General features: G+C 38.7%; 2 protein-coding genes across 2 annotated transcripts; one reads left to right on the forward strand and one right to left on the reverse strand.

The window, feature by feature from the left end:
- The first annotated feature begins 6,822 nt into the window (after positions 1-6,822).
- Positions 6,823-23,172, forward strand: LOC140228546 (protein O-mannosyl-transferase 2-like). Its single transcript, XM_072308782.1, has 18 exons — positions 6,823-7,191; positions 8,139-8,328; positions 9,143-9,251; positions 10,521-10,695; positions 11,496-11,589; positions 12,231-12,337; positions 12,835-12,917; positions 13,805-13,914; positions 14,852-14,991; positions 15,464-15,542; positions 16,067-16,218; positions 17,112-17,200; positions 18,217-18,293; positions 19,237-19,308; positions 20,310-20,475; positions 21,029-21,169; positions 22,035-22,143; positions 23,049-23,172. The coding sequence occupies exons 1-18, from the start codon at positions 6,869-6,871 to the stop codon at positions 23,152-23,154; spliced, it is 2,322 nt and encodes a 773-aa protein (XP_072164883.1). The 5' UTR covers positions 6,823-6,868; the 3' UTR covers positions 23,155-23,172.
- A 6,724-nt stretch (positions 23,173-29,896) lies between these two features.
- LOC140228557 (uncharacterized) lies at positions 29,897-65,532 on the reverse strand. The gene is made up of 33 exons (XM_072308792.1): positions 65,504-65,532; positions 63,132-63,360; positions 61,385-61,608; positions 60,556-60,784; positions 59,939-60,171; positions 58,916-59,144; positions 57,548-57,771; positions 56,891-57,119; positions 53,772-53,995; positions 53,071-53,299; positions 50,545-50,777; positions 49,533-49,761; positions 48,212-48,447; positions 47,672-47,900; positions 46,754-46,989; positions 46,224-46,452; positions 45,225-45,460; positions 44,442-44,670; positions 41,751-41,986; positions 41,261-41,489; positions 40,825-41,051; positions 40,009-40,240; positions 39,070-39,296; positions 38,145-38,373; positions 37,086-37,309; positions 36,632-36,860; positions 35,136-35,365; positions 34,138-34,366; positions 33,617-33,840; positions 32,826-33,054; positions 31,351-31,604; positions 30,592-30,820; positions 29,897-30,132 (listed from the first exon to the last, which is right to left on the reverse strand). Exons 1-33 carry the CDS (start codon positions 65,515-65,517, stop codon positions 30,004-30,006), a joined length of 7,278 nt encoding a protein of 2,425 aa, XP_072164893.1. The 5' UTR covers positions 65,518-65,532; the 3' UTR covers positions 29,897-30,003.
- Between the last annotated feature and the right edge of the window lie 49,742 nt (positions 65,533-115,274).

Here is a 115,274-nt window from a genome sequence, read left to right on the forward strand (position 1 = left end):
TCGCCCCTTATTCTTCTGTCAGCTCCAATCTTACACCGGTTTGGGAATGTTTGTCGCGGGTTTTTCCGTACATGGTCGATGATATCAAATTTGGTTTGTATATTATAATTGTCATAAGTTTGACTTGGACTACGTGCCCCTAAAAGCATGGTCTGTGGGCACATAGTAACACGACTTAATACTCTGGGGGTATCATTCTCAACAGAAACCACCAAAATTAAGCTTTTAAATGCCTTATACTTGTCTCCAGGTAGTTACCGCAGTTAAGTGTCTTTCTCATTGACAGGGGACCTAAGATATTCCCGTGATTTTGTTCACGGAGAAGTGTGTACTGCAATTAACGTAAGGGTTGTCTTTCCTTTCTACCCATCTATCTCTATCTATCTATCTATCTATCTATCTATCTATCTATCTATCTATCTATCTATCTATCTATCTATCTATCTATCTATCTATCTATCTATCTCTCTATCTATCTATCTATCTATCTATCTATCTCTCATTCTGTCTTTAAGTTTGTCATAAGATGTTCTGCTGTAATTACAATTAATTTGATGGTCTTTAATCCCGGGGTCATCCCATGATCAGGCCGACACCCACGGTCGTGTCATAAAGTACGGCCCATGAATCCGACACTAGGCAAACAAGGCCCAAAAGTTCGGTACTATATACGCAAACTAAAGGCTGGCTCGATACTAGGCGACAACGGTCCACGAGGTCGACATTACATGGCAGGGTTTATTGTGTCGGTCTCGTGGGCCTTATTTGCTCAGTGTCGAACTCATGGGCTGTATGACTCGTGGACTGTGTAACTCGTTGGCTGGACTCTGGCTGCATGACTCGTGGGCTGTATGATTTTAGGGTGTCGAACCCTTCACGTGCACCAGTTCACCCCTTCGATTATTTTGTGAAGTTTCTACGCGTTCTACGTATCTAGGTACTAGTATGCGACATTGGCCTACTTTCAAAGTCATGAGGTAATCAATGTTTGATTGATAATCGCTGGCACTGCGCGTGTTTGAAGACAGAGAACCACTTGCTACCAATTCCTTGTGGAAAAGTCCACTAACAACCGGTGCATATCCTGCAATATCATTATGATGAACAGTGTGCGATGCTGTTAGTACAGGATTGCCACATGTGCAGTACGTTCTACGATGCAACATCATATGATAACCCGTTTTCAAACCTTTGAATTCAGCAGACGAAATATTTTTGGGTAAAAACATACCATCTGTGTCAAAATTGTAGAGATGTAATAACAGAACAGTCAACTTGTAAGGGATAGGTGTGTAAACATCGACCGAAGACAGCATTAGGTTTTGTTCAAATTACTATAGGAAACTTTGAGGCGATGACTTCATTGCGTTTGACATGATTTGGTTTCTATTTTGTATTTGCGATTTAAGAAAAAAGAAGAAGGATGAATCCAAACCAAAACAGTGATGTTAGTCAAAAACATCTCAGAATTGACATCACTGCTTTATAATATCATGCGAAACCACAAGAAATTAAAAAGACGATGTTTTCATTTTCATGTTTCAGATTTTTGATGACGTACATTTCTGCTTAGGGGTAGGAGGGAGAAGATGCTTACGAAGAGAATGCGTTTGAACTTGTTTTCGAATCGAATAGACAAGAAAGGGAAAGTAAACACGTCTTTGACTATTCCCACTACATTTTATATTGTGGCATTGAAAGCAACTAAAGGTTTTTCAGATGTTTTAATATATCTTATATGTATCTCATCATCTTGTTCACCTTGATTCACCATAGAATTACAATAAACTCATCCCAGCAATGATCACGAAAATACTTCAAAAACGTGGAAAGTAGATCGTCTCCTTCCCCGAACTCTTCGGATTCCACTCCCCCCCCCCCCTTTTTTTTTTTAAAGATTGGAATATGTTTGCTGTAGCCTGTAGACCCAAACATATTAGGGACACCGTGGTAGATATGTACTTAGGTAAGGTAAATCCGCTAACACTTCAACTCGACTCAGTATTTGCCACTGGCGATTGTCGTATATACATAAGAGTTCCAGCCAATTAAGATTTGAAATGCAGCCAAGACGTTTTTGCAAGTAAGTCGATCCCAAATTTTGCACGATTTAAAAAGTTGGATTCTGCGGTTATTTTAAACGGTTCGAGATATGCTCTGACGTCTGTTGCTGTTGTTGTTGTTGTTATTATTATTATTGTTGTTTTTATTGTTATTAATATCATTTTACTGATATCGTTATTATCATTATTATTATTATTATTATTATTATTATTATTATTATTATTATTATTATTATTATTATTATTATTATTATTATTGTTATTATTATTATCATTATTATTATTATTATTATCATTATTATTATTATTATTATTTTTATTATTATTATTATTATTATTATTGTCATCATCATTATCATTATTATTATCGCTGTTATTCCATAGGACATTGACGATGTCAACAATCTTTAGTGGGTTAGTTATCAAAGCACATGACAAGAGTTTTTGTCCTCATATCGATATAGCCCTGTTCTCCCTACCGACCGATATCAATCCTTGCTCTGAATTATTGAAAACACCTTTGAACACAACACCAGCACGAGACATCAAACGTGTGTATTTCACATTCCTTTCACTTTGGATATTTTTCATTTCCTTGTCCTCGCACTGTCCGTTTGTGTACCGTTTACAATAATTTGCCCCTCTAGCAACTTAGTGTTTGCAGATGTGCATTGTGATAGGATTGCCTATAGGCCTATATAACGTGCTGAATTGCTTGTGACATAAAAAAAAAGTAGTGTCCTTATGGAGAAAGAAGACACCGTTACGCAGCAGAGGGACCTGTGTAATGTCACATGTCCGTTTGACGCAGAAATGGACTTTACGGATGTGTTTTCACGATTCTCTCCACGTGAGACGTTGCCATAACCATGGCAACAATGAGTGACCCACGCGCGTGTGCAAAACATGCGGAGAGGCAACATCTCTTAGCACAATCATAGCGTATTTCTCCTCTTCCCCGCTCTCCCTCTTTCTCTCTTTCTCCCTCCTTTGAAGTGATGGATATTTTTCTCCAAACACTTTTTTTTTTACATCATGAAATTAATGAGCTATCAAATTAATCCTTTAACCGTGATACTGAATATCTATATCAACTATCATTCTTTCAAAAATGTGAACCACAAGATAAGTACCACCTCTACCTTCAAATGGATTAAAAAAACAAAGGTTTTTGTTTTCAGGGCCACTCCAGTCTTGGAAGTAAACCGACTTTTGCCAAGGAAATATATATTTCCCATTACATTCGCGTGATAATTATGCAAAGGTGAAAGACGACATCATTATTGCAAATTTAACTATATACACGCATAATTTATGCTGATAATAAGTATTATATATAATTTTCTTGAAACCCTGAAATCATAGAAATTGAACATTGAAGTTCACATTAACAAAGTAAATGGAGTTAGAAAACTGTCTTTTTTGCAACAGGCAGTTGAAACAATGATTTAGAGGATTAAATCTCATTTTATGAATTAGGATACGGAAAAACTGCATATAATTTTGATGACTCAGTACCAGAAGTTGCAGTACATGCAGACTTATTTCCTCTGTATTCGTCTCCATGTTGTAATGACTATTGATGGCAGCCAACTGACATTGTGTGTGACGTGCTGTGAATGTCTTTGTATGTTGTACAAAATGTTCAAACTTCAAAGAATCAAAAAATAAATTTGGAAAAAAACAACAACCAAGTCTTCTTGTGTATTTGTGTCGGTGTGCTTTTTGCTACTTTCCCTTTTTTTCCCATAACTTTCCTAAGGACTATAATAGAAAAATATAAAATAATGACAATGGTAATTAGAATTACGGTACATAATGACAACAACAACAACAATATTCGAAGTACAACTGAAATAGTGATGAGTGTTAGAATAATCGCGCTCTCCTTTATTTTTAATCTCTTCATTAGGCAACATAATTTAACCCGTTCAATACTGAATTCTGAAATCCCAATAGACTTAATACACAGGCCACCAGAATCCTGTATGGAACAGGTTAACTTATGCATGTTATACTCTCTCCACAAACATATTGGAATTTTCGATCATTTTATAAAAAAACAATCGTATTGCTGGAACAATTTCTCTTTACATATACTGTATATTCCAAGAAGATAGAAACAGCTCGATATTTCTCCCTTAGTCATTCGTTTTTAAAATGTAGCATGCCATGCGAAATATCAAGTAAATGTAAGGAATACATACGTAGAGATATAGTATTTGTTAGGAAGAGAAAACCATTTATAGGTAAGGATTGTTATGTATATTGCTCTTATCATATATATATATATATATATATATACATATATATACACGCACACACACGCACACATATGGATTGTAATTTTTATTCAAACATTGGTCAAAGAAATATATGAAAGGACGCACAGCTACATCATTACGCCCAGCGCATTAAGGCAACACTGTATACAGAAGTGGTCTGATTCCAGAATTTTCCGAAGTGGGTATAGTATACTTTAGCGGCAAATCTGAATTTTCCTACTTCAATTATGATTTCATATCATTAATGCAAATTCATGAGACGAATATCAGTTGTCCAAAAAGTCACAAGATCTAAAACAAGAGAGGGCGCTTGTATTCTTATTGAAAGAATTTTCGTAATGTTCTCACAATACTGTATTGATTGATGATATTGGTAAACGTACAGACTCCACTTCATGGTCAATTGTAGACAATATCAAACAAACAGCAGGGTAAATCTAATGTTTCACTGAAATCGAAAGACACGGTGACTAGTACGATTGCCTTCCAAGTTTTCCACGACCTTTACAGAAATTGCTGAAAAAAGAGGAAACAATAATCCTTGCACCCTAGAGTTGTCCTAGAATCACAGTGACTCAGAAATTGTGATTTTTCTATGGAAAAGATAATTATGATTTTCTTTGCATGACGTTGAAAAGTAAATAACTATTCCGTCGATATTGCGCTTACCCATTTATCCCTAACATTCAAACTCGTGTTTGGATTTGGAGTCTCTCCTCACTCCCTTATTATACCAGATATTTTAGGCATTAATTTATGTTTATATTTCGCATACCGTATAGAAATACGTAGTCTTTTTGTTATTTATATATATATATATATATATATACATATATATATATATATATATATATATATATATATATATATATATATATATATACATACTCCTAGAAGGGTCATTTGGAAGACATTTCCATTTGTTTTATATGCAAATTTTAAAATACATGTTCAATTGCAATTTACGCAATGGAGACACGAAAATTGTCTCCTTAATGACCAGTTGTCTCCCTAATGAAGACACTTCCCCCCAATATGTCTCCCTAAGGTGCCAACTAGGGATATATATATATATATATATATATATATATATACATATATATATATATATATATATATATATATATATATATATATATATATATTTATATAATTATATCATGTATACAATGATAAATGTAAATATGATAAGTATGTATGTATTATATTATGTTATATATCATAATCATATACATAAACTCGGGACATGAACTAACAGTTGTGTGTGGTAGAGAAGGGATACTTGGGAACAGCAAAATAAAATGATTGTTTGTTAATTTCCATCTGAGAAGATGGCTGGATAACCCATCTTCAGCTACATTAAGCTGGTCTTCCATGGGGTCCAGTTGGATGTGAGATGGGACCACTTCACCGGGTTAAACACCCTGCTCTTTGCGATGAATGAATGAAGCGGGATATTTTACGTGCATGAGTTGTTACTCTCTCATGCACGGGACCTCCATTTTATGTCATATTAATTTCACCTGTAGTGTGTATGAGACATCCCGTCTATTTATAGCACAATAGCTCGGGCTTTCGGATAAGAATAAGTTTGTCGATGCACCTCTGCAATAAATATAAAATATCAAATACAAAGTGTAACTTGACGATTTCAACTGATTCAAAACTCATAAAAAAAAACCAGACTGAATCCCTTTTCTAAGTGTGTTTTACAATATTTTGCAACCATATTCATGAATCTCTTCTGTTTTGTTGCCTACGAAGAAAGTCATCATCCTTGCCCTTGGAAATATTGTGTTCGTTAGGCCTACTCTGATACAAAGTCCGAGTTGTCTTTTTTCCTATGGTCGTCTAGTAGAAATTGCATCTGTCATTGCATAGTCTGCGTCATTTTTTTCTTATTTAACTTGGTCCTTTTTTTTTTATCATTTCTTATATTGAAGACAAATGAAAGGGGGAACAATAAAATAAACTCTGAAGGAGCGATATCTCTTTCTTCTTCTTCTTAATTCTTTTTAGTTGAATGTTCTGTAATATGTAGAGAACAGGAAGAGGGGATCGACCCTCACACCTGTGGAACCTCCTTAACCCACCGAAGTATACCTAGTACTGTACTAGTACTAGTACTAGTACTAGTAGAGCTCTATCGGCTCAGGTCACCAGCAGGTACTAGTACATGTACTGTACGAGCTGAAATTTTCGCGGTGGTTTTATTTTCGCGAATTTCGCGAATCGCCTTTGAACCGCGAAAATAACAACACGCGAAAATAACAACGCGCAAATAACTACGTTCAGTTAGACACTCGCAACCTGCGGTCGATCCATTCCCGTCCGCCATCACACCTACAATCTTGTGCACATCGCTAGCAATCACGGTCCATTCACGGGTCTAGCATGCAAGCGTCTATCCACCTCTCAGCTGTTACACTGCTGCCCTAACAGGGCCTACTACGTACGTTGCCTCCATCAAATGGGATGCGAATGGCCATCTAATTTGGCGTAACATCGTTGTATGCCAGTATGTCTGCAAATCTTTACAAGGAAGATGACAATGGGGTTGGTTCATGCAATTCTGCGGATTCAGGAAGCAAGAGCAATCCTGGAAAAGAGTTACCTTCGTCTTCACAGTCCTGCGCTAGTCCCATACGTACAAATAATTGTAAGTCAGAGTGCACCAATGCGGAGACCACTGCTGCTGCCGGGGAAAGAACGCAGGGAAGAAGTTTGCAGCAATGTACTGACTCCGTCGTAGCCACGGTCATGCGATTTCTTCCATTTAGTGTCATCACGATTTTAGCTTTTGCAACGCGATTCTACAAACTGAGTGAACCAGACCATGTGTGGTAATATTCTGCTTATTTCATTCGTAAGCGAAAGTTTTACCGTGAGCTGAAGAAAGTAACTTTTTGGTAAATTTAATACAACCATGTAATTTACACTGTACAGGTAGCCAAAAATATTTAGATTTAAATTAGATCTATTGTGTGTGACAGAATGCTCTACGAATGTTTCAACTCTATACTAACGTGTTGAGAAGGCTTTTATAGTACATTACCAACCAATAAACAAGATTAAAATGTCACATTCTTCTTTTATTGTATTCGTATTGTCATTTTCTGTGAGTAAAATACTGACACATTCAAACATATCATTTCTCCCAATGATTTTTCATTATTGAAATCAGAGGTTGAACTTATCAGAGAGAAGAGACATGTATATTGTAGAATTCACTAGAAAGAAACAAATAGACTTCTGACATTGAATGCTTCTACATGTTCTATCTATTCTATGTGGCATGAGCCACCTGGCTGCAATGCAATTAAAAAAAAAAAACAACACCCTAAAACAAACAGAAGAAACAAATAAAAACTGTACTACTATCTGTCCGTGGTATTGTCCAAGTAATTGCAGTTGGCACTGGAGTAATCATAATAGTATTTTTGCTTTTGCTTCTCATTCCTGATGCAAGGTGTAATAGTTCTTATAATGCTGCAATAAACATGCTCTTTATTTTGTTTACTATGATATAAAAGGCAAAACATAAAAGTGCATCCCCCCCCCCCCAAGATTTGTATCTGGTAACAAGGGGAGATATCAAGCATTTTCTTCTGAATTTGAACTTGCCAATTACTGTAAATATGTGCGTTAAGATTAAAATAGTGATTACATACACATGTAAAGTTGGATGGAAGGCATTTTATTTAAACTTGTTTTCAAAAATCTTCTTAAGTCTTGCTCCAATTACAATTCACAACACCTGTACATATATGTACCTGTTGCTTTCTTCTAGCTGGGATGAAACTCACTTTGGTAAGATGGGAAGTTACTACATCAATCGCACATTCTTCTTTGATGTTCACCCTCCGCTTGGGAAGATGCTCATCGGACTGTCTGGCTACTTAACAGGGTATGATGGCTCTTTCCCATTTGAAAAACCAGGAGACAAGTATGGTGACACACAGTATATTGGAATGAGACTGGTAAGTAAAATGTTTACCTTACACATACAAGAGAATCAGCAAGCCTGGTCTTTCTGAAAAACAACAACAACCACATAACTGACATATTAGCAATGCCTGAAATAAGTTATTTGTTTGATTGTCTTATTTTACAAAGTTTTCTTAGGCAAACCTTTCCAACCTTGGTTTGCAAGATTTAAGGCCATATAGAATTATTTGTGATATATTCAGGATGTTAAACAATTTGTACAGGACATTGTATTTGAGTGAAACTTGCATTTCTGTACATTGATGAATTGGTGCTACAAAGGTAAAATGACAGAAAGTGAATTTGCAAGCGTCAACTTGCGGGCCAGATTTATTTTGATATTATCTGTAGGGATTAAAAATGAATTTATAATTTGCTTTTTGCTTCCATATTTGTCCCCATTTCATTCTTGTTTTTATCTCTGCTTCTGCCAATATTTCTATTCTCTCTGTGTTAATGTCTAGAGTATTGCTGATACGCGTTATGATATTGGCCATGGATGCTTTTATAGTGTGTTAGGGGGAGTGCTATGGTGATAGAATCAGGAGCTCCAGTATTAGATTGGACAGGTGTGATAACATTTTCGAAGAAGACACTGTGGAACAGAGTCCCTGGCACTCCCTAGTATGCTCCCCACTGGGAGCAGGAGTGGAGAAATGTGAAGTTTTGCCAGGTGTTGTTCAGTGTCGGTATACAGTTATATACTGTATCTCTTATTTGTGACATACTATTATGTAATGCTGTTGTTTTTCTTCTCTGTCTGTTTGTCAGTCTCTGTTTCTCACTCTCTCTCGCATCCTTTTTCAGTTTTGCTCAAGCCTAGGCGTGTCAGTCATCCCACTAACGTACCTGACTGTAGAAGAGATGACAAAGTCCTTGCCGGCTGCTGTGCTCGCATCATCACTTGTTTTATTTGGTGAGGTGATAACGTAGTCATAGAGTGGATGGTTCTGAAATTGAAACAGTTAGAGACATTCTATTCAGCAAATGCTACTGATAGAGGTACTGGTAACTGATGCTTATATTATGGTACTTTGAGTTCAGTTGAGATGTGATTTGACTTAATCATGTTATGTGTGTTGGTTTGCTCCTTCATGGCCAGCGCCTCGTTTTCAAAAGTGGGGGTGGGGGGGGGGGTGGGGGCAGTTTATATCTCTGGTGCCACTTCCGGTTTTCATTAGCTAATAAGCAAAAAAAAATTTAAAAGGCCTTGAGTGCAACTTCTGCTGCTACTTCTGAGTTTAGTCAACTAAAAAGCAAAAAAAAAAAAGGCCTTCAGTGCAACTTTCTGATTCCACTTTCAGGTTTCTTCAGCTGACAAGCAAAAAAACAAAAGGCCTTACCCATGCTCCCACTTCAAGGTTTCATCAGCTGAACAAAGTGCCATTTTCAGGGTCAACAAAAGTGGGGGAGTCCAAAGTGGTTAACACCCTATTTATTCCTAGATGTATTGTGCAAAAAAAGAGGGGGAGCCCCCTTGCCCCCCCCCCCCTTCCACCGGCCCTGCCTTCTCCCATGGAAATTTTAACCCGATGAGGATGAGTCCCGAGTATACTCGGGCAGGGGTCTATGGGAAATGTGTATTGTAGCAAAATCAGTCCATCCTCAACAGATTAAATGTAACTTGTAGCAGATGCAAAATATGTGTCAAACATGCTTGGATTTGAGTGTGCACTCTGCTCTAGAGTGCATTAAAAAAAATTTCCTTACATCAACAGCAACATGGCAGAATAGCTACACAATGATTACCCATCCACAAATCCAAAAGTCATCTCAGCACAGGCTTGATGTAAGTGAAATCAGGGTGAAGTATCCCTCCAATGTAGGGAAATTGTAGGAAAACCGTATAACTGACTGTTTATCTAATTTTCACTCTATTCTTTCTTACAAGTTCAACTCGCTCTCTGTCCCCTTTTCTCCCATCTCCACTAGTGCAATTTCAACTTCCAGCTCACCGTTGCCCTGTGATTGCCACTATTTGCCTTCCGTACACTCTCCCCATGTTGCTTCTCGCCTTGACTCTCCTCTTTCTAGGCTCTTCCTCTGCCAAGCAACGGTCCCTGCAAGAACTACGTACACATGGGGTTACCGCAAACCACTTTTCCTCAAATCAAACAAACCAAGCAAAAGCAGAAAAAAGAAAAAGAAAAAAAAGGCTCATTTACTTCTTTCCTCCACTCTCCAGATGTTGGTTGCCTGACACTCTCCCGGTACATCCTTCTTGATCCCATCCTCTTGGCGTTCATTAGTGCCTCGGTTTTCAGCCTCGTCAAGTTCCACTCGTGTGGGTCCTCCCCCTTCAGTCCCAGCTGGTGGTTGTGGATGCTGGCAACAGGAGTGTGTCTGGCAATGGCATTCAGGTAAAACATCTCGGATGAATGAGAATTCCGATTGAACTAAGCTATCTCGTGGAGTAGGTCTTTGTTATATTGAGGTATGGACCCTAATTATCCTGATGATTTGAATTCATCCAGTGGTGTTTTGTTTTGTTTTGTTTTGTTTTGTTTTGTTTTGTAACAATCTCTACCCTAACTATCTCAAGTTATCAGAGATTATTCTTGAAGGCTAATGACATATCAAGAAAGGTGTATTTGCCACTTTTAGGGAACTTTGAGGACATCTTCATTTTTTTCCTTAATTTATGCCACATGCATTGTCTCATAAAACCTGTGCCAGACAGTAGCATTTTGCAGTTTGCAAGTTAGTCCAATTTATGTTTTAATTGATGATATTCCTGTGACCTCACTATTGCAATAAAAAATGCCATCATCTGCCAAAAGAGATTGATCTCAAGATAATGGAGATGCTGGAAATGACCTGCTGGCATCACTTCCCCTTAATACAGAGAGTTAAGTATATTATAAGTTAAGTTAAGCAGAGAGTTATGTTAAATATGACATTGAATGGGACTATATTGCAGTGATGAATAGAGTTCCTACATGTCTCCAACAAGGAGAGATTGAATGTGTAACACTTGAGAGAGTCTTGGTTGAATTGAAAACAACAACACCAGCAACATTTTTATGAATTTTGCAGAGGGTGAGGTGATGAATTGACATGGCACTATCAGGTTGGTTCCACCCATCAACCTCATCATAATGGATTTGATTTATGATGTTCAAACCTCTCAAACTTTCTGTCTCCTCATGTTTCATACCAGTGTCAAGTTTGTGGGACTCTTTGTGGTCCTCCTGGCTGGCATCACAACCGCCTGGGACCTTTGGAAGCTGCTGGGGGATTTGTCACTGTCCAAGGTATGTCAACAATGATCTGAACGAGGGAGGTCGTACTTTCTGTACCCTATGAGTTTCTTATTTTTCTGACTGTTTTTCCACCATACAGTGGTATTACGTGTATTGGGTGTTTGTATCGGTGTCCTTTGATCCCCCTTCCTCCCCCGTTATATCCACTTACCATGATAATGCAAAAACTGTAGGTTAATTTGTAGAATGTACATATATTACAGACAGAGTTAATCATCACTAGCTGCAATATGATAATCTAAGCAATGTTATGAGAAATATCAAATACTGTGCAGCCAAACTTTGTGCAGTTATTACCTGTGATTAAGTAACATACTTTATGATTTTAAAATTGGACCAAGTGATGGTCATAGGTAAATTCTTTCAAATTTGTGCTTCATAAGGTATGACTAAATGTTATCTCTTTTGAGTCATCTGTAGAATAACAACAGTGTCTATGTTTGATACAATTTTGTGTTGTTTTTGGTGTTGTGCTCTTATCTTTGCTGTAGACCCGGCACTCGGAATCATATGCTAATACCCACAGTGTTACTGTATGTTTCTATTTTGACCTTCAAGGGATGCATCTGTTACTGCATTGTTCTCACTGATCTTTAACAGTTGGGTCTCGTCTCTCTTTCTAATGTATCCAGATGACACTGCTGTACCACTTGGCTGCCCGAGTAGTGTGCCTAATTTGTGTTCCCATACTTGTCTACATTGTGCTGTTTGGCGTTCACTTTAGGATTCTCAATCACAGGTGAGGAAAAGGCTAAATTTGCAGAAATCAATGTGTTCTATGTAATCACAATGATATTGATGTTAGTGAAGATGATGATGATGATTGTGATGATGATGATGGTGTGATGATGGTGATGATGAAGATGGGGGGGGGGTGTATACTCTTCACTATGAGCATTTTAACGTTTACCTCTGGGAGTTCTGCTGTTTTTGCCCTAGCCCTACCAGTTTGTGTCCAGTAGTAGGCCTACTCTTCAGCAAGAGGGACACATTGCAGTTTGTAAAAGATCTTGTTTAAGTCTCCTGTGCCACAAACCATGGAATTCTCAGCCGATCTGAACTCCAAGGACACAAAGGGTTAAGGAAGCATGTGCAAGGCAGGGTTTGAACCATGGATCTATGTAATTAAGGGCCTCATCAACTATACCATACTGTTCCAATATTCCATTGGCAGATGTGAACATTTATACTGCATTCAGTTTGTGATATATATTTACTACTGCCTTTCTGTTTCAGTGGGAATGGAGATGGTTTCTTCAGTTCCGCTTTCCAGTCCAGTCTCATTGGAAACAAGCTTCACAATATCTCCATGCCAGATAGTGAGTGTAATACAAGACAAGTAATTTCAGTACATGGATAATGGAAACGTTTTATTGCAACTGATTGACAAACTGTCCTTCACCGTCGAAAATTATCTGTTTACATGAAGTGAGGCATTTTGTTGATCAGTTGCAATGAAAACAACCTGATGTAAGAATTCATTAATTTGAATAAATATGCAGTACACCCTGCCTGCTACGAGGATTAGAACCAGCACTAGCTGTTGGGTGGAAGCTCGGAAGTCTCATGGATATGATACAATGTACCTGTCCTTTAATCAGGAGATTAGTGTTTTGAATCCAACCTGAGTATGTATGCCCATGGTTTTGTATCATTGCTACTACTAAAACACTGAATAATTGGTGCTTATTTATGTCGAAGGGCAATCTCTCAACCAGTTTTTGTAAAAACAAACCACACAAGAATTCATTAATTTGAATGGATAGGCTTCAATGCCTAAATATTGCACAGACATAATGATGACCAATTACTTATGCCTGTATGAAAGCCACTGCAATAATAAGTAAACAGTTTGACTTGTATCAGTCACAGCATATCAAAATATGAGTACTCCAGAATTTGGTGCCATTTTGGATTCCTGAATTCCTGATTCATACTTGTAAGTAGTAGCTGCAAGGGGTTGTTTTCCAGATATGGTTAAAGTGTGTCTTATTGGATGCAATTGTAATGCATCCCCTAATGGATTATTTCCAAAAAACTTGTAGTTATAGCATCAAAACAAAAGATATATTGGATATGAGAATTTGATTGTTGTGAGAGACAAGCATTTATTCCTCAAGTTGTTGTCACTATTATGAAGAGACTCATACCCAACAGAAAAAGTTGAGAGTTGAAGGATAACTTGGAACTTTGTTTTTCTGCACAGCCATAGCGTACGGCTCAATCATCACTTTGAAGAATCAGCGGGCCGGTGGCGGACTGTTACATTCCCACCACCATCTCTACCCTGAAGGCTTTGGTGCTATGCAGCAACAGGTAACATCTGAGTTTGGGGAGGGGGTATTTTAAGATTTTACAATTGATATCTCCTAAAGGGATAACTGGCAAGGATGTACAGTTGAAACTCTATTATCCGGCCTCCCTTTATCCGGATCTCTCTATTATCCGGACGCAATCTCGCCGTGATATTTTTTTAATAATTATGGGAAGAAAGGGGGATTCCCAACTCCTTGAGAACTCCTACCCAAACACACATGAATTACATATTACTTCCAATATGATTAACATACATTGCATCAAATTTCCTTCCAAATTGCTTACCTTCAGACATTTCAACATCCCGAAACATCCCCAAATGTAACAATGAAAAGGTTGCAGTATACACATTACTACATGTGGTACTACAATGGGCTTCATCAGTACATGTGTATGTATATGTACATGTATAAAGCATTGAGTCTCCCGTATCCGGCCAAATCCCTTATCCGGATGAGCCCGGTCCCGACTTGTCCGGATACGAGAGGTTCAACTGTAGTACCATTACTTCTAGCTTGCAGCAGAGTGGTGGCACGTGTTTGTTATATTTGTTTAGAAAACCAAGTAATGTTGTGGACAGCATGACTTTGAATTGATTTCCAACGAGTTTATTCTAGTGAATGGTTAATTAAATCACTCCATCTTGATTGTGGAAACTATTTTAGCTTGAGAAAGAATTGATGCATTTGTCATATCAGTTATCTGCAATATTCATCACAGGTTTGACACATTTCTTGCAAGTTTCTGATTCTTATGTGGCTCAGGCAAAGTGGAGAATTGTAGATCTCTTTAATTGCATTTTAAAGAGAATTTTTACCAAATGCTGATTGATTTAGCTAATCCATCATCTCAGTATTCTAGTTTAATAGCAGAGCTGAAGTAGAACTCTCATTTCATGTCCTGGTCAATGCTGCTTCTTGTATCATTGCAAAAACAGGTGACAGCCTACAGTCACAAAGACGTCAACAACGATTGGCTGGTAAAGAAGTTCAATGTGAACCCAGACCCAGACGAGCCCACAGAGACTCCAGTGGAGTTTGTTAAGCATGGTGACCTTGTCCGACTGGAGCACATACCGTGAGTATTGAGGGTGCCTTCTCTACAGTTGCAGAGAAAGTCCACTATATTTATTTTTCTGCACTTATTTTACTGAAGTTGTTTGTTTGAAAAGCTGCCATGGCTTATTAGCAACAGCATGCTCAGTGCAAATCTTTTTATCTGTCATACATGAATTAGTGCAGTGGCATTTCATCTTTTATTGTCCCTATTTACATGATTTCCTGCACATTATTTTCCATTTGTGTACATTTGGGGTAAATTTCCCTTAAAATGGAATGAGCTTTCAGAGGCATTGAAATAAAATACTGATTAGAGGTCTATCGGTGAAGATTGTGGCCATACAGGTTTTTGCGTGTCATGTCGCAAGATGTATTATTGAATGTCAGCACTATTTACATTCACATGATTACATCATGAAGAAGTTGGCGTATGTTTATATATGTGATATTATCATGTCTGTGTGTATGTGTTTTCCTTGCATGGTTTACAGGACTCTAAGGAATCTACACAGCCATCCTTTGCCGGCGCCTCTCACTGCAAGACATCAACAGGTCACATGTTATGGTGAGGTAGGCAGTCACATTTGGCAGTCACCATAAAATATCAAACAACATTTAGAGGTTTCTCAGTCGCATTCTCTATGTGTTGTCTGAGGAGTCAGAGTGTATACTTCTATTTGTAGTTGCATCAAAAGGGAGGGAGTGGAAAGGTCAACAAATTTTTAAGGCAGCTACCCTTCCAGTATCCCCCATCACAAGGTCACTGCAAGAATGAGAGAAATGCACATATCCAAAACAATAACTATGGGAACAAAATCACGTCTTAGAATGATATTTTCTTTTCATTTACTTTACTACTGCAAGAGGAGATTGTTAGGTTTTTACTAAGCCATCATCACATTGCCCATGCCAAAGCTGATGGTATTATTTTTTTTTTCCCTGTTGCTCATCCAAACCAGTTGTGTGTTCCACCTGTTGGTATTACTGAGAAAGTTACAGATATAAGCTAGTCTGTTTCTTATACATTGCAGAAACTTTTCTTTCATATGTTTGATATTTTGTTTGGTGTAACCCCCCCCCCCCCCCAAAACTAGAATGGGACAGGAGATGTGAATGACGTGTGGAGAGTGGAGATCGTTGGCGGGAGGGACGGAGAGGCGGTCAAGGTGGTCAAGACGAGACTGAAGTTGATCCATCAGCTGAGCGGCTGTGCTCTGTACTCTCATTCCAAACAGCTACCCAAGTGGTACGTACATTGTGTGGTATATATCACAAGCTGAGAAATGCAGGAACATCAACAGGATAAACAAAACCAAAACAATGCATGTGAGAAGCATTTTTACTGTGCAATTCTACACTTTGTTCAAGTTGGCTTTGATAAATACAGGTAGAGGAAAATTTGAAAAAGAATAGCCAAGGTTTTATTATAATCAGATACAAAAACAGAAGGTTCCCAGATTTTCTTGTGTCACATTTACATGAATGTTAGAATTGTATAATTTTCATTTTGTGTGTGTTTGTGTGTGTGTGTGTGTGTCTAATTGCAATGAAATATTCATTGTCCTTTTGCAGTTTATCCATTCAATGAATTGATTGAATGTCAAGTATTTTTTCCTCTTTTAGGAAATGCATGTGACATCATTTGGGGCCAATTTGAACCACAAGTAAAGTTCATGCTGCATTTATACTTGTGAGATTGAAGTACTATAATACCTTTAAAAAAGAGAGAAAAGATGAGTGTTACATGACTTGCCATATATGCTATTTATATTTTGTTGATTATCTATATCATTGCAATCAACCTTATTTTACATGAGTTTCATGGCCCTAGGTCACAGAATTCCTGCCAGTGATGATAAGACCATACCTACTTTTTTGTCCTTCAAAGAGCAACATCACTAAAAGATAAAAAATGAAGCCAGTAGTCTCTTTCCTCATTTTCTAATTTTATTTTCCTATGACAAATATGTAACAAATAGTTCCACAATGTAATTAAAGGCCAGACCCCCCCCCCCCCCCCCACGTGAATGATTTTTTTTTTCGTGTCATATGTAAAGTCTGACCCAACCCTGATCATATGGTTTCATGTCATGATTTTTGTTTCGTTAGATGTTTTCTTTTGTTTTGTTCGTTCATTAGGGGTTGGGAACAATTGGAGGTAACCTGTAATCCCTTTGTAAGAGACAAGCAGACTGTCTGGAATGTGGAAGATCATGTAAACAAGAAACGTAAGAGATGATAGAAATCTACTTCATATCATTATGCAGTATCGCTTCTGATTTTGAATGTCTTCCAGCACTTAGTAGTTGCAGACTTGCTTGGAGTGAAAACATTCATGGTTCGTTCAGGCAGTTGAATGTGTTACTTAAGTCATACCACATATGGGGGCATCTTTGGATTCTATGAGTTCAACCAGAACCTGTAGCTTTAAAGGTTTTCCTTGAAATCATAATCAAAAAGCAGAGATAACTTGGCTTTTAGCCACTGCAAATGGAACCATCTGGGCACAGGGACACGGAAGTCTTCATCGATTATCAGGGAGACTGCTGCTCTCAATCTACAACTATTGCACGGATTAATTAAATCACAGAAAGTAAAGCAAAATTGTTCAGCTCTTGTTTGTAATGTTACCATCATAAGTTACGTTCTAACAATTACTTTTGTGACCATCTTTTTTTTAATCAAATTTGCAGGTATACAGATAATTAGATAATTAACTTATTGATTTATGCCTTTTGAGATGTAAGCATTTTTTTCTTGTTCAGACACTTCCTAATTGACACAACATCCGTACATGACATATGACAGCCATGGCAATAGATGAAGTCACTTGGATTGCTTAATTTTTTAGTGCCAATTGTATCTTTCAGCCTTGTGTCTAATGTTTTGATCATGTCTATGTCTCCCTAGTGACACTGACATTGTCCACAGGGATTATCAAAAACAAGTTTCTGAACCCCCCCCCCCCCCCCTCCCCGAGTTCAGAGTGGATGAACATTTAAAAAAAAAAGAATAAAACAATTAAAAAAAAATATATAATAATGATGTCAATGTCATGATGTTGAGTAAACATGTGTATATTTGTTTCAAAGTAGCAGTTTGGAAAATTGATTTCTGCTTATCAGCTACACTTTACAGTCCATTGTGGAAGTGCTGGTGTAAGTGAACAAACCAGCAAACATAAACAAAAAACCATCCCCAATATTCTTGAGATGCACTTTGATATGTTTTGCATTCTGTACAGTTCCAGATGTGAGTTTCAGCGTGTTCATTCCATCATTTCTTGAGAGTTTCCTGGAAGCACATACAGTCATGGCCAGTGTAAGTAGTTGAGCAGAGATCAACTTCAAAAATTCAAACAGATTTTTTTTTTCTTCTTATTCATTGATAATTGTGTTGTCTAGAAATGATCTATAACAAATGTGGAATGATATAAAAAAAAAAATACATAAATCAGCAGTGCTGTCTCCTGTACATTCATGAGTGTATTTTAATTAAATAGAAGATCCTTAAGCAGTGGATTGTATGAAAATGCTGGATTCCTGGTTCATGTGATTGTATGTTTTAGGGAAATTTCATTTGACACTGTATATTATGCAGATACAACATTACTTAGAATCATTCTGAATGATAACAAACAGCAACAGAATGTAACACACAGTTTGTTGAAATATGGTCATCTTCCATAAGCACAGTGTCTGTTGTCACATGATTGATTATCTCATGCATGGTGGCTGATTTGAGATCTCCAGTCACATAATAAATCAAAGGCAAGGCACTTTATGAGAAATAATCTACCATGATGTACAAAGAATGCATCAGCTATACACCCTTGTATGGTTGTGTATGTATTGCTGGTGTCGTTGATGTGCTATGATAGTTGTATGCCCTTCTTGGAAACCCTCCTGATTTTCTTTATGGACGTTTAAAACAGATCATGATTCAAATTCAATTTGAAAATTCAAATCTATAGATAGCTATGTTGGTGATTTGAACTAGATTAGTACAATGTCTTAGACCATATGCCCGTCCCTTAGCATTCCAAAATAAAAGTGATCCCATAACTATTAAAACCTACCTCTAGTTGCACAAGACACAGCAGGTATCATGTTTCATATCGATGCATCATTATTATCACGTACAGTGTATGTGATATAACCAATTTCTGTATCATGAACATTTCAAATCAAGGTCCCTCTCCCTGAGGGGAAAAAAAGTAGGATTACTGCACCAAAACTAATCTATATAATCATCCTTCTAACAGGGTAACAGTAACCTGAAGCCAAAGGAAGGAGAGATAACATCACAGCCATGGGAGTGGCCAATCAATTACAGGGTAAGACATGCAGATGAAAACTTGGCAAACAATTATTTTGCCACTCTGGCTACATTTTTCATCATAAATGTCTGTATCAAAGTAGCTTGAATTTAATGAATTTAATGGAATTTGAGCGATTTGTTTCATGCTGATGCTATGGAAGCAATGGATGCTTGTAGTAAGTAAGCAACGATAGGCCTGGCAACATAAAGCCCCCTGTGAAGGACTAGGCAGGGAGGATAATGTGCCTTGCTTAGGAGTACAACCCCTGCAGCCAGGGGACTTGAACCAAGGACCCTTGTAATCGACAGTCTGTAGTCTTAAGCAGTGAGCCTGAACAGTTTCTTATTCAAATTCACATTCTGTGCATAATGTCTAAACATCATGTGCCAAGACATGCTATATATACATGACAATCCTTTTCCAACTGGTGCTTACCCGGGATGCTTACCCGACTTAAAACGCACTGCAAATTAAAACAAGGTTTTACATATGATTGATATGGTTGTCTGTCAGCGCGTGGATACTTACACCACTTCTGCAAGGAGACATGTTCCCTCCTTACTGCCATGGGACGATATCTTGGGTAGTACTGTGAGCTATTTTTCACTTTTGAGAATATCTTCTCATCATAGTGAATCATGAGATATTTTCTCTTGTATTTAAGTGACTAAATAATGGGGGGGGGGATTAATGACTAAAATGAGTTTGTTGTTCAATGTAAACTTAATTTTGCGGCAACTTGAAGAAAGTTCATTCAGTGTACTGTAAAAGTGGATATTTTCGCGCAACTAATTTTTCGCGCTAGGCCGGGTCAGAAGAGTTTCGCGTGTTTTTAATTCCGCGGAATCAAGACATCATGCACAGGAACGTATGGCAAGCAAAAATATTCGCGTGTTTTTATTTTCGCGCTAGTTTCTTGTTGCGCGAAATGCGCGAAAATTTCAACACCGCGAAAATTTCCACTTTTACAGTATTTTTTTATTTGTTTGTTTGTTTTTCTATGTTTACTTTTATAGGGACAACGTTTCTCAGGTGCTAATGAAACTGACTACAGAGTTTACCTCTTGGGCAACCCCATTATATGGTGGGGAAACCTGCTCTTGCTAGCCCTGTTCTGTGTCTTGGGGCTAGCTTGGATGTTCATGGTGCAGAGGGGATATGAAATTTCTGCAGATGTTAAAGGTTAGCAGGGATTTTTTTCTCTCTTGACATGAGTAATGTAGGTAAATTTAGTTACATCTTACCAGGGTGTAGATACAGCAGTCTTTTGTATTAGATTGTCTCAAATATCATATTGATTTGTGAAGCGGAACATATTTCATTCATCAGCTGCTGTGTTGTATCGCTTTGACTTTATAGCTAAACCATCAAAAATACAATTTTTACTTCATTAATCATGATGGAAAACATAGTCCTTTTATTTTCTTGTTTCTGTAGATCATCAGGCAAGTAAGATCTTCTGGAATGGCTAAAATATGTGGACATTATACTTTTGTGCGTAATGTTTTGTTAATCCCAGTTTTAGGATTAAGCACAAAAGGGTGCCTCTTGTCAGTGTGTATGAATATGCAGGTTATGATATATATTAGTATGCATATATACATGGTATTTCAAACATGACTGTGTGTAGGTTATGATGATATGAATATGCATAGTATTGTGATGATATGAATATGCATATTATATGTTATATGGTACATTATGCATATTCATTCCTCATCCATCCCACTTGTAGAGTCCACCACAAAGATGTGTATGTCTGGGGGTTGGTTGCTGCTGGGATGGCTGCTGCACTACTTGCCATTTTATCTGATGGGAAGAGTGCTCTACTTCCACCACTACTTCCCTGCCATGATTTTCAACAGCATGCTTTCTGGTGAGTGACACAAGCATTTTTTTTTTTAATTGATCTGAGTCATAGTAAATTGTTCTAATACCTCCTGCAGCTGCAAAGATGCTCTTGGTATCTTCCTGGTATCTACTTGTGCAAATAGATTTTTCAATCTGTGCAGCATGTTGATTTGATACTGATGATACAAGCACACAGTTTAACTTTTCCCGTAAACACTCCATTCTGAGTTCAGTAGATTTGTAGAATAATGTTGCAATGGAATTTGTCTTAGAAGTGACATATATTCCTTGAGTGACAAGGACTCGTATCTCAGTTGGCATAATATGTCCAAATACCTCCTCCCTTGATTTTGAATATCAAAAATACTAAATTTTAGAATAATGCAGTTATTACTGCAATCCACAACAATATTTCAACACTATTTTGTCATTAAGATTGTTGTTGTTTACAAAAATGTTACAAAAATGAAAAAAAAGTTTTTATTTGCTTGTTTGTTTTGTGTACTCCAGAAAGATTCATGACTTTGAGACATAAAGTCTTGTCACTCCAGGGATTATATGTCCAAGAGTTCAATTTTTGTCATGGTGTCTAGGAACTGTATGACCACTACTGCTGGATTATGAGCTTGGATAGTTTTGGTCTTGCACAAAAGAACAAAAGCAGTGTGTGGTATCTCAAAATATTTATGCTCAAATCTATGCTTTTCTGCTCAGAAATTGTAAGCTAACACTGTGCCGTCACATGCACACACGCACACACATGCTCACACACACTCACCTACACAAATGCAAAGATGAAGGGTGAGAAGATAGGATAAAACAAACTGATCAGTGGTGATGAAAAAGGGAAGATTGATTGTCAGGGTTTTGCCCAATTCTTGGCCTTGCAGGAGTCTTCCTGGATCACTGCCTGAGGATGATCGACCTCAAGTTGACCTCGCAGCGCTCGCGTGTACATATAAGCTGTGTGGTCGTAGTTGTAGCCATGATCGTCCACAGGTACGTACAATCATACAGTAGCTTGTACAAAGAACATTGATCTCTGATAAATCACTCGTCCAAAACCCTTCATAAAAACTGAACTGTGCGTTGCCAGCAGTAAGAAGTGAAGATGATAAATCATTCAAGTAGGAGGTAGTATATCAATTGTAATTATGAAGAAAAATGAAGCAGAACTGGAGGTAAGAGGACATGTGAAGTCTATTATGGTTATTAAAGGGATGGTGTAGTTTTGGATGAGATGGGGCTTCAGGTTTTTAACATTTTTTTTTGTGAGATAATGAGAAACCACGTATGAACTATGAAAGAGCATACAGTTCTAAGTGGAATTCAAAGTTTATTTGATGAAAATCGGTTTCGAATTTGCTGAGATATCCAAAAACAAAGTGTTCCTAATAAGAGATGCGTCTCACCTTTCCTAGTCTGCATGCCAAAGATGTTGCATTTTGGCAAGCATCTTATTTTTGTTCAATTGAAAAATACAAATAAAAACATCCCCCCTGATTTGTTGAATAGGCAAAAGTTACAATGGAAAGACTTTGGAGAAAACCCCTTCCATGCAAATTAGGCCTCCACAATGCCAGGTGTGTGTTAGCATGACATGAAGAAGTGTGAAAGAATGAGCATTGTGGATAAATTGATATAATTGTATATTTGCATTGTTGACCTAAACGGTCTTGTCCTGCCAAAAATTTATGTCTGTTGTTATCATTGAACTACAGTAGAGATGAGCTGCCCATCTTCTTTCTGTACACGTCATATTTCTAAACTAGCTTAGAATTATGTGAAGGATGTGAGTACCAATACATGAAGGTTATTACAGCAGGGCAGAGACCTGAAAAAGTAAATGCCGCATCTCATTTTATTGTATTACTTTTATGTCATTGTTTCTGATCGGCGTCCAGTTTCTACCTGTTCAATCCACTCTCGTATGGGATGATCGGTCCAAACGCCGACCAACCGGGCAGTCCAATGGCGGGTCTTCATTGGCTGTCCTCCTGGGAGTTCTAGGGGCGTCGGCGGAGCTCCACGTTTGCGGTTCCATGGGGTGGTCCTGTGGCCACCTTTAATCTCCTTCCAAGGTGCCTGTATTCTGGGACATTACTACCCCATATCCTGGCAGTGGGTGTTGTAGATGTTGGTTTTGGGGTGGGAGAGTGGGGTGGAGTTGGGGGAGGGGACTGGGAAGGGATTAACTATAAGGATGGTACTGCCCAGGCCAGTTGTTATAATGTGCACCACCTTACAATGAAATTTAACCCTATTCTAACTGGGGGGGTCAAATTGACCCCCCCCTCGACGTTTCACGCCATGATTCCGCAACGCGCAAATATTTTGCCGCGTCGTTTCATGACTTTTTTCATTCGAGTCTCCCGCATATTTTGAGACCAAATTTGCGACGTCCGGGTACACCGTTCTGAAGTTATGCAATGTTTTGCATATGCATGTCAACCCGAAAAACGCTCGAATTCATGATTTCGTGTGCAAATCCAATGCAAACTGTGTTTTTTTGTTTAATTGATATAAATTAGATTATTTCAACTTTTAACCGTTGAAATAAATCAATTCTAATGTAGATAAGCTTGAAAAAGTGCCTCCAACAAATTTTGGCAAAAAACAATAGAAAACAAAAGATCGAAAAAACAATAAAATACATAAGAAATTAACAAAACAATAAAAAAAAAGAAAATTATTTTGATTGCGCTATTTTTTTACTAGAAAATTGTTTGATGTGTCTTGAGGAACTCTGACACAAAAATTTAATAATCCTTCAGTCTTTTTGATGGAGTTATAGGTGAAAATATGATTTCATGCGTTAATTTGCATAATTAATTTATTAAAAAATATGAAATCAAAATTTTTCTATTGTATGACCATGTAATCTTGTAGTTGACATCCGGCTCTATCTTCAGGCAAAATTTTGCGGCGATCGCGCGATCGGCGGCCGAGATCTGAAGGGGGGGTCAAATTGACCCCCCCCCCAGTAAAAACTTGGTCTCAAATAGCCCAGTTAGAATAGGGTTAAAGGGGAATGGTGCCATCTTTTTTCTTTTTTTTTCAGACATTTTTTTCATCAGTGATTACTTGTCCAGGTACAAGCTGCACACTCAAATTTACTTGATGTGGTGATTTTTCAGTTTTATTAACATTTTAGCAAGTACAATGTAATTCCAAAAATCACACATTCACATCTAATGTTTTTATCCTAGGACATCAGAGAGGAGAGACTTTGCTTCTTATGACATGAAGTTTTAGCCAAGAAACTTTAATACACTGTAGCTGTAAAAGATAACAGGAAAAAAGTAACATTTTGAATTGCGTGCTGTGTGTCTGTGCAGTAGAACTCTCCTACAGTTTACAATTTTGGCTACATACAGACACAGTGTGTATACAGAGCTGCTAACTTGTATGCTTTTACAATATTAATGCATAATTTTTTTATCAATCAAAATACAGATGATATGTAGTTTAAACAAAAAGTGTGGTTTTAAGAAATTAGGTATAATGTACTTAGTGTCTGGAATGATTTTTCCCTTTTAAACAAGAATGTGATTAATTGCCTAAAATTATTCTTTTTACTATGCATCAGCATGCCTGTTCTTTTTTTTTTTTTTTTTTTTTTTTTTTATGCAGGGGATGGTAGTATGTATGTGTATTTGGATATTATATGTATATTGGTGCATATGTGGGACTTGCCAGTTCATGTTTTCTATGATGTAAATTTTGATGTGATTTCATTGTTAGATTCATATTATGTATAATTGAAATGTATTTGTACATTTACTATTTAGCCTTTGGAATGATAGTGTATTCATGTGTAAACTCTTGTATGTTTTTTTTTTTGTGTGTGTGCATGTGTGTGTGTGTGCCTGTGTACATGCATGCTCTTTGTTTTGTGCTAGTCACAGATACATAATGGCATTATGGCATTATTTATGAATTATGATGAAGGAATATGTTTCTAAATTATGGAAAAAGTTTGTAAATATGTGTGCTTTCAAATCATGGTATTTAATTTTTTTTCTGGTACTCTACAGGGCACATGTTTGCTCCCATCGAAAAAAAAAGTCTTTCCCTAATAAAGTATGTGCCAATACAGCTATTGAAATACTTAGTTAAGATGCATAGACGTAAGATTCTCAGTTTCATAGTGTGTACCGTGACTTTTGGATAGCATCCCCAGTTGAAATCAATCCATCTTCTGGCTATCAAAATTTTTGGTTGTCAACCCCAAAACTGCACTTTGCCATTATTTAGTGCAACAGAATGATGGGGGGGGGGGGGGGGGGGGGGGGGGGGAAATGTAATTAAGTCCTTGTTTTCAACCATCAAAGTGGTGCCCTAAACTATGAATAGGTGCTTTTTGTACATCTGGTATGGAGGAAAGTTTCAACAGGTGTGCTGTAGGAGCTGCAAAATGTTTGGTAAGAGGGCGCCCCCCCTCCCCCCCCCCCCCAGAAAAAAAATGTAAGCAATACAAATTTGAAAAAAATTAGATAAAGAAAAAGCACTGGAAATTGTAAGTTGACTTAATTCATGGATAATGAGAATCTCATTTAAAGGGATGATATAGTATTGGTAGAGATGAGGATTGGGCTTTTAACTTTTTGAGAGATATCAAAAAAACACTTGTGAAATAGTACAGAGCATACCATCCTCAGAGGAATTAAAAGTTTATTTGATAAAAAATTGGTTTTGGAATGGCTGAGACATCCAAAAACAAAGTAAAACAAAGCGATTGTCATAAAAGGTGGGTCCCACCTTTTATGATTGCTCTGTTTTGGGTACTTCAGCCACTTCAAAACCAGTTTTGGTCAGATATATGTTGATTTCCACTTGGAATAACATGCTCTTTCATATTTCATGAGAGGTTTCTCATTATCTCACCCCAAAATGTTAGAAACCTGAAGTTAGGTCTCAACCAAAACTATACAATCCCTTTTAATTACAGCTCACTGTAAAATACAATTTGGTTATGGATCTTATTTACTGGAGGGGAAAAAATTCACTCTCATCTCATCGACCATTCACACTATTTTGTTTCCAAGGAGGAAATTTTTTTTTTTTTAAACTTGAAGAATGAAAACTAGATTGAAATGTCCTGATTTCTTGCCATGTAAGTTTATTTCCATTGGCTATATTAACATTGCAGTATAAATGGAATACAGCTAGGATACAAAATAAAGAAGAATTGAATTCATTTGTCAAGATTTGGAAAAAGAAAAAGAAAGAGAAACAAGTCGAGTATACAATAAGATTAAAACATACCGGAATACATGTGTAAACACAGCTGTTGACCCTGATAAATAAGCATGTACATTTCAAATATGAATACGTATTTCTCTTCTACAGTGCCTTCAGACATTGTTCAGATTGTACAATTTTAAATACTTTGTCAGGTACCTGCCCAAGACGATGTTGAACAGTGAAAACTTGGCCAATAACACTCATAAAGCAGCAACACAGAGTGCTGACTTTATGAGTGATAATAATTGGCCAAGATTTTCACTGTTCAAATGTATGCTGTACCCTGCAAAAGTATTTAAATTGTACAACTCATTCAATGTGACAGGCACCATGTTTTCATGATGTTCGCTAATTCGCCAGTATCAGTTATTTGAATTTGCACGTAGCATTGTTGCAATGCCTGTCGATACAGCCGCTCCTTCCAGTAACAGTCTTATTTCTAGGAGAATGAAACACACTGCACATTGTATATAATTAAACCTTAGTTGATAGTGTTACAATGTGTATAGGTGTGTGGTGTGTGTATGCAAATGTAACTTGCGTATCACACAACTTTGACAGTACTCCGTAAGAACCTATAGTGACTGATTGTCGAACTCTTGAACTGAAATGTTTTATTCAAGAGTGTGAGAAGATGCATTACATGAAATATTTTTGAAATAAAAAGGTAGATGAACACAACTTTTGATACGCGTTATCGTTTTGCAGTATGTTCTTTCTCTTGTATCTATGTATTAATGTTTATAAGTGTATGAGAGGTGCCCCGTTTGCTGACCGCTATTGTTAGCAGAATTTTCCATAGACAGTAATTCAGGGATTTGAGAGTTCAGAGTTTAAAGGGATGGTACAGTATTGGTGGAGATGAGAATTGGGCTTTTAACTTTTTCGAGATACCAAGAAAACACTTATGATATAGTACAAAGCATACCATTTTAAGAGGAATTCAAAGTTTATTTGATGAAAATCGGGTTAGGAGTGGCTGAAACATCCAAAAACAAAGTAAAACAAAGAGATCGTAATAAATTGTGGGTCCCACACTTTATTAGTATCACTCTTTTTTTGATATCCCAGCCATTTCAAAACCAATTTTCATCAAATAAACATTGAATTCCTCATAGAATTACATGCTCTTTCATATTTCATATGAGGTTTCTCATCATCTCACCAAAAAATGTTAGAAACCTGAAATGAGGTCTCAACCAAAACTGTACGATCCCTTTATTATACTCTGCCCCAAATCCACATTTCAGACTCCTTGGCGATTCAAATGCATTGAAATGTTCACAACTTAATGAGCTTGACACCCCCCCCCCCCAAAAAAAAAAAAGTTTCAGATTTTTCAGATCTTTTTCTGGAAGTACTCTTGCACCCCTGATACATGTACAGTTAACGTTGTAGGCCTACGTCGAATTGGGTGGTGAACTTTGCAATCGCTCAAAGCTTTAGTCAGCTCCAATATCTCATGATACAGTATTTCGAAGATGTAAATCAATCAGGTTAGTGAAAATTTCTGTACAAAGGACCGATATACATCGTGCATAAATATATGCCTTTGCACACAGGCTTTCCCATGTCCATTTAGTAAAATACACATGTACATAGTTTCGAAAGCGTGACTTTACGTAGTTCCAAGTATCTTTCACATGAATATGTATAAGCGTTTTCACGTTTATAACACATAGCCCGGGTCCGCTTTTATGAAGTTCTTATATCGTCAAAACATGTGATGATATCGTGGATAAGTAATTAGAGCAATACATCGGACTGTATGTAAGCTTCATTTGTTGGCTATCAGCATATATCAACAACTCAGAGGCATCCGTGAAAGCCCATTCACATTTGAACCATCGTTTAGTTTAAAAGCTATATTCTAGTAATATAAAGGAGTTTAAGCTTACTAGGTAGGGCCTATTATATGAAAGGCAAGAGCATGACTATTAACAGCGCAAATGTTAACGTAAAATAATGTTACGTAATATGTCTTTTGAATTTGAAATGTACTTACATATTCTCGTTTACACTGAAGAGATATGTTTGAATCATTTTGTCGCTGGATAAAAAGCGATTTGATAATAATATACAAAACGTCTTAAAATAGGCTTTGCGTCTGCGACGCTAAAATACATATAGCTGTACATATATGATTATTCGTTATAGAAAATATACTTTACCATGAGCGAAAATATGGGCAATGCAAATATATATATAAATTTATATATATTACGTGTATATAATTCTGTATTAATATATCATAAACTGTGTAGGAAATGAGTAGTAAATATAATAAGTTCTCCTTGTAGCTAATTTGGTGAATTGATACATTCAAGCATAAAACGATACATATATACATATAATGTGGATGGAATTTCATGTTATGGTATATGAGTAGGATCGACCAAATTTCCATTTGATTGATAACGCTTGATTATGTATTCCTGTAAAATTTGTCATTACATCTGAACCATTGTTTACAGCAATCTTGATTCGTAAAGTCACAAACTGTTTACTAAATCCGACTTTTACCTTGTTAAAAAAAGGGGGTAGCTACTTCCCTACTACCAATGAGCTATTACTCTTAACACTTAAAATATCAGTCGGATGGCAGTGAAGTGGTTAGACATTAGACAAACTAAGTCAAAAGGAGCCTTGTTCAGTTAGGAAATCATTTAGTTTCACTTTTTGTAATGCAGTTAAGCAAAATGGAGGAAATATTCCAAATACAATTTATGCGTTTTAGTAGCTCTACTTATTCATACACGAGTACATGCACGGACCCGAACTTGATTACGCGTCAGAAAATTTAACGTTTGATTTCAAATATTTTCCGTATTCAGTCAGAAAGTTCGCAGGTACCACTCACCACTGTCTCAACATAATTAAGTATGGTTATATATCTTTTTTCTGGAACTACATGCTGCATGATTCATTTATATTTATATACCATTTTCAAATAATTATGAAGACGACATATGATTTGGTCGAACTGATAGGACGAGGAAGTGTTTCTAAGGAAGGACTCCAAATAGACAGAAAGAAACGAAAGTTACAGCTTGTCCACTGCTTGGTGAAGGCATAGGTGAGTTGTACGAAGAGTATACGAAGAGGAAATTTTTAAAGGCATCAGTGTAGACTGCCAGCACATACATAATTGAAGAACTGCAGCCGTATTGGATGGCGTTCTCCTCTTCACAACGTTTTGTTTAAAAAGACAACAAATCATCGTGAAAACTTAAAAGAAAAAAACGCATGCCATGTTGGCAGGTTAAATATATTTCAGACAATGAAAATACATAAAAATAATCGATAACGAAACAAAAATTGTGTTCTCACAAGCGTTAACAAATACATGTACAAGTAGATAATAATTACAGATATTTCATAAGCACGTGGATACGCAGTATAAAGATATACCCTGTGTTTTCTCAACGTAAGTCAGGTTAAATAAAGACGAGTATCAAACCAAATAATACAGTAGTATGATCTATTATTCTCTGTCCGTCAGCGAATAGGTAGGTCTGCACCACGGTGCTTGCCTGATGGTACGATGAAGATCCCGCACTCCCACATAAGTTCTGCGAGGCTCACGTCCAATGCTTCCTTCCATCTTCCGGTCTACATCTTCTCGCTCATCGTGTCCTCGACAAACTTGAACGCCGCCGACCAGGCGTCCTGGACTTCCTTGGTGAAAACCGATTTACCGAGCCCCTGTTTAAGGGCAAAGAGGAACGCATTTCGAGCCGCCTGGGAGAACGTGAATTAAAAAGACGAAAGAAAATAATTACGTGCGGCACATACGACTGCCATCACTGCAGTTTTTCTTTTCCTTAATTTTTTGAAGAACAAATACAATTTTGAGAAGAGTGCAACTACCTAATCCCAACTTTTCGATGTGTTACTGCATTAACGGATATCCACATCGGCTCTAGATTGTGGTAGTGGAGGAGGGCTGAAATACGCTAACTTGATGTCGTTCCCTGATTGTAGGGAAGAACCCAGGACTGCAGCTCTGGTTTGTGGTCCTTGCTGCTTTGCCTTTTTTTTTTTTGTTCTCTCTTATATTCATTATTAAAAAGATCAAAGAGACGGTACATCGTAGATTACTGCAATGTTGATTTCGTTATAAATGTATGGATTATTTGATATTTCCGGCATTATCGTGGGGTAACAGAAGAAGAATTCGATTGGATGATGGTAGATTACCGGAAGGTGTTCTTTGATGACGCCGTAGCCGACATGCCTGAGAGCCAACTGCTGCAGGGTCGGGACAAGGAAGTCGATGTCGTCGAGCCCGCCCACGATCTGATTCATGGTGTTTACGAATCGCTCGCCGTGTGCGATGAGGGTCTTATCCTTTAACAGCTTCTTGTATGTCTGTTTCTTCTTGCCGAACTGGAAAAGACGTCCGATCTTCGGGTTTTCGCTCACTAGTCTGGACAGATGACAATTACAACAATACAACATACAATAAGGTCTTATTTATTAAGGGGAGGCTCTCTAGCGATAGCCACTGCTCTATCAGAGGGCCCTGCTATTATTATTACCCAGCGTTGCCAGGTACCCATTTATACACCTGGATCAAGAGGGACATGGTAAAAAAAAACAAAAAACAAAACCAAAACAAACAAAACCATCTTGTCCAAGGACGTCAGCGCTGGGCGGGAATCGAACTCGGGTCCTCCGAACGGGAGTCGGGAGTCTTATCCACTATATTATTATCCTACAGCGCCCCCACAATGATATCGTAAAGATTCTCAAATTGATATTACATACTTCCTGGAATGAGCTTGGTGCCTCAAGGCTCATGACTCACTTCTAACATTTTGTTCTCCAGCATTAAGACCAAATTAATATGGTAACAAATCTACCAACTTTTCACGCTTTGCTAGTCAATCGTATCGTCTTGAAGTCGAGAACCAGGACATAGTGAAAAGTGCTTGTTTTTAATGTAGAATATCTTACTTGGCGAAGACGACGGTGCCATGCTTGTCTGGGGCGACTGAGATCATCGACCACGTGCTCCGGATGATCTCTCGCTGGCCGTTTGTAATCGTCATCGCAATGTCGTGACCGATTGATTCCCTGCCATCGGGTAGATTATGCGACATGACGTCGACGACCAGTTGGAAGACGGACTCCCAAGCCCTGCGGATCTCGTCGACGAACCCTTCGTCCAGGGCCTGCTCGATGGCGTACATGAAAGCCTCTCCAGCAACCTGTGCATTACAGTAAGCGTGATGGTATTCATTTCGTTATGATTTTGAGAAGCGTTTGCTAGTTTGATAAAAAGGACACATTGGGCACGTCAATAAGATGTAATGGCATGATAAATGCTGTCTTTCATATTCACATTTCCCATTATTTTGGTACATAATGTCAACGTTGGGAAGCAAAACGCTTACAATGCACGTCAGGAGGGTTTGAATAAAAATGTGCGCCCCCCCCCCCTTTTTAGCACTAGTTGTGCGTAGGATTTAATTGCATTGAGATCATCATGTCAATATCGTTATTAGCATTTCAAATACAGTAAACCTCGCATGAGTCGAAGCTCTCGGGACTGTCAAAAACGCGTCGACTTAAGTGAACTTCGACTCTCGCGAGAGTCGATTTTTTTTCGACTCACAGTTATGTACATGTATTATAGTACATTTGCATGCATGTGTGTGTGTGTGTGTGCGTGAGTGTGTGTGTTTGCATTCAAATTTGTCTGTTCTTGAAGATAATGTTCTTATTTTGTTCTAAATTGAACATGGAATTTGTATCAATACTAGTAGTTAAACGTAGTTCTGAGACTAGTCTGCGCTAATGTGGCAATGTGCATGCTAATGTAGCAATGTGCATGTGCTATGTCTATGGTGCAACATAGGTAGCCATCTCTGTCAACCTACCCTGAGACAAACACTCTCCCAGGCCCATCCCACCTCCATTGAAAAAAACTATACAGCCAGCCGGGCACGCACAAACAAGCTCCGCCCACTTGGCCTGTCACTAAAATATTAAAGCAGCGATTGGTTGACCAAGTATGGATGTGCCCGTGTGTATGGATAAAGTATGGATCGATGTGCTGTGTGTATACATGTATACAAGCGTATGTATTCGACATGCGTGCGGAGCGGTACGGCGAGTGTGCATGCTTACCTGCAGCAGGTCAGGGGACGGGGTTCTGCGACATGCCGATTTTTTTGTTCTCGAAAATGTAATGAGAATGCCAGACAAATCTTCTTCGGCTCAAGTGATGTAAATTACGTGTGTTTTGTACAAAAGGGACTGAAGGTTTTACTTCGACACAGCCGAAATTCGACTCTCGTACTTCGGCTTATCCAAATATTTCTTAGAGAAAATACATAGGGAAAAATCGGGACTTTTTATTTTGCTTCGAGTTAAGTGATTTTCGACTCACTCGACGTCGACTTATCCGAGGTTTACTGTATGCTTACGGAGAGATGCTGCCTAGTGACTCCATAACGCACGTGCCTCTTCGCGAGATCTTCCAGAGTTGGAACGAGAATCTCGTGATTCTCGAGATTTTTGACGGCATTTCCGACAACATCCATAAACCGCCGACCATGCTTCCTTAGGTCTTCGTTCTGAAGTAGCTCATCGTAGGTCAGGTTCTTCCCGCCAAAACTGAACAGACTACCGACAAGCGGATGGTCGGTCACTATTCTGTGAATACAAACCAAGGCGTGATCATGACGATACACAATTTGAAATTAAATTTTATTTCTTAACGATAATCCCTCCACTACGATCAACAACATTAAAAACATTGGTTGGAGTCAACGTAAAAATAATTCGTGTCAGCATTGATATTGCATAGCAATTTCAATACTCTCCTTATGTTACACATGTTCACTCTTCAATCTGTAATGAGTACATTTATTTTATCAGTAGGATGTATATTTTTGTTTTGTGTACATTATTATGTTGCAATCATGATATTTATTGCCTTAGTCTGTAAGCGCACATCGTCATGCTCAGTTTCCACACACCTTTACTGACTTTACTAGGTTTATCGAGTGTCGAGGTTTCAATGAGTAAATACAATGTTTAAGAAAGAGTAAGCGAATAAACTTGAAAATATAATTCATTTCATGACTTCCAGAATGAGAAATAGATGCAAGGTATTACACTTCACGTGACACATACATCCAGCACTGAAAAATGAACCAATCGTGTGCACGTGAGTTTCTATAATTCAGCAGCCTCTGCAGGTTTCTTAACTCACTTGGCGAAGACTACGGCGCCGTGGTCAACTGGATTCTCGGCGAGGATGTCCCACGTGGTCGTAACCAACTCGAGATGCTGGCTGGACAGGGGACCATCTGGCAGCACGTCTGACATCGTGCTCGAGATCAGTTGGAACACCGCCGTCCACGCCGCTTCAATATCGTCGTCGTGTGATTTCCCGAGGCCCAGCCGGATGGCATACAAGAGGGCCTCGCTCACGGGCTGTTTAAAGAAGAATTGAATGGCCCTGTTGTCTTGTGTTTGTTTGTACGTTTATTTTTCATTTTTTGCTTTTGCGGGTTTTTCTTTTTCTGCACCAATGGTTCTCATCGATATTTATAGTCTGTAACGGAGCATAAGAAGATCACATCCTGTATTCGAAACAATCTACAAATATGACCGGACAGTTTTTAAAGACATTGACAATTACAATGACATTAGCACAATTCAGCTATATTAGAAATGATTTAGAATTAATTAGAATCAATTAGAATTCCATGGTGACGCAGAGCTTCGTACCTTGAAGTGCAGCTTGGTGACGTTGTAGCCGACGTGACGTGCTGCCAGGTCCTTCAGGACGGGGACGAGGAGGTCGAGCTCGTCGAGGGCATCGACAGCATGACCCACGGTTTCCATCACTCTGGTTCCGTGGGCCCTGACAACGGTGTTTGCCAGAAGCTGGCCGTAGCTGAGGTTCTTCCCGCCGAAATTGAACAAGCGAGACAAGACCGGGTTCTGGGAGGCCAGTCTGGCAAAAAAAAATAAATAAATAAAAAAAATAATAAAAATAACGCATATTTTGGACAAGTGGTAATGAAGGTCGAATCACAAGACTGTACGAAAAAAAATGTCGCAGAATAGAGCAAATAGTTTATGTAAATGACATCATAATTAAGACTATGAATGAAAGAACGTCAAATTACTAGACAATATGACAAATAAGTTGCGGACTAAGGCAGAAGGGTTTATGCAAATGGCATCATAACTTAACAGTAGTGTGAATAGTGTCTGTAAAACAACAAAAGGTTTCGTTTTTTAAGTATACATTGTATCACTGCAGGGCTCTTGGTCGCTTAGACATTTTAAATCAAGCATATTCTTAGTGGAGAAACATCTTCATAAACATCTTCATACAGACGTACGAGCGCTTATGTTAGATCTTGTGCGGGTGATGAAGGCAGTCTTGTAGATAGGTTGCTCTTCCCAATATAGTTAATTATGGAGTTTTCAATACTTCACCGCAGTTCTCTTGCATGGTAAAAGTAATTGTATTAGCATGTTTTGAAATTGCAATGATTGTTATTGTTGTCATTTTTTCTGCCTTCATCCGTTGTTTTGGATTTTGCTATATGCTACCTTTATGGATTACTTGCTTGAGTGAGAAAGATATACGAGACAGATAAAAATGACATGGAGTATGAATAGATGTTTCCGTGTCGTGTGATCTTAAAATCTTTAAACTGTATACCTTGCGAATATACCATTGTGTTCAAAGTGTTTAAATGCAAATAACAGACCTGGCGAACATCACAGTCCCATGCCTGGGAAGATCACCGGATAGTTTCTTCCATGAATCTCGCACGAGTTCGATCTGATCGCGACTGAGAGCGCCGTCGTCATCGGGCAAGTGCGCCGACATCGTGCTCGTAACCAGCTCGAAGACGGCCCGCCAAGAATTGGCGACCTCCTCGTTCATCTTACTACCTAGACCGGCGGTGATGGCGTGCATGAGGGCCTCTTCCACTGGCTACAACGGAAATAAGATTGATAAACGCTTATGAAGACTGTAATCATTCAATGTAAAAACAATTCCAAGATAAAGTAAGAAACTTGCACCTGAACCTTCACCCCTCTGAATAATATCTTTCTTTCATTTAATATGCCTTGTCCGCCTTGGACTACTTAACATTACAATGTCGGAATTTCGGAGCTTGGGTATTTGTTCCATGTTCATCGTGTCACTGCCGGCAACCAGGGACAGCCTGGTGGTAGTGTCGCTGCCCGGAAGCAGTAGATGACAGGTTCGAGTCCCACTGGTTCCTTTTTACGACATATTTGTTAATTTACAGATCAGCAGTTGCGATCTTAAATTCAATTTGTAGAGGGAGACAAAGTGAAGAAACTTTCTTTCATAAGTATTTTATATTGATACATTCCAAAATCAAAACTATCTAAATTGACAAAAATGATTAAAGGAGCAATTCATAGGGGAAAATGGCCGAAATCAAAATAATTCATATTAAAGTAATCCTTGATTGAAACAAAACAACACTGAAACAATCAGAGATTAACAGAGTGCAAGGAGTCCAAGTGTATACCGTCTGGGTTGAATGCTCCGAAATCGAAACAGTCCAAAACTGAAGTATTTTACATGGAACCTGTCCAAGGTTAAAACGGGACCGAACTGGAACAATTTAAATTGAAACGGTTAGATAGCAGTGTGACGATGGAGTTCGTTTTGATGACGGTTGATACTTCAATGATGTCCCGATTCATCAGTCACGAAAAAATGATATCGGAGTTATGATTATAACCACGAAGAGTGTCGTCGCTCAAACTTCTCGCAAACTTTCAGACATCATGATGCTTCAGGATTAACAGTTTATCATGTACTCTTGCTATAAGAGATTGCAAGTAAAATCGTAGTTGGCTAAACCGATTTGTGGTCGAGTTAGACTTGTCCAACAGACTAGGGAGGGACGGGATAAGTTGGTTCAATCTGCAGTTTTTGAGCTTAAATCACTTTGTGGAAGATACACTCTGCGTACAGGTTGTACTCGGATACGCAAATGAAGATCGGACCATCAATAAGCGAAGGAGTGTTGCATTGTTTATGGATGAATTATTTATTGATATACAATTTTTGCGTTGCTTAATTAAATAAACACAAGAGAGCTATATTGGTATGTATTTATCATTAGAAAACCAGACCAGCTGTCTGCTTCTGCGTTGATATCGCATCCCTCAAAAATGCTCACTCCAAAATCAACTCATGTCTGAAGATGAATTTTACCGCGAAATGTTTCTTGGTCACTCCATACTGCTGATGCCTGATCGCCAGCTCCTCCAGTACGGGCACCAATGTATCGAGATCGTCTAGAACGTCCACGGCTTTGCCCACGGTTGACATCACTCGCTGCCCATGAGCTCGGACTTCGGGTAGGGCGAGGAGCTGGTCGTAAGAACGTTTCTGCCTGCCAAAAGGGAAGAGTCTGCCGACAGACGGATGACGGGTTACCAGTCTAATGAACACCAAAAGAAAAGAAGGAAAAGGGAAATGATTAAAAGAAAAGTTTTATAATCATCGGGTGGTATACTATCAAAGAAAATCCAATCACAACAGTCTTTCTTCCACCGGGAATACCGGTGTCAAACCTAACAAACCAAAGAAAAAAAAATCAGTTACCACTCTAAGAATATCTGTATTTCACAGTCAAGATGTATATCAAATTAAAACTTAAATATACCTTGCAAACATGACAGCACCGTGTCCAGCGGGATCACTGGAAAGGATGCCCCAAGTCTCCCGGACAAGCGCCTTCTGTCTCGACGTCAGCAATCCATCGGGCAGCTTATCGGACATGGTGTCGACCACGAGATTGAACACGGCAAGCCAGGCTCCTTCCACCTGAGCGTTGTACGCATCGCCCAACCCCTCCTCAATGGCGTGCAGGAGCGCTGCACCGACCGGCTACAGGAAACAGCGCAAAGAAGTTGCAATGTCGAAAACGAAAATTAATCACTTAAAATAAAGAGACTTTTTTTTTAAACAATAAGACAAAAATAAAATATTCTGGAATCACGTATGCATGCAGAGACCTTTCAACGTTTGTCACAATTCCTCTCTAATCACTGCCAGTAGAAGTTACCTGTTCTTGAACGTGCGCGTGTATATGAACGAAACTGAACTAAATTGCACTAATTGCGAGGAAATTATCTGTGTATTGTGACCTAAATCTCATTATTTTTTCCTCGCAACGGATACAGAAAGATGTTCCAAACAAACATGATACTATTCTCTTTTAACTGTTTTGACGTACTTTAGTTAATAGGGCTTTCGGAACTTCCTTCTCCTAGTACTTCTATTAATACTACCAGTATCTATGGTCACAGGTGAAAATGGTGATTTTGACAGGGATAACAATAATGATTACAATCAAAACGCTAGTCGCATCACTGCGATTACACTTGATAATGAGTGATTTTATGACAATGATCACGATGATGGCATAAATGAGACCACGGTAAAACCAATAAAATCAATGGCAATAATGATTCCAAGAGAGAAAAAAAAAACGACAACAATATTTTTATTACAAACTCTTAACAACCAAGAGATGATTTAGGAATACTTATTTTGAAGGATGGAATCGTTACGATGTCTGAAACAATCGAAGTGAAAATGATATCAATGTCAAGGAATGGTCTGTGTCACAGTGACAGAAATAAATTTGCTCGTTAAATGTCTGAAATAAAAAGAAAGAGTTTTGGGCCAGACAAACAAAAACAAAAGAAACCGAACTCACTGCAAAGTGTTCTTTGGTGACGCCATAACCAACATGTCTGCCTGCCAGGTCCTGCAGGATGGGCACGAGCAGGTCGAGGTCGTCGAGGGAGTCGACGGCTTCCCCTACAGTCCTCATGACCCTTAGGCCGTGGGCGCGCACGTCCTCGTCCACCGTCAGCTCTTGGTACGACAGTCCCTTCCCGCCAAATGGGAACAACTTCGCCAGCCGTGGATGATCTGTCAGCAACCTGTGGGGTATAGAAAAAAATATAGTTAGCAATAGATAAAGTACAATAGCAAGGATAGAAGGAAGAGAAGTAGAAAGGGGAGCTATATAGCAGGTATGATAATAGGGTATTAGTGAAGTAAAAAGATATAAGAAACTGATTGAGTTGTATACCTTGGCTAATGCATGATGTATTTGGAAAGAATTGTAAATTGTTATCACAATGTTTCTTCACTTTCCAAAGAAATGTTTACCTAAAACAGCAACATCAACAACAGCAACTACGATAACTACTCCTCTACTACTACTACTACTACTACTACTACTACTACTACTACTACTACTATTTCTGCTACTTCTACTACTGCTACAACTACTACTACTACTACCACTACTATACTACTACTACTACTACCACTACTATACTACTACTACTACAACTACTATGCTATAACTACTATAGTTCTACTGCTACTTTCCACTACCACTACTACTACTACTACTACTACACTGTATTTTAACAAATAGTATTATAACTACTACAGTAAAAAATAACAACTACTACAACAACTACTACTATTACAACTACTTCTACTGCTACCTGCTACTACTACTACTACTACTACTACTACTACTACTACCACTACTACTATCCTACTACTACGACTATTCTTCTACTTCTACTCCACAGCCATTGCCGATGACAAACGCGACTAACTTTGCGAACATGACAGCACCGTGCCCAGACAAGTCCTGCGCGAGCGGAGTCCACGTTTCCCGCACCAGCTGCTTCTGTGCTGGAGATAGTGGTCCGCCGTCCGGAAGTACATCCGACATGTTTTCAGAGACGATTCTGAAGACTTCTGTCCAGGCAGCCCTCATGTCGACACTGAAGTCCTCTCCCAGCCCTTCCTTGATAGCGTGAAGCAGCGCCTCTCCGACAGGCTGCATGTGAGGGATAATTTATTGAAATTGTTCACGGCTTCTGTCCGAATACGACGACAAACAAGATTGCCATGAAACCGTTATCCCCCATTCGGGGCCATTTTAATCTACTTATTTTTTTTTTTTTCCATAGGAGGCAACATATTGCAAAGCCAGAACTTACACATACCCACGCACACACCCTCTCTCTTTATTATTTCTGTATCTGTATTCAAACTGATTTGACATCTATTTTCTAGAAAATCACATTGTTTAGGGAAAAAACATGGCAGCTGACGATAACTGCAAAATCTACCCATGGAAAGGGAGAAGTTTCCGTATTTCATTTAAAGCCAATCTATACCCACCAGTGTTACGGTGGGAAGAAACGTTGATTCTGCCCCTGACATTCCAACAAATATTGCATAAAGTGGCCTCGTCAAAAGCGAATGACCCTTTTTAGACGCACTTCTCTAGTCTCGTGAAAGCTCAACATAAACAACATTTTGTAAAGTTACAGTCGCAGATATTAATAGTACACCAGGATTCCTGAGACGTCCAGGAGTTTATGTGTAGTTTGTTTGTGGCTTTCCGACTAAGCTACGGTCTAAACTTCATCAGTAATTCCTACGGCACAAATGAAAATCCATCATTTGTGAATGACCACTCTGAGTCAAAATATCCACGAACACTGAATTCAGCAGAGTTCGTCATTCCTATCCGTTTCTCAAACCTGGAAGTGGTATTTGCAGACACCGTAGCCCACGTGACGGCTCGCCAACTCCTTGAGAACGGGAATGAGGAGATCTAAATCATCCAGACCGCTCACGGCGTGACCCACTGTCTCCATCACACGCCTCCCGTGGGCCCGGACCTCGGGGCTCGACACCAGGTCTTTGTACGTCGAGACGCTGGCTCTGCCGAAGGGGAACAGTTTCCCGACTTCAGGATTGTCAGTGATGAGCCTGCCCGTATTATAAGAAGCCGAGAATATATCTAACTGCACAAATTTTTATCTTTTGATAAGTGAGGCATAGTTGCGGCATCAAGTACGGTTGAGACATAAAATGAATAGTACATTATCTCCTTTTCATGTGACAGCAGTGAAATCCGTCCGTACAGTGAGGGACTAACGCAAAGCATTTTCAGTGAATATATTTCACAATATTGAATCATACATGGTTATCTGGGACACCATATAATAGCACATACATTAACTATTTTATACAACATCATAATTTTCCCGCATAGTCATAGAGCTTACCTGTTTTTGATCAGGGGTAAATAAAAAAGAAATGATAAAGTTACCCAGAAGAACTTTCATAAATTTCGCATTGCTCGTCTAGATGTGAATATACATTATAGTATTTTCATTAAACTCTTTCAAGACCCGTGTGAATTCAAAGGATTGACAAGAGTTTTCAGTGATACTGACCATACATGTAAACAGGGCAGCACATCATGGTCAATGCGCACAAACTTTATCGTTATTGTACGATAGAGTCATTCCGAGCTATCATTATCTTTGGTGTAGTAGTCAAGTACTCACTTTGCAAACATTACTGCACCGTGCATGGCGGGATCGGTCGACAAAGTTTGCCACGACTGGCGCACGAGTGCTTTCTGCGAGGTCGTTAGTGCACCGCCGTCTTCCAGCACTTCCGACATGGTAGACACCACGAGGTCGAAAACGGCGAGCCAGGCCCCTTCTACCTCTGATGTGAACTCCTCCCCGAGTCCTTCTCCGATGGCGTAAATGAGTGCGGCGCCCACGGGCTGTACGCATCGTGAGAGGAAGAACAAAAGTACGGTGCACTAATACCGTATTTATGATCGGTCGATTGAGCATCTAACACGCAAAATCAATTTTCATATTCCTTACAGAAGTCAAAGAGGTCTTAATGATGTCAGCATTAAAAAAGTGAGTTTGAATGATTTGTTGATTATAATTTTATAACATATATAGCATAGCTCGTCACTGTTACCTGGAAGTGTTGCCTGGTTACTCCGTATCCAACATGACGGCCGGCCAGCTCCTGTAGTATAGGAACCAGCAGATCGAGGTCGTCCAGTCCGTTGACGGCATGCCCAACGGTCTCCATCACGCGTCGACCGTGGGCGGCGACGTCGGGGTGGGAGAGCAGTTGATGGTAGGTCAGATTTTTGCCGCCAAATGGAAAGAGTCTGCCGACATCAGGATGATCCGTGGTTAACCTGTCGGAATAATAACATGTGACGAGATACTAGTAACTAATTCTGCTTTCCGCCGTGTAATTCAAGCGTATGCTGCTGTATACAACGGCTCGGTGGCTCCAAATCAGCCGTGAATCCACGTAGAATACGTATGTCGTAAGTTTGTTTGTGTGCGTCTATCTGTCTTATCTATCTATGGATGTTTTGATGTGAATGCATTATAACAAAACAAATCAAATATTACTCAAATTGTTCGTATGTTGCTGTTGCTCTAATACTCACTTTGCAAACATGACAGCGCCATGTTTCGCTGGTTCAGACGACAGTCTTGCCCAAGTAGTCTGGACTAGCCTCTTTTGGTCCCGGGTAAGAGGATCCTGATCCGTCGATTCGGGAAGTATTTCAGACATTGTATCTACGACGATCTTGAAGACAGCTCCCCAGGCAGCTTCGGTCCTGTCATCGAAGGAGCTCCCGAGTCTGTGTTTAATGGCATGCATCAGCGCCTCGCCCACAGGCTATAAAAAGATGTCGACACGATACTTCCCTTTCAGATTTCTTAACCTATATTATCTAGCTTTTAACATTGTATACATGGAAATATCAAACGATTTCAATTCTCACTTTCCGTGAACATTGTTACCATTTTACACGAATCACTCGCTACATCAGACACCTTGTCAGACACAAGGGAATGACAGATTTACTTTTCACTAGCCGCCTTTGTGAAGAAAAATGAGACATCCGCTACTTTTAGATATAAGTCTTCTTTTCATAATCAAGTGCAACGAAATGTCTTTAAAATGATTTTATACTCCAGTACAAACTAATTGATCTTCCTTTTAGGGCGGACGTCCACTAGGGCGCGGACAAGCCCAGGAAGGGTTGCGGAAGCAAATTCTGTCATTTCGGCATCCTGTCCGCGTCAGACGCGGGAAAAAATGTGCGAATCGGCTTGTCCTGGGACATTCCTAGGAATGTCCGCGGACTGACTGCGGACATTCCTCGGAGTGTCCTAGGAATCACTCCGGAAGAGCACGAAATACCTCGGAATATGCTAATCGTAGCCGGGCAGCGCGGAAACATCTAGGATTATACCAGGAATGAACGCGGACAATCGGGATGTTTTCCTGACAACATAAGTTAGACATGCGGACAATACCAAGAAAATGGAAAGGTATAAATTTGGCGCTGACTTTGAATTTTCCTCATTCGACTGCTAGCCTTCATGGAGGTCACACCAGCCGAAATTCGCTTTGCCCTCTTCCTTCAAATACCACCTGTGAGAGGTGCTGTGATAGCACTTATAGCTCACAGGTCAGTGAGGCATCACGGACCTGATACATGGAATGCTTTACCCGACTCCCTACAAACACGAACAACTCTGTTTTCTTTCGAAGCTAGTTTAAGAAAATATATTTAACTCAATATATTTAGTAAAATAAATAATTGATTTGAGTTTGTCTATGTTTTGGTCTGAATTTATCATACTGATATACTGAAGAATAATCATAATGACCCCAACAAAAACATTCAACTCACCTATTACACTCGCACAGCAATCACTCACATCTTCTTTTCCCTTTAAAGCTTACTATTGTAATGTAGAAACGTTTATGTTGCTCCTTTGTCATTTGGTTATGTTTGGCTTAAATTTGTCAAATTGATGTAATTCACTTTTTATTTGATTTGATTTGAGAAGCAAAATAAATACGAACGCAACGAACGAGTACTGGCCCTGGTCCCTTTAGGATGGTCATTATCAAACAAGTTAAATAATTTTCAAGCTTATAACATAGTAGGCCTTACTTTTAACATAAGTTCATAGGCCCTATGCCTATTTATATATGAAAAAATGACCTAGTTCCACTTTTATGGTGTTTGAGTTGGGCGGTCACATTTAAAGCGAACTAAACGATGCACTATGTATAGATGTAATGCCAACTATTAAAAATCCCTCAAATGAAAATGACTTCTGAAAAGAATGCCAAAAAACCCCCAAAGTTTACTCGTAGCGGAAAGTGCTGCTTCCTCTTTTTCCTAGTTACAGTTGGCATAATATCCACTGCCGTCAGCTTTGCTACCTTCATTTGGGACTGGAAAATGCTGATATTTACCTTTTCTCAATCAGTGGAAGAGGACAAAAAAGAGGAAGAGGACACAAAATGTCCGCATCGGCTCCGGACACTTGCATATACAGATCCGCATCGGCTCCGCGCTGTCCTAAAACACTCCTGGTGTCTTCCGCTTTCATTCGCGAAGCTTCCCCACACCGCGGGATTCTTTCAGGAGCGTTTGCGGAAGGAGCGGAAGGGTTCCGGACAGGCGGGATGTCCTGAGGACATCGTCAGGACAAGTTGCCGAAGGTGTCAGGAAGTTCATTTCCGCGTCCAAATTTTGGTCTATATCAAAATTTGGACGCGGAAATTTTTCTCTCTCCCAAAGGTGTGGAAACGCCCGGACATGTTTAGGACAGTGAGCGGACACTTTCAGGAACGTGCGGACAGGTTGCCGAACGAGTGCGGAATACTAAATTTGCTTTCCGGGTCTTGTCCGCGTCTTGTCCGCGGCCTAGTGGACGCCTGGTCTTATGCCACCGCTAAACACCTCATTAACATCTTCGAGGGCTATATGTAGTGTAAGAGAGGCTTTCTCTGAAAACACAATTTCTTTACAGAGTATGTACTGTATATTGCCTAAACACACACACACACACACATATTTATATAAATATATATATATATATACATATATATATACATATACACACACACACACCCACACACACACACACTCATATATATATATATATATATATACATGTATATATAAATATCATATAGCTTTCGAAGATGTTTTAGAGACAAGAACGATAAGCTTCCGTACGTGTTTAACAGACTCAAACCAATACAAATAAATCAATTTAAAAAACTGGGTAGATTAAACAAAACCTGTTACAGCTGGTTCGCTAACCTCAAAATGGTCCTTTGTGACGTTATATCCCACGTGCCTCCTGGCTAGATCCTGCAGGATTGGTACTAACAGATCCAGGTCGTCCAACCCATTAACAGCATGACCAACCGTGTCCATCACCCGTCGTCCGTGTGACCTCACATCCGGGTCCTTCAGGAGCTGGTCATAGGTCAGACCTTTCGCCCCAAACGGAAATAACCTTCCGACATCCGGATGATCTGTTGTGAGTCTAACAATCAACAGAAACATAAAGATGTCACGAGCATCCTTACGTGCAGCAATCAAGGTATGCTTTCTGGCACATTTGATGACAAATATCGATGATATATATTAACAGATCTAGATTGCCTGAGAGGTCATTGTGCCAATTATGGATATTTTGTATTTTACATTGAAAAGACTGAGAGTCTTTTACCAGTGCGATGTAAAAGTTTAAAAGTGCATACAGTATTTGCTCTTTGTAATGACCACAGTGGTGTTAAAAATAAAAGGTGGGAGTTGTTAAAACTCCAACTCCAAATTTTATTGTCCAAGAATGGAAATTCATTTTGCCCAATTGATCGTGGGCCCGGCAGCCACTGAGCAGCGCCAGATCGACGTTGCTCTAACATTTTCAACTGTTGAACGGCAAACAAGGTAGCAGCAACTCCCATCTTTTAACGTCTTTTGGTATGACGCGGCCGGGGTATGAACCCACGACCTCCCGATTGTGAGGGCAGCCGCTCTACTCACTGAGCCAACACATCGGTACACAGTTAGTTACACAGGCGAAATAATACTCACTTTGCAAACATGACAGCGCCATGTTTCGCTGGTTCAGACGACAATCTTGCCCAAGTGGTCTGGACTAGCCTCTTTTGGTCCCGGGTAAGAGGACCTTGATCCGTCGATTCGGGAAGTATTTCAGACATTGTATCTACGACGATCTTGAAGACAGCTCCCCAGGCGGCTTCGGTCCTGTCATCGAAGGAGCTCCCGAGTCCCTGCTGAATGGCATACATCAGCGCCTCACCCACAGGCTGTAAGTTAACAACGTGGAGTAATCACCGTATGATCCTTTACGCCCAAACCTGCGTTTTAAGTAGATTGTCCTTCTATAGAATGGCTGATTGCACCTCTATTAGCTTCGGATCTTATTTTCCAAGCTGGTATTTGCATATCAAACATTATAACCACACTGAATAATGGAGCAATCATGTGAAACAAGCCTCTCCTCTCCTACCTAAAAAATTCCGCTACCGTTAATTCGAAAAGTGTATTTTTGCCTGGTTTCACTTCGATGAGTCAATTCAACTCTTTTCACACAGTGGATGAGGACAAAGGTTACCAATTTATCAGTGTTTTCTAGCACGATGAGTCCTGTCAGATACATCGATTTCCAAAATCTTGTACTAGTAATTATCTTCAAAGATATCCACGCTGTACTTTTCGAAGAAAAAAAAATAAAAAAAAATGAAGTATTTCGTCGAATCAATAACAGCCATTACATATTCCAGGGAGGTGAGACAACCTGCATATTCAAACCAAAACATAAATTAAGGTATCGTGTTACGCGGATAGACTCTCGTCATCTTGACAAAAAAAAAAGTTGGTGTGGGTCTTTTGACACTAAGAAGTGGATCAACAGCCGTCGGGAAGTGGAGCAATAGTGTGCTGCCGGACTTACGAGAAAGGGATTTTTACGATCCATATTTCTATATAGCTGTGGATCTACATTGTGGGAGGTTACTGTGTATATGGGGGTCAGGGAAAGCTTCATTCATCCAATCAAGGTATGCTTACCTGAAAGTAACCCTTCGTGACGTTGTAACCAACGTGTCTCCTGGCTAGATCCTGCAGGATTGGTACTAACAGATCCAGGTCGTCCAACCCATTAACAGCATGACCAACCGTGTCCATCACCCGTCGTCCGTGTGACCTCACATCCGGGTCCTTCAGGAGCTGGTCATAGGTCAGACCTTTGTCCCCGAACGGAAATAACCTTCCGACATCCGGGTGATCCGCTGTGAGTCTTAGCAATCAACAGTAACAGAAAAATGTCATGAACATCCTTTGGTGCAGCAAATTAATTGATTCTTTCAACCACACTTTGAGCAAAAATATCGATGAAATATTGCACTTGATTTGGATTGCGGTAGAGCTCATGGCTCCAATCATGGGATATTTTGTATTTGACTGGTAAAGCTGGTAGTCACCTGCCAGTGCGATTCAAAGGTTTAAAAGTAAATATTTGCTCGTAGTAATGACCACATGCAGTGGTGTCGAAATAAAAGGTGCGAGTTGTTGATAGTTACAGATGCAATAATACTCACTTCGCAAACATGACAGCGCCATGTTTCGCTGGTTCAGACGATAGTCTTGTCCAAGTAGTCTGGACTAGCCTCTTTTGGTCCTGGGTAAGAGGGCCCTGATCCGTCGAATCGGGAAGTATTTCAGACATTGTATCTATGACGATCTTGAAGACAGCTCTCCAGGCGGCTTCGGTCCTGTCATCGAAGGAGCTCCCGAGTCCCTGCTGAATTGCATGCATCAGCGCCTCGCCCACCGGCTGTACAAGTTAACCATGTGAATGTTCAACCAACGATGATTTAGGCCAAAACCCGGGTGTGTGTTTTTTTGTGTGTGCTTTTTTTTTTTTTTTTTTGGTTTTATTTTTTTCCATTGAGCCTTGTAGATTTGGCTGCTAAAATTACAACTTCACTGACTTTCGATCTGACTTACCGAACTGATATTTTCATATCACAATTATAATGGCTGGCATTGAAAAATGAAGCAACGATATCAAAACAGTGGCATGTCTTCTGCATACTTGCCCCATTTCCCTTCGATGATTCTATTTTGCAATGATTCTATAGCAACAATTTGATGCAGAAATGACAACTGGAGATTTCTATTTCTGCGACAGGACAAAATGAGAAATAGTTCCATTGATTTCGTCGAGTTCATGAACTCTACAACTTCATGTAACACAATAGATTAATTCAATATTGTTTAAAGAAAATACACTCCCCATGGATATAGTACATTTGTGATTCATAAGAGATAAGGTCTTCAGACATTTACAATTGGATCACAGTCATGAGGAAAATTGAATAACATACACGGAGTTTAACGGAAATTTGGTTTGTCTAATTAGGTAGTATATAGGTACTCGTATAAATACGATTTGGGGAGTGCTTTGGATTATGGGCTCAGTGAAGTCTTAAGCGCGATCAAGCTACTATGCTAACCTGAAAGTACCCCTTTGTGACGTTGTAACCAACGTGTCTCCTGGCTAGATCCTGCAGGATTGGTACTAACAGATCCAGGTCGTCCAACCCATTAACAGCATGACCCACAGTCTCCATCACCCGTCGTCCGTGTGACCTCACATCCGGATCCTTTAGGAGCTGGTCATAGGTCAGACCTTTGTCCCCAAATGGAAATAACCTTCCGACATCCGAATGATCCGTTGTGAGTCTATCAATCAACAGTAACAGAAAGATGTCACGAACATCCTAACGTGCAGCAATTAAGTTGTGCTTTTTAGCACATACATGTATGACGATAGATATCGATGAGACGGTCATTAAAAGATCTAGGCTGCCTGAGAGGTCATTACGCCAATTATGGATATTTTGTGTTTTGCATTGAATGAAGTGATCGTCTCTAACCAGTGCGATTTAGAAATTTAGAAGTGCTTTACAGTGTTGGCTCTTTGTAATGACCACAGTGGTGTCGAAATAAAAGGCGCAAGTTGTTAATAGTTACGCTAATGAAATAATACTCACTTTGCAAACATGACAGCGCCATGTTTCGCTGGTTCAGACGACAGTCTTGACCAAGTAGTCTGGACTAGCCTCTTTTGGTCCTGGGTAAGAGGACCCTGATCCGTCGATTCGGGAAGTATTTCAGACATTGTATCTACGACGATCTTGAAGACAGCTCCCCAGGCAGCTTCGGTCCTGTCATCGAAGGAGCTCCCGAGTCCCTGTTTAATGGCATGCATCAGCGCCTCGCCCACAGGCTGCAAGTGGGAAACACTTGCTGATTACAATGATGTGTATTCACGCCCATTGCGTCGAAGACAAGGAGAGGCGTTAAATGAATAAAAACTCTACACTGCTTACGCAAGTATTCATCGATTTTAATGTTTCAAGGATTAGCAGACGGCTTCATTTCGAGGCCTCTGGTCCAAACAACGATTGACCAATGTACGAGTACAAATACCGCAGAGCTTGACGACCTTCACATGGAACTTAGTAAAGACTTTCCAGACACTCTTGAAAGAAGCTATGTGAAGCCGATTGTTGCTATGGGAGACATCGCAATCATACACTCCATTAAGTACAAACGTATTTAGAAAAAAAATATATATTGTTTAAGATTTTCTTTGAGATGTTATGTTTAAATGTCAGATTAATCATGTTTAATCGCCACTATTTAAATGCACAACTTCTTGTATTAGCACGAGATTTAAACGCATCTTCCTTCTGTGTTTAGCCAAGATTATGTTTAGTCATCAAGATTGAAATGGATGCGATGTAAGAAAATCTAAGAACAACGGCAACGCAGGTATGGAATAAAAGTAACTTAAAAGATTCTTACAACTAGAATTCAGCTTTTGAAGGACTGATATAAAACTCTGTGTTCTGATCAAGCAAATTTCAAGTTCTGTTATACAGTCACTGTGTTCTTAAAAAAAAATAAGAAGACGGCAGAGTGAGCGATTCCACGTGTAACTCATTTAGCCTTTTTCAGTTCACTTTTTCTTGTTGCTGTTTTATAATCTGCTCAACTCGAACTAGGATTTGAAGGCCATTTGTTGAGCTGGTATTGTAACTTTTCTCGCTGAACTCTCGCCTGCTGAGACGGTCATCGCTCAGAAGTACATGTGTCTGTCTTTCGACCACTGAAGCTAGCTCGTACAAAGTAATACAAATTGAAACGGAAAGTGTAAAAACTGTGAGATGGAGCCGTTGTCCGTTCTTGCACTCAAAATGCTCAGGTAGGTATAGATTGAATCTCTGGCTATATCATACATAAACAGGTGAGGATTTTGATAGTTGTATAAATACTTAATAATTGCTGAAAACGTATGGACTCGCTCACCTTAAAATGGCTTTTTGTGACTTTGTAACCAATGTGTCTCTTGGCTAGATCCTGCAGAACTGGTACTAATAGATCCAGGTCGTCCAATCCATTAACAGCATGACCCACAGTGTCCATCACCCGTTGTCCGTGTGACCTCACATCCGGGTCCTTCAGGAGCTGGTCATAGGTCAGCCCTTTGACCCCAAACGGAAACAATCTTCCGATTTCTGGATGAGCTGTTACCAATCTGTGAGATTTGCAAGCAAGAAATGATAATTTTATTTTAATCATTGTATCCTCAATCACACCTTATAACTGTCTGTTATTACCCACTACATTTTTAAAAGAACGTCGGCCTCTCCCTAAGCCTGTTTTTTTTTTTTTTTTTTTCAGGGGGAAAATGAAACAAACAAACAAACAAACAAATCAAAAAGTATTAAAGAGAGCATCATGGTTTGAACCCGAAGAAAATCGGCACGGGGAATTACGTTTGGTATAGGTATTCTTACTTATTTGTTTGTTCATTTACATCCGAGAAGATGGCTGGATATCCCATATTCAGCTACGTTAAGCTGGTCTTTCATGGGGTCCAGTTGGATGTGAGATGAGACCACTTGACCGGGTAAAACACCCTTGCGATGAATGAATGAAGCGGGATCTTTTACGTGACTCTCTCAAACAAAGGACCTCCAGTTTATATCCTATCCAAGGGACAGAGTCTTTTGCCTCTTGCTAGAGGGGACGGTATGATTACACACAACATTGCTCAGTCCAGACTCGGGTTCGAACCCGGGCCCTTAGGATCGTGAGGCAGACGCGCTACCGACTGAGCCAACTCAGATATACAATCTTATTATAAAGTCATTGTACAATATTTCGAATATTGATCGATGAGTGATATTCAATCCATGAAAAATGATGTATTTTGTATGCTTTCATTTGCGCCTTGTAGTCTATACTGATTGTCCTGAATACAATGACGAAGATCGAAATGAATTATACGAATGGATTATGCAACGAGATAGTTTACTTGGAAAACATGACGGCGCCATGTCGTGCAGGGTCTCTCGACAACGCCCTCCACGTTGTCTTCACGAGATCCCGTTGTTCAGCAGTGAGTTGCCCGTCGTCTTTCTCGACGAGCCCTTCGGACATGGTTTCTTCAACCAGTTGGTAGAGAGCCATCCAAGCATCTTTCACTTCGTCGTCGAAAGCGTTACCGAGGGCCCCTTCGATGGTTTTGATCAAAGACCGTCCAACTGGCTTCAGTGTTTGTATATGAGAATCATTCAACAAATGAAAAGATGGTATTATGAGATACCTACCGTAGCTAGTGGTGTTTAAGCTTTTATTATTTTGACATTTACTAACATTTATCGATAAGCCCGAAGATTTAACGCCTCTTTCTCTGTGGCTTGCTTCTTTTGATCTCACCCGTTATGCTTTAAATGCTCGTGTATAATGCAGTGTCCCTGCATTTCTCTGCATGCATTTCAGTCCCCGTATGCCCCACTATCTCTCCCTCCATCTATCTCTTTCAATCCGTATCTGTCTGTATCTCTCTTATTGATAGACTCTTACTCTCTCTCTCTTTGCCTCTTCCTGCTTTGCCTATTCTTCTTTGAAAACTTATATATTATATGAAGAGTTTGTTCGCAAAAACCGATAAGTCCATTTTTGAAGATTTTGAAGTACGGTCTCTGTCATAAAGTACAAAATAATACCTTTCAAATGATATATTGGTCACTACATATAAAGGTACATTTTTGAAGTTATGGTCGAAATAAGCAAAACATTTCTTATTATTCTCTTTATTTTTCTTGACCTTTAATCGCAAATATCTCCATTTGGCAAATATGGACTTATCGGTTTTTGCGAACAAACTCTTCATATGTATATATATGTGTGTGTGTGTGTGTGTCTGATATGGGAGAATTAAAAGTCCTTGTCCATTTCGAAGAAAGCATACACGTTTCACGCCTGATTAGCTAAAACTGTTGCAGATAGGGAAGCCGTATTGGTTAAGAAAGCAGAAGCCCTATGATGGACGTAGAAGCCCTAGAGTACAACGGAACGCAAATCGCGGTTTGTGCTTCAGGGATGGGCAGTGAGCTACTCAAGGTGTAAACAAAGCTGGGTGGCGCCAGTCCGGAATGCCCGGCCTTAGGATACACCAGTAAGTAGTAGAGTCAGTTTATGCGTGTGTCTCGATATTGTAGTTAACGCACTTTTCCTTATGAAGATATAAGTCCTACTTTCATTCGCTGTGCATCTAATCTTCTTTATAGAGGTTTGGCAGAAAGCTTCACATTTCAAAAAGCTGTGTAATCTTTTAAATATTGCCTACTTTCATTCGCTTTGCATATAATCCTCTTTATCGAGGTTTGACAGAAAGCTTCACGTTAAAAAAGCTGTGTAATCTTTTAAATATTGCCATCATACACACGTGGGCTTTCATTTTCCCTTGTATATACCATAATAGTGTAAAAGGAACAACGTGTACGAGCTACGTAACGTGTTTCCATTATTCATCATTTTTATTTGCATTTTTAGGAAGAGGGAGGGGCAGAGAAAAAAAGGGGCACGATAATAAAATGATGAGATAAATTCTTTTAGTATCTTCACACACACATAATATGACAAATTAGTGGGTTTTTTTTAATATCACGGTTTGAATGTCTTATCAAATTTATGACAAGGGGTACGATAAGTTGTTTTTTTTTTTTCTTTTTGAGGCAAACATCCCTATCCCAACATTAAAAGTTTTTACAAAACTTGTTATGTATTGAAATCGCGTTTTTAGGACAGTATAAGAGTATTTCATAGGTAATCAAATGAACAAATTAATTTTGTCCAAATTCCCAGCAAACAAGACAGTTACTGTACATTACAAAAATTAGTACTTTGATATCATTAATCGTAAACTGAATAGAAATATTTTATCTATATTTATATACTTAACAAAAATGAATTACAATAAGATACCGTTATTCCACCTTGATTCACATGTTGATTACCTTGTTGTATCAATTTCGTGCAAGTATGTGTATTCAAATATCTTATTGCAGTTGTACTTTTGTTTGAGATGAAACTAATGAAATGAATGACTTTTCCAGTGTCTTACACTTTTTGCTTTATTTTTTTTTCAAGGTTTGCAACTTTTGAGGGAGCACACAGGACAAGTGCCCTATTTTGGTATGAATAATGCCCCGAATCGCTAAAAGATATACCACATTTGGGGGTCTTCCCAAACAAAAACATAGTGTAACTTTTCTTCGAGGGGATGGGAGTGGGAAGGAGCAATTAGTTTCACCTTTGTGGACATATCAATTTCTTGTAACATGTTTAACATTGTTACTGTTGCAAGGATGAGTGTTACTGCCGTCGCAGGAGCGGTTTCTATCCTGGCTCGTTGTATGGTAAAAAGAAAAGTCAAAATACAGACTCTTTTGTTTGGTGAAACAAAGTGAATGTCAAAGCAGATTATTCCAACCTATTGTAAATATTTGGAAAACAACAATCAGAGGAAAGAAACCAGAGGGAGGTGATTACTCACTGCAAAGTACTCCTTCTTCACGCCGTAACCATCATGCCTCTTTCCCAGTTCCTTGAGTATCGATACCACTCGATCGATATTTTCCAATTCCTTGATGGCGGTACCGATAGTCTTCATCACCTGCAGACCGTGAGCCTTCAGCCTGTGGTCCGCCAAAAGTTCCTTATATGACAGGTCTCCTCGCCCGAAAGAGAATGCGGTGCCTATCTCGGGGTAGTCGGTGACTAACCTTAATTGGTGGAGGCAAATGGATAGATGCACACTTGGCGTCATTGTTTAATTTTTTATTCGGTATGAGTATATCTGGTAGATAAAATCAGTCTAATCCTCTTTTGCGGCCTATTCATTTCATATTTGAAATTTCAGAAGTGATCCAAATGGTTCCCAGCGAAACGATCTGAGGTTAAGAGCTACAACTCTGTCAGCAAATAATGCAAAGTTTTTCTGAGGATGACACGACATTTGCTCCTGCGACAATTGCTGAGGTCTTTTCTTCAGGGACTTGATGTTAGGGTTGGTGTTGTCATAGGGTTTTAGTTTTAGTTATGATGTGAGGATTAGGGTTAGGGTTATGTTTGCGGGTAGAATTCACGTTTGGCTTAGCGTGCAAATATTTAATGGGAGCAATCGTCGCAGGAGCAAATGTCATGGAACCATTTTGAGATTGTGACCAGGAGGGTTAGCGACGAGCCCGGACTTACGTTGCAAAGAGAACGGCCCCGTGTCTGCTCATCTCCGGAGATACAGCCCTCCAGGACTTCTTGACGAGATTCTTTTGCTCTTTCGTCATCCGGCCGTCCGGCAGAAACTCGGACATCGTATCTGTGACTACCTTGAACACGGACAGCCAGGCCATCTCAAGCTCTGCCGTGAACTGACTGCCCAGCCCTTGCTTGATAGCGTACATCAGCGCTTCCCCAACTGGCTGCAAATGAGAAATGTTATTGATGGCAATACCGACGATAAGGAAAGTAACGCAGACGATAATGATGATAACAGTATCGGTACCAGTAATGATATTGATAGTGATGATGTTAATAATCAGAATTGAATGATAATGGTAGCTCAAAAGATGATAATAATGATAACAACAACAACAACAAAGAGAATCATAATCATCATCATCATCATCATCATCATCATCATCATAACAGCTACAACAACAACGATAAACGATATTGTCTTATCAATGCAGAGAAAACCCTTCAAAATGGGTACTGGTCTCCATTTGGGCCTTGGCATTATTAATGTGCCACCGTTAGTAGATACTTATTAATAAGCACAATTTTTTAAAACATCTCGTCCAGGGCTATGTCAGAATGCGAAGACAAGACTTCTTGCACGGTTCTCATGCCACATCCTGTTAAAAGTAGCATGCCCATGGTAGAAGAAAACGATTTTGATAACAGTATCCCTCCTACACACACACACCTCCTCTAAATGTTGAAATTTCGAGAAATCTAAACATTATTTTGTTGAGATTTCCTTTCGAATGAATCAGGGGGGTGTTTCATCAACGTTTGTCGGCGCTGACAACTTGAATCACTATAGTAACAGTCAGTGACCAGAGCATCTAAGCCAATCAAAACCAAGGATTTTGCTGAAATTGGTCAGTGCCGACAGTTGTCGGGGCTGACAAGCGTTGATGAAACACCCCCCAGATCTCCTTCGGCTGCTTAGACCTGACATGTTCTACACCTCTACACACTATGGACAATTATGACACTGTGATGTAGAGACGTTATTTGTTGATACTACAATTTCACCCGTTTTCTGTTGAATGTGATTTCCAGTAGAGCCATAGTAGAGCCTTTTACCATGAGCAATGGTTTCTGTGACAATGCCTAGAAACCATCCTGCTCAGGAGAGCGTATGCAATGCCTTGTCAAAATACAGACGACCACTACAGAAAGCCTTGCTGTGACATCACTAAATCACCCATCAACCGATTTTGATGTTTCAGAGGAAAACGGATAATCACCACACTCGCGTGACACTGTCAACACGCTAAAAAAAAAAAAAAAAAACTAAAATGTGCTGCAATATCGTACGTCACGTTTTCTTGTTGTCTGCTTATGTTTAGACATATTAATGTCGAAGCGGAATTCTACTTGACGTTTACAGCACCCACAAACACACAAAATGATCGTGAATGTATATCTTCTCCCACTCCTACGTTTTGTCTCCCACATAAAACATGAATAGAATGACAAACAGAAGCGACGCAGCAGTAAACACATTCTGGCGTTTACGGCTCATAAAAACTTGTTTTGCATTCCGCAACCAGAAATCCATCTAAGGAAGAGTCTTTTGAAATGCAGATGCGTTTGTATAGGCTGAGAGTGTTCACCATGACTGAGGAAATCGAATATAAACATGATAAAATGTATAATGGGTACGTCTTCATCTCAGACTTAAGTGAAAAGCTGGCTTTTTAAACTCTCGATAGTCTTACTGAATAGCATTCAATACAGGTATGTGTCTAGCAATACTTCGAACTAAGATTGACAAAAATATGCTATAAGCAGTCCAGAATCTCCCATGATATTTAGTGTATCACCAGTTTTCATAACCGCAATATTAACAACATCACTGCCATTTATAATGCATTAACTCGACTTAATATATTTATCAAAGCACAGCGAGAAATCGTCATCATACAACTAAAGAAAAATAATCGGACTAACTAGAGTGTGTGTTATTTCTATGTAAAAGCATGATTGATAGAGTATGCCTTATATAGCAGACCTCGAAATATTCAGTTGAATGGAATGCTTCGAGTTTTGTGGGAAAGTCTATAGTAAAGCAGTGGGATGCAAACACGAAAGTCGCCTTTATTGCTCTTCGACATTTCATGCGTTCGAACATCGTAGAGCTCTCGAAGGATGCTGTCCTCATATAGGAGAGATACATACTAGATGCTTAACATGCATAATGCATATAATGCACCATTATTTCACTTTCCAACGCAGGCATATTTTACAAAATATGAACTCTACCCATTTTTCCTAATCTCTCTTTTTCCAGCCGGTACATTGACGTAACAAGAGGACAATAATTACATGATGGAAATCCTGGATAGCTGCCTCGAGCAACTCCTGTGAAATGCATTTTTCCAATCGTTTCAGAAACAAAGCAGCAAAATCTCGTCAGAAAATCACTTCTCATTACTCAGAGTTCTCTCCATGTGGCGGTTTAGACACAAATGATATAAACATAAAATGCCCACCCGTACCGAAATAGCGTGCTGGTTGCTGTAGAACGAAAGGCCCCTGTAGCATTAATTACTTACAGAAATGAAATGGCACTGACTTTATCACTAACAAAGGCCATATTATTTCATGTATTTATAGAAACAAGCACACAACATGAAAGCAAACTGCCTGTTGCCATTTCAGCAGCTGTGAGTATGAATTAACGTTGCTGGAAAACATAAGAAGCATTGGGGATCTTGTTTTCAACATCAATTCAACAACAACAACAATAACAACCACAACAAAACATAGTCAGTGATATATTCTCTTTTCCCTCAATCAGCGTGAAAGGATATTCACAATTTACAATAGCACAAAATGTCGTAATTTGAATCCACTTTGCAGGCATGAGTGGATGCTGCTACGAGTGTCGAGCAAGACTCCATTAAGATTTCTGGTTGTTAAGAACATCCTTAGCTCTAGATCTATGCATGAACCGTGTAAATGTCAGCAAATAAATTGGTCTTTTAACTCTCAGATGAAGTCTTCAAACTTTTCAAATCATACGGAAGAGAGCAAGAATGAAACATTCTTTATGACGATTGGAAATCCCTTCGTCCACTCACCTTAAAGTATCTTTTCGTGACGCCATACCCGACGTGTCGCCTACCAAGATCCTGTAGGATAGGTACCAGGAGCTCGAGGTCATCCAGCCCCGACACTGCCACGCCCACCGTATCCATGATTCGCTTGCCGTGAGCCCGTAGATCTGGGTTGACGAGGAGTTCGTCACGACTCAGATTCTTTCGGCCGAAAGGGAAGAGCCTTCCGATTTGGGGATTGTCAGTCACTAATCTGGGAAGTATGATACAGGGGGACAAATCAGTGTCATACGTAGAGATGTATTGCAGGGGACAGAATTTGAATGAGAAATTTATAATCACGAGTTGTTCCTCTTAACTGGGATAGATTGATGGACATTCGCAGGGTGAAAGAGATCTTCCCTAGACTCATCGTATCATCATATTCTTTTGTACATGGTAACAGCCGATGCCATGATATGTACACTGCAGATCGAAGCAGCAACAATCTGTAAATACTGAATCAAGATAATGTGAATAAGTTTTGACCATTTCAAATCAGGCAAAATCAAACGAATCCGATCCAAATTGATTCAAATAAAATAGACATAGAGCAAACCAGTGGAAACCATTAACAAACCACCTCAAACCAGTTCTAACCATATCAGACCCCATTCAGACTGCATCAATCAAGTCTCTCACTTGGCAAACATGACGGCACCGTGTTCCTCGAGATCGGAGCCGAGTGTCGACCAGGAAGCCTGTACCAGCTGCTTCACCTTCGCTGTGATTGGTCCTTCCGGCAACAAGGCTGACATGGTGTCTACCACGATCTCGAAGACTGCAGACCACGCTTCTTGCACTTCCGGCGAAAAAGAAGGTCCGAGACCTTTCTCAATGGCGTGCATCAGTGCTTCACCAACTGGCTGCAGAGAGATAAGCAATGAAATCAGAGACAATCAAGCATGAATGTGCAACTGGAACCAATAATTAAAATACACCACTCGTCTCAATGTTAAACACAGGTGTATAATGACTCACAGCTATTCATAATTTCTCCCATACGGTGAAAGATGTCCCATGTTACTTCTGCATTCTTTTTTCTGAGGTAAAAACAAAATATTTCATATTCTAAAGTTTTGAAACGACACTTGGAGTAAGGGATCATCATCACGGCAAAAGGAATGGTAAGGATAATCTTCTCCAGAACATTCCGTGGTATTCCTATTCACATATTTCCTTGATGTCAATTTCAATAACAAAATAACTTAAATCTTCTTCAGCATGAGTGTTATATTTAAGAAAACAAAATCCACGACAATTTTGATATCAAGTCATTTGCCCCAGAAGTCAACTTATTGATTTACCCATGAAAAAAAATATATTAAAAAAAATATGATAAGTTTCATTTCCTTGACTGCTTTTTCATTATTTTGTGGTGTTTTCTTTTTTAATACGGGAAATTTTAAGGTCTAAATCAGTCATTTCTTCCGATTTGGATGATAATTGTCTCAAGATTACATTTAAAAAAAAAAATATTTGTAAAGATAACAAAATATCCAAGGCCTTCTTGAACGTCTGTCTTGACTGTTTCATACATCTATTCTACGTGGAATCTGACAAAAAGTAGAATTTGAATCCCCTTGGTATCAAGCATGTTGAAATGCGGTGGATATTTGCTGACTTCATTTCACTCTTCAACGCTTTCTCGATTACAATGTACCCTCTGTGGCTCCTCCAGCAAACGAAAATAGAATTATAAGTGATGTAGATAGGAGTTTTGAGACCGACATCTGGATTTCTGCGTGACCCAGCGTGTGCGCAATTCGAAATAATCAAGTTATGCTGCAATTTCTCGATCATTCCGCAGTCGTGAGCAGAATTGAACGTGGTAAACAATGGCACATTGACAACAAATTTACGACACTTGTTTCCACATGCCTGATAGGAGCTGGCTTTGTTATTATTATAATTTTTTTTTTTTAGATATCACTCCTGTTTATTTTTCTTTCATTATCCATTTTTATGCCATTCTGAACAAAGATATTTGTCGTTCTCAACTTGACGTACAATGAACTGTTCCCTCTTCACGTTGTAGCCAACGTGTCGTCGCGCTAGATCTTGTAGGATCGGCACGAGTAGATCCAGGTCGTCCAAGCCATTCACCGCCTGACCGACTGTCTCCATCACTCGTCTGCCGTGCGCCTTGACGTCCTTGTGACGTAATAACTGATCGTAGGTCAGGTTTTGCCCGCCAAAATTAAACAGCTTTCCAATGGATGGATGACTCGTTGTGAGCCTAACGTTAGAAGACAGAAATAGAATGCCTATTTTGAAATAGAAGTAATGACTGCGATTTTAATATGAATGTCATGAGGAGTGAAATTTATAATATAAGACTTTTAAAACTTAACTCACCTCTGACTACTCGCTACTTCACGATATTTTCTACCTAGAAGACAAACTTTTTGATATCATTTAAAGTGTGAGATTGTTTTGAACCTTGAGTATCAATAAAATACTATGATACTAACGGGAGTGGCGAAGCTTTTGTACTTCCTCATTTCATTCTGTGCATGTCAAAGGTGTTTACTCAAAGATTGACTCTTTTGCTAAAGATTCACTCATCAGTTGTCAGAACTTACGTCACAAACAAAAATTGATTAGATATTCGTCCTCAGAGTCATCCCGAAAAATATCGCCATGTGAAATATCGCGAAGCACTTTTCCCTGATACTTATCTCCCAATGCTTCATGTGCTACGCAGAAACCTCCAGGAAACATTTCAGCACTTGTGGTGAGCTTTTAGACATGATATGCTGGATATCAGTCTTGGACACAATATGGTATGTGATTTGCGCAATCTGTGTTATGGTCGTGTACATATATGCGAAGATGGAAACTATAGACACGTCTTAACTTGAATCTTCTTTCTTCATTTTGTCATTAGTCTCAGGACTAATCCTCAATCACGAGCGTATAGTTATCGTGAGTGTAAATGTTAACCTAATCTATCTCAGACGTTGCAACGTTACTTGTAACGTTACTTGAGCGGCGATGCACAATAGACATTTAATGTTAAATGAGACATACTTGGCAAACATGGTAGCGCCGTGCTTCTCCGGTTCTTTCGAGAGAGTTTTCCACGTCTCCTGCACCAGATCTTTGTGCGTCGTCGATAGCGGCCCTTCCTGCTCGTCCGGCAGCACGTCCGACATGGTGTCGACCACGAGGCTCCAGACCGCCAACCAGGCGTTCTTGACCTCGTCGCTGAAGGATCCTCCGAGGCCCTCACGAATGGCATACATAAGGGCGCCGCCAACGGGCTTCGAGGAGAACAAATGAAACGTTTAAATGCTGCTGATTAACATCACTTGAAAACAGGGCAATGTTTAACACTACCAAGTTAAGTCTCAACAAATAGCACAAAAATACAAAATATCTTATGCTTTCGGATGTTAGTCACAAGAAACTTCGCGTCAATACAATTGTTGATCCTATCTGAGTCATTTACAAGCTTACTAATAATTTGTCTTTGTACGTCAAGTTGAAGCTACCGCGAAAAACTAGTAAAGAAATCAACCTACTAAGTTTTTAATCCGCCTTCTCGAATCATTGACCAAGGCTGCATGATCATAATGGTGCTAAAAAGAAACGACCCTACGCTGTTTTTGTATTTTTTCTTCTGTCGAATGTTTGGTGACATTTACCGCGAAATGCTGTTTCGTCACCCCGTAGCCGACGTGCCTCCGGCCTAGATCTCTGACGGTCGGCACGAGGATGTCTAGATCGCCGAGACTGACCACTGCCTGTCCAACCGTCTCCATCACCCGCCGCCCATGAGAGCGGAGATCCCTGTCCCGAAGGAGCTGGCTGTAGGAGAGCTTCCTGCCGCCGAACGGGAAGAGTTTGCCCACTCTGGGATGGTCGCTCACCAGCCTGGAGTCATGTCACCAAGACGGTTTTTTTTTTTCTCGAATATCTTTAGTTATTAGTTATTATAACTATTATCGTGGTCAATGTCACAATACATTGCTAGCACTGACAGCTTTGTCAATATTTTATCATTTGCTATTCAGGTATTGTTATTAAATGATAAAAAATCTTAAGATATTATTACTACAACTGTACAAGGACATTATCGATTTTCACTGCAGTTGATTTCCTTATGCAGTGCTAGTTCATTCAAAATGTGAATGACTGAAGATTTTCTCCTGCAATTTGTCTGTAGTGATTATTATGCTAACAAAATGATTAATGTGCCACCAGGTAGTTTTAGAAATTTTTGAGAATGGCTGGTATAGGATAACAATCACAATTACCTACTCACAATGACATAATCACGTAAACTTGAATTGAATTATGTGATGTGATACATTTTACTTGTAATTCTATGTATTTGGAAGACCTTTAATTGACTGCACGGACGCAAACTCGATATTCTTTTGACAATAAATTAGATAAATAAGGCAGCATGATTCATGATTGTCGTCCCATTCTTTCTTTTCTTTCTTTTTTTTTTCTTTTGATGTCCCTTACTTTGCAAAAAATACTGCTCCGTGTTGTTCGGGATCGAGGGCCAGGACACTCCAAGTCTTTTGCACCAGTTCTCGATGTCGTTCCGACATTGGTCCTTCAGAAAGACTTGCTGACATCGTGTCTGATACGATGTCGTAAATGGCTACCCATGCCGCCCTCACTTCAGCCGTGAACTCAGCGCCGAGTCCCTCCTGTAGGACGTGCATCAGGGCTTCTCCAACTGACTGTGAAGACAATAGAGAGTGACACAGTGTATAAACCCGCAGCACACTGTACGATCAGACCAGAAGTGTGACGTCACCAGCCGGGCCAGTTTCCAGTCGTACGACTGGGTCTTTTAAACCCGCCGCACACTACTGTATACGATCCGACCAGTCCAGTGTTGGTGGAGATGAGAATTGGGTTTTTAACTTTTCGCGAGATTACAAGAAAACACTTATGAAATAGTACAGAGCATACCATTTTAAGAGGAATTCAAAGTTTATTTGAGGAAAATCGGGTTTGGAATGACTGAAACATCCAAAAACAAAGTAAAACAAAGCAATCGTAATAACAGGTGGGTCCCTAACTTTATTAGAATCGCTCTGTTTTGGACATCTTAGCCATTTCAAAACCAATTTTCATCAAATAAATGTTGAATTCCTCATGGAATTACATTCTCTTTTATATTTCATTGAGGTTTCTCATTATCTAACCAAAAGATGTTAGAAACCTGAAATTAGGTCTCAACCAAAACTATTCGATCCCTTTAAGACTGGAAGTGTGACGTCACCAGTCTTGCAAGTTTCCAGTCGTACGGCTGGGTTTTAGTGCCAGACGTAGAGATTTGACATGTTGAATTTCCAATTTTCGTGGGCTTTCAGTCAATCACGATACAGTCAAATGCAAGCGCATATACTTCTACACTCTGGTATGGATGCACTGAAGTCAGAACGGTCGTATAAAGCCAAGTTGTGTAGTCTGATCGTATAGTGTGCGGTGTCGAGTCGTATGCCCTGGAGTTGTGCGACCGATCTGATCATTATAGTGTGCGGCGGGCTCAATACATACTGTGACCATTAACGCCTTCTGTGCCATAGACTTTGGACAGGGTGTGCAATTTTATAAAATCTTCTGTGTCCATCGGCACGCAATGCAAACAAAGGGTTAATATACTGGTTATCCTATTCCCACTGGTACTAAACATTCTTTCAAGGCTTTCGTAATTTCAACAAACTTTCCTCAGTTTTTCTATTCGTTTCCAATTGTTTCAACATATACACACACCTACACATACGGAAACACACACTTTTTTACGCTATTCTTTATTTGGATTTCATTCAATATCAGTTTCTTTTTCACAACGATACTAATTCGAACAAGAATAAGCAGCTGTTCTTCTTACTTGAATTGCTGAATCACATCCACACGGAAACACACACACGAACACACACACACACACACACACACACACACTCAACTGTGAGCATAGGTCCTTTCGCGTTGATTTGACACATGTCATCTTTAAAATGAGAGTGTACGAAGCAAGAAGCATCATTAACCGTGAAATCGATATCAAGATTTCTGCCATAAACACGTTGATGACTGTGTGATAGGCCTATACCTAAAGATCAAGAAATCAATTGAACTTAAACATTGCACACGCTGACATAGACAAACACACACACACACACACACACACACCCACACACACACACACACCAAAAAAAAAAAATCGCATACAGGGGAATGAACTCATCACACTTACTCTGATATGCGTCTTTTTCGCCTTGTAGCCGTTATGCCTCCGCCCGAGGTCTGTGAGAATCGCCATGACGAGCTCCATGTCCTCAAGATCTTCTAGAACGGACCCAATGGTCTCCATGACTCGCTTCCCGTGGGCACGGAGGCCGGAATCCGCCAAGAGCTGGGCGTAAGTCAGCTGTTTCCCGCCAAAAGGAAACAGCTTGCCAATGTCGGGGTGGTCAATTGTCAACCTGTGTATAATGCAGGGAATGATCATTGTCTAAAAGAACCGGTCATCCCCGGACATATTGCATCTGGACAATTATCCTGGACTTGTTGCCCTGTCTGCCAATAGAACATAAGAATCTCCCCTTCAGGACATCATATTGATTCATGATACCCTGATCATCACTTCTGTGGCCGAAAGAACACCTGAATACTTGCTATGTCATACTTTTTGAAATAATTTTTCTGCTGTTTTTGATTCTTTCTTCAGATTACTTGGATGCACCAAAAACAAACAAACAAACAAACAAACCTTCCAGATAAACCTCCACAAAAGACATTGAAATGCACCTTTACCTACTATAGACAGACCATAACTTAGGTCCTACATGTTTCCTAACAGCGTCTTCTGTAAATCACATTTTGTAACATGGAGTCATGCACGTTATGCTCAGTCTGAGGAAAGGATCATTCTACTTTATTTTGTTAACCATGTTAATGATCGACAGACGATGTCACTGGCAGTATCATGGTTCGGATGGGTTTTTATGGATTTATTCAAGTCACTTAGTATCTGAGGAAAAACAGTAAGAAAATCATAAGATACAACGCCTTGCATGTAGATATTCATTTTGTCACATATTAAGTGAGAGTTGAGGGTATCATGGATCAACACAGGTCAACGTGCATTTGCATCGCATAGTCCCTTTAAAATATGTCATGATACAAAAGGGTCATGACGAGGTATTATCAACTCATCAGCGCAGTTTATTAATTCCCAAATATCACATAAGTCGCCATAGGGCACATTTGCTTGTTTAATATCTCCTCTTATACTTCAGGCAATCCGGAAGATTTTGTGTACATTGTGATACAACCTTTTACGAATACTAAGACGTATCATGCTTTGAGGTGGCATGCACGGCCCAGAGGTAAAGAACTGTCAAAAGGTTTATGGACTTTGAAATTTACAGCAAGGTGAATTCCTTTCGATTGCAGAAAAAAAAAGAAACTTAGAAATAAATAAAACATTTTTACGCTTGTACGACTTGAATGGTTGTTTTATGAGAAACAATTCAAACTGATAAATCTGTCGGCGAGAGCAAACTTTTTCTTGATTTTCCGAGTTTTATCGTAAACTTGATTGCTTCTCAACCACACTAGTGGTTCTTTGCTAGTAGCTGCTGATAGAAATATCGCATCTCTTGACTCGTTGCGGGTGGCTTTCATCGGTTGTTGTCGTTGTGGAAAGTCTCACTAATGCTTTTAAACCGCTGCACAAAGTCATGTTCACGAATTCTCAACTTTTATGGTAACTATCTTTTCTTTTTCTTATTTGCGCACAAATTTGTCCCGAGGCTACTTATAATCTTAAAAGCCGATCGCTTTCTGAACAGAGCTGTATTGCACAAAGCGATTTTCATGATAACTGAGAAAACAAATATATCAAGCATATACCTTGTGGTACCAATGAATAGGGTATCTGTAGCGTGAAAAGTGTAATGATGGATTCCGCAATTAATGTCAAACATCACATTACACCATCAATTATCATGTTTCATCGTTGAATCATGATGGTTTAGTGAATAATTTAAAAAATGTTTGGATCTATAAGAGTTCAAAGTGTCATTCACATGTCCCTTTTAATAAAGGGATTGTGTGTGTGTGTGTGTGTGTGTGTGTTTGCGTGCGTGTGTGTGTGTGTGTGTATGTGGGTGTGTGTGTAATTTCTTACTCTATTTCTTGATGATGTTTCAGCTTTTGATTGGGAGGTTTTCAGAGAAGAAAAGAAAGAAAGAAAATGTATAATTTGTATATATTCTTTTTTTTTCCGAGAATTGCATTGAGCACACTATCATGTCCCCGTTTTACGGGCATTCTGCGAGAATATAGAAAAAAAGAACGGATTTCGTTTCTTTGTTAAAAAAAAGAGGCATAATGGAAAACTGACATTATTTTGTACAATATTTGTGTATAAGCATTTTATCTTTGTATAATGTTTTGTTTTGGTTTTTGTGAATGTGACTTTTGTGGTATTGAAAGAAATTCGAATAAAGAATGTTTTAAAAAGTGTGTCAATTTCTTCTTTTCATAGAAAGGATGTACCATAAATAGTCTAAAAGTCACTATACGATGAGGTTGTTGATGACGAGGATGACTGTGTCTTACTTGGCGAACATCATCGCTCCGTACTGCTCGCAATCCGCTTCGAGTCTCTTCCAGGACTTTCGGACGAGTTCTCGGCGCTCCTCGTCAAACATGACGAACGCCTTCACCGACTCATCTTCGGCTGCGCCGGTCTTTTCGTGGTCGTGTCCGTCTGTGTCAGGACGACGATCAAGAGAGATACTGGAGCCTTGAAAGCCGAGATTGGTTAATCCCTTCTCCTTCATGTCCTGCGAGTCATCCACGGCGAGATGGGAGGAACCATTCAATAGAGGCATTTTCTGGGATAGAAAATGTAAGTAAAACAATTGATTTCATTCATGAGCAATTAAAAAAAATGAGAAAAACACGACTGTCTGTCTGTCTGTCTGTCTGTCTCTCTCTCTCTCTCTATCTATCTATCTATCTATCTATCTATCTATCTATCTATCTATCTATCTATCTATCTATCTATCTCACCCCTCCCTATATATAGTATATAATAGAATACCATTATCAACAATATTTCTATATATCCTATATGATAGCAATGCTACATTTAGGCGGGGAAATAGAATATGATGAAGCGCGCTATCCAGCTATGCACTGTCGTCATTAATATAGATACGTATGGATACATCTTGTCATTTTGTTTTGGGTTGTTGTTTTTTTTTTTCAAGATCTCATTTCTGAATACTGTTCCATTACACACAAATAAACCTGCACCTTTCACCGGTTTTATCGCAGCTTTCAAATCAATTGAATGCGCATGATTTCATCAAGTACACAAATACGAAATCAACCTGCGAAAACAGGCAGGACAAAGAAAGAGAGAGAGCGACAGAGAGAGAAAAGAGAAAATGGTAAAAAAATACTGGAGATTGCTAACAGTTGATTTCACGCAGGTTTGGGCGCTTTGTGTCAAGCATAGCTAGTCTATCCGTGCAATGCCAACATGCTGCTACTTGTTGAACACTCCACAGTGTTGTTGTCGTGTAAGTAATCTCAATAAGACCTTTGTAAACTCATTGACAACGTCAAGACAACGTGTCATGCCATAGCTTTTCAGTCCACGCTCAAATGAGTTTTGTCACAAACTAAACTTGCATCCAACCCCTCTTCCCTCGGTTGTAAAGAACGAGTAAAATCTTAATCCAGAGAGTCAACAAACTAGTGTTAAAGTCCTCGTTTTCTTTGTGAACCCACTCATTCAGCAAGGCGTCAAAAAACAGAGTAAGTCGCGCTATTTACTCTCTAGGTGTTGATCCATCTTACCCCCTGTGGTTTTCACTACCATACCACGTTATTCAGGTGAAACAAGAGTACACTCCATGGGCGGCGACTACTACCTTACCCTCAAATTGAATATCAGGAAAAGGTATTTATATATTCTTGTTACTAGAAATGTGCGGTGACAATATTCAGCATTTTATTGCTTATTATTCAGTTGATTTGAAAGTGATCAATATATTTGCATGTACCCTTATCAGGGCAATTATCCCCCGAGGACAATACCCCCCCCCCCCCCCCCCGGCTAAATACTGGCTAGTGGTTAGGTTAAAGTAAAAATTAGGGTTAGGCTTAGGCTTAGGGTGAGAGTTGTGGTTATGGTTAGGATTAGATTCAGGGTTCGGTTTAGGGTTAGGGTAAGGGTCAGGGGAAGGGTCTGGGGTAATTGTCCAGTGGGTAATTGCCCTAGAACCGCATGTGCCATGTTTTCATCAACAGCAAGGGAAGATAATATGAAATAGGAAGTAGGCTCCTGATAAATACACTAGAGTTTGTCTGAATAAAAAAATCTGCGGTATCTCTTTAGATAACAACCACATAAAACAACGGATTTCAAGATAGTCAAAACGCCTTTTATGAACATGAAATGGCAAAATTGCACACTGTGATGTGAAAGTAATTTTAAAAAGAACTTGAAAGCAATCACCTGTCAATAGTCAATGCAACAATACTGTTTCGCTGCTTCAATAAACAAAACTACTTGCGGTATGCAATGTTTTGTGCATGGTTATTGATATAGGCACAATGGAAAATCAATACTTCTTTTTTTTTGCACGTGCGCTCTCCATTCCTCACACATACACACACGTACGCACACACACACACACACACACACACACACACACACACACACACACACGCACACACACACACGATATCGAAAGAATAACAGTGGTGGATGTCATTCTGAATTGTTTGAGGAATATGCCATATGGCGTCTGCGAACTTTTGCTAAATAGTCCCGTGACGTTGGCCTTCTGTCAAATCAGGTGTGAGAGTGTCAAAACGTGTGAGAAATGCACATCTTTGGCCCAAACTGCTTCCAGCCAACTGATTTTAATCGCTCTATATGTGACTGAACCTACTAGTATATCATAGCACCCTCGCAATTCCTTCGTGGTTCGTTGTATAAACGTACCATGAGAGATATTTGCCCGAGTTATTATATCATCAGACTCCACCCAGGGATTTAGAGAGCAGTAAACCTTTTTTTATTGGTGTGTGTTTCTTCTTCTAAGAAATGTGGAGAGAGTGACAGTCATAATGCAATGTCTATGCTGACTGAAGGGTTCATCAAACGTTTCTGCGCAGAATCATTCGGAAGCATTCAGAGGCAGTGGGGGTCGTCGTCACTGCATTTTATTTTCTAAAAGTGCAATGACCTGTCCCTGTGTTCCTTACCAATGATACCTATGTATTATCATAATAATCATAAAAATAATCACAATGATAATAGCATTGATAACAATAATGATAATGATGATGACATGATGTTGATAATAATAATAATAATAATAATAATAATAATAATAATAATAATGATAATAATAATAATAATAATAATAATAATAGTAATAATAATAATAATAATAATAATAATAATAATAATAATAATAATAATAATAATAATAATAATAATAATAATGATAATGATAACATAAATAAAAAAGGTAGTAATAAACATTATTATATTGCAATAATATTAACAAAAATAACAATAATAATAATAATAATAATAACACTGTAATGATAATCACAACTGTCTGACTTGAGCCAGGCTAGCCAACCCTGAATACTTCAGTTGCCTATTCGTTTCAATAGGTTCGCTTCATTGTATGATTACCCAAGTCGACGTCAAAACATATACTTCGTAAACACGTGGCATGAGGAGACAGGCAAACGGACCGCACGTTCATCATAGCTCCTGTGATTTTTGTAATTTCTTACTGACTTAAGAAATGGTTCATCCGGTTTCCTCTAGTAAAGGTTAACGACCATAAATCGGTGCAATCAATATGGCAAATATTTGCGATTTTACCTCATGCTTGTGAAGGGCATAACAGTTACAAAATTCAATCCCTGCAAGGTAAAATTCTTCAACATCACTTTCATTTATATCACATGTATTGCTTGTAAATATATTTTACGCTTGGATTCATAGATCTGATTTTATATATTTCTCGGGACCAGTACGCAATAGATTCGCACCGAATACGGATTCTGTCATTCTAAGTTCCAAGCGTACAGTAAAATCTCCCCAAACGATATCTACGCCCTTCTTGATTGTATCACGGATTTTATTGTCGACAGAATTGAACTCTATCGCATTTTGATACTAGAGCAATTCCTTACACATAAACAAAAAAAACAAAAAACAAAAACAAAAACAAAACAAAACAAAACAAAACAAAGGAAAACACAAATGTAAATAATCCCGCAGACAACGAAATTGATAACACCAAGCGTGAGTGACATCGTTTGTATAATCCGAGCGCGAAACCAATGAATCTGGCATGAAGAAGTCCCTTTATTCTCGTAAAGAGGATTCCTTTAAATGGATTATAGCATGCTTAAGAGTCGAATGAGAACTGTCCATTCAACAAAAGTATGCAAAATCTACCACCTGACGCCTTCATGTATTGTGTTGGATCTCTGTTATATTATTCTTTCTTTTGTTCATTAACAGGACTGCCCTAGTAATATTGATATGCCTCCAGTGGCAGAAATGCCGCTAATAGTATTAGGTCAATGGAATGGCCTTCGATACGTGTCGGAATATCGGATTGGTGGAAAACATGCTAGGAAAATAATCGAAGTGGAAATTATACGACGCATACTGTGTCGTCTTCGTTTAAAGGCATGCTGTTAAGACCCACCGTTTGATAAACACGACGGCGCCACATATACATCTTTCAGTTTCTTTTTTTTTTTCCTTGGGTTTTTTTTTTTGTGTGTGACATTGTTGACATAGCATTGCATTAAATCTGGAACAGCTCAGTTCTTCCTATACAGTAATACTGACGTTTACTCTCTGTACAGGGTTTTCTAGATTTTTAGCCACATTTTAAGAAATAAACTTCTTACCAACGACCAGTCTTAGTGTACACAGTCGCAACTCTAATCCATGAGAGTCACATACATTATGGTGTATCAAAGCAATTACAAAGGCAGTTTATGCTATTCGTTCCTTTTTTAATACACACAAACACACTCACACACATACACTCATACACATAATATTATACATGCATAATATTATACATGCACATGTGCATCCACGTTGAAAGAATCGTCCTTGTAAGATATTAGAAAAAAAAATGCATCAGCCGATTTGACGTTGGTGCCTTGTACTGGTGGTACGTCTAGTTCGTGCCAGTTATGTAGTCAAAGACGCTATAAAAAAATCCAACGTAACGTGCGCTGAATTTCTTTCACTACTCCTTTCCTTTCCCCATCCCTTTCTATACTTCCTGTCTTTACTCAACTTAAGAGTGACAAATAAATTCAATATGGATTCATAGCGTTCGCCACTATCTCGTGCAATTTTCTCCTTTCTTTCTTTTTTTACCTGAACGTACGTGACAAAGGGCGGCTAGAGCCTCGCCTATCTCGACAATCGACATGACTGGGGGGGGGGGGGGGAGAGAAAACGAGAGGCTAATGGTATAAAGTGCACTTGGAGGAAAAGCTGCAAATCGAGACGAGAAACGGTATAGCGACAGAAACCATCGAAAAATGGAAAGTAATTTTCCTAGAAAAGAATGAAATAAGGGGGAGAATGATGAGCTGAAATATGGAAATTCGAGAAGTTCAGAAGTGTGTGAAATTCATGCTAAATCTGGAAAAAAAAGAAAGAAAGATGACGGGCCAAAGCGTGAAGAAATGGAAAAGTCAGGGCGAGGTGTGAGGCATAAAGATTAGTGTGAACCACTGTACAGGGAAAGTGCAGAATGCAGGAAGGGAAGGTCAACTCAATTGAGCTCAGGTATGAATATTTCTATCCATCTATCTATATCTATCTTTCTATCTTTCTATCTATCTATCCACAGATTTTTTTTTTCTTTTTGGTCTCGAGCAATCTTTTTCACTCACTATTATAACATGTCTGTCAGTTTGTCCTTCTGTATCTCTCTCTCTCTGTGTATATATATATATATATATATATATATATATGCCCTATATTTGGATAGATATAGGTATAGACAGACATGCAGGTAGCTAAATAGATATATTTATCAGTGGAAAATATTGCTTCAGGAAAACAGAATCGTAGATGATTAGCTATAATGGATAGATATGGATATGATGGATAGATAAATAAACTATTGAATTGAATTGAATAGGAAATTTGGGTGTCATTTCGAAGCGCAAATAGGTGCCGTTCGAATCCAATTTTTCTCTAGATCATGGGAGGTAGAATTCAAATCATATCTACAGCATTTGAGATGCCCCAGAACTGATACGACCATGATTCATGCAACCAAATTTGCATTCATCTTTGCCACATTAATGTCGTGCGTGGTATGTTGTATCCTTAGATTCTGGCTGCTACATCTTATATTTCCAAGCGCATGCAGTAAAACGTGTAACATTTCTGGTCTTCTGCACTGTTTGTTTGTTTGTGTGTTTGTTTGCGGATTTCTGTCGTTTTCTTCGTGACGACGGAGAGCCAAGCACTGCGTTTGTGGTACAAGAATACAGCAGTATGATTACAATGGAGAACTGAGAAGCCTAATTAGACTCAATCACTGGGAGCAAGAAGAGATTCGTGTAAGGAGACAGATAACCAGGTGACGCTAAAGTCGGGAAAGAAATTCTGGCCTTGCCACATCCGCAAATTAATTAAACTCAGGAACAACCATTGTCCCTTCAAGCCATATTTTGTTATTACGCCAGCAGCAAAGAAAAGTCTATAATAGTCGAAAATGAATATAGGTCAGCGCTAAAGAAGAAATTTCGTAACAGTTCATTTTCCCTTTTTCATTATCTCTGTGTAAGATGGAACTAAACGCGAATAGCGTTTGAAATACTTGCATCTTATATGATTACGTCTTGCAATAAATTTTCCGTTGTTATGATATTCCCTATGCTATCTTTCCATAAATAAAAACGAGGTATTATTCTTCTTAGTTTACAGTCATAAATCTTCTTTCTTACAAGCATAGTAATACAATTCGATACCGAATTGTTGATACCAATAAAATCATATAATCTATTTTCCGTTGTAAATGTAATTTCTAAACCCGCATAAGTATTGATCCGTTGTCTTTCTTCAGTCCATAATACATCAACATATTTGGCACAAACTCAAGAGATGTATTAAGGTTTCTACATGCACATTACAAAACGAACAAAGAAAAAAAAAGTTCTGAACCATTCCAAAGATAAATTTTCGTTTGTACCATGTATTCGTCGCCTATATACCTTTGTGCAAATTTAGGCCTAGAAGCTTGTATGGAATCTGAAAGAATTGGAGGAAGCAATGGAAATGCTCAATCTTTCGAGTGATATCAAGCTGATAAGCGAGGAGAGGGGAAAACAAATTCAAAATTTTAACGTTAAACTTTAAATCTTAACTTTAATGTGATCGGAAACTGTCATCTATCGAATGACAGTTGAAAAACAAAATATGTCATCCTTTCTTTCGAAATGTAAGATCCACGTAATATTGTAAGCTATCATTTCACGTCTTGATGTACATCAGCGTTTCTTCCTGAACTGACTACAGGGATTTTCTGATTTGATAGAGAAAATCAATAGAAAACAAAATAACCAGGACGTCTCACATCTATAGTCAGCTATTTACTCAACATATCATGCACCTGCTTGAACGGGGAGGTGTGAATTGGGTGCTAAGGCCCACCTGAGCTACATCATTTGAATCATTTAAATCGCACTAAAAGAATATCTGGTCTATACAGGGTAGAAGGAGCCCAGATGACATTGACATTAAATACATGTACAATATAATGTTTCATTCAAAAGAAGGATTTTGAAATTGGCTCCACAAAAAGAGCAACTAGGGGACAGTCAAAATATATTATCAAACACAAGGATTGATAGCTTGAAGATGTATCAGAATCGATTTACCTATAAGGTTATGGATACTTTGATATTTATGGTAGGTGTAGAATTCGAGTTATTGTACATTAAGAATATGGTTTTCACCACCTGGAGATAAATCATTGAAACATCAGCAGCCATACCTGATGCAACATTTTTTTTTTGGTAAATATTGTGAATAAAGTGTATTTCTTTCACTTCCCTAAGCCCGTTTGGAGAATAGTCAGTTTCTACCAGTGATATTTTTACCAATAACAGAATGCACAAACGATTTGCTTACGTTTTATTCGCTATTGATTGATATACACGCCATCACATGGAATCATCTTTACTTATAGCCGTTGTCGTGCTGCTTATTGTCAAAATGATCATTTCAGTATTACTGCAATATTTCGTCGCCTTCTTTTAATTAACACATTCTGTATCAATCCGAATTGGATGCATGAGCTCATTCAAGAAAATGTATATATATATATATAATTATCCTTGTTATAACATCAATATAATTCTTACTATATCACCATCAGCTTTAATGAACATTACACTTCGTTGTGATCTGTAGCATTAATTGTTACCACAAAACAATATCGCTAAAATTACTGTCATGGTCACAGTCGTTACTGTTGTAGTCAATATGAACATCATTAGAACCACTACCAACGTTAACATGCTCATCTTTTTTTTTTTTCCCCGCAACTATCGGAGACTGTGTTATACACTACATTAAAAAAAAAAGACTTAAGAAGAGGCTTACCACTGAGACTCCATTAGCTTCCGTGCTTTGTGACAGCCAGTCGTCCGTCTGTATTCCAATGGTCGCTAATGGGAGGTGTCCATTGAGCAATCCAACTCCTCTCTCCGAACCGTTGGCGGGTGACTTCGAGTCTTCTTCCCGGCTTGGCGCCTTCTGCCCGTCGCTTTCCTCTCGAGCTTCTCGGAGCTCCAGGTTCGCTGGAGGAAATGGGGCCTCTAAAGAGGGGGACCTGTTCACACTGGGGTGATGCGATCCCCGCGGTTTGCTCTCGCAACATCCCATCGCTCAGGATGTTGCGTACGCACACACATACAGACTGTTCTTTACGTTGAAAGCGAATTCGGCTCGCCGGGAGAAAGTGAAACGCTAGCACAGATGGCACGTGACTTCCTCGCGCCGGCACTTGTGTGCTGAAGACGTTTCACTCGCTGATATAGCACTGCATGTGACGTAAGAGGGGGAAAAATCAGGGAGAATCGATCAATAAGGCAGTGAGAACCCTTTTGAGAGTTATCCATCATTTCAAGATGCAATTGTAATCATCGTGACAAAATAATCAACAGGCAGAAGTAAATTAAAAAGAGTAAACAAGTAAAAAAAAGGCTAATTGGTTATCGTGTTTTTGTTTTTTTTTAATCCTTCTTTGAAGAACAGCGAGAATACTGCATTGTTCAGGCATGTCATAAATTAAAAAAGAAATCATGCCTCAGAATGCGATTTTACGAGAGAGTTAACATTATACCCGAGGTGGCAGAAAGACGTACCAACGCTTCCACGGCTAATTCCGACTAAACTGTTGATAATCGAGTGGAATTGATGTTTGTAATTCGTATGACATGTTCACAGATGGACAGGAAATGATTCTTTCATTCCCTCTTCAATGAGACAATATTTACGGGAATTTGCACGTATTGTGTGTGGTGTACGTGCAGATGTAGGCGTGTAGAAGTTTCGAGGACATTTTCTACTCTTAATCAAAAACACATTTCAAGGATTCTGTGAAAAAGAAAACCATGACATTTCTTTTATCTGACATTCTAGCACCATAGCTATACTTACGCTTACAACCCAAGCGGTGTTACAATCACAAAACAAAACAAAACAAAACCCAAACAGAGTTACGTGGGCTGCATTAGTGGCAATTTTCAATTTAGAACCATTACTTTTGTGGTGTATCGTTTTGTTTAGTCGGACCAAGAAAAAAATTGTTCTTTTTCACGTGTAATCATCACCTCTTGTAACAAATGCGTGGACTGATAACAAAATTGGACGAATTGCTTTAAAGGACAAGTTCACCTTTTTATACACGTGGATTTCTAGTGAATGCAGCAATACTAGTAGAACATATCAGTCAAAGTTTGAGGAAAATCGGACAATCCGTCCAAAAGTTGTCAACTTTTTAAGTTTCTGCGCAGTCACCGCTGGATGAGAAGACTCAATTTCCCTCACACTTTCACTGATGTATCCTATTAACATTGCCGCATTCTTTCAAATCACATGTATATGATGGTAAACTTGTCCTTTAAAGCAAGTTGATCATAATTCTCATTTTGCAGTCCGCGCATGTATCAGTTCAGCTGGTTTATCTTTCCTTCTCTTTTTTCTCTTTAATGTACTGCTAATTTCACGCCTCCTAATTATTCATTTTTATACTTCTCCGTTTCTCCAATCTCAAATAGTTTCAAGGAGTCACGAAGAATCTCATATTCCGCATGTCCCGTGCACATCACAACTGGCCGAGCCCCAACCGCACTCCAGTAGACGCCGGACAGTGTATACGGTACGACAATTTGGAAATCACGTGGTCACGAGGAAAGAACTACCGTACCCTTGGCGTCGTCTGTGAAGTCCTATATTTAGCTTATACATTACACCGAATGGCTCATCAGTATTATTACCTTGGTCAGTTTGCGTGAGAGAACTCCCTTCCTCTGTCTTTCTTTCTTTTTGATATTTACTAACATAGAATATCATCGGTATTTCATGATTATCATCTCGACCTGAAATATGAGGAGAGTTATTGAGAGGTAAAACAGGCTACAATTCACAGTTTCCATTACTTCAAGTGGCTTGTGTACGAAAAGCACTGATCACACACACACACACACACACACAACCACACACACACACACACACACACAAATGGGTAGAATATATATCGAACTTGTTCAACTTAATGAAGACGTGATGGTGGTGGCAAGCAAAGCAAGTATAATCAAGTAAAGTTGAATATACAGTTGGCTGCAAACATAGGAAACCACACTCAGCCAGGTGAGCGTTCCGCCGTAAATGTCCCTCATCACGCCCGTTAAGTGTTTTGGACAGGAAGCCTTTGCGATGCTGGCCACGGAAGAGAGCTCAAACCTCGCAGTTGTCAATATTCTGAATCGGAAAACTCCTTGAGCAACCAAATGTACGTCTTTGTCTGCTTAGTTTGACATGCTGCTAAGACAAAGAAGCAGACACGATGTCTTGTCTAGTAGAGTCGGCGTGCCAGAGTGTGCTTTATTTTGATTTGCCCTTGTTGTATAATTGCGTACACCTCTTATTTTGAGCTCATTCGTATAGGTTGCGAGGAGACAACGAGTGAAACAAGGGTTGGTTAAGAAACCTTACTTTTCACTTCGTCAGATTAGAAATAGCTGTAGGGAGTTTAGAATCAAATGACATGGTTTGCCGGTCATGTGCAAATGAGGCCAGAACGTAAAGTTAACTTTGTATTTGCTTCCAGGATTTAAGGACATCATTGGGTTCTGCACTTTCTGCATGTTACGCTTGATACGTGATAACAAAGCATTGCAAGATTAATGAACAGTAGGCAGAGACAAACGTAGTACATGACAATCAATAATTTACTCAAAAAGAAGTATGCATAAATCAACTTGACTTTTGTTTGCATTGTGGAATAATATGGATATCAGTGTATGACATAGGCATTTCTTGAAGAAATGGCACGTCTTATAATTTGATATAAGTGACGGGCTGTGTAAAAAGAGATGCGCCATGAGGTTGGAAAGCGTGGTCAGGTGCGTGCAGAACTTGTACGTATAGTGAAATTGTACTCGGGCATCGACACAGTCACAATCTTAAATATTAAACTATTAGTCATTGAATATAGACAAGGTATAGCTTACGACCAGTATTAGTCATACTGAAATCAATAAATCAAATCATACTGCGACAAAGCATGTTTCCCTAGGATTCAAGTGAATGACAATGAAGAGGCACTAGATTTTGCATGTTCAGGGAGGGGATTCCAAGATTATCTCAGAGCCTTGGGTTGCTTAGATGAAAATCCAGAGAACAAGTAGGAGTATGGATAAATGTGTTTATTAGTAATTAAAACGTCTTAAATAAGGGAGTAAATTATACACATGTTTATACATGAATACAACCGTTTAATTGGTACGATTATTATGAACCTTAAGGCCCGAATTCACGAAGGTGGTACAAATGAAACCATGGTTTAAACCATGGACAAAATCCATGGAGCGCCAAGTGTCGCATAAGTTGACATTTCGTCGATGAAATTATCATTTTGTAACGAAATGACAACATTTTGTAACTAAATGAACATTTCGTCCACGACATGATAACTTCGTTAACGAAACGGTCATTTTGTCGACGAAATGACCAATTTCGTAAAGAAATATTCCGTGCGACACTTGGCGCTCCATGGTTTTTGTCCATGGTTTCAACCATGGTCTCATTTATACCGGCTTCGTGAATTCGGGCCTAAGAGTTTTGAATTGATAGGATACAGAAGACAAAGAAACAGTGTGGCTAGAGAGAGAGAGAGAGAGAGGATAAGTGTACTAGTTTGAAGGGCTTTCATATGAAGGAGAAACCAAGAATTGATTTTCCCTCTGTTGCAGTTTCCCTAAACAATGTTGCAGTATGATAGATGTAGTAATGATGGAGCATTATTATAAAACATTCTCAGAGAATGCTAATAGATATCAAATCCTTCAATCGCCAAAGAACACTAGTTGCATTAATTGGCCTGCAGATAGGCACGATAGGCAATTCGCGTGCTCTCCAATCCCAAGGTAAGCCTATATAAATCGCAAAGGAGGGCAAAGAGCTTCAAGAAGCTCCTTGGTTGGACGAGAATTTGGGATGATGCGAATCGGTGCTTATTGCTACCTGAGGTGGAGGTGATGTGGTCTAGCCGACATTGCACACTTCTGTTTCCACAAGAAGTCCCAGGGTTTGAGCATTGCCATGGAATTCTTATCCTTGAGGGAGACATAACTCTTTTCAAATCATCATTGCTCCATTCTGCTCAAGTGCAGCTGAACATTAACATGGTTTCGATTAAACATGCGTTTGCCTTATACTGTTACATTCACAGTCATGCTGATTTGAGAATTACGAGGTGATGGAAAAATGCTACATTAAAAAAGATTTCATTCTCACTTCCATTATCCAACCTAATCATCAATACCGAGGCGTTTTCAAAAATATTGCATAGCGATCTGAATCATGAACCTTTGGCACGCCCATCTGTACCACCAGCTAGTTATTCGGTCCGCGCATGAGGCAGTGTCTCCTATATACTATGGGCAATCTTTAACCCGCTTTCCTGTCCTTTATGATTTATTTCGGGATTCAGCACAGGGTCAGTCAGCATCGTTAAATCAGTGCCTCTCAAACGCACCCGTCTGAAGCCAGAAATCAAACTATACAGATACCAAGGGATTCTCGGAGGGTAAGGATGTATTCACTGACGGTCACGTACTATTATGATTATTGCTTGACATCTGTAAGTTGTTTACTTCACATCATTCACGACAGCCAAACCTGTGTATATTTTCTGTTCAGATTTCGTGTTTTCTTGCAAAATACGCTATTTTGGGCCAAAGGTTGTATTTCATAACGGCCATGGTTTTAAAGATGCATGTGAGCTGAGATCGCGGCACGATGGGATTTTAACCCCTGTGAAATACCATCGACGTGTTTCTGACGTCCCCCCCCCCCGCCCCACCCCACCCCCGCGGCAGCTAACATAGCGAATAGAGGTTGATGCACTAATATTCATCCTCACAGAGATGATTAGCCACTCTCAGTTGAATTAAAACTCACACGAACGCATAAACACTAAAGCGCATTGTGATGCCTGTAGGGATTTAACGCTCGCCAGCACATTTGTTCACAGAACAATTTGAAAGATGTAAAAACATCTTACTTATTGTGGCAAAATTGTCGTGCAGTCAATTTGCTGGCAAACCCCAACGCCTTTACACCAAGGCGGAGGTAATTTTTACACCCGCAGGAAAACTCCATTGTACCTCTTTGATCATGTCATTTCGCATCAACATTTTGACGATTTGCGTGTGAATTTCTTTGTCCGTTAATCACATAAGCTGGATATACATATCCATATAGATATATATATATATATTGATACATACATATATTTTACCTCGTCTCCGGTAACGTTATTCATGGTAGAAACATTAATGAATTGCCATGAGGGTAACCATAGGCTTCTGTCTGCCTTGAGCTACCAAGGCAAAATGTGCTTTAAGGGATCTATATATGGAATGCGAATGCATTGCTGTCTTGTGTTGATAATTATATTACCCCCAATGTGGTCAAATGAATAGCTAAATATGTGCCATATGTTTTGTAATGTTTTTATATTATTTTTTTTTCTTCAGATTATTCTGATACGCCCACAAATAATAAACGCTTCCAAACCAAAATTCGGCCATGACATCATCTCCAATCACTGTTGAAATACTGATATGATTAAAAAATGACATTGGAGTGTACCTTCCCATATGACTGAGTATGACCTCCATGTTTCCATGCTACAACTGTACTAATATGATTAAAGAAAAGTATAAGTAGGTAATTACACGCACTATCATCTAAGAACAACTTTCCCGGAAGTTCAGTGGTATTTGCGATATATATCCCCTTAATGTTTTAATTCTTTCAGTCCCATCTGCTCTATCGATGTTTCTGCCCCATGACAACAGAGCCTTAAGATTGTGTGTGTGTGTGTGTGTGTGTGTTTTATAACAGATCTGCAAAACGCCATCCCATCACCTTCCTCCAAAACGATAAACAGACGGTGTTTGTGGATAGCATAATTATGCTATTCTTTTCATATGTTTTCGTAACTCTCATATTTGTTGATTTCACATCCTCCCAGTATATTAATATTTCTTCCGTGTGTACATACATGTATTTGTGTGTTTGTCTGTTTGTCTGTCTCATCTGAAGAGGAACCAAAGTATGGAATATCTCAATATCAAGTCACTTGCCTGTGTATCAAATTAATTATAAATATCAAATTAAATGTGCTTAAAAGTGTTACTCTCTGGTATTCCGTTATTTTCAACGTATAACAAGGTGGAAGGGAGGGTTGTATTCATAAGTCGTTTTACCTCTTGCAGGTGTATCAATTATAGATAAAAGGTTGAAATATTGGATGATACTAAATTATGGTATACAAGATAACAGGTTGGAAAGCGTAGTGTTGAAAACTAACACTTTGGTATGCTTTTGGACAATATTATAAATTATTTATCAGAGTAGTGGCAAATGGAAATTTTGCGTGAAAATGATTTTTTTATACCATTTCGTCATATCAAGTTTAATCAAAAACAACGATATCGTGGCAAGATTGAAAGGGCTTGTCTGTGAAGGCTCTGTAAATCAAAATAACATTTCAGTCTTGTTTATAAATTTCTGTGCTGAGCTGATGTGGTTCATTGGATAAGACAACTGATGGCCGACCCGAGGTCAGCAAATCGAGTCCCCTGGCTGATGCTGTTCATACCGATTGCCTATAGAGATATTCCTTCAGAGGAATCTTAAAGCCATAGGGTTCTGTCTCTGCTCTCTTGCAGCAGCCGCATGAAAAAAAAAATCAATATGAAAAAAAAAATTATAAATCATTATATCATGATACAAATTCCATATCAACTTTCTCGAGGAAGGCACCCATAGGCTTTGCCTGCGCTCTCCTTCCGCAACTGGAAAGCCTTATTCAACAGCACCCCCCCCCCCAACTGCTCCAGTTGCGAGAGGAGCTACTCAAAGTCAGTACCATGGTGGAGCATTCTCCCTTCGGACGCATCATAGCTTTCAGAGAAAGGGCCAGAGGCTTACTCCAGGAGCCCTTCCCTTGTCATCAAATATAGTAGCTCCGCATTAAGGCCGCTCGTCCAACAGCCTCCTCTGTTACGAACACCTTTCATGAGGGTGCCCTTTTCCAAGATATATCCTTAAAGGTGCAGTGTAACATTTTGGGATAGTTGAGGTTGTACAAACCGGGACCACATCCTGTAAGGCTTCTTTTCCCAGCTTTCACTCTTGTTACACGCATTTAGGGAAAAAGCTTCTTTCAAAGTTGACGTATATGTACTAATGTTGGGACGGGGTTAAAGAATGGAGGATTCATTGAAAGTATTCATAGCTTGTATCAGTCCATTCTTCAGAAACACATAAGTGTTTTCGTGAGCTGTCACTGTGTTGTTCTTTGGACACCAACCTCATCATCCCTCCCTTAAATCTTTAGAGGTCGTTCAAGACAAACAGGAGCAGCTCTTGACAATGGTTACCGTTTGCAGAGAACAAACACGAGCGTGTGTAAAAACCCACCAGCTGAGCACTAATTCTTTAAGTATACTGTTAAGGGCTTCTTGACGTTTCCCAGTTCTCGACGGATACGGAAGAGATGCGGAGAGTTCACTCAGCTGGGAGCACAGGTTAAATGACAGGAAGTATACGACATATCGCGAAATTTTGCTTTTGTCACTGTCTAACTTAATTAGAGTAACAAAATGTAAGGACATCTGCTTCTGAAAGTGGAATTCTTTAGACCATTTCATCAAACAACCTTATCAAATTGGTAAATCAAAACATTCCGGGTTATTTTACCACGAGAAGCAAAGAGAACGGGAAACAATGACACTAGTTTTCAGGATTTTTTTTTTCTTTCTCAGGATGCGAAATAATGAATTCTACTCCATCCGAGACAGCAGGACAGATGTTCCATGCTCACCAGAGAGATGCAACCCTATAAGACACAACATGAAAAGAAGAATGATGATGGACATGCCTATAGGTTTAACTTGAATTGCTGATGACAATTTGGTGGAAACTTTAGAAAGTGATAGAAGAGGAGGTGGGGGCGGGGCTCATAACTTGTGTGCGTAATGTGTCAAAGCAGCATCGTTAAGGGAGGAAGTTACCTGTAAGAGAAAGACCAATTGTAACCCAGTATACGGACTCGTGACTAAATAACGCCACAATGTAATCTTGGAACCCATAACAAATCCAACGTCTTTCGACACTCAGCCAAACTGAAAGCATATGAAATGGCATCATACCAAAGTATCCATTAGGAAATCGAGGGAAGAGAATCTTGAATATCGTAGCCCATCCTACACATGAAAATATTGGTGAATCATGTCGGGACGTATATATTTCTAAGGTCCGCAGAGTTGTGCGCCTTCAAGGCTTTCCATGACATCAAACTTCATCTAAAAACTTATACATGAGTGTATGTCTTCCGTTACATAATGTAATGGTTTTGAATATACATACATACATATACATGTATGTATATATATATATATATATATATATATATAATCAAAATATGAAAGTTCTGCGTCGGTGTGTATAGTTAATAGATATCAAGAGTAAAAACAGTCGTATAAACACCGCAGGAGCCAAAAAATTGGACTGACGTTTCGGTCAAAGACCTTTATCAAAGGTCTTTGATAAAGGTCTTTGACCGAAACGTCCAGTCCATTTTTTTGGCTCCTGCGGTGTTTATACGACTGTTTTTACTCTTGATATCTATATCTATATCTATATCTATATCTATATCTATATCTATATCTATATCTATATCTATATCTATATCTATATCTATCTATTATATGTATGTATGTATATAAGTGTAAAAGGTGTGTTTTCAGTTGTTAAACCACTGGGCCGTCGCATCTTAGTAGTGTGTAGGTGAGAGAAGGGATGAGACGATAGACGTAGCTTGAATCCTCACAGTTTGATTTTTATTCTTAAGCTTTCGGGCCCTGCCCTTTACCAAGAGATGTGATATACAATTCACATTTGGGCTGGTTGCAAGCCGGCAATCAGTTGGCAACCGGTTGCGGGAAACATTTAGTGATGATGGGTGGAGGTAGGCTTGCTGAAGTTAGGTGTGTATATGATTAGATAGCAGGTAAGTAAGGACATGTATGTCCTCAAGAATATATACATATATATTTTTTTCTTGAGGACATACATGTTGTAATGATATGCTATTCAAATCAACTCTTCCAAGTGCATACAGCGTTCGATACTATAAAGGCATCTTGTTACATGGATTTATTGTTGCCATGTTGGACAATCTTTATGGTTGTTGAAAAGAGGATCTGTCTCCAAAGTCTGTATTACCTTGTGTTGCACATCTATTTGTAAACCAGTCGTAAGTTTAGTTGTTCCTGTTGTTGTTGTTGTTGTTGTTGTTGTTGGGTTGTTTGTTTGTTTTGTTTTTGTTTTTTATGTGTGTGTTTTTTTTTTTGGGGGGGTAAGGTTCAACATAATCTTTTTAGATATAGACGGGATGATATGCAGGTAATTTTGATGTCGTAAAAATTTGATTGTTTACTTGTTATTCATTTACATTCCATTGCCTTCTCTTGGTTTGTTTGCTCTGAGATTCATCGCACGGCTTATTTCAAACAGACAGCGTAAAATTAGATGAAGTGGCCCGGAAACACACTGAAGATTTATAATATAATGCATGGCTGTGCGCTCTCTGGAAGCGATGTCAAACGAAGAGATATCGTGACGTCTGACAACTTCCGTACCTTGATTCCAGTTATTTGAACTCAACGAGGTAGTACGTGGCCAAGCGCCGTACCGGAGATATTCAATCTAGCGTGATGACGGCACTATGGCGTGGCAACCGTGCCATAGAAGGAATGGGTTGAATATTATGTTTCCTTGTCTGTTACCTGAACAACACTGGACTCTTAGACCCCTTCTCTTTTATTCATTTCTCTCTCTTTTTTTTTCGTTAAAGGGAGCGACGGACAGCGATTGGAAACCGATGGAACTGCAACAACCACCTCGAGGCTGCTGTGTATCGTCATAGTCTGAGTAATGTCCCTTAATTGGTACCCTTGAAAAATGGGCAGATTTCAATGAAGTTGATGGACATTGCATGATTCAACTTTTTTTTTCTATGTCCTAGGTTCTTCTTCTCCTTCTTCTTCTCCTCCTCCTCCTCCTCCTCCTCCTGCTTCCTCCTCCTCTTCGTTCAGGGCTATTCTACCTATCGTTGTAGCATTTAATTAAGTGACGGCTAATTGCTCCCGATGTTCAAGTGTGCAGAAGCTTGGGCAGTCAGATTGGCAAGTCAGATATGAATTTTTAAAAAGTCTGGCTATACATGACGAAATATTAATATAATGAAAGCTGTGAATGTAAGATATACGACACAAGAATAAAGATTTGATATGACCCACTGTCTGTTCTGTATACAAGTACCGTTCATATCAACACACGAATGAAAAAGATAAAATGATAGACGTGTGAGTACACATAACCCACAATCAGCGGGATTTTTTACGCAATTATGAAATACGTCACAATAGAAGTATGACATGCACTTATGCACCTTTCTAATGCTTCGTTCCTGCAAGACCATATAAATTGTGTATCCCGAAAAGTGTGCAAATCTTAGTCGTCTCATACTATTTATTTGTGTGTGTGTGTGTGTGTGTGTGTGTGTGTGCCAGAAGGTCCATGAAAATAAAAGGTGGGAGGGGAAAAAAGGGAAAGACAGAAAAACGGGAATTTGGGAGTCCTGTGTGTGTATTGTGTTTGTCCATGCCTTTTTTATGTTACATGTTACAATTAATGGGTTAATTCATGAATGATTTGAATGAAATCAATAAATACCAAGAAAAAAAAAAAGATACACTGTATACTGTATCTAGGTATGGGTAAGGGAATAGGTCAGGATGTAGGTATACAATGTGGGGATAAAATTAGGTGGTTCATGATTATCCGTATAGGTGAGACTGGTGAGTGTTTTTGGTGTTTGTTTGTTTGTTTGTTTGTTTGTTTTAGTTTTTGGGTTTGTTTGTTTGTTTGTTTTTTTGGTGTATAGTGTTTGAGGTGTTATCCAGGGAGGTGCTCACCTCCCTGGTTTATCTAGGATTGTGGGAGGATATAGATCTAATAATTGCCATTTCCTTTTTTTTTCTAAGTCTCAAGTGACGTATGTTTCACATATTTGTTTTTACATTTATTTCTTACTACTATTTGTGCTATGAATTTATATTTTAGAAATGCAATTGTTGTAATTGGCTTTATGATTAATTTGTAGAATCATATGAAAGAAATCACACAAAGATTTTGGAAAAACGATAAAAAAGAATCATAATTGCTTCGTCGTGATTTGTTTCTTGCCCTTCATAATGTTAATACTTGTGTAATACATGTGAATGAGGACAATATTACAAAATGAGCCTTTTGCGAGTAATTTTTCAGGGCACTAATAGGACATGCTGGTATACGTTTTCTGTTGTCATATTTTGGCAAACTATAGTACGAAAAAAAACCCCACCCAAATCAGATCCAATCATTTCGTCACTTTGAGACGGTATGTAATCATAGGTGCATTCAAAATGGAAAGACGCGGAGTGAGAAACATATATTGCTGTCATTATACTTTATAAAAACACGTTAACCACTGACCTCTTGCAATGTTGTCTCAACGGTCTTTTTGGAATGCGAACGACTGAAAGTGTCGAAAAGTAACGAAACCTGAAAAATTATCCATACGCATGTCAGACACTATCACGGCCTTGGAGATGTTTACATACACCACTTGATTCCTGTCATGGAATTGAACCCAATCGCCAGATGTTTTGTTCTACTGATGGAAGCGACATAATTCCAATCCTGATATACGGCGGAAAAGCCGAGTCTATTTTTATTTCCTTCTTTCAATACTGCCCGACCGAATTGGCAAATCTTAATAGAGTTGAGTATGTCCCTTGAGCAGAGAAGGCAAAAATCTCTACTTTTCAGTCTTTCGAGGTGTTGTTTATTTTTACCGACATTATAATTACAGTATTGCGTGAGTAATAACGCAAGGAGAATAGAAATATTTTTAAAATGACAGACGCAAATCGTAATGACCTCTTGATGACTATTTATCATCTTTAATAGAGTTGAGCATGTCCCTTGAGCAGAGAAGGCAAAAATCTCTACTTTTCAGTCTTTCGAGGTGTTGTTTATTTTTACCGACATTACAATTACAGTATTGCGTGAGTAATAACGCAGGGAGAATAGAAGTATTTTTAAAATGACAGACGCAAATCGTAATGACCTCTTGATGACTATTTATCATCTTCTTGCAGCCATATAATTACGGGCTTTTCAAGACATCGCCTATACACAAAAAGGGAATTTCTTAGGAAGCTAGGCTATTCAGTTGTTCAAAGGACAACTTTTGTGTATGGCCTGGAATAAAACACGAATAAATCAACACGAACATTACTTTCAAGATCTGAAAGTGCGTGTGATGGATGTAAGAGAAAGAAAAGTCTTCACTTGAGTTTATATATATATATATATATATATATATATACATACATATATATATATATATATATATATACATATATATATATATATATATATACATATATATATATACATATATATATATTATATATATATATATATATATATATATATATATATATATATATATATATACAATTGTATATAGTAGTATATTACCATCTTATATCAATCAGTTCATCTTGATGAGATCGTGAACGCTGAAGGACAAATAAGTCGGTGCCACAAGAAAGGGGTCGAGCAAATGGAGAAATGTGGTCTTGAATAAGCTTGACGAAAATATAATTTTGGTAAAAAGTGTTTAAAGGATATTTATATTGTAGAGGTAAAACGGCAAGGAGGATGTCATTGGACAGTCTATAAAAAGCATCATGCTAGGGTTGCATGAAAACATGTTGCTATGTATATAGGCTATATATACACATATTATACAGTTGTATGTTCTTCTCTGCGAATCATCTAAAAAAAACAACAACAACTCAGTATTGTGCTCATTGTCATACTGCCTAAACCTCTATCATTAACGTTTTTCTTTTTATCTTTTCAGAGACTAGATCTATATATAAAACAAGAATCTTTACCTAGCGGTTTCTTTTCACTGTAATATATGTTTTGCTGTCTGCTGCAGTTCATTAGCAAGTGCACCCACGCGCTAGGTTTTGATGATTTTTAAAGTACATTTGTATACGTGATGTGTCATCTTTGCTGTTCAAGGCACATGAGCATTCAAACCAACCGTAATGTGTTATAACAACAGAAACAACAACAACAACAGTGGAAATGCTTATAGTATCATTATTGATTGCAATAGAAACCACATGTAGTAGCATTTTCACTGTTCATCCAGAGGGCCACGTGATTGTCATTGTCACAGCGTTGCTATATAGCTTCCCGTGCGACTTTACCTTGCCTAAACTCCCTGAGATGGTTGCGTGCATGTCCACCTTTGTCAAACGCGGAGAAAGAAACACATTGTGAAGAACCCATCTCATTATATATTATGGTTCTTTCTATGCTGTTTCTATAGTTGGAATGCTTTTTGCATGCTCCATAATACGTGTGTCTATTATGTTAGCCTTGGTTGGGACACACCTCTTGCGGCTAGCAGCAAAATAGTCTGAAGAAAATCGGGGTCAGGCATAATGTGAATGCAGTTTAGTGTACCCACGCTGAAGAGACAAACGGTGCTTAAAAAAAAAAAAAAAAAAAAAAAAAAAAAAAAAAAAAAAAAAAAAAAAAAACCAGCAGCAGCAATAACAACAACAATAACACTTCAGCCGAGAAATTCTGCGTTTTAAATACTTCTAGTTCGCTGGCAAGTCGATGCTTAAGCTGTGGAAATAACATTCATCAAAACAAACGTGGATTATGTAAAACTAAAGAGAGAGAGAGAATATAATTGTAAACAATATCCTGTAAAGAGACTAGTTGTACATTATGCGAGAGGCTGATAAACAATCGCGCTGCACTTGAGCAGTAGCTCGAATGGAAAATAAATTGACTCCTTTTCATTTATCACTGTACTATTTCCCACATCGTGAAAACCTCATCAGCACTCTGAGGAACCTACTGAGTGTTGTGTAGAGACTATCATATCTTACATAATTATTTGCTTAAAACTCTTACTACTAATAATGTTTGGCTCAATTTAGTTCAATGTAAAACTGAGTCCAGGACCTACAGACACTTTGGCGGGGGTTGGGACGTTGATATCATAATTTATGAAGGGTGTCGCTCCTATATTCAGCTCATTGACAGTCGTCACCTTTACACTGTACACTATAGGTGTTACAAAAACATTTCCCACTTTTGATCCTTAATATTTCAAAAATTATCAGATAACACTAACATTGATATGAGCAATAGCTGGATAATGTACAATTTTGTTGGAGGCAATATGAAAAAGAAAGCATGATTCAGTTTCGTTAAATTCAACATTAATTTTTCAGTTAAGTTTAAGATGTTGCTCTATTTTCAACCCTCTGTGCAAAACTTCAACTTTGCACAGGGGTTTATTGGTGTGTATAGGAGTGTGTTGTTGATACCCATCAGACAATGGTCCTGGACAATGGCCAGGATTGGAATGCTCTATTACATATTCATGAGGAATTCCACAATCACAGCTAGTCTTTATTCATTCTGAAATGCGGTGTTTGCAAGCACATAGAAACATGTGCTCACTTTTTTCATGTGCATGCATTTCACCCTGTGTCATGAATTCAGACTAGCAGTGCTCAGGGCAATCCACACGAATAATTTATGAAGCATTCATGTGCCTTGCAGCAGATCTCTGAACAGGTGGTAGCCATGTTCATTGTTCAGGGTCATTGTAAGTACACACTCAAATACACATCATTGGTTCCTGCGTAAAGTTCAAGTTTTGTACAGAGGGTTAAAATTTGCTCAAAATCCGGAACCTAACATTGAAATTAATCATTGATTTCATGAAACTAATATAGACTTTCATATTCAAATCACCTCCAAATAAATTGTACACTATTCAGCTATTACTCATATCAATGACAGTTTTATCTGATATATAGTTTTTGAACTATTAAGAATCAAAAGTGAGAAATGTTTTTTGTAACACCTAGTATAAGTGAATGATACAACGTACTGGTCTTTTTTTTTTTTAACATGATGGATGCATATCATTCGAACACGCTTCCGTGTGTTTGTGCGTGGATGTTGACAGATTAGTATAGGATAACATACAGTGGTCTATCAATACTATATGAACGGAGTGAGTGAGCTCTATCAAAAATTTTGCACGAATCGCCGCTTTTACACAAAGGCCCCAGAACGCCTTTCTTGTCCATTATGTTCTCTTCGACTAAGTTATATGAGGAGGAGGAGGGGCAGTGGGGCTGTCATGTTTCACTGCTCCTAAAAATCTTACTTTTTATTTTGATCATAAAGATGTATAGCAGAGCGCCTGAAAACGAAATGTGATTAATCAAACAATGGGAAAATTACGATTTTGATCGATTGAAAGAGAGAGAAGTCATTTTCTATTGTCAATGTACTGATAATGTGGGGGCGAAAAAAAAAGACTTTATTTGCGGGCGTATAGCGTTATTTTCGGGAGTTGGGAACCAAGAGAAAAAATGAAGCGCCGATTTGCTCAGTACGGGCACAAACCAAAAAAAAAAAAAAAAGGAAAGGTACTTCTAACTTAGAAAAAGGGCACGCGTTTTTCATCTTAGAGTTTTTTAAAGGGCATGCGACCCCTGCTACTCCGACCTGTCCCCCTCCCACCCTTGCTGTGCAAATGTCAGGTATCGCGACCTCACTGTACCGAAATAGATTTACGTTTAGATCCAAATACAAGGACAAGATACACTCAGAACACATTTTGCTTAATTCTCTGGAATACTTCGCGCTAAATAAGGTGCGGACATGAACTATTGCTAACAAACATAGCTTCATTTAAAATGAAACAGAGAGAGAGAGAGAGAAAGAGAGAGGGAATAGATTAGATGAGTTTGTTAAATAAGTTCCACAGCAGTAAACAAAACGATGAAAATAACCCTTTCACTAAACGTGAGAAAAGTGAAGTTAGACCTCGGACTATACTCAGTTTTCATGAAAGATTGCTTTCATCTGCCTGATGAAGTTGTGGGAGGATTAAAAATCTCTGCGAGCTGATGGCCATTGTCTGTCCCAACAAGGCGTTCGTGACCAGAAATCTTTCTTTCACTTAATAACCATCTGATGAGTTAGTTTGGACGATTGTAATATCTTTACATGACAGTTAATGGAGGAATGCTCCAACGCTGAGGCAAGACAACGTCCGAACGAAGATGCTGAAATCAGTTGGGGACACGTTGAAATCACAAACTTGACAAAGTTTGATGAGAGTTTCGTATTTCTCTGTTGGTTTTCAAATGCGTAACGGGAAAGGCTGGGATTTGACTGTGATGGTGCAATGCTTTTAAGATTAATCCTTGGTTAGATTTAAGTGACTTGCGATGGCAAAATGTTGGGACTCTTTCCCGGGTCAATACAAGAGTTCCCGGCACTAGTCACTAATCCCAATTCGTTCTTATAGGAAGAGGCTTGTAGTACTCTTATTCCTCATCCCAATCACTACAGATTCTGAAACTCTGTACCCAGTATAACTGATTCATAGTGTTCGTTTCTGTTTTTGTCTTATGCAAAAGTCTCAAAATCATCCGGAGGTCAAATGATCGGTACCTCAAGATTCTTATACTGGAATTTTTGTCTGGGTGTGAATGAGACGGCAAGCAGTTAGGCACGTCGTCATAAGTTTGGTGATGGTGATTCGATCTGGCTTTTGTTGATGTCACTACTATCTGCCTGAGAGATACGAAGGGTATTGTGTACAATCGAGAAAATGTGTGCTTTTTAAACAAAAATATTATCATTTTCATCTCGCGCCGACGGCTTTCTTTGGGGGTCTTGTATATGGTCATCGGCGTACAATGCTACGACAACGCGATATTATTCGAGATAATCTATGCGATCAGCATTACAAATTCCTCTCATTGCTTGAAATGACAAAAAGACGGTTCAAAAGATGTGTATAGGCACCTATTTTTGTAGGTAATTCCCTGCCGTCAATTTACTGCCCTTCAGACATGAGCTCAAAGGAACAGATATGACTATTGTGATGCTCGGTTTTTTTTCCTCCTCATTTTCCTCCTTTTTTTGATATCCTCCATTTTTTTCGTTGATGTACATCAAACTTTGACACACGCACACACACACACACACACACACACACACACACCAAAAAGAGAGAGAGAGAGAGAGAGAGAGAGAGAGAGAGAGAGAAAAGAGAAAAATCTCTGGAATGCCCACTGTAATCGTATATTGATTCTACACCCACTCCCTAGCCTGAATGTATGACTCCATACCTTGAGAAGGTATGAAATGATGGACAGACAGGCCAAGAAATGGTAAGAGATAGAGAGGAGGGAGAGAGATAGGGATACAGGAGACGAGGAAACCAGTGCATGGTTCAGAAAGAAGACTGGGAGAGAAAAAGGGACACGTTAAGCTTAAAAGCGAGGTATAGCCCGGGCCATGCATTCGGGGAAAGAGGTTAGATCCCAGCGTCGTTGAAAATATCAAAATAAATACTTTAGCTCTCATAAATTTCCTTAAAGAGGATGCCTAGATTGACCCACTAGTCTAATGAAAGAAGTTTGCGATTCGATAGAAATGTCGATCACTGCGACAAAACTAAGTGTTGCGTTGCCCTGGGGGACGTCTGTAAACACAGTATCGCAAAGGAGAAAAAGCACTGCGACATGTGCCTTCGTTTCTGCCTGTACCTCATCTCATACTCTATACAATACAGTGTGCCAGGGAAGTTTTTTTTTCAGTGTCCTTGTCGATAAATCATGAATCGTTTCTAGATTACTTGGTAATGAACATAGTATAATGCCTTCTAACTTGTTTTCGATCACATAGCATTTTCACACTGTTCTTTGGTTTTCAGTGTACCAGGTATAAGTCATCGTCGTTTACAAATACGCAATATGATAACAAATTTGTCATTGCTTCTAGGTTGATGGAATTGCACATATCGCGCACAGCCAAACCTGATGTAGCGATCACCTGTTTATAGCGGCATCCTCCCATATAAGTCCACTGTAAAATCCCCCCCCCCCCGAAAATCCAGTGCATAATTACAATGTAACCCACGGTATAAAATCTTATACGGGGCTATACAGGCTCATACGATGGCGCAGCCATGTAGATAATTCAGCGTCTTTTTCTGCTTCGCAGACGTACTGGATATGCATGGCCAACAGTTCAATGATCGCCACACCCGCCTTTCAGTCATAGTGATGCAATCGTAATGAAAGTTTGCTTGCAGTGTACTATTAAGACAGTGTGCAATAGCCCAATCGATAATGGCATTGTTGAAAGCATGAAACACGTGCACGCTTAAGTCACATGTAACATATAGATGTCTGCAACAAATATTATATTTGTACATAGTGTGTATGATACACACGGCATGTTGTGGAACCTGACTAAAGCGGTCACCTGTCTATAACAGCCAGTCTTTTCGTCGCCTTTGGTTGACCATTATAGACAGATTCGGCTGTAGTATCAAATCACCAAACTAGATGTCAATATGACGAATCACTGCATCTTATATAATCAGGTATGTATTTGTAAGGGTTTATTTTGTGCAAGTGCGTGTTTGTGCAGCGTCTTTTTGTGTATACTTTTCACCACTTTTCTACAGACTTAAAGTTCGGCTCACAGAAAGAAAAAAAAACAAAAAAAAAAACACGAAACTCATTCGGGTGCACGTCACGAATTCGACACCCACGAATCATATAGCCCACGACTCATATAGCCAATGGATCATACACCCAACGAGTTATAGAGCCCGTGATTTTGACACTTAACAGTCCATGAGTCCGACACTATAAGGCAAACAAGGCCCATGGGTTCGACCCAACCAAACACGGCCCATGGCCCACACATTAAACCTCGTACGTGATGTAATGTCGTATTCGTGGGCCGTTTTTGCCTAGTGTCGAATTCATGGGCTGTATGACCCATGAAACTTTTTTTCCGATGTCGAACTAGTGGGCCGTATTACTTTTGGGCAGTGGGTGTCTCGTGGGATGGCCCCCGATCATTCAACAAATTTAATGAAAAAAAAAACAGAGTTCAATAATTCTGAAAGACAAATTATGGTATGATTTCAATAACTTTTTCCTGTAATACTTCTTTATTATTCAATGTGAGCTTAAAGAGAATAAAGGTAAGATGTATAGCCGTGTGTATGTGGTTATACATACAGTTCTAAGGTTACAGGTGAAACAATGTCTTGATTTCACAACACATGGCTCTGAAAGTCACAGTACCTCCTTCGGGCTCTTTATCCCATCTTTTTTTTTCCTTCTTCTTTTTGTTACCTTTTTCTTTTCTTTTCTTTTCACCTTCGTAAAGTCTTTTGTTTCATTTTCACGAGTAAATCTCATTGTGATCTACCGATACGTCGAGTTTTGACTGAAACATTCTGTTCAGAGATCTCTATATACAACGAGTGAATGGAAATTGATTAAAGAATGGTGGTATAAGAGTGTCTGGGGAATTGCTAAAGTGCGTACTCAAAGAAAGGTACCGAAGGCACATCGGTGACGGTTTTGTTTTTGGTTTGTTGTTTGTGTTTTGTGTTTCTTTTTATTTCAGTTGGCCCTGCATGCACTCACTAGTATGTGAACTATCAATCGATATATTGTGTTCTCGTCTGTTCTACTTCTAGCACTTTGCTCTCCTACCGTTCTTAACTACGTAATCATGGACGGTATACATTATTGGTGAGCTGTGAAAAGATTGCTATTGAGCAGCACCCAAAGAAGCTCGTCAGGTGCATGTTCTCATGGGGTGTACTCTTTAAAGGAAACAAAAACCCAGAGAAATGTGGATTGAGTGAAAGCAGCAACATCAGTAGAGCACATCAGTGAAGGTTTGATGAAAATCGGACAATCAATGCAAAAGTTATGAATTTTAAAAGTTTTGGTGTTGGAACCACCGGATAAATCATTGTGTGGACAACAATATAAGGAAAATATATGGAAAATCCAACATGCTTCCACTTTTCTAGCGTAATGAAAGAGCACTTTACTAACCGCTTTCAAAAAGCAGGGGGAATAATTACTACCCTTAACACATGTCTCTATCAAGTTGATGGAATGTGTAATTTTCACGAAAAACGATTTTTTTTTGTGGAATTCTTTACATTGTTTTCTTTACATTGTTGTCCACACATGACGTCATGAACTTTAGAAGTCTCCTTACCCAGTCATTACAACACAAAAACTATAAAAATTAATATTTTTTGCATCGATTGTCCGATTTTCGTCAAACTTTCACTGATGTGTTCTACCAGTGTTGCTGCTTTCACTCAATCCACATTGCTCTTTCGGTTTTGGTTTCTCTTGAAACGAAAAAAAAGGGCATAAAACTCCTCAAAATATAATTATAGATGAAGGAGGATTGGATGTTTAAATAGTTTCCTCTATTTCAGTTCGTTCTCCTTCTGCTTGCTACAACTCAATTCTTCCACTACTTCATTGTTTTGTTTGTATACAGCAACCATAATATACACGTCCACTCAACTCTCCTCTATTGTTTTAGGTTTTATAATCGCCAAATTTGTTTTCAAATCTGTTATGTTGATATCACGTACGATCCAATAATAATCACATGTTCATTCTACATTAACCTATACAGAGGAAACTATTCAAACATCCAATCCTCCTACATCTATAATCGTATTTTTAGGATTTTTTTCTTTTGGCTTTTTTTTTTCTTTTTAAGAGTAACCAAAACCGACAGAGCAATGTGGATTACCTGCCATTTCTAATTGCATTAAACCATAGTCTATTATTTCATCCTGTGCTCAGTATTTCTATCCCCATGAATGCACCTCCATTTAAGGTTATATCTTTATTATTCCATACATATGACATTTTGTGTATAATACACAATAAAGCTGAGGAACACAATTATATATATACACATATATAATATACATTTCATAACATAGTTTCTACATGGAGCTTGGTAAATACTTAGTATTTTCGTATTGCTCAGTGTATATTACTCATGATGAGTAGAAGGTGTAGATTAGCAAAGTCGATGTTTGTACACTGTTACGAAGGGTAATCTGTGATAGCGGAGATAAGGCGGAAGTCGGATCGTATACGAACGAAAATAAATCGTAAGGCTACTCGACAGATCTTGTTTCCTTGTTTGAAGCGTTTTTATAAAATCTCTTACTGTGTACTCAGTGCCTCATTAATCACGTTACTTATTTACATTTGGATACTCTACCGTGGTTCAGTGACACCGTAATTAAACGAGATAAATGAACCTGACGTATGCACCACTTATCTGCAGACGGGATCCCCGACCCCTGTGGAAGGCAGTGAGATTGTACGCTATCATTTGCTGTCTTCTTCCTAGGCGAAAACATTCTCAAACTCAAAACTGATTGAAACGTTGGATTCCAAGCGAATTACAAACCACTACAGAGATATTCGTGCATACTGTTATGCAGTATATGACAAGTGTTTTTTTTCCTCCGAATATTGGACACTATACAAACAGTGATCTATATTGTTAGACAGCCCATCATTTTGTCCTCTCTTCTTTTTTTATTATTTCTTTCATCAACACCGTGGTATTTTTCGATCTGTCAAACAAACTGAATGGCTGGTAACTGAATAAAAGGCACAAAATAGAACGCTACGTGCTCCATATCTGGCAGGATAATCCAACGAAAAATATGTCACGACAATAACGAGTCAAAAATATTTTTGCCATAGTTGTATTTAACTGGATTGAAATTCGGTATTATGTTTGGTAACAAATGAGTCGGGACGCCAAAGCTCACGAAGTATAAAAACTAAGACTGCTCTGGGTGGTAGTTTTGTAACTGCCGTCCATTTGACTTAAAGGTAGGGAATCCCATTTGCATGCCTTAAACGAAGAGTTGTATAAATACAGTGGTATGTTGAAGAGAGTATCCTTTTAGAAACTCCCATAAAGTATTGAAAGTGGAAGGTAACATTTAGTACATTTTTATTGACGTTAGATTTTGAATTGAATTTTTTTCGGGGCTCACTGTAAATTCCAGTACATTACTAGGCTACCTTTGCAGACCCATGCACTGCATGTGTGTCCATCATGTATATTTTGTGAAGAAAGTTCGTCAAAACTTACAAACATTTCTATATACATTCTTGCCACACACTCTATATGTTATTACATCAGCTCTTATACTTTTAGATTTGTGTTTATAGATTAAAAAAATACAGAAGACTGCAACAAAAAGGCTTAAGTGTGGCTGACACACAGAACTACTGAGTAGTTGAGTTTTGTGCATTATTCAAATTGTAGATAACTGTTGACTTCCAAATTTCTCAGCAGTGGCATAAACAAGTCCCCTGAGGTTCATATTTAATGTTTTGCTGCATTTTGGGAGGTCTGTAAAAGGTATCCCCTACCTTTAAGAGATTGTATACTCATTCCAAGATTTTTGCCTAAAATGAGAGCATGGATCATGATCGTCATCATCTTCTCTCCATGTCAAATATAGTATTAAATGCAACTCTTTCAACAGAAAACTACATGGAAATACAACATGATGATTCAAGGAAATAACGAATTTGTTTTGCTTGTTTGACGCCGTGTCCTCTGCAGGCCTTCACCTGCCTATGGAGCAGACAATTTTGTTGTATATTCCTTCCCATACCAGCTTTCTTCTTTCAGAGTATGGTTCCAGGTCAACAAGCCTTCCAAGGCGTTGTGGTTATATTATGGCCTTGTATTACAAAACATGCATACACGACTATTCTGCGGGATATACATACACTAACTTCATTTCGTTCGATTTTCCCCACTCCTCCCACATACATTACCGTAATACAACTTGCACCCCGTTCACATCTTTCGAAGATGAATTAAAAAAACAACAACAACACACATCTACACCCATAAGAATAAGTTTGCTTCATATAAATATGAAGATATGAATACTATAAAAGATAGCTGCACGAAGTGTCTATGGGCACTCTGTGTATATTTCGAGATCTTTACAACCCCTTGTATTGTTTTTCCCCTCGGTAGAGTAAACATCATAAACTTGTCAAATCTGTTTGATGGCATTTGGAGTTGCCGTTCCGGAACTATGAAGACAACCACTCATTCTTACTATACTTTTGACAATGCATATCAAAGAACGGATTACAATCTGCGTCCTTCAAACTCGTACCCGCCCATACTAAAGGTGGGCATTACAGAGAACAGTGCCATCGCAAAAAAAAAAAAGAAGAAAGATATTAGGACAGTTTTTTTTTCGAGTTGACTTGACACACCTCATGCCTCATGCACAGTCGTGTAGAACTCCCAATCAATATCAAATTTGTAAACATCGAAACTTACTCATGTAAGAATGACGATATATATATATATATATATATATATTCCGAAAAGGAGGAACAGTGAGAGGAATAATGATGTTAAAGCTACGCACCAATATCTCCTTCCTTTCTCATTTCTTTAACAAGCTGAGTTATAATTTCCCTTACCACTTAAGACACACTTTTTGAGCAAGCAAAGTGCACGATAAAATATCCAACATAAAAACCGAACAAAGTTGAGAACGATACACTGTCCCTATACTGTTCCTCTTATAAATCAACCATGGCATAATGGCGACAAACGTGTTGTCCAACTCTGAACGTTTTGTATGGTATATTGTGTATACTCTCGGTACTGAATGGTGCATTGACATCGGTAAGACATTCTTACGACCCCCCTCCCCCGCTTCCTCCCCCCCCCCAAAAAAAAAAGAAGAAGAAGAAGAAGAAGAAGAAGAAGAAGAAATACCACCACATTACGTATGGGATAGAGAAATGTTTATCCTCAGACAATCGCACTCAATCCATCGCAACGGTGTAAAGTGGACGCCATCAATTACCTGACGCCGTCTGTCCAGTAAACAGACCAAAATGAGAACTAAACATGGTACTATGTCGCCATGTATATAGGCCTATATAAATGCAATGATAGAAGAGACCATGGAGCTACGGTAGTATCCATACTGAGACTTTAACAAAATACAGATACCACACATTTTCACCATCACAATGCAATGAACTCAAGTTTGATATCATGAAAACAATTCACTGAAGCGCCTTTGAAAAAAAAAGTTTCAACAGAGATTGACACGAATAAACGAAAGAAAAAGAAAAAGGTGCTGGTCCTCAGGATTCTAAAATCACCAAAGGAAGTAAGATTCAGAGAGTCAGGTGATGGCGATGTGGGCAAAGATGTATGAGATATTGGTGCGTAGAATCTTACCTTTGTTGTTGCGGGTACACCGGGTAGAGTTAGGGTCCCGCGAGTGGGTCCGGCTGGCACCACCCGTCTTCTTCCATGAATCGAAATCCAGAAGGAGCATAGATTGATACACTCTATACACACTGGGGGCACGCACTGGACGCAATATTTACACAGATCCAAGAGCTACGGAGCGGGGCGCCTCTTTGACCAATTTTTAACTATGCGTAGCCAATTCAAGTCTCCCACCATAAAAAAAAAAACAGGGGGGGGGGGAGGGGATGTATCTCCACAGTTCAGGACCACAGAACTAAGAGTTCTGTGTACAGGACACCACTCGAGGCCATGACATACAGGGAAAATTATATGTCGCTGACTCGATCTCAGGACCCTGGGGCGCACATCTTCAGGACAATGCACGACAGGCTTGGATGAGCCCAGCAGAATGCGAAAGCAAACATCTGGGGTCCCGCCTTCCAACGCACACGCGCACTCTTGCAGAGGTGTTGGGTTAGTTGCGAGTTGAACAAAAGGGGAGCAACAGATGTAGGGCGTCTGTGTTTCTGAGATTGGTATGGGTAAAACTATTAAAAAAAAGAATAATTAGAAGAGGAAACGAATTTTCGAATGTGTCACTATGAATGATATTTGACATCTTCGCTAGAATAATTCGTTTATGAGGCATTGTTGTAGAGAAATGCGGAATCGCTCATATTTGTGAGATTTGGACCATACCACGATTTCATGGCTCGACAATAGAGCTGGCCCGGTGGCCTGAGCCACTTAAAACGGATATTGGGTCACCAGACTTCCAAAAAGGTTACCAGTCCTTTTAGTGATCCGATCGGGAAACTGTAATTCTAGTGAACAAAACCACAAATTTAATGATAATCACTTTTTCGCCTTTAAATTCTACAAATTGTCAGCTATTTAAGATACTAATTCGTTTAAGCTCAACTGTTCAAGTCTCAAAGTCGATCGTTGAAGATGAGTCAGGAATGTATAGCTCTACGCCATGAACTGTACGAGGAAAGCTTATAACTTGTTTCTCATCTCTGTCGAGAGAGAGAGAAAGACTTCCTCAGAATTTAACCAGACTTAAACAATACATTGTGAACAGTTTTCGATTATGTTGCAGGGATGTTCGGAATATTGTAGTAAACATTAACCTCTATATTTTATTATTAAGTTTACGTATCGGCGAAACTTGAGGCAGCTGAAAGCACGGCGGCAGAGGTAGGTGGAATACTGAATTGCCCTTGAGCTACTGCGGCTTGGAAATTGTCAATGATGTCAAATGTTTTTCCTCTGATTTTGCAAGTTTTGAAGAAGTATATAAACCAGTTGTTTAACTTGACAAGACTACAATCTTGTAATTAACTCAATAGATCTTTTATGAAAAGATTTGATAATATTGAGTATATTTAGGGATGAGTACAATCTGAATTCACACTCTAATTGCAAAACCGCCAAATGCTAAGTTTTTTTTTTAAAGCATATACATAGAGGAATTTGTTAACATTGTGAGATTCTTTAGGATTAATTATTTGCTTATAGCATAAAGTTTACGTAGCTTCATAGTATTTGTAATCCCATTCTCTCTGATATTTGTTTGAAGAATCATCATCTTCAAATCAATATCAATTGTTATTGATCAATGCATTATTATGAAAGTGAAGTGGTCACAAGATATACTAATAATGATGAAGTTTATAGGTCGGCACTTCTAGGTCTATTAGTTATCAAGATTTAAAATTAAATAATAAATTAATAAAGAGAACAAATTAAGATTATGATTATACAACGAAGTGGCTTGCACACAAAATAAAGAGACGAAAGGGTTTCTAAGTTGCCTCTCCTTTTATTTCGGCCACCAAAATCTTAGAACTGAACAGATTAACGAATTAAAGAAAAAAAAAAGATAAGGGTCGAGTCCTTTCCCCTTGCTGAGTTTTTCTTTTCTTTTCCCCGTTCCTCATCATAAGTATCATATTGAACCAAAAGTCATCTCATATTCAAAATCATTATGATGTGGTAATCATTCTGATGAATCATGGCGTGTACAAGTATAATAAAATTATTCTTATTTTAATACTCAGTGTTTTCTCGGTATCGCTGTGCGTGAATTTAAAATCTTTACACGCGATTATACTTCATTAATCCGCCAGGGTGCATAGTGTCTATGTTTCTTTGTAACCACCGCTCATGAATATGATGTCATTCTTCTTTGAAGATGACAAAGAAGATCAATAGAATTTTTTTGTCCCTTGAGACCAATGAGGGTCATGCTAGCATACAATATACTGGATATAGTAAAATCGTTCATCTTTCGTTTTCAACGCACACCATAATACACCACGCTTTAGTATTATTGTTCACCTCGGACTGGTGATAGGCCGACTGTTTATTGTAGTAACAGCACAAACTCATGCTACATGTTACAAGATGTAGGAAATGGAGAAATCGCTGTCACGGTATGTTGAAAGGCGTTAGTCCTGTGTACAATTGTATATCGCACGACAGTTCGTCCTGGGGACAGCCCGAACCTGGTGGCGCTGCTTACTGTCCGTCAGTGGTGACGAGGCTCCGTTCGACTGCCAGACTGGACTCTTGGTGAAAGTGTGATGAGGAGATGCGACCATGAGGTGGGAGAGCTTTGACCCAGGGGCGGCGGAATTGGGTGTGGTGTGGGGAGGGGGGGATGCATCTCCACCCCCCCCCCCCAACTTGTTTGTGTATTAAAAATCGGGGGAAAATCGGGGGAGGGGAACGTCGGAAAAAGAAATTACAATACCCATGACTTTCCGAGGGTTCGATCCTTAGATTTTTCGCGGGGGGGGGGGGGGGAGAAGGGGTACAGCTTTGTTCCTTGACCCCCCCCCCTCCCAAACACATACACACACACATGCACACATGACAAGCAGCCTCCCAATCCCTTTAAAGATATGGATTTCTGGGAAGAACGCTGGACTAAGGCTTTATAGCTCAGTCGGTAGAGCACCAGAAATCCGGAGGTCTCGCGTTCGAATCCCAATGGAATCACATTTTCTTTGCTCATTTTTTAACTATTACATTCATTTCCTTTTGTTCAAGTTTAATACGCTTTGCCCAGTCCATCCATTCAATCTGCTGGAAGAAACTTTCCTTTTTCAGTCAGCATTTTTTTTTTTTCAGTTCTTTCTTCCCATCTGTTGTTTTTTTTTTTAATCACTGAGTCTGGATTATGTGCTCCCTCAGATTAGATTCCAATATCTTTCTTATGTTGGTCCTTTTTATTAGAATTCATTTGTGTCTGATTTTGTTGTGCTGTTGTTGTTATTTCAATCAATGCCATTGATAATCATTCGACAGTATCGTACTACTCTCAAAAAGTGTAACGTCAAGACAAGATTTCTTCGTTTAACGTTTAAATTTACGGATCATGAAAACCGAATAATAATTTTCTTTTTCGATTTTGAGAAACCTTGTACAAAGTTTTTTGTTTTGCCTTGTTTTCTTTTGATTGTTGTTGTTGCTGCTGTTGTTCTGATATACACACGCATCTACTATCAACTAAGCTTGTAGGGCCCCGGGAGCAATAACACTGGACCTTGAGACGTTGGTGCTTCATAGCTTGGTATCTGTCGCTCATCTAATGAGCTTCTAACTGGTAACCCTGTTAATTCCTTGTGGTCTCGCACATCAACGTCGCGGTTGTTATGCCGTCATAAGGCCGATTCATTCTTAGCCAGCATGTACGAAAAAAGGTTCCATATAATATGGCATTAATGAAAGGGGCGGGTGTTATTATGGCATTATGCCAAAGACGGCTTAAGCGTTAAAGCAGCGGGAATACCTTATTATCTCGTATCACCGGACAAATGAAACATTCGAATCTCTCGCTGGTCGATGGTAGATCTGAAAACGGCAAGGTAAAAGTATTATTCGAGTCTTTGATTTGTCTCTCCACATTCGAATGGAGAGGTGGGCGTGGACGTCTAAACGATAAACCGTGTTTTTCCCTTCAAGTCAAATCATGGTGACAGACAAAGAGAAATGTGAAGAAGGAGCAGGGCCTTTGACGAAACCTCAATCAAAGATTCCTATAATAAGGTCAAAATGATTAAAGAGCTCATTTGCCTCTTCTCAACGGAAAATGGAGGAGGATGGTTTTACGTAATAACCCCGACTGACATAATGATATGCCCTATCTCTCTCCTCTTCAGGGCATGTTATAGAATGGATACAAGTCCCCCCCCCCCCAAAAAAAAAAAAAAAAAAAAAAATCTTCCTCATGCCACTCCTCCTTTTCCACCATTCCTATCTTACAAACCTTAAGTACACTCTGCTCATCGTCACTACAAATCCATCCTTGACAGCAGGGGCAACAAATCACTGCTTATACTTATGATAAGTAACTTTTACTTTTGACCATTTTAACTATTTTCACTATGGGTTACATCAAGATTAAATGTCATACCTTCAAAACCCCATATCTCTCTCTACAACACTTACATTTCTTTCCATTTCATAAGGTAGGACCTATACGTATTGAGCATATTGTTCGTGTTATGTTTATACATAGCAAGTATTAACTAACAAAAAAAAAAGTTTGCCAGATAGCAGTAATGATTATGTAATACATCATTGTCTTCCTCTTCTTCTTTGCATGTGAAATAAAACTAGGAATGTTAACAGGAATGAAAAGTTTTGGTAACTATCAGGACCTTGATTTCAGGTCACCATTTTTTCACGATCCCGTTACAAAGTAACATAAGAACGTTTTCATGTTCTTTAACTCATGTAGCAGAATACACTCACGATTAATTCGTTGGCTTATATAGTGACTGTGATGGGTAAGTCTGAGAGAAAGAAAAATTCGCACGCTTTTAATGGAACATAACATTTTGACCAAAATTTCGTGTATTATGTTCACCCTAGGAAAAAAAGAAACGAATGGTAAAACTACATTGAAATGTTGTCATTCCTCCAACCCTTTTTTGTAATCGTTGAATTAAACACTCAATATGTTAGATTAAACATTTCTGAAATGGTAGTTCAGCATTTTCGAGGTCGAATTTAAAATCAATGAGTATTAAATTCAACATTTAGCAAAAGTTGGAGAGGTGACAACATTTAAAACGCTGATTTACAATTTAATTTTTAGACTGTTGCAAGATTCGGCAAAAATGATGCACAAACGTGTAAGTTAGACCTACAACCATTAATCGGGTATACTACACATAATTACAAGTTAGTGTGAAATCTTGACTTTCGTGTGGTATATCCATGGCAATCTCTTATTCCCCATCGACTGCTATTTAAATTTATTGCAGTTTTTAGGCCTCATGGCCAGAGGTACAGACACGAGTTATTGCCGGCGAAATGGCTGTGCGTGGAGCCACCATACCAAAGGAAGACCAAAGAATTCAATTGTAGTCGTTTATCCGCAAAGAATGCTAGAATCCATTAACTTGGGTTCTGCACACCAGTCGTCAATACATCATCCCGCCATTTGGCATTCCACTATACGGCTCGATATTTTTCGTACAATAGCATTTCCTTTGAACCTATCTCAGTTCCAGCAGAGTTTAAAAATGCAGTTTGGTATCGTGAATAGACCGATCACCTAGGGCAGATATTAGCGCGCATGGCAAAGAAATCGTGTGCAGAGGCGCCGCGGGAATTATGTTCCATGAAAGGGCTATAGTCTAGCCATAATAGCATTCTACCTGTACTGATATGTCTGCTATCCCCCTTTTGGTTTAAAGGAAAGAAACGACTTGGTAAGAAATGTTAGACTTTTGTAATGCACCATAAAAGATTGAAGACTCTAAAATATCGTTAATCTTTTGTAGCAGGCTAATATCTGTATTCATTTCACGAGCAAAACAACAACAACAGCAAAGCGGGAGTTGTATTCAGCCTCGATGAGATATTGATGACATCACTTTTTGAAAGTGCCTAGTTCTTGAGCATCTGCAGTATTTCAGAATCTGATACAATTATACGCAACAAAAATCATCGAGCGTTCAAGAGTACACACAATATATAAGAACTGCTGTCAAAGTGGCGGTCTGTTGGTACTGTCGTTGAGTTCATCTCAAACAGCTTATGAATATTCATCTCCCCGTGTCATGGGAGGATAGGCATTGGTATGAGGCCCTTCAAATTAAGTTTTTCAGAATATGGACATGAGGAATCGGAAGAATCCGTTAATGGCAGCAAACAAATATATTTTCAGCAGGAGTAAAAAAAAAAAAAAAAAATGGGATCGAGACAAAATGGATGGTTGCTCTTGATATGAAAGCACCATGTTTCGTCTATCTATTCCTATAAACTATCCCTAGTCGTTGTATAAGAGCATGATAAAAGTGAAATTCTATTTTTGAGACGGTGATAAAGAGCAACATTTATAATGACATACAAATATAATGTCCCCTTACAGTTATATGATATAATGATATAATAATCATGTACATATAGGATGGGCAGCAGGCATTTCTTCATTTTCTACAGTTTCATTTTATACCATTGACTGGTGTCTAATTAGCTTTTAGCTTCTGTTTGGAGGCCAATATTTTCTTCTGTACTTTATATGAAATAATGTCTCTTATTGACCTGCGCATAAATTTCCACTAGTTTTTCTTCGAAGAGGAGCCCCTCTGAGAAATACATGGGTTTCATTTTATATATTCATTTATTTGTTTATTCATAAACTTATTCACTTATCCATTTATCTATAATGTTTATTTACTTGCTTTTGTTACAACCACTCCAGGTTATACATTACGCCTTAAACTCCTTAAACGATTTGAATATAAGTGTGTATAATAATATGTGATAATTTTTTTCCTTTAGATTCTTTCATTCACCTCTTGGTAATTCCTTTAAGCGTTTTACATTCACTGATGGGAGAAGACATCTTGTATGGAGGTTTGGGGATATCTCAATTCAATGGCTGCTCAGGGAATTTTTATACTCATGAGAGAGAGAGAGAGAGAGAGAGAGCCTTAGTATCTCAAAACGTCACTAAATCAAACAAGAAAATAAACAAACACAACGACAAACATAAATGACAAAAGCAGAGGAAAGACACAAGGAGAAAACAGTTCAAAGCACAACTTATTAACACTTAGCACTTTATCGAAACGAATGAATAATACCATGAAATAAAATTTGGATTTTTTTTTTCTTTTTTAGAGTATTGCTAGCTGCGATGCAAGAATCTTTCATATAATCGCCCACATCACATTTTTAACGTGAAAAATGTGAAAAGCCGAGCAATGCCTGTTATTTGTCAGGCAAACGTTTATACAGAACAAATTTTGTTCAATCAAAAACACCTCGTCAACAAAATAATGATGTTTTTCTTACGCTGTTCCGTGCTTACATATCAGAAAATTTGCCGGAAGAAATTATTCTTAGATTTGACCTGTTCGGAATTCACCTGCCAGGAATATAGTTTCCGACTTCTCAGGTATCTAGATTTCTTTGTTATTTTCTTGACGGAAATTGTCAGCGCGTCGATTATGAACGGAATTATGGCCTCGTTGAAGTGAACGAATCCCTTCCACTTCTTTGACGATTGAAAACTGAATGATTGCGTGCGAGAGGAAAAGTAAAAAAAAAAGTACACGTATAATCCCCTTTCTTCAACCAAGGAGAACTGCGCACACATGCATTTATTGATTCACTCATTTTTTTTTTTATTTCCAACACAAATCTATACACAATCATGAACATAACACGATTATCTGAACAACAACGTGTTTAAAAATATCACATCTGTATACGAGAGTCGTTATGTGATAAAGAAGCAAGATTCAAACTAAGTCATATTGAATTAATTAAGATTGCATTAAACAATGTGTAATTAGGCAGGTTGTTGGAAATGAAAGGAACTGCCAGAAAGCTTAGCAGATATATTGCAGTCCCCTCAGAAAAAAAACCAACAACAACTTACAAATGAAAGTAACCCTTGCTGCTTGGAAAAAGAAAAAACAAACGAGAACAAAAAAAGGGCGCTCTGGATGTGCCACATTCCAAAAAAACAAACAAACAAACAAACAAAAAACAAACAAACAAACAAACAAACAAACAAACAAACGCAGCAGTAAAAGGGGTGGAGGGGAGAAGACGGAAAAACAAAGGAAATACAAGACATTATAGAAGTCGACAAGACAGAAACAAGTACACGATCTTCTCAGCGGAGAATACTACAACTGATATCAACAATAAAGAGTCTGGCTTAACAGAGATTTCTGTAATATCAGGAAAAAAATCAAAAACTAATAAAGAAATAAATGAATAAAAAAAACTAATAAATAATTTCTTCTGACAGGGTTCCAACGGGAGTCAGAAATTGAATTCCATAGAAATTGGATAGATAACCTTGCTCCGAAACGGGGGAGGTGGGGGTGGTCAAAGTTCCGTCTAATGTCTGAAGTAGGAAGTTATTTGAAATATGCTCGCGATAGGGATCGCGGCACCAGTTCCGTGTCTGCCGGTCCATCACGTATAAGTATGATCAGCAAACATCACCTACTGTCTTGACCGTGCTTGAGGGTCTGTTATGCAACGAGCGGAAGGTGTTTGAAGCAAATAAGATATAGATCTGTCCCAAGTAGATTGGATTGTATCATGGACCTAGTACATACACACGCCATTCCAAATCGATGAGCTCACCTCTAGGAAGAGAAAAGAGAACCTCAATAACCTGTCCGAAGAAAAGGATCAAGGGGCCTAAAACTTTTTTTTTTTTTTATCAACCCATATCGGGCCAACTACGGGATATTCCGTAGTTCGTCCGAACGCCGCAGGGGCCACATACGGAATATCCCGTAGTGAATAAAATGACATATGAATGACGTCATTCACTTCCGCTGAGTACTATGACTGTACTATGCATTGAATGGCAGCATGTTTTATACCATATTAAAGAGATGTTTTCCTCTTTCAAATGATATATAACTTGTCTATGTTTTTTCATTGCTTGCTATAATAACAAGCGATTGTTTGGAGAGTTGTCTGTTTGTCGGAGTGTGTGCGCGAATGGTGCTGGGCCACTTGGGTGTTCGTATACACAGGTGCGTTGTAAATATGTCTATGGCGTGTTTTTGTATTTTGGTGTGTGTGTGTGTGTGTGTGTGTGTGTGTGTGTGTGTGTGTGTGTGTGTGCGTGTGTGTGTGTGTGTATGTGAGTGTATGCGTGTGTGTCTGTGTCTGTGTGTCTGTTTCTTTAGCAATAATAGTGTGGTTTGATTATTTTGCAGGTTTTTGTTGTAAACTGATGATCTTTCGTATTCTCATACCATGACACAATACACGAAATGATGGTCTTTTGAAAATACATCGATCTCTGTCGATTTGTGGAAAATTAAACTGGCGTTTGATTCATTCAAAACTATCTAATCCTACATTCCATTGCTATGGTATTATGGCAGTGATTGCATATAACAGCCTATAAGACAAAATTTTGCAGATCTGCCTACTATGTATCTGATTAACCCTTTCTGTGCCACAGACTTTGGACAGTCTGTACAATGCTATGGGATTTTCTGTGCCAATTGTCAGTCAAAGCACACAAAGGGTTAATCTGTTGAATTATCAAGAGTCATGTGAAGAGACACATCTCTCACTGAGAGGCGAATGTTTACGAACGTAGCGATTTTTTAGGTTTCGTCCAAGGTTCGTAAAAAGTTGCAATCAAGTTCGTTAACGGTTGAAATCAAACTATCAGACAGTTTTCATTATCGCAAACAGTTTTCCATATCGCAACATGTTCAACTTTTTTTTTGCGACAAGAAAAACTGTTTGCTACAATGAAAACTGTAAGCTAGTTTGATTGAAACTGTAAAGGAATGAGAGGGGAAAGCAGGAAGAGATGATTGTTCTAATCATCAGAGTTAATTGACCTGCTTTTTTCTTCCACTGAGTACACTTACTGGAATTTCTTCAAACTTTAAAGGGGATGGCTAGTAACTGATCAGTGGGAATCAGTGGAAATGCTGGGGGATGATTGTTCCAATTCTTGTGGGATTCATTTGAGAGTATATTATATATCTATTGTTGTGTGAAAATTATTTGCTTCAGAACGGTCTCATATTCAAGTAACGTGCAGTTTAATGCCCCGTCATTGTACAGGCATGCTATAGCCTGGAACCATTAAACTGCACATTACTTGAATATGAGACCATTCTGAAGCAAATAATTTTCACACAACAATAGATATATAATATACTCTTAAATGAATCCCACAAGGATTAGAACGACAATAGATATAATATAATGTACTCTTAAATGAATCCCACAAGGATTGGAACAATCATCCCCCAGCATTCCCAATGATTCCCACTGATCAGTTACTAGCCATCCCCTTTAACGATGAAAGGAAAACAATGAATAAAATTCCACGGATTCCAGTAAGAGCCATCTTTAACACACACACACACACACACACACACACACACACACACACACACATATATATATATATATATACTTTTAAAAGATATTCTTAGTGAATTTCATTAAACATCAGGCTCTTTTTCACAATGAAATTATCTTGAACAAGAATAAGCAGCTGTTCTTCTCACTTGTGCTGCGGAATCACATTAAAAAAAATACAATACAACAACGTTATTTGTTTTGTTTTGTTGGGTTTCTCCTTCTTTTTTCAAATCCAGCCACATAATTATACAAAAGTGATATAAAACTGCATAAATCTCAGCAAAAGCTTTCCTGATCAACCTGATCAAACAAATCAATAATATCTTCTTCTTAACACTAACACTTGTGCTGCTGAATCACATTTTTAACATATATCATGATACAACTTTTTTTTTTACAACACACACACACCGAAGCAAGCACATAAGGCCTACCAACACCCACACACACACACACACACACACCCAAACACTGCTCATGATGCCTTTTAGGTGGGTTATGTAAACCAGCAAGACAATATGAATCATAATAATGCCATATGAGACATACCACTGTAGTACCCACACACTAAAAACTAGCGGTACATTTGGGGTAGGCGTTTCTGCCTGTGTGCCAGTATCGGGCTTGTGAGCAAGTAAGTTCGTCTAGGAGTACTCGTTGGTGCGGGAACGGGTAGGTATCCTTGAGCGTAGGTCTTCCTACTTGTCGTTACCCTGAATAGTCTTGTAACAAAGACCAATTATGCATGTACATGTTACATTACATCTTGGAAGACTTGGTAGTGGATACAAAGGTTATTTCAAAGAACACATTTTACATATCTTGGTATACATAAAACTTGCAAGTACGTGTTTTAAGACAAAGTGTCAATACACCTGTAATCTTGGAACTGTTTTTCGGAGGCTTTACGATTATTAAATTCACGTTCTGATAACGAGAATACCTACCGCCAAACTGGTTGACCAATAAGCGAAAAGAAAGAAATCAATTACTGCGATTATCAAACACCAGTGTAATTTTCTGAATGATATACCCAATTAATGGACGAAATCACATAAAAAATTAATAAAAATGTTTACAAAATATTTATAATGATTTATTCACTTAAAAATTTACGTATGATTATTTTAGTTATTCTTTTTTTTTCCTCATCTGTACAACTAGCCAAATTGGCCACTCATTCAAATGTCTGGAGCGGCGGCGACGACGTACGTGTCGCCGAGCGGTAGATTTTCACGCAGGATGATCGCGCTGCATACAGCTTACACGTAACCGAATGTAACCGAGCAACTTTTGTATTGATCCAAAATGTGTCGATCATCAAGTGTATCAAGCTGACTAGCAAGATTAAACATTTATTATCGCGCTTCAGCTGGTAAAAAACGTGCAACTGTAAGGATCTTCAATTCAAGCACGCAGTCGACAGAAGGCCATTAACTGATGCACAACTTCGGCACTAGACCAGACGTGTTGACCACTTCTCGTAATGTCACGGTGAGTGAGTGTATGATGATCATGACGCCTTGACGGATCACAACTGACTTAGAGTCTGTCTGAGGATCTAAAAACATTGTTAGCTAGAATGTTCTTAGTATATAGTGTGCAGACCACTAACAGATCTAAGGCCTGTTTGTCGAAATGTTGTTTATACTAAGTCCCAACAATAACACTACTACAGCCAAACTAGTAAACTATACAGGTCATGTCAGAGGGAGTGCACTGCACTGTACTGTATTGTATAGTGTCCGTGTCTATGTGACAGTACACCATTATCGAGACAATTGTGCATGCCACAAATTTAAAGCAGTTACTAAGTTAGGTTAGTGAGTTACCGGTACTACATGATAATGGTACCACTACCACAGCTTGAAAATTATGCCAGTTGACATCTAACAGTTTTTTGTTTTGTTTTGTTAGATTAGTATAGAATCTGATGTCAGAACAAAGACAACTAACAAACATGACTAACCTATAGTATTAATTATGTTGATCTCAATTCACAGCATCAATCCTTGATCTTTCTTGAAACATGTCTAATCCTATGTAGCAGCTGCACACAGCTAGACTTGGCTGGACTGCTATAATACTAAATGTATCGGTGAGGTAGAGTACAGTCCTGTCGCTGTAGTCTACACAACGCCATGCCTTGCCTGGCGTCTTGTTGGGTTAGGGTTGTGCTAACTGCGACCGGCAGCCCCATACGCATAGCGTAATGGGGCTGCGGACTGTGGCATTCAGGATCATGACAGGGTAGTTCCAGTAAAATGTATGAACCTATTGTTGATGTCACTTGCAATATTCATCAGTGCATTCCTACCTTCGCAAACTTTTATTCTTATTGGAAGCAGTTGTGACGCGAACATTTTCCCTTTCTGAATTTACAAGGCAATAAACACTTACAAGAAACTGATGTAAGACCTAAACCTCACATTATAACGCTACCAGTTACACACTTCTTTTTGTTGTTGTTGTTGTTATTTAGACAAGCAGCTAAATGCAGCTGTTCCACTACCAAGCTGTGGATAACTTCATGTCACATGTGAATGGATGTGACAGAGGTGAGGAATACATCTGTTCTAACCATCTGGAAGTCAGTGGAGAGCAAAGATTATTCAAGAATTCTTCAAGGACGTTATCAAGCATACTTGGTAATGGTAAGTCTTTTAATGACACATAAGTACTGTAGTTAAAACGAGAAAGAACCATGCAGAGCACAATACTACATGATGTACACGTAGTTACATGAGTTCAGCCCTGGGTCTTACTATCATTTGATAAATTGTGACTTGTAACACCAGAAGATGCATGTCCATTTTTGGGTAGGGCCTATACTTATCAGCACTACTGATTGTGTGGCAGTGGCATGATGGCCCCATGACTGCTGGATGTAGCATCAGTTAACAAGTGGCAAGATACATGTATGTGTGGTCCATGATAGGCTGTGAATTACTATAAATTCTTATAATACCTTTGCAGAAAGAATGACTTTGCAAGTATTGTAAATTATGATTTTCCTATTAGATTATATGTAGGACGTATATGACATGATTGTAATTCCTATGAATAATCAATCAGATAAAGTGACCAATTCCTTTATCTCAAATGAGGTAAACTGTCCCCTTTTTTTCCTGTTTTCTTTTTCTCTGTCCATAGATTCACACTTGGGTTCTCTTCACCCTTACAATACTCTGAAGCTGCAAGGACTCTCATCAAAAGGGCCCCCATCATGGAAGACCCTGGCTGTAATACCACAGGTTTGTGTAAAGTGAAATATGATTTGAAAGGGAATGAGTCCATATTTGATTGGATATTTTGTCACAAAATAAGAAGAGCCTTTGTACATTCCAAATGCTTTGTGGAAAGTAAATGTTTATAGAGTTGTAAGTTAACTATTTGCGCCCCCCCCCCCAAAAAAAAAAGGGGTTGATAGTTATTATTGAAGCAAATGTGATAAGTTTTGCAATTATGCTGCTTCTTCTTTTTTCACATCAACCTCAAATAATATAAAAGGTGATGGTTACTTTGAGCATAGATAATACATGTAGTAACATTTTCAATGTAAACCAGGGTTTGAAACTAACTGATAATTTAATGTTTTTGAATGTTGCACTTTTGATTGCAGTTAATAAAATGTGAATAAAAGTTTGTTTGTTGTTATTAACAAATTTGTTGTGAATTCATTCCTCACTATTTGTCCAGAAACCTGCGGGACCACATCCAACGATAGGGACTTTTCGATTTCCCCTCCTGAATGTCGACGTCGAAGTAATGACGTCGTTTTAAGGAACTGTGCATACTCCATGTTCTCCAGTACATCCCAACGCCTGAATTGCAAACGCGTCTGCCAAGGATCTCATGGCCACCTATATTCAGAACACGAGTGATGTCATCACTTAGTGCAACCACTCGCCAGCCTGTTGGAGGGAAGGGAGCCATGACGTCGTAGCAGTACGTAGTGAACGACGTGCACTGGAAATCAAAATGGGCAATATCATCCCACATGTGACAAACGAACTGTAGCAATCTGGAACCACTCTTGTACAAGAAAGATGGCCATGTCCACACAATCAGAAAGTCCCTATTAGTAATATGTGGGATTCCTTTTGCACCAGATGGCCTTCTCATGGAGGTGGAAGGAACAGTTCTCGCGTCTGCACCTGCACCAACATTTCTGCAGGGGTTGCTTCAACTTTGGCTGTGTAGTGCACATTTTGGCTGGAATATCCCAACACGAAGAGCGCACCAATATTTCATCCAACCCTGTCTCACAAGATTAGGATATATTACAAGTAATTACCATTCCAGGTACAGAGATTGATCAACTTAAATATCCCAGTAGATTCAGGTCGATTCTGGAAATTGCTTTGAATATTTCCAGCAATTCGTTCTTTAAGATAGGAAAGTTGATTAACGTTATATCCCAATAAATTCATGGTGGTTTTACTTCTTCTGGCCCATTGATAGGACAGAAACCTTTTACCTCCGCTGAATTTAGGCAACAAATTCTCATTTGGAGCTTTAAAGGCATAATTTACCATTTGCAGATGAAAGCATTAGTGCTATAAAATAGTTCTAAAATGTGAGTTAGGGATACAAACAACCACTGTCAAAATTTGAATCCGTATAATCGATGTTAAGTGTTGTTAAATACACAAAATGTGAACAATAGTTATAATAAAAAATTTTCCAGACTAAACCGTATACAGTTACGGTTTATTGAGAAAAACCCTGATATCTCCTTATATTTTAGGTTTTATTGCAAATATTTCATATGGTAGGATGTTTTATGATACAACAGACCTACACATATGCATCAAATATGATATCTTGAAAATTTTTGAAATCACTGCTCCCAAAGGTAAACTGGACCTTTAATGTCTCAAGTATGTTAACTTGAATTTAAAAGAATATCCTTAAATACAATTCTTGTTTTGCTGCTTACAATGATTGTATGTCTCTGGCCTCTTAACACTGAGTTTAAAGTGTGATTTCCATCATAGTTATGAGCAAGGAAATCTTTTCATGTTACTTGAATTCATTGCAAATCATAGTAAAGGTTGCCTTCCCCGTTTGAGGTACACATGCACCAGATGCAGTATCAATTGAAAAATCTGTTATAAAATGTGTTTGTAGTGTACATATTCTTTGCAGGCGGAGCCTACTAACTTGATACAGGAATATTGGCAACTGAAGCAGTTCACCAAAATGATACTAATCCCAAGTGCTGACCATACAAATATAGGTTGACTGCAGTGTATATTTTTACAGCCAAAGGAGAGTCAAGAATTTCTAAAGGTTCAGATGGTAGTGGAAAACTAAATCACTCTTGAGGTTTTTACATTGTGAGTAACAGGGTGAGGATTTGGTCACTTTGAATCATATACCTGCCCTCTCTTTACTTATATTGAAGTTAAATCTCCAAGCTCACACAAAAGCAAAACACAAACTTCAACATAGCTTCTATGTACAATAGGATCTTACGTGTTTCCCAGTAATCTGAAAAAATACATGAGCATGAGCTTTACTTTCATGAAGATTCCTGTCATTGCCACTGCCGTTTCTAAATCTATATTTTCTTATTTAGAATGAATATGAAGTGCAATCAACCTTGCTTAAGTTGACCTTGCATAGATCTAGCGATATTCTGTTAAGTTATTTATTTCCTTGAGAGCATTCACTACATTTGAGCAGTGTGTTGTAGTATGTTCGAACAGATTGATATACATGTACATACAGTAGTACCTGCGGTGTACGAGACATGAGCAGACAATTGAATGGTTTGCATGACATGGCTGCACACTAACCCATCTTTTTTTCTTTTTTTTTTTTACTGGCCATACCCATCTGTTTGACCAGTAGGTACCCAGTTTGTCCATCTTTAATGGTCCATTCCTGAACAGTTACTGGTCCAACGGTGATTTTCACTGGTCCTGGACTGTTTTACCAGTGCCAGTGGGCAGTGTTGTGCAAAGTGAGATTACCTCAACAGATGGGAGAACTGTAAGGAGATTGCCATTAGATTTAGCCTGATGGTCAAAACTTACTTATAGAAATGTGATCCTCATCCAAAAGTTACTGTTCAGTGGTGAACTGATAGAGAAGACCATGTTAACCCATTGAGGACGGTTTGATTTTGCTACAACACACATTTCCCATAGACATTTGCCTCAGTATACTCATGACTTTTCAGCGGGTTCACACATCTTCATTTGTTTTTTTGTTTTTTTTTTTTTGGGGGGGGGGGGGGGTCATGACTTCTCTCCAGTCGGATATAAAGCTGTATTTACGCAGCGTGCAAAACAAGCACTCACTACATGGATTTGATACTACATTATGATATGACCAGTGTGCTGTTACATAATGAAGATACAAATCTCTTTCACTAAATGCGCCAGTATATAAAATTGTGTTCTATAGGAAGAAATATTGTACTTTAAAATATAATTGATGGTGACAAACAGTGCGATAATAATACATGTACATGCAGTATGTCTACTACCGCCATCCAATTCATATCTGTGGCCTACCCATTTCTTAATGGTGCATAATCTGTTTACTTTTTTTCTGAGATACAAATGTGTTTCTTGTGTGAAGAGCAAGGGGTATCACTTTGGTTTAATCAAAACTCACTGTACATTGTCTTATAATGCGTCAAGTTGAATGTAGTTTTCTTCGTGACAGAGTAAGAGGAATTTTGATAAGCACAGGTAGACAGACATTAACAGTGTATTGACAGTAAGTATCTATAACTGCGAAGAAGTGGATATACACATGGGACATAAA

This window comes from Diadema setosum, chromosome 1 (genome assembly GCF_964275005.1).
Source record: "Diadema setosum chromosome 1, eeDiaSeto1, whole genome shotgun sequence".
Classification (NCBI taxonomy): Eukaryota; Metazoa; Echinodermata; class Echinoidea; order Diadematoida; family Diadematidae; genus Diadema; species Diadema setosum.

Bases quoted from the DNA above. Each gene is read 5' to 3' on its own strand.
- LOC140228557 (XM_072308792.1), bottom strand. The intron at 41,987-44,441 runs GTTAGCGAACCA...ATCTTTTTATAG, and splicing joins TCACAAAGGACCATTTTGAG to CCTGTGGGCGAGGCGCTGAT. The intron at 33,841-34,137 runs GTACGAAGCTCT...TTCTTTAAACAG, and splicing joins TCACCAAGCTGCACTTCAAG to CCCGTGAGCGAGGCCCTCTT.
- LOC140228546 (XM_072308782.1), top strand. From the start codon at position 6,869: ATGTCTGCAAATCTTTACAAGGAAGATGACAATGGGGTTGGTTCATGC. The intron at 14,992-15,463 runs GTGAGTATTGAG...CATGGTTTACAG, and splicing joins GTCCGACTGGAGCACATACC to GACTCTAAGGAATCTACACA. The intron at 17,201-18,216 runs GTAAGAGATGAT...CATTCTGTACAG, and splicing joins AGATCATGTAAACAAGAAAC to TTCCAGATGTGAGTTTCAGC.